This window comes from Lonchura striata, chromosome 2, assembly GCF_050655825.1.
Source record: "Lonchura striata isolate lonStrDom1 chromosome 2, ASM5065582v1, whole genome shotgun sequence".
Classification (NCBI taxonomy): Eukaryota; Metazoa; Chordata; class Aves; order Passeriformes; family Estrildidae; genus Lonchura; species Lonchura striata.
This window is the reverse complement of record NC_140704.1, coordinates 149,344,247-149,488,425: the sequence shown is the minus strand read 5'-3', so window position 1 is coordinate 149,488,425 and position 144,179 is coordinate 149,344,247. Positions and strand designations below refer to the sequence as shown.

General features: G+C 40.1%; 1 long non-coding RNA gene across 2 annotated transcripts; it reads right to left on the bottom strand.

Annotated features, from left to right (window-relative positions):
• Nucleotides 1–66,879: 66,879 nt before the first annotated feature.
• Nucleotides 66,880–139,074, bottom strand: LOC146768479 (uncharacterized). Of its 2 annotated transcripts, XR_014953110.1 has the most exons (4): nucleotides 82,858–139,074; nucleotides 77,053–77,209; nucleotides 69,455–69,621; nucleotides 66,880–68,233 (listed from the first exon to the last, which is right to left on the bottom strand). It is a non-coding gene; the product is annotated as an uncharacterized LOC146768479 (long non-coding RNA). The 2 variants fall into 2 exon arrangements; XR_014953109.1 differs by having other exon boundaries at nucleotides 77,053–139,074.
• Nucleotides 139,075–144,179: the final 5,105 nt, after the last annotated feature.

Here is a 144,179-nt window from a genome sequence, read left to right as displayed (position 1 = left end):
CTATACTGAGCTGTCTTCCTATCAGCAAACTTCTTGGTGCAATAAGCTCTACACTTGCCAAACCTCCTTGTAATCTGCTAAACTCCTTCTTGTAGGTCCAATATTCACCTACAAGTCTGATTTTGACAGTAATTTCTAGGTGACCTCTGAGGACAAGATCAGTTATAGCCCCTGGGTTTTTTCTAAACAAAACAAGGATAGGGATTCTGATTGCATTCTTACCATTAACTTATATTTCTGTTTCTAAATCCAGTTTCTAAGTAGCTATCTTTCTTGTTTATGTTGTGTCACCACATCTGGATAATAATTAGGAGCTGAAATTAGGTTTCTTTGAATTAGGCTTGGGATTCTTTGAATCAAGGAAAAACTGTTTTTGTATTCAAAACCTGACTGGGTACACACAACAGTAAAATCACCCCCTAAAAGTCACAACAGCAAAATTTTCTTTATAGGATTGTCAACACTCTGACTCAAACACCATTTGGAAGTCAAGAGGTTCAGCCACCTCCTCTGGGGGCTCCCTTCCAGCAATAGGAAAAGCATCCAGATCCCTCCTGAGTGCACAAGAGGGTCAGATGAAATCACAGTTGGAGCAATACCATGTTTACAGTCTTGCTGCAACCGTGTTGGTCAGGCTCAGTGCTGCCTCACAGGGAGTTGTGAACATATGATCTGGCTCACAATATTCCCTTTTTACCATGCAAGATCTTCCCCTTTGCCACCCTCAGCCCCTTCCAAACAAACAGCACTGGTTTTGCTGGTTTTGAATCCTTATTTGGTGTTCATGCTATAGTTTCCCTAACTTCTGACTTTGACAGTGGTTTTGCCAAGCTCTTGCCTATCCTGTTATCAGTAACATCCTGCTGTTTCTCATTTTGCTGTCTTGTTAGTGGCACCATGGGTCAGTGTAGGCCATCTGCATGCACACTGCTTCCCTTTGTAATCTGCAGCATCCTGCAGCTCCTCGTGTCTTTATCTTGTCAGAGGCACCACAAGACTGAGTGAGCCATCTGTACATGCATCTTAACACATACCTGCCTGTGCCATCTGCTGCTCTATTAACAGGCAGAGGTAAATAAAATATACAGCTAGCAAAAAATAGGCACTTCTTTTGTAAAGAAGATGAAACTGAAAAAACCACAGCCATTGTACTGAGGAGCCTGGAAATGGACACAGCACTCCAGAAATGGCCTCATTAGGGCTGAGTGAGGGGGCAATCAGCTTACTCAACCTGCTGGCCACACTCTTCCCCATGCACGCCAGGGTAACATTGGCTTTCCTGGCCACAAGGACAGTGCAAGCTCATGGTCAACTTGTCACACCCCAAGAATCCCAGGTCCTTCTCTACAGAGCTCCCCCCCAGTGGGTCAGCCCCCAGCCTGTGCTGGTACATGGTGTTATTCCTCCTCAGGGGCAGGACCCAACACTTTCCCTTGTTGAACCCCATTAAGTTTCTCCACACCCAACACTCCAGCCTGTCAAGATGAAGGTGAATGAATCCCAACAGCTACAGCTGTATTCTACTGGATCTTGACTTAATTTTGGGGTCATGTTTGGGCATCTTGTAATGTTTTTTTGCTGATGTGAAGTTACAGTGTACCTTGTGTTTCCCACTCAGTTCCAGCACCAGTTCCCACTCTAAAAACCCAGTCCCAGACCTACAGTGGAACACAAAAAGAGCCAAAAGGGCAGGTTCTGTCCAAGTGGGTATGTTTGTCTCAGTGGAATTATAGAGACAACATAAGTGTCCTTTCCCATGTAAGGAGGGCAGAGTGGTTAGTCCTTCATAAAAGCTGATCACCACACCCCCTAAACAGAGGTGATGCACTAACACTGCAGCCAGCGCTCTCCTGAAAGAAGGCTTCCACAAACTGGCTTTAACAGGCTCTTTCAAAGCACCTGATTTATGCAGGTTTTATTTAACATGTGCCACTAGCAAAACAATGATCTGTTTGTTTTCACTCAGTACATTTTAGTTATAGTTAACTTCCCAGAGACAAATTTAATTAGAGATCAATTCTCTCTCAATGCTGTAGACTTCAAAAAGCTTTTCCCCTTGCTGGGGCAACACAGCAAAGTGCATTGTAATTAGAAGCAAATGTGAGATCCCTGTCTTTTCTTATTTAGAAAGAGTAATAGAAAGGATTAAATTGCTTTCTCCAAGAGAAGAATGAACTAAAACAACACAGTAAATTGTCAAGACTTGCTCAATATTAATGCTTATATGTTTATAGTCATAATTTTCAGCCAAGATTGTTTTAGGGACCAGCCAAGGGGTCAGTAGTAGCTACGAGGTCAGTCCAGGAGTCAGGCCGAAATAAGCTGCTGAGGGAGAAGCAGAACACTTGATTCAGCTCCATGGACAAGTCACTATTTGCCTCTCACTTTGGTTTTTATCCTGCAGAAGAGCTTTTGGGGTCTCTCCTTTTCAGTGTGTGCATTTATATTACCTAAAGCCACAGGCTGTTGGCCCTGCAGGTTCCTTCTTGCTAGAAAATAAAGCTTCTCCAGACACAAACTCTGAGATGAACACTCCAGTTCCTTTGTCTCTGCACCAGGAGATCCCCTCTAGCTCTAGGGATATGATCCAGGATAATGTGAGGGGACACCTCATTATGCAGGTCATTGCAGCCCCTGTCTGAGGTGGTCATGCCTTTCTGATCCATAACACATCTTCTAGAGAAATGGTCCCTCTGTGCCCCTGGGGCAGCACAGTAACTCAATGTTTTTTACAGCACACACACACACACTGAAGCTGTGAAGTGCTGTAAAGACCAAGGTATGTATTTTTTTTTCAGCAGGTCTGTAGCCCTGAGTGCTAATGCTCTGATCCTGCAAAGGAGACTGTGTGCACAGTCTTTTTTCCTGGTCTCAGTCAAACTGTCTGATAAAGGCTGCTGAGCTGTGTTCTGCAAGCAAAACCTCTGTGCACTACATGCAGCTTCGCCTGGGGAAATGCCATAAACCCTTAGCAAGAAATATTTCACTTGTGTAGGGATTGTATGTCAGAGATAATGGGCCTAGTTTGAGGATGGCCTTTTACAGAAAGTTTAATATCATGCACTGGGCTCCTGTGATGGGTCTTTTGCCTTTTATGCTTGCAAACAGTATCCCCCAGGCTATGCCATCAACTGAGATGCAGAGAATTGTTTTGTGGTTGTCTCTGCCTGACAAAGTCATGATTTAATCTTCATCCATTACCTTGATAAACCTGAAAATAAGCTGCAGACACTCCAGAATGTTCTGGGGTGCTTCTGATGTGTATAGTGTCAACTCCTTCTCTTTTTAATAAAGGTGATATAAATGTTGCCTTGATTAGTTTGGATTTTTATTCAATACATTAGGACTAAGCAGTCTATAGAAATTGTATTTCTGCTAGTGGTTTGTTCAAATAAGAGGAAATACCATTTCTGGTAATTTTAAATCGTGCACTTAGCAGGAAAAAAAAAAAAATCTAAGGATTCTTACCAAATGATTCAAACAGTATTTTAAACCTTAAACCTGTGCTTGGCTAGATCTGCTCTTTCAAGAACACACTACCAATCAATTATTAGAGTAATTTAAGACCAAATCTTGCTCTCTTTTATTACCATTCCATATCACTCATCTTTGTGAAAGGCTTCCAGAAGTTCAGTTCATTACAGAGTGGACCAGTTGCCCACAAAACCTTGTGCAAGCACTTTCCACAAGTAGGCACTATCTGATAATGATAGTCTCTCTCCCAGCTGCCCAGACATGCTCAGCATCACAGGTTGTACCAAAGGTCAAGATGAATCCTCATGCCACACATAGCTGGGTGCACACCTCTTTTCCATCCATTGTCAGGCATGAAAGATGATTTGCTTCAACTTCAAAACTTCACTGTACTTCAAAAAAGATGTCTTGCATCACTACTTTATAGACATGCAGATGAGGTCTGGAGTGCACCGTCCATTCTCCTTGTTCACTAGCAGGAGGTTTTTCTTTGACCAGGAAGCTTGAGGGGCTGCCTTTACTCAATTCATGATGGGTATCACCAGAGGTTCCTTAGTCAAGGTACAAAAACTTACAATCACAACAGTATTCAGTACTTGTGGAACGTGTTACAGGACATAAGAGAAATTAATTTTTACAGATTATGACACTTCACCACAAAGCATGGCAGTGAATTTTGCAGGGACACAGCAGAGCAGTCACAGGTTTCAAATAGCACATTTCTCTTCCCATGTAGTCATTTAGATATGCAGAGAACAGAGTTTCTTTAGGACAGGGTTCACATGAAAAATATTATTTGCAAAAGATGGCCCTGACAAAGCAGTTGACCTTTTTGGGTAGGATTGCAAGGATAGGGACTTTGGTTCTGAAATAAGCATCTGACTGCTGCCATGACTGGCTTTTGATGCTTTTTGACTTCTCCAGACTGATTTTGGAAATGTGAAATTTCAAAGGCAGTATGAGTAGTTTTTGACATACAAAAATTCACTTTTTGATCTGAGGGAGAAAATAATAATGTTTACGAATGCCCTTCATTTTTATTATTTTTTTAATCAAGTATTCTTTACAATGACCATGTAATATAGTAGTTTTCAAACTTTTCTTGTTTGTAGTGAGGTCAGAGAACATTTGTTAATGTAGAGATATGTGTGGAGTCCTGATGTCATGTTTTTCCCAGTCACCAAGCCATGGGGAGCACCCTTCAGTTGCAAATTTGGTATCATAATTCCTCAGGACTAGTTAGAAAAAGCACAACTGAGAGTTCAAGGAGATTAAATGTTTTTTTGTGTTTGAGTTCTTTCCATCATTACTTCTTCCTTTAAAAAAACCCTCAGACATCTTCTTTTTAGCAGCTTTTTTTTTTCCTCCCCCCAAACTCATTTCATTGATTGCAAAATAAGTTTGTTAATCCCTTGATCTGAAAAGCTGACAGCTCATGTATTGATTAACCACCCAGGTATGCCGCTGCAGTGTTTTCAGCTTACAGCCCTGTCTCAGCAGCTACAAGTTTGTCTAAAACATGTTCAGAGTCACAGCATTTGAAAACTGATTTGAGTGGAGGGCAGGGAAGGGCTGTAATTCAACACTGTGATTTACACAACACAGGAGAACACACATGAGGTGTTTTTGTAGAGAGAGGAGAAAAGAGAGGCCAGCCCAGTGTGTCAAGCATGCAGTTGGGAGGCACAATATCTCTTCTTTAGTTAGGGTTCAAATGCTTCTGTCAATGCTGTGAAAGAAGCATGAGAATCTTCTCAACTGGATGGCTTGGAGACTGAGCAGCAACTAATAACACACTGACTGGTCTTCACATCTACATCGGAATTTCTGACAGGCCTTCCTCCATCCTGCATGCTGATGCTGTGTCCAGGCTCTCCGTATGAATTTTAATCCTGTGATGTCTGTGAAGGACGTGGCTGGTGCACCCCCAGGAGCAGTCAGTACGTGCAGGAGCCTTGGCTCTGCTGAAAAACCTGATAGATTTGCTTGCACCTGCGATATGAGGAGAGGCTGAGAGATCTTGGACTCTTCAGTTCAGAGAAGAGAAAGCTGGGGGAGAATCTCATCAATGTGTACAAAACAATATAAATATCTGATGGAAAAGGATGAAGAAGAAAATGAAGAAGAAGCAGCAGCAGCCACACTCCTCTAAATAGTGCCTATTTAGAGGGCAGGAAGAAGTGGGAACAAATTAAACATGTGAAGTTCCATTTGAACACAAGAAAGCACTTTATTTACCATGATGATAAGTCAGAATCTGAAGTCTCCAATCATAAAACAAGTATGAAAGAAACACAACACTAATCACAGTTCATGGCCAAGTTAAAGGAAAAATTCTACAAGACAGGGAAATGCTAAAAAAGAAACCCACAAACCAAACCAAACAAACAAACAAAACAAAAAAGGAAATTAATTACATACACAAATAAAACAGCAAAGAGAATTCGGGTGTACAGCAAGAAGGACAATGATCTATTGTTGTGGTTTTGAGCCCAGCTGGAGACAAAACATCACACCCACCCTCCATTTGAAATCATTCTTCCTCCAGGTCACTTGATAGAGAATTGATACAGTTAGAAGGAAGTTAACTCTACCCCAGCCAAAACCAGCACACCCACCCTGCTGACTGCAGAAAGCATTTGAAAATGTTGTTACTTTTAATGAGAGACAATTTATTAGCAATAAGAGCAGGGTGTACTTTTTCTCTGCCCCATCTCTTCTAGAACAATGTGAAAACCACTCAGAATCAGAGAAAACAGGGCTGGGAGGGGCTGTGATACTCACTGTGGTGTTAACTATACCAAACCAGATGGCAGCATGTTGGACTCTCCATCCCTCATGTAGACTGTGCCAGGGCTTAGCCTCCCTACTCATCAGAAAGGTTTTCCTGATGTCTAGTGGATTTATTTCAATTTAAGATAAATTTTATTCATTTCATGGAGCACAGATAATATATCTACAGTTATTTATCAAAAATTCTCCTTAAATTTAAAAGTTTCTAGGAAAAAACAGCTGCAATTCCTTTGACTATTTTATTGAACTGACTTTGCCCTTGATAAATTTCTTCACAGTGGCTATTGTGGGTCTGTATTTTGTTCTGCTTACACACTGATGTTTCAGCTCCTGCTGAGCTGCACTTGCACAGCATCAAGGCCTTTTCTGCTCCTGACATTGTCCCAGCAGTGAATAAGCTGGAGGTGCACAAGAAGATGGGAGGGGACACACCTGGGACAGCTTACCCCAGCTGACCAATTTCCATATGACATGATGCCATGATCAGCAATAAAACTAGGAAGGAAGTTTATTGTGTGGGAAGGGGACTGTGCTGGGGGACTGGCTGAGCATTGGGTGGCTGGTGGTAAGCACCAATTGTTTCCATTTGTATCACCTATCTTTCTTGGGTTTTATTTTCGCCTCTCCTTTTTTTAAATCTCTTTTCCCTTTAAAAATATTACTAATATTATTATTACTTTTTAATTATTAAACTGTTTTTAGCTCAAGCCATATGTTTGTTTTCACTTTTGCTCTTCCAGTTAATTCCCCCATCCCGAGGTGGAGTGGAAGTAAATGTGTGGTACTTAGCTGTTGGTGGGTGTCAAACCATGACAGTTTTTTTCTAGATCATTTAATTTACAGGTATTTCCATTCTTGTCAGGCAATACTGGTGTCCTGTCCCACAGAATAGCTGATGAAATGCTTGGAAGGTACGTCCTTCCAAAGGACATTCATTACATGTCATTCTCAAGTACAGATGGAGCATGTCCTTGCTTCAACAATGTGGTCACCAGAAATGGGGCTCAGTTGCCTAAAATAAGTTGTCCAGAGCTGCATTAGGCTGGGGTAAATTTGATCTTCCTCCTTAGGCTGAAATGAGTGAGGCTTCATAGACTAGGCTGAGATGGATACTGATGACAAGGCGACCCTGCAGTCAAGGGTCCTGGGCCAATATCACACAGATTTCCAAATTATTTAGCTCACATGTGACATGTCCTTAACACATGTGACACTTGTCCCCATAAATAGAGCTGTCACTGCTCTGGTAGAGGATCTTGGTTGGACATGGACCCATGTTAGTCCTACCAACATTCTCCTACCCTGGGAATAAATACCTTCTTTTTACAATTCAATTACATCTCACTCAGTGGGCTCTATTATTAATCAGCTGCATGATTTTTCAAGCACACTATTGAGATATTGATACACATAACCATGGGCATCAAAAATGCTCTGAATAATTTGACAATTGTCTCAGAAAACCTCCACTTCTCTGTATTAATTTAGAGCTGTTTGCCCTGGTCTTACCCTGGTGTACTTAATGGCAGAATTTGATGCTGTGTAAATAGTGTTTATTGTAAGCAGAAAGTAGCACATGGAACTCATATACTGTATTCACTATCATTTGTTAATCACCCTTTGAATTCCAGCTGTACTAAGACCAGCTTCTCCAAGTGAAAACACCATGAGAATAACTGGATAGAAATCAACCTGTTATTTGTTTGCCTAAAAATTCTCTACATTGTATCCCCAAGGAAGCTTTCAAAGCACTTCACAAACACTTTCTGAGCCTTAGTGACAGGCTGCAAGAAAGATAAGAATTCATACAGGTGAAGATCAAATGTTTTTGCAAAATAAATCCTGTATCTCACAACCAAGTTGTGGTCCAGTGCAGGGAATACTGAGTTAAACCTTTTGCCTGTTATGGAGGCGAACAAGACATTGATGATAGTCTTTGTTGGTATAAAATTTATGACTCATCATCTCCTTGTGGAGTTCCAGAAGCACAAACATATTGACATTTTAAAATGGTAGGGCCTTTGGGCATATTTCAGAGTTCTGGTCTGCTGCTTTAGGAAGGCCTGTTTTAGAAAAGAAGTGTTTTGGGGTTTTACTTCTGATTGGAAAGGGAGGTATGTAGCTGCATAGCTTTAGATTTTTTTGATGTGGGTTTCTGGTTAAGGACTACACTCCCAGGAGTGTCAGCAGAGAAACTGTTGTTTTAGGTGGTTTCAGCTGGCTTCTTGACTCTGCAGAGATGAGCGGTAGACATTGTGACTCTCAGTTTTGTGTGTTTATACACAACTTTTAACTCTGATCTGAAAAAAATGAACCTGTCCCTTCTGTTGTGGAAAAAAATATTATTAAATTTAATGTGATGTTTCTGGTTGCTTAACTTGATCTTGTGTAAAGTTATTGTAAAAAATATGGTTGTGATTTGTGGAAAATGGTTATTGGTACAAAAAAGTTAGTGAGCAGGCTAATGGGGTGTTGGGGGTTAGGTTTCTTTTCTTTTGTTCCTTCTTCTTATAGATTTTTTTTTTTTCCATAAGTACTAACTGGGAAATTAAGAAAAACAAAAGAAGTGGCCAAGCTTAGGGGAGGAGGGCATCTGGTTGAACTTCTCTTATCTGGGAGTTTCTCTCTGAGGGGCAGAGGTTTCTTGAGAATTGGGCAGGTAAAAGACAGGGCTGGGGCAGCTGCTGGCTCCGTCTCGGCTTCGGACGAGGATAATCGGAGCCGCTGCCTGGGGAAGGGAATTCGCTGCTGCCGCCAGAGCCCGGCCTGGAGCTGGTTCTGCGGCCGTGGGGAGAGGCTCTGCTTGTGAGAGCAGCCACAGCAGCGGGACCTGTTAACTCTCCCTCACTGAGAGGGAGCGGTCCCCGCCCGCTCCCGGATCCTGAACCCGGCCCTGCCTGCGCCGCTCAGAGCCGGGCTGCCGCCGCCCCGCTCCCGCTGCTTCTTGGGCAGCGAGCTCTCGCTGCACTGCAGCCCCGACCCCGGCCTGCCGGGGCAGCCTGCCGGCCCAGCTTGCTGCTCCCGAGAGTCCAGCCGGGGCACGGGGACCGGCTGCCCCAGGGTTTGCGAAGGGAAGCCTCTCCTCCATCCCTGCCCGACTGGGCTCAGCCGCCATCACTGCGCACTGCCCGCCCGCAGCGCCCCCTGCAGCCTCAGGGGCAGCACCGCGCCCCCTGCCCGCCCACAGCGCCCCCTGCAGCCTCAGGGGCAGCACCGCGCCCCCTGCCCGCCCACAGCGCCCCCTGCAGCCTCGGGGGCAGCACCGCGCCCCCTGCCCGCCCACAGCGCCCCCTGCAGCCTCGGGGGCAGCACTGCGCCCCCTGCCCGCCCACAGCGCCCCCTGCAGCCTCAGGGGCAGCACCGCGCCCCCTGCCTGCCGGGAGCCAGCAGCGCCCCTGCTGGTGGTGCCCGGAACTGCACCGTGGCCGAGCGGCCGGGGCCGGGCTCCTGCTCCGCTCGGTGTCCGTGCCAGAGCTGTTGTTTGTTTGCTTTATTATACACACCAGTAAATAACTGGTGTTCCTATTCCCCTATCTTTGGCTGAGAGACCCTTAATTTCAAAATTACAATAATTCGGAGGGGAGGTGTTTACATTTTTCATTCCAAGGGAGGCTCTTGCTTTCCTTAGCAGACACCTGTCTTTCAAGCCAAGACACAGGGAAAACCCCAAACCATTCTAGAGCAGTTAGGAGCACTTGATGTTTACCAGTTTTCTGTGCTCTGTTTTCCTTTCCTGTTCTAGGACGATTCCACCCAATACATCATTAATGGCATTTCTCTGACTAAAAACTTTCCCTTGATATGCTGACCCATTTCCTGCTCTAGTTATTGTATCATTTGGCATGGCTCATAATGAAGTGACAGATTAAATGACATTAAGTTCCCCGCCTGTTGTGACAGAAGCAGGATGTTGCCCAACACAGAGACAGCCTGTAAGATAAATATTGTTGACAACTTATGCAAAATTTTCAACACCAGAAAGAGACAAAACTGTTTTGACCAGAAGTCTTTGTTGGTGCAAGGACAACTGAGAAGAAATTAACTTTAAATAATGGAAATTAGAAGAAATTTTCTAATGGATCAGTGGAGTAGGGAAGGAAGTTTTTGCATTTTTGCAAAAAAAAAAAAAAAAAATTCCCAGCTATTATTCAAAAGGGAGCTTGATCAGTTCTTGGGAGGTTTATAGTTCTCTGCAACGTTGGAAGGTTGGATTTGGTGGCTTTGAAAGTCCTTTCCAGATGAGACTGCCCAGCACACAGTCATTCCTGCTACTGGACACCATATGGGACACTCAAGCCAAGGTAGGACAGTGTGCCACATGCCACCAGCCCCAGGGTCACATAGCAATGTCCACTGGCACAGAAGCACAGAACCAGAACACTGCAAGAGCAAAAGAAACTGTGCTTTTTGTGGGAGACATGTCAGGGTTGATGATATGAGTGAATGATTTCCACATCCCAGCTAGCAGTAAAATGAAACCTTGAATCTTTAGGACACAGAACAAGTATTTTGTTCAAATACACTTCAAGGAGCTAAGATCTCTCTACCTTTATCGAGCATTCAACCTACTTAAAGAAGTCTGTGGAGGAGGAATTGAACTACAATTGAAGGCTTGAATGTTGTGGCCAAATTTAGGACCACAGGAAACCTGCCTTCCAGTAAAATCAAAATCTGGGTATTAGACTGGTTGCAGAAATGCTGTTGCACGACTAGATCCTGGCTGCAATGCAGTGGAGAAAATACTTCTAAGAAAGAAATGGCTTTCCATGTTCTGCTGAAATTCCCTGGGAGCAGTAATGACTTCAGGTGGGAGAGGAATCCTCTCACAGAGGAAGCAGATACCAGGAAAATGTCAAGGCTTTGAGCTGTGGCACATTTGCTCAGTTTTCAAGCCTGTTATCTTTTTTTTTTTACATCTGAATTGGAGCAAAATTTGTAAAAAGCAGGATTAATCACCCACTGCACCAATGAAAAATTGTTCAATTGCCAAGAACAACTCAACTCTACAGAGTAAATACCTATTTTCCTCTGCTTATTTGACACTCATCAGAATTTTTTTTTCCCTAGAAATACAGGTGCTTTTATTAAGAGCCAAGTGAGAACTGACTGTGAGCTTCCCCCTTCCTTTCCCACCTTTCAGCCTGAGTCACATAAGGCACAATCCCTTCCTGCTTCCCAAACAGAGCCTCAGTGAGGAATGGGGTCCAGGCTTAAGGAAGGAAGAGATACCATGGAGTGTAATGACTCCCACACAGTGCAGTGTCCTGAATCAGGGCAGAACTGGTGGTACAGTGAGATTTATTCTCCTATGAAATCCTGGGTTAGGTGCAGCTCAGCCTTGTTTCCCCCCACCTGCCAAGAAAACACCTGGTTTAGATGGGAAAAATATTGCAGAATAATGCCATGATATAGCTGCTCTGGCCAAGTCCTGCTGGTTCCCACATTGCAGGAGTGTGGGACAGCTCTGATTGATTATTTCCTGTATACCTACAAACAAAAGGGTTGGGAAACCAGCAGGCACATACCAGACAGTTTAAGGGATTAGCTTTACACTGCTCCTGACCAGACATTCAGTCCAAAGCACAAACTGTCCCTTAAACAAATAAAAAGCATTGCAACTACAAGTTTATTTAACCCACCAGGGAGCCAAGAATATGGCATTGCCTCAAGTGGTTTCTTCTTTAGGGTATAAAACTTGGAATAGTATTAACTTTTCCAAATTAAAAATAAAGTGTTACCATCTGGGAATTGCTTCCTTCCACTTGCTCCTGTCTTTATCTGTTATTTCTTCCAACAGGAACTTTCAAAGCTTGATCATAGCATTGGCTGGACCATAGTTTATTAGATAGCAGAAGGTATTTCATACTCTTTAGCCTCACTAATGTAATCATAATTTCCTTCAAGTTAATGAATAAAGTTACTGTTATAATGTATATTTTCCTTCTGCTGGAGGGAAATTCTGTTATCTGCTTCCTGCACATTCCTCAGCACAACATTGTTGGAATGCCCCCAAGCACAATTTAGTCTATAATAATACAATATTAATTTAAAAAATGGGGGGAAAAAAAGAAAAAAAAAAAAAGGCAGCATTTCTCCTTTTCTGCTGCCTGCAGGACATAGATTGAGCTTCTAGGATTTTTCTGCTTCCTTGGAAAGGAGCAGTTTACATTAGATTTCAGGCACGTCACCATTTATGCAGTGTGTTTGCATCTTGACTTGCTGTAGCAGTAAAGAGAAGAACATCTGTAAGAATATATTCTTCTAGAGCACCTTTTATCCTCTGCTCTTCAGATGCTTGAATCCCAGCTTAATTTTCTCTACAGCACTGGAAGGCAGCAGGCAGAGATTTAAGGGGGAGGAGAGGGGACGGCAGTTTGTTATCTCCTCGCCCTGGCTTCCATCTCCTGCTGAGCAGGAATTCAACTGGCACGACTGGGGTTGCTCAGAGGGGCTGAGGCTGGTCCAGCACTGCCAGTGGTTGGAGGGACAGGCTGTACCTGCCACCATGGCTGGGGGAGAGTCACCAGGGCTGCCCAAAGCTCAGATTGCTCAAAAGCTGTGCAGCTCTGAGCACGGCCTCACACAGGTACCAAACCTCCTGTCACAATTCTCTCTTGTGTGAGGTGAGACATGTTCTCCAGTGGCAGCAAACTGAGAGCACCACCACAGAGTAGACAAAAGGATGTAACTAGAAAGAACAAGTCCCACAAATAAAATGCAGATCTTTCCTTTCAGAAATCTCTTGAAGTCCAGTTTCCTTCTTCTGCAAAGTGTGAATTAAGTAAAAATAATGCTTAAAATATTTTGCCCTTTTATTTATTTTGTTGTTTGACATATAATTTTGTCTCTATTCCTTCACACACACACACACACATATATACACATATACATGTATCTATGCATATGTATTCATATTGGCTCCATATGAGCAAAGACATGAACCTTTACCCTTGAAGGAGAAGAATAAAAGACAGCAAGTTAATTCAGTAGAAGATACTGTTAATTATTAAAAATGTCATTACTTTTGAAAGTATTTCACCTGATCTAAAGGTAACATGAAAGTGGACTGAGCAATTAATTTGGCAGATATAGTAGTAAAGAAAGTCTCTGCTAGAAATAATGATTCTTTTCCACAGATCTCTTTCTTTAAGTGATGCCACTGAACTCTGACACTTTTTCCTGGATGTCTTACCACCTTTGCTCTTTTCACAGCAGCACTTAGAGGCACAGTTGAGAACATGACAGCCCTGCTGGATCTCATACAGGCACACAGCATGAAATCTTGCATAAGAACGGGAAGGGTTTTGCATCATTAATTTCTTAGCAGAATAGAAAAGGCTGGTAATAAACAGGCACGAAATCTGAGGTTCTTCCTAAAGTCCTGGAGTAGGTCATTGGCAGAAGTGAGACTGGCTTTAAGGCAACCATGGAGAGGGGTACAAAATTTTGGCTACTGGGTCATCCTTTCAGGCAAACCTATGAACACTTCCCTCTGTCCCTTGGGATTGAAAACCACTTATTTAATAGCACAGAGAAATAATTTCTCAGCTTTAGTTTTTGGTCAGCCCTGAACTGGTCAGGCTGTTGGACTAGATGGTTATTGGAGGTCTCCTCCTACTGAAAATTATTATTTCTATTCTATTCTATTCTATTCTATTCTATTCTATTCTATTCTATTCTATTCTATTCATAAACAAACTTAATAGTTATGCTGCCATTAAGTGCAGAAAAGACAATATTTCTGTAAGGGAGAGGAATATCACATCCAATAACATTTATTAAAATATTTCTCCCTGTTTCTGCAATGCTTCAGATTTTGTGCTTCATTTAGAAACTAGGGGAAATTTTACCTCGTTTCCTTTCATCTAAAGAGCTTCCTGATATTTGCTAATTTGTCTCAAACATCTGCATTAGAAGGCAAGTGTCCCTTCTGTCAGGTCTTTCTGGCTTTCATAAAGGATTTATATTGCTCAAACCTTGCCAGGGCTTTTTTATTCTGACAGGCTGCCTTGTATTTGTCCAAATGCATTCAGTAAGAGCTGTCAGAGCTATTAGAAAGTTAAAATGAGCAGTCTGGTAACTTAATGGAGAGCACTGAAGAGTTTCTGCCCATTAGAGAACATGTGGGATTGAGCTTACAGGCCCATCTTTTGGTGGCAGGATGGCTACAAGGGTGGCTTCTGTGAGAAGCTCCTGAAGCTTTCCTCATGGACTGGCTGCTGGCCAAAGCTGAGCCCATCAGCACTCCTGGGATAATGTATTTAAGAAGAGGGGAAAAGACCTGCAGAAGTGCATCTGGAGAGAGGAGCAAGAATATGTGAAAAAAACCTCTCTGCAGACACCAGGGTCAGTGCAGGAGGAGGGGCAGGAGGTGCTCCAGGAGCCAGAGCTGAGATTCTCTTGCAGGCCATGGTGAGGCAGCTGTGTCCCTGCAGCCCATGGGGTCCATGGGGATGCAGAGATCCCCCTGCAGCCCCTGCAGGACCCCACTCTGGAGCAGGGAATGCCCAAAGGAGGCAGTGATTCCATGGGAAGCCTCTGACTGGCAGACTTCTGGCAGAACCTGTGGACCCATGGAGAGGATCCCATGCTGGAACAAGTTTACTGCCAGAACTTGTGACCCCAGAAGAGACCCACAGTGGATCAGCCTGTCCCTGGAGGATTGTCTCCCATGAGAGGCACCCATGCTGGAGCAGGGGAAGAGTGTGAAGGGTCCTTCCCATGAGGAGGAAGGAGTGTCAGAGGCCATGTGTGATGAACAGACCACAGCTCCCCATCCTACTGCATTGGTGAGAGAGAGATGGGAGAAAACCCAGGAGCAAAGCTGAGCCCAGGAAGAAGTGAGGGATGGGGAAAAGGTGTTTTAAGATTTGTATTTATTTCTCATTGCCCTACTCTGATTTGATTGGTAATAAATTAAACTAATTCCCCTGAGCCAAGTCTGTTTTGTTCGTGATGGTAACTGGTGAGTGAGCTCTCCCTACCCCTATCTTTATTCATGAGCTTTTTCACTTTGTTTTCTCTCCCCTGTCCAGCTGAGGTGGAGTGTGACAGAATATCTTTGGTGGGCACCTGGAGTCCAGCCAAGGACAACTCACCTCAGGTGTTGTGGTATTTCAGTATGCCTCAGTGTGGTGCAGGATTTTCCAGAACAAGCTTGCCAAAGCAGAGGAGATATAGGTTTAGAAACATGGTAAATCAAAGCATTATGCAGTAAATTGTGAGAAGGTTGGCACTAGCAGTTAGTCAGCTGCCAGGAATTCATGTGTGGTGTCTGATAGGGAGTCAGATCAGCGACAGAAAGGTGTGACTGGGTAGCACAGGGTGCACCTGAATTTATTTTTGTGAATGGAAGCACTGGAAAAGGATGCAATGAAAATTCTCTTTGCATGCATATTTAACCCTGCCCAGTCCCTGCTGTCAGTCAGTATGATCACTCCACTGATGGTGTTCTTAAAGGGCTCTTTTGGTTAATCTTCACTTCATGTTTGCGCACCTAGCTGAGCAGTGCTGCACTGGATCTGTCAGCTCCCTGAACGCAGGCAGCTGACAAGTGCCTTGAGAGCAGCACCTGTACATATGCAAACAAAAAAAGCAGAAGTGTGTGTGTTCTCCATCTGGCTCCAGTCTGGAGCTTTAGGTCTATTAATCATATTGCTCATATATTTGAAAGCTTTTCCAGCTAGTTCATTGCCTGACTCTGTGGAGTAATGGTTCAGTGCTCAGCTCTGAAAAGACAGAGCCTCTACATTTTATCCCAAGCTCTGCAACCAATTCACAGCACAGTGAGTTAATGTCTTAGGATTAGGCCCAAAGGGATGAAGACTATAAAACTAAATCAGAGACATTCCTCCTTCCAGGATTTGCCCGCTAGATTGTAATCCAGAAACTGTGGACAGGTTCCTGGTCCCTCCACATAGTATCCTGTGGGAAGCAGATGCTGTGTCAATTGAGGACATCTCCCAGCAAAATGCTGGGGGAAAGGGCACACAATAATTAAATCTTCTCTCTCCTCCAGATGTGAATGCTTATACAAGCTATGTTCACTCTCTGCTAAATGGCTCCAGTCCTTCACCAAATCAATACTTTTTCTGTTTTTCTAATGAAAAGTTATGATTTACCAATGGAAAGTCTCCAATGCAATTTTGGTGGCATCCCTGAGCACACCATGTGGGAGAGCTGGTCCCAGTTTCACAGCTGCATAGGAGGATTCAAAGGCACCTCCAAGAATACAATCTACCTGTTTGGGTGTGGGGAGGAGAGAGGTTTCCATTCCTCCTGTTGAAGTTGTTCTATTTTGCAGGAAAAAACCCAAGAAGTCATGATCTCATTGTATTGGAAATACTGCAAACTCAACTGGACAATGCTGAACTAATCTTGAAGTTGATGCTGCTTTGAGAAAAGAATGAACTAGATGACATCCCAATGTGCCTACCAGACTTGTGTAAGTCTATGATTCTAGAATTACATGGGAAATACTTTAGACAAAGGAATATGTGAGAGTTTCCTTGCATCATAAAATCTAGGACTCTCACTATGAAGGACTTGTCATCTAAAAATGTATATTTTCTTTCATGTCCCTAACTTATGGAATTAACTCTTTTCCTTTTACTAATTGCTAGGCAGATCCATATACCTACTTGAGAAACAGGATGCTGCAGCCATGTGAAATTGTAAGCTGGACTTTCAGGGAAAGTGTCTTGTCAGATGCTTCAGGGCAGGTAGAGAGGATGCTGTGCAGTCTGTGAATCTGGTCAATCCTGCACAAAATGAAACAGAGAAATACAACAGAGGAATATGAACAGGAAAAGTGAAGAGTAAAGTAGCCTTGAGAGGAAGAGATACAGATTTATGCACCTAAGTTTTATCTACTTCCTATTGTCTGTTCTTATAGTTTCTTCAGAGAGCTTCAAAAATAGGTTCCAAATATCATTACTTATGCTACTAAACAAGTTGCCTGAATTTCATCTGGACTTAGCAGACACATCTGATTTATTTCATCACTAACAGGATCATGACTGAAATAAAATCATACACAGATGAGTGTTTCCATTGCTACTGTTATTAATCTTGCTGTTTAGGTTCATGTTTAACAGGAGGCATATGCAAGGCTCATTTCATATCAAAACAGTGAAGAAGCTTCTCATCTGTCACTGTCACAGACATCTGTGAGAAGCCACCTGCAGCACTTTTCAGGGCAGACAGGAACTGAAGAGTGTAAAAAGTCAGCATGACAAGTAGAGGGACTGTGATACTGATTGTGCAATGTGTTTTCCTTGTCAAAATGGAATGGACCTGTCTCAGAGGATCTCATTTCTTCACCTCACACAGGCACAAAGTGGGAGTCACGGGATGCCACAGTGCATTGGAGGCATGAGGCAGTGAATGATCTCTGCTCTGGAATAAATGTTCCTCCTGCCCTTGACAGGTCAGCAGAGTGATGCTTTCCTGTGCACTGTAGAGCACAGAGAGCTCATGCTGAGACCTTTTCAGGCAATATTTGCCTCAGATGCTTTCCAGGATGGCGAAGCACAGATCTTACCCAGCTTTTAAAGGTGGATCACCCTTCCAGTGCACTCACTCTCCCAGAAAATTCCTGACCAAGCACAAGCCAGGTACCATTCCCAATAGGAAGTCTGCATGCTTTTCCAGTGAGCCAGTCTGTTCTGGGGAACATGAGAGTTTGAGATGTGCATCTTTCCTCCCAGCACTGCCTCAGCTCTAGAGAACTGTCCTGGTCTTGTTTCATTTACAACAGCAAGTGAAGCCACAAAGTTCTATTTCCTATTGGCAGGAATTAATCCCAGCTACTTCACTCTGGAGCGGGAGTCAGCAGACAATTTACAAGGGAAACCTGTGGAACAATGTCCCAAGTGTATCTCACAACAATCTGAGGCTGGCAAGCATTTCAGCACAGTCACAGGAAGGCTTTCCTTGGCTTCACTCCATGTCAGCTGAACCATTTTTTGCTTAGCTGCTCCCCTGAGAGACATTTCATTCATTTTCCCTGTTTTTGGTGTGGGACAAGGAAACTGCAATCCTGGCCCTGGGCCCTGGCCATTTACCCGGGTTACTTGTTATTGACACAAGGCAGAACCATATCCTTTAGAGTAAGACATAGGAATTGGGAGGATATTTAGGTGGGATGGGACAATTTCCACCTCTGGATGCCTCATTATAAACTCAAGGGCTGATGAAAAAAAAAAAAATCTGATTTTTATTTTAGGACTCTGAGAAATTCAGGCAAGATGAACATGGAAAAATCATTCCTCCCTCTCTAGAAATTATCATTATGGAACTTTTATAATAATCAAGGATACATCTACTTCAATCTCACACCAGATTTAACCAACCTTTTCTTTCAATCTGAACTGATTTCTAAGAGACGGTGTTTCTTGAATATTAAAGCAATAAATATTTAAAATATTTCCATACATATATTGCATGAAAAATATGCCAGCCTCATAAGAACTTTAAAGCAAAGTTTAAAATAAATATCTAATTTATTTTCTCCCTAATCCCCAAAGTCTATCAGATTCCTCTCAAAACCAAGCAAACATCAGTAAAGCTGAAAAGATCCTGTAACTTATATTATACATTATATTTCTCTTTCCAAGCATGCATATATTGACATATTTCAGCCTCAGAACTACCAGTTATAAAACTGTGGTATTGCTCCTTTTCTCACCAGAGTGCTAAACTTCTTAGGGCTCTGTTACCATCACCTACAGCAGTTTCCAGAAGGCTGGATTTTCCACTTACCTGCTGGACAAATCTCCTCTCCAGTTCTTTCCCTGTCCTGCTCTTTGTGCCAGTGAACATCTATTCTGACGTGTTTGTCACAGTTCTACTAGAAAGAATGTGTGTAATATTGCTGTAATATTATAAATACCTTACTGTCACCATTGTGGGCTTTAGGAAAGGACCACATGAACTGTTATTGTAGCATTTAATCAGTTGTTTATTATGCTGTAATCTTCATTTAGTAGAGTTTTGAGACCAGATGACACGGATCATTCTGTGTAAACTATATTTTGTTTTATCTGCATTTTATTTTTACTTAATTGCTTTGGTTAGTGAAGTGCTAGGAGTTTACTGATCTATCTCATTTCCTGAAGGATGTTTCTGCAGAGTAAAATATCAGTTTTACAAAGCAATTTCACAAGTACAGTACAGCAGAAACACAAAAATAGTTAATAAATAAGCTTGTTAAAAAGAAATAGCTTTTTCAAATTGAAGAATATTGATTTTATTTTAAATCTGTATTAAAGTCAAAAATATGCCTCCAATATAATTTTGATGCATTAGCAGTGATGCTGAATATAATCTCCCCAATTCTTTTTTGGGTTTTTAACTCAAGCAAACAGTATATGATTTATCTTCCACTCTCTCAATTTTGCCATGGATTCCATGTTTCTCCCTCTCTATTTTGAGAAAAAAAATATATCCACATTATAGACAGTGGGTTTCAAATGGCTACAGAATTTGCAACAAATTTTGAAAGCAGCCCACAGTGTTGGAAAGCTTTTGGCCATGCAGCAGGAAGGCTCTTGCAGATGATGAAAGGGCAGATTTCAGATTGGACTGGCTGCTGACCTGGGAACGTGACCCCCAGCAGTCATCAGGGGAAAAATCAGCCAAACCCCATATACTCTGGGATATTTGCATCAGTCAAAAGCATTTCTGAATATGCAAGGAAAGGACATTTAGGCCCTTAGATCATCAAGAAATATCTTTACTTCACTCTCATGTTGTGCAGAGCCATGAACACTAAAAATGGTGCCCTTTATGAAGCAGAGTCTTGATCAGGGGCCATCAAAAATCCAGTGCAGTGCCTGAGCTAAACCCATGGAAGGAGGATAGTGTCCCTTGATGAGTAAAATTATTTACCCACTGTGCACTTGAGAAATTTTTGCCTTCAAGGCAAAGTCTTTTGCTTTGGTTTGGGTTTTTTTTTTTTTTTTTTTTTTAATTTGTTTAAAAATGTCACACACTAAGGAACAAATGCTGCAGCTGTCACTTGTGGGACTCCAGCTGCAGCTTTCCTCTAGGAAATGTCTTTTCATGATAGCCAAGCTCAGAGATCCACTGTGGAAATGCAGACAGTTTTAAGGAAGAAAGCAAAGTTATGTTAACCAGAGAACTGATCAAACAAAGCAATGTCAAAGCACAGTCTGGAGGAGGGATGAGTCTTTGTGAAGCAAGAATACACCATTCCTGCCACATGGGCTGTTGGTCTCCTGGGGAACATCATGGATATAATCCTGGTGTCATTTTCTTCAAAGTCCGAAGTGTCTGTACTGAAGTCAAAGCCATGATCATGTAAGGCTTGGTATAAAAGATCAGAAGTGCTCTCCCTTGGTAAAGTTCTGGGCAAATGGATCCAGGACACTTTACCATGTTAAAAAGAGCTACTTTCAGCCCAATTTTTCTTTGTGTTGCAGTGCTCTAAATACAAAAATAACTAAACTGGAGTGAAAGTCATTCTCTGGCACTTTGTTACAGTAACTGGCTGTAGAGCATTAGCAAACTTTCATATCTTTGTCTGTTTGAATTTCCCCATGTACATTAAAATACCTACATTTGTAGGTAAAAGCAGTGTACTTAAAACACAGGCCAGCATTTTGACCCAGGGTACAGGATGTCCCTGTGGGTTAACATTCATGCTTGAAAAGGCAGAGAACCTCCTCACCTCTTTGTGTAAATTCTGGAAGTTAAAATGTGCACCAAACACCTGATTATGGTCTTGCCTGCAAAAGTTGCAAGATTTCTGTGGAAGTATAGATAACATTTTTCAAAGCTTTTTTGTGGGCTTGTGAATGTGAAATCTTTTAAACCTCCTTCAGGCTTGTATCCCATGTGAAGGTTTGAGAGATTCATTCTCCTCTTACTGAGAAATAGGCAACTTCTCACTTTTTGATCACAAATATTGGTTCTATCCTTTTTAGATCAGATTTACTCTGGGGTGGCCTGTGTATTTTTTCTAACGTAAAGTTCCTAAGCTTCTCACGCTCTCAACTGGCTTTGCAGTGTATCACCTCTCAAAAAGAGTGCTGAGGCTTAATTCCCTTCTCCAAAATACCTATTTGAATTCCCACTCCAGCAGCCAAGGAATCCAATGACATCTGGAATCAAGTATTTTATTAATGTTTAGCTGAGGATTCATTTTAATCCAGAATCATAACTAGATGCCTAGGCCAACATGCACTCAAAAATGTGTTTTCTGTCCCCCAAGTTTTATAGGTAGTACTTGGGTACCTGGCTGCAGGCAAAAATCTGCAAAAAAAAAACCCTGAGCTGAGGGATCTGAAAGCAAGGAAGGGCAACTTAACTTCTCTGTGAAGCTGCTTCCACTTTCCCTGTGGTCTGGACACCCTTCTGCTACAGGGTGGGGCAGGGTGGTCCTTGTAGTCTGAATGTGAGTTGGAGACCACTTGGCAGTGTTTGTGGCTCTGCTGCCTGCAAACAACTCTTTGATTGCTCCCAGAATGGGTATTTGCTGTGGGGAGGCAGGGACAGAGCCTTTCTGCAGTGGCTGTGTGGTACTTTTAGTACACATGGCATGACAGCCACTCAGAAGTAAAAACAGGTAAATAAATATCCTGGTCACCTAGCGGCCTTGTGAAACAGCCTAAATTTTTAAGGTTTTTGGAGATGGATCATCTGTGAACAATAAGTACACTAAAATGTAGACCACTGCAAGGACTGAACTGGGAAAGTACAGAGCAAAGTCTCAAATGTTTGTGCTTTTTTTCAGGGATGTGAAGCTTCAGGCTGAATTGAAAGGGAACTGACTGCCCTGGACACATCATAAGATAGGGATTTTAAGAAAACCTTTAACACAAGATACAAAATGTCACCCACTGCTGTTTTTTCATGGTAAGAAATAGACACTGAGAACATGTAGACCTGTCCTCATTCCAGTCTGAGCTCTTGCTAACAGTGCTTCAGTTATTTTTTCTTCACCTTCTGTGCCCATCTACCACTTGCAACAAATTCAGTCATGAAGTTTGGCTAACCCCTTATTTTAATTATCAGCTTGGTTTGCCGATTCTGGCAGAAAGTGTTAAAATGAAATAATGTTTTGGGCAGGTACCAGTGCTCTGGCAGTCCAAATATTCTCTGAACTGGATTCATCTGCTGCTTACATTTTCTTCAGAGCTGAGTGCAAGGCAGGAAGTCCATAGGGCTGTTTGACTCTATTTTTATAGTTATGCCATCCCATTGATTTTTCAAACATGACCAAAGACTCTGTGAAATTTCTGTCAGTGTGGTCTTTCAGGTAGTTTCTTGTAAGCCAGGGCTACTCCCTATGTGCATTCAGATGTTTGAACACCTCCTCCCCCCTCCTCTGCCTGTGGTTTATTCCCTCTGAGGAGCGACTGCTTAACCACAGTGAGTGCATCCAGCTCATGACAAAATTGGTAGCTCAGTGCTTTTGTCTATCTGAGCTGAAACTTTATTGAAATGTTCTCATCAGCTGCAATGCACAATAGGGATCCACAGTCAAAAGAGTAACAATATGAGGGCAGCTCATCTGAGAGCTCCACTGAGAGCCAGACTTTACAATATCCTAAATGAAAAAACACAAAGCACTACAGCAAACAAGCTCATCAGTAGTGCAGCTTTTGCCATCCCAAATGTATGTGTAAATATAGCCCAGGAGAAGGCAAAGTCATACATGAAAACATCTTCTTTAAGGAGACTTTAGAGACGGATGAGTCTTAGGATACTCTGTAAAGACTCAGTTTGACAAGCAGTGTTTAGAGCCAGGCCCAGTCCATCTCCCACACACTCAAATAAAAAAGACAGCCCTTTTCCTCTATCCCTTTCTAATGATGGGGTCTTCCCCAAATGAGTAACTCATTGCCTTAGCTACCAAGTACACAGGTGCAGATTCTCTCCTGGGGGACAGCACCACTGCTGTCCAATTCTGTCAGCATATCAGGTATTTCACAGAATCCCACCCAGCAGGGTTTCCTGTCAACATAACAGGCTGTTGACACATGCCTTGAAGGGTTTGTATTCCTGGTGAGTGCAGAATCCTTCAGATAACCTTCTTAATGATATTGGTCCCTAGCAATGGCTGTCATCTTAACAAGAGGCAGAGATGAGTCTGTTCTGTTTGCCCCTTCCTGCACATCAATTCTGGAGCTGATCCACATCTCAATTCCAGAAACAGACATGTCTGACCTGACCAAAGAAGTTGCTGGGCCTCTTTTGTCTTTTCAAAAGATGATTGGTGACTCTTTCCTGTTAAGAAGTAAGGCAAATATGGGCTACAAACATAGACATGATAACTCTGAAATTCTTCTGGAAAGACAAAAGTTCTACCTGAAAATTACAGAATACAATAGTAGGATATGACCTGCAGGGTATGACCTTCCCTACAATATAAAATAAACCCAAATAAAAGAAGGTCATCAACACTAAATGACATACATGGTGGAAAAATGCATGAAGCAATTGATAGTTATGAATAAGGTCAGAAACACCATTGCATTCCCAAGAATAGAGTCACCTAGCAAAGCACAGAACAAGAAGTTAAGTCACTTGTTTGAATTAATCTGGGAGGTTGTCCTCCCACAGTGATGAGTTTCAATACCCAATTTTAAAGCAGGGAAGATGATTCCCCCTGCAAATGTCTCCTTGTAAAATGAGGTTTTGTCTCACAATTACTCAAGCTACAAACGTTTATTGTATTATTTCTTTTTTTGTTTATCCCTGGAAGGCCTGCAGTGGACTGGCACCCACAAGTAGTGGTGTACAAGTACAGCTGACTGTTAACCACATCTCTAGGACCAATTTGACTTTCAGACAGGTCTTGCTCTAATTCCCATCCCTGCTCTGCAGCACAGGAACTCCTCTATCAGCTTTTGCTCTTTCTTCCTTTGCTCTCAGACAACTCTGACAAACTTTACAGCAAACTCAACTCTTACTGGGAACACAGGGTTAAATTTCCTCTTCCTTGGGACAAGTTTGGCAGACATATACTGATTCTGTTTTCAGTTGTGCCATTTATCTCCTAGTGCATGCACAGTCACAGCTGTGAATGAGTTGCAGACTTAAATTTTTAATGCAGAAGGCTATTCCTAGCTACCTTCCTCAATATTACCACCTCCAATGCAACCTATAATGTACCCACGGAGACATCCTGGATCCCACTTAACTGGGACAACATTTACATTTGTCTTTCTGCTTTATTTGTATCACTGAGTTCTTAAAGGGAGTCTTGCTGAAGTAGGGTAACAACTTTGTTTCTCCATCTTGGAAAAAGAATTAAATTACCGTATCTGCAAGCTGTTGCAAGAAAAGGGTTCTTAGCTCAGAATAAAAGACAACCAGTTAATAAGGAGGAAAAAAATGCTGTATATTAATGACTGGATGAAAAATGGTTGCTGTGATGTATTTAATGGGATGAGCTGAGCTCAGGCTATTGTTTTCCAGGGTATTGTAAAAAGAAAGAGCAACATCTGCTCTGAAGACCTAAATAGAAAAGAGACTCAAAAAGAAAGGCAATAAAATTATTTAACAGGTTTGAGGCAGAGAGAGGGTAAGTTCACAGCAAAAGTTTTGGAAAATCTGGGAACTGACAATTTCTTGTGCTTTAAACTGAGCAGCACCTACTATTTTTTAAAAATTTGAATGCACTTGTATTGCATGCAATTTGGAAACAACTTCAAATATATGGAAGCTTTAGGTAAAGAAAATATCTTTAGGAAAAAGAAGGATCACAATCTTCTCTGTAAGCATCTCTACAAGTCAAAATATATTTTTTTTAATGTGTCTTTATTGCTGGCAAAATAATCAACTTCTGCGAGCAGACAAGGTGTGCATCCTTCATCTTGGCCAAGGGCCACTCCACAATGGGCACCAGAGAAGTGCAGTGTTGAATGGGAGAGATAAAGCAGTTCTTTCTTATGCTACATTATACAGTCATTGGAAGGTCCTATTGTAGGAGAATCCAACTCTTGCTTTAGCCCTAGAAGTGCCATCTTTTCAGTTTTGTAATGAAATAGAATAGAATGAAAAAAATCTTAGTTTGATGATGCTATTAAAACAACATTTGTATCATATTGTCCCCTTAAAATGAGTTAGAATTTCATTGTGAAATTCCCTGGCTATTCTTCCTCAACCAGGAACACTAATGAGATATTGTCTTGCTCTACTGTTATTTGAAAGCAAAAGCAACAGAGAAACAAAAATTTTTCATATAGAATTGGTTTTGGTTTCAAGACAATCCACATGCAAATGTTAACATATTCACAGCCTGAAGGAGAGCAGAACACCCAATTTCCACTGCCTTTCACTTCAGGAATAGTAAAGTTATAAGTTATGAACCTAAGTCCACTGAAGAATCTGTAAGGTCAGAATCCAACCCCCTTTCATGGCCACTGCCACCCTCTAGCAGGCACAACATGGCTCAGTGTCCCCAAAACTGATGGATCCCAAATCAGCACAGCAGCTCCCTGGTGTTTTTTAATGCAAATGGAAATGCAAAGCTGCTCCTGATCCTAAAAAGATGTGACATTTTCCCAAACCCAAGGTTTGCCATTGCATAAGGACAGATGATGGGAAATTTGTGAGGGAAAGGTCTGGCTCTAAATTATTGATAGCTGAGCAGAAGCCCATATTAACATGGATTATGTTTTCTCAGTAAAAAGGAATCAGGATGGATGTGGCAAAAAATACCCTCTCAGTCCCTGGTGAAGATATCTGATGGTTCAGGGGTGAGTTCTTGCCCTGATATTTGGCAAATCTGCTCCAGCACAGGCATCTCTGTCCTGTGGGTCTTCATACAACAGTGAGACACTGCTGAGGGTGGAACCACAGCCAACAGTAAAGTGCTTTCCCCCAAACTGCAGTATCCAAAAGTTACTGTCCCTCACTCCCAGGGGGAATGGAAACCACATTGCTAGCTCTTGCCCTGTCCTCGGCACATACTCTCCTATATATCCTGTCAGATAGTCTTTCTCCCTGTCACTGAATAATTCCCAGGCTGTCTTGGGTCCAGATTTGCTAAAGCCCGTGTGAAATGAGTAAAAAGAATGCATCTACACCTTTGCAATAACCTGTGAGAAAGCTGATGCTTGGACATTCAGTCATGAAGCACTGGAGTCCTGTATTTTCTCTTCTGGAACATTTTTGAAAACTGTGGATGAGCTCTCTGCCACCTTTGCTAGACCTGACATAGCACTCAGCCCTCAAGGACTTCAGACAGCCCTGATGAATCCCATAAATGCTTTTATTGGGTTTTGAGAGAGGTCATTAACAATGGTGAAATTGTGGAGAATATTGTCCTATTTCTTGTTTTGTCTCTGTCTGCCATAACACTGGAATATTGACACAAGGCTCTGATTCAGTTCCCACTGATTTAATTGAGATTTCTTTTGCAAACCTTATATATACAGCACTACCTTGTTTCTCAGTCAAATCTAATTGAAAATGTCTTGATAATGATCTTGATACTGACTCTGTGCTCAGGGGCCATTTTAAAGAAAAACAAACCAAGGAATTCAGGTTAATGGGAGGACCCCTCTGGTAAAATTAATTCCATATTGGGACCTCAGTACAGAAGAGAGTCTGAGAAACATAGGAGGGTCTAGCAGAGAGAAAGGTTGTTCAAGGGGATGCAGCATATAATGCAGCAGAGATTATCCTGGAGAAAAGGCTAAGGGGGTACCTGGTGTCCTTTGTCTAAAGGATGGCTGTAAGCAGACAGAAACATAACTTCTGAGTGAGGTCAACAACAGGTGAACAAAAAAGATAACTGGATAACTGGCACAATTGTAGGACAGGAAATATAAACAATGGAACAGGGGCCCAGGGAGGCTGTAGGATCTCCATCCTTGGAGTTATTAGAAACTCAAGTGGAAAAATCTCTCAGAAAGCTTTTATAACATTTGAAATTGACCTGGATTTGAGAAAGATCAGAGAGATTACCTAGGATATCCCTTCCAATATTTTCTTCGGTAATTCTATGTTCAACATGAGGGTGGGAACAACATTTTATTACCTTCCCACTTCTCGTGTTCCAAGTTTCACTAGAACTGCTTGAATTATTTGTTAATTCTGAAAAGGTTCTCTGTCATATCTCTAGAATTCAGTAGGACTATAGGGAGCTGGACTGTCAGTGTTTTTCATGTATATTTATGCATTTATGAAACACATGCAGGTACCTAATATTAGCATCATGCTGGACCTTTTTGTCATTTTAGTCTCTTCAAATGGTTGCAGCTGGAGCTGAATTCAGAAAAAACGAATATGAAAAGGTATTTAAATATAACTTAAAGAGAGTTTTTCACAAATACTTTGTGACTTCATCCCGTTTTTCTCTGCATATATCAGCCTGCAGTCCTGTTATCTCATCCACCACATACTTTCTTGTCAGACTTCTTTAAGGACTCTGCTAAGCCTTGATATCCCCTTTCCCTTTTCAAAGAAGAGCACAAAGCCTTTTCTAAGAGATCTGGAGACAGCACATCTGCAGCAGAATGTCACCTCAGTGACTATTGTCTCACAGATAATAATGCCAGAGCATTATGGAACTTGGATGAAGGAAGCTGCAATGTCTGTCTAAAAAAAAAATAGAAGATGTGTTTTTCATCTACACTTTGGGAAATGTAAGCTCACATGTGAAATTATCCTCTTTTTCCCCCATTCATGTTGAATATATTGCAATAAACTCTGCTTAATTGTGGTGCTTGGTCATTCCACCCTCCATGGGATCAACTGAACTTGATGATTGTGAATGGTAAGTGATTGTTGCCTAATCAGGCTAAAATTAACATAAATTCCAGATAATGGGAGGCAATGTCTGTGGTTAATAAAAAGAGAAAAACATTGTTATTTTTAAATAAACAAATTACATGTAGCTTTGCTTTAGTTGGGAATCAAGCTCAGAAGTGCTGACTCAGAATATCAGGTTTTGTATAAGCAAACCTGTTCTGGGTTTCACATAAACAGCTTTACCCATTACTGCATGTGGGGAGATGTGTTAGGGGATGAAGTGTGGAAAGTGAAAGAACTTCACACAGAAATTTTTGTGCTTGTTTCCACATAGAGCATATTGGGAAGGTACAAACATAATCAAAACTAAGAGAAAAAAGGAAAGCAGTTACAGAATTACAGAATTACAGAATGGGTCAGGTTGGAAGGGACCACAGAGTCTTTCTGGTCCAACCTCCCTGCTCATGTAGGGTCATCCCAGAGCACATGGCATAGGATTGTGTCCAGAGAGCTCCTGAATATCTCCAGTGAGGGAGAGACTCTACACTCTCTCTGGCCAATGTGTTCCTGTGCATGGTCACAGTCACAGTAAAAAAGTTCCTTCTTATATTTGGGTGGAACTTCCTGTGCATCAGTTCCTGCCCATTGCCTCTTGTCCTGTTGCTCAGGACTAATGAGCAGAGCTGGTCTGACATCTCCCAACAGATACTGAGGTCCCCTCAGTCATTGATAAGGTTGCCTCTCTGTCACTTTTCAAAGTTGAAGAGGCCCAGCTCCCTCAGCCTTTCCTCATAAAAGAGATGTTTCAGTTCCTTCATCATCTTTGGACCTGCTCCAGGAGCTCCATGTCTCTCTTACACTGAGGATCCCAGAACTGGACACAGGAAGATCCACAGTCTGGATCTTTTAGTTGAAGTTCAGCCACATTGGATTTCTCCTACAGATTTCACCAGTGAAGCTCACATGTGCAAAAACATTCACTTAGTTTACACTAAGGTCGTACTCAGAATGCAAAAGTGAGCCATGCTATTTACAGAGCCAGAAAGTTGTGCTGGAAAACTGTCTCAATAATAGGAAGCAACTGTCTTTTTGTTTCTTTGGTTTTTGTCTCTGAACTCAAGAATCTTATGTGGTCGTTGAATGTAAGAAGACATGAGTTAGAACCTTATGTATATTGTAATCTCTTTATGGTCTAAGCCAGTTTGTGACAACACATTTTCCTCATCTGCAGCATTTTCTCTACTGCAAAGTTTGGGGCATAAAGCATAGCCATAGTTTTTAAATGCAAATAGTTATCAATCTTTACCATTGAGAAAAATGATAACAGCCCAATTCCAATCCCTTTTTTGTTTTCCCTATTTCCTCACTGTTCAGCAAAGTACTTCAATATTGATCACATGTGTGCTGAGGAACAGTTTGCAGAATAATGATGTCTGAATCACTTGGTGATTAAGACTCTAAACAGTTGTATCAAAAATTGATATGCACAGCTAATTCATCCTGCAAGTCCCTTTGGTAAACTGATCTAACTACCTGAAGTCCATGAAGTCCCACTGGGGATAAGGTGGACTTCAGCTGAGTAAATGCTCCACAGCCAGGCCTATGGCCAGGCCCACAGATACATTCAGACTGTCCCATTTTAAAAATGTGAGCATCATTTGGCATAATAAATGCTTACTCAAATTAATAACTGGTCTTATGATGAAGTCCTGACTATTGAAAGTCAAGGTGTCACACCAATGTTGTACATCTTATCAAGCATGATGAAAATACTTGGAGATTTAGGGTTTAGATATATTGTATTATAGCCTGGGATTCCTAGGCTCCATCCAACCCCGGCTGCCGTGGGTGTCCCGATAGCGCTGGGCTGATAAGCACAACCTGTCCAGGTCCCTCAGGCAAGCTCCCAGCCACGGGCAATCTTAGCAAGCAGCTCAGCTCTTCAGTGAGATCAGCTCTTTGGTGAATTCATCTCTTCAGTGATTTCAGCTCTTTGGTGAATTCAGCTCTTCAGTCATTTCAGCTCTTTGGTGAATTCAGCTCTTCAGTCATTTCAGCTCTTTGCTTGCTCAGTGCCTTGGCAGACGCAGGGATGAGTGAGGAGAAGGCTGTATGAGGTTCCACAGCTGTGTCTTTATTGGCAGCTCCTGTGAAGGGTTTCAGTGGCAGCTCTTCTGCCAAACTGGGCAGAGATGGGGTTTATATAGGGTACAGAGGTGTTGGAAATGGTGCAATAGTAAGGGTCGAGGTGAGTATGACCTATGGTCTTACAGAGGGAGATAACAAGGGTCCAAATGTGGAAGAGGGGCTACTTGGGCCCAGTCATCATGGCTCAGCATTTCTTATCTTAGGCAAGTGACCGCCAGGGAGGCCTTGCAGTGCCTCTGGCTGCTACAGTGGCACAATACAGAGTTTAATATTTCTCAGTTATTGTACTGTGTCAGATTTCATAGACTGATACATGGACAAAAGAATGTATGCTTATTTCATTTCTTAATATATTCACTGACTATTTATGAGCCTTGAAGCCAAGGTCCTTCATTAATAGAATAAATTAGAATATAGTTAACCTAATAAAGACCTTTGGCTAATAAGCAACCAAAAAAATGTTTATTACTTGGCATTGACTAACTTTCCATTCAGGTAGGATGTGTGTTTTAAGGAGGACTTAATAGGTTTATAAGCAGCACTGCACATTGACAAATTTAACTTCCTTAAATTAAAATAAATATTAAAAATTGTTTGATTCTCCACAAAGCCAATAATAGTTGCAAACCAGTCAGTGACAAAAGCAGCATATTGAACACATGCAACTTTTCTGAGTGCCATAATATGTTACAATTCTCACTGAAATGCTCAGCCCAGCTATCCTGCTCACAGCAACCTTTAAAGCTATTTATATATTACCCATATTGCTTTATTTCTTTTCCTTTAAGAAGAGCACTTTAATGCTTGAGTGCTTTTCAATTTTGCCATTCAGACAGCAGATTAGGTTTATAATTACTAGCTTAATTTTTACAGGGTGTAGCAAACAGAATTTGGTCTGAAAGATACCCCTGACAATATGAATCTTTAGATGACTTTGGTGTTTCAATAAAAGTTAGATGCAGTCTGATACCTTCTTAAAGTCCTATTGTGGCTGATTATAAAACTGCATGTTCTTTCTGGCCAGTATGCAGTATGCAATTTACAGCCTATTTCTTTCTTGATGTTTGAAAAGGCAGAGATTTCTGAACAACAAGTTAGGAACAATTCTGTCCTCCATTTATCCTGTAACAGGCAGATTACGAATAGATGAGGACTCTGCATTGAACACCTTAAAAATGTGCAGTACTATGGGGCAAAAGTCCCCGAACTGAAAAAAATTAAAAGGCACACATATACTTGAAGGCCTTATAGTGGAGAGAGTTTTTCAGGGTCTGGAATTGACTGGATTTGAAATGACCACGCAGAGACAGAGGACCCATGGAATGAGCTCCTTCATCTCCCTTCTAGACACTTTGGACTCTAATTTTGAATAAAATATATTTTACGTAATTCTGGGTGATTTTATTTTGCACTGGAGTAGGCCCCATTAACTGCAGTGCTCATGATTCTCCTCTGAATGTACTGAGGAGATCACAGAAGCACAGAATCACAGAATGGTTTGTGTTGGAGGGAACCTTAAATGTCATCTAGTTCCAGCTCCCCTGCCATGGGCAGGGATGCCTTCCACTAGACCAGGTCTTGAACACTTCCAGGAATGAGGCACCCACAGTTCCTCCCAGCAATGTGCTCCAGTGCCTCACCACTCTCACAGTAAAACTTTTTTTCACAATATCCAATTCATAGTCATTAGTCCTTATCTAATCACTCTATGCCCTTGTGGGAAGTCCCTCTCCAGCTCTTTTGCAAGCCCCCTTTAGGTACTGCAATGTGCTAAAAGTCTTCCCCAGAGCCTTCTCTTCTCCAGGCACAATCCCAACTCTCAGCATACCTCCACAGCAGAGATGCTCCAGCTTTCTGACCCTCTTTGAGGCCTTGTCTGGGCTCATTACAACAGATCCATCTCCTTTTTTTGTAGGGGACTCTAGAGCTGGATGCAGCATTCCACTCTCACCAGAGCAGAGCAGAGGAGCAGAATCCCTTCCCTCACCTGCTGCCCACATGGCTTTGGTTGCAGCCCAGGACACCTTTGGTTCCAGGGCTGCCAGAGCACACTGCTGGTTGAGCTTCTCTTCCACTTGCAACCCAAATCCTTCTCGCCAATCCTTTGTACTCCCAGCCTGTGTTTGTGTTTGGGATTTCCCTGACCCAGGTGCAGGACCCTGCCCATGATATTGCTGAACCTGGATAGGTTTACACAGCTCCACCTCTCAAGTCTGCCCAAGACCCTCTGGCTGCCATCTCTGTGACAACTGCACCACACCCCAAACTGAAACAAAACACCACAGAAACTAAAGATTTGCTTGAAATAACACTGTTGTCAAGGCTTGAGTATTCACACTCTCTGTGAGATAAACCTGGGTTTAAGGTTATTCCCAGGTCTGTGCAAAACTGGCAGTAGAAGCAAAGCCATTTCCTTTTGGAGGCTGAAGGAGGGAAATCATGATCTGCAGCACTGGTGCTGAGATGGGAGGCACAGGGTGTGTGTTCATCTGTGATGTGTCCTGGCTTGAAGGATATTCAAACGGAAGGAGTTCATTCCTCACACATGTTAGCAATGTACCCCAGCCCAAAACAAAAAGAAAAGAAAGAGAAAAACTCTGCAGTGCCAAAAATCCACTTTGGTTTATGTTCAATCCATTTTAAGCCACTTTCTCGACAAATGAGTATTGCTGATTGCCAAGTACTTACACACTGGGATCCTTACTTCCTTTTCTTTCTTAAATACAAAGGAAAAAAAATCATGTAGGTAGAACCGTGAAAACTTGAATGCTTTTGTTGGATGCAGGACTTAAGTTTGTTGTATGTAAGTACTTAAGGTTAAAAAAAAAATGAAGCAATTTTATATCAGATTTAGGATTGGAAAATATAAAAAGTTTTTTTTCAAGAAAGATTTCTTAGATGAGTTAAAGAGAAATGATACATTTTTTTTTCTCTCTATATATAAAAGGATCACTTACCATAGTCTCTGAGCTTTTCAAAAACCCATTTTTTAGCAAAATCCACTGAAAATTAGGTAACCTTTCCCTCCGAATGGTTCGAATTTCACTAGCTGACATCTGTTGTTAGTAATAGATACAATAAAACTACCTGTGCCAAGAAAGTCAGGCCCTTGTATTTATCGTAATAAAGCAGAAGGATTTACAATTTGGTGTAAAAAGTTTTCACGGTTCACTATAATTCTTAAATTCAAAATGTTTCTTAACTTTGAGAGAGAAGCAATAAAGGTGAAGAGACAACCTATTACTACTACTTTTTCCTCAGTCTATTTCAAAGAACATTGCAAAGGTGTTTTCAATTTTAGAGATGGTCAGCAATTACATTTTGGAAATATTTTCCAACAGAAAAAGGTATTTTCTGAAATAAGAGGTTTTCTATGTTCTGTGAAGAGAACAAAAGTGATACAGCCCAACGCACTGAAAAAGCATCTGTAATTTCAGTATCCACATAGAACATGAAATTATGGGAGAGGCTTTCAAGAAGTTAACTGGAAGTTTACAGCAATGTCCAGACCTCTGCTCAAATGTTTAGGCAAAACTGATCTCAGAGAGGCCTTGGATCTACACAGTAAATTTTATTTCTACCCCATGTTTGTTTTATTTATATATATAAATATAAGACAAAATATTCCAAGTTTCTATTGCTGAGATGATTAAATTCTTTTGTGTTTAAAAATAACATACATCTATAAATCTAAAATTCAGAGAAGTTAAGATGCCACTATGATATGGTTTTATAGAAACCTACCCTGAAATAAAACACAGATCTCTTTGCTGTTTAAGGAGAGGTTTTGTTAACTCTTTAAAGATCTATTTTAGACCCTGTTTTAGGAAATTATGAAAGGAATGTGAGCACAAGCACAATACAAACAAACTTGTTGATATTTATGTTTAAAAACCATCAGTTCAGAGAAGTCAGGTCTCAAAAGACAAAAAGGGACGTCTGAAGCTGTGTGTTTATTCCTGGGGAGCTGGAAGTGCTACTCATTGATGTGGTGGGGGCTTGCTGTCTGGAGAACTGTGGAATTGCTGGTTTTCTTAAGTATTACCAGTCTAGACCTGATGGACTGCCTGATTACAAATGTCACTCTGAGCAGTAGGAGTCCACAGTCAAAAGGAAAATATAAGTGCAGGGCTCAGTTCATGATCACAGAAAATGTTAGAGTTGGCTCTGGGGAGGGTTTGCCAGCTCTGTTTATTATTTCTTGCCAACTACAGTATGGGACAAGGCTTTAGCCTGAGTATGAGCTCTAAAGTCAGAAAATGGACAGAGTTCAAATTGCACTTATTTACATTAGTAAATAGGGTAAGTGTATCTCCTCCTGCAGCCCGAGTTCTCTCTTTTATACTGTTTCCAGCACTACCGGTTCCTGGCAAAAAGTGTTTATAAAAACAACCCGGTCGCATCTGCCCCTCCCATGAGCTCATCAGCAATGAGCAGCTCAGTCCTGAGGAGTCCTGGCTTTTCCTGAGGAGGGAAATGATCCCTTTTAACCCCAGCCTGGCTGGGCACCTGCTTAGTGTGATGTGCAAGGAAAGCAGCACTCGAAATTGGGATGTCACTGGAAGTGGGCAGGTTGAGAGAAGATATCAGGGCATCCTCTGACTGTAGATGCAACTTCACAATCTTCTCTAAAGAAAGGCATTTTTGCTACTGAAAGGAGGTGATAATCGCACAAGTGTTAGGTTCTTGTGGGAAGTAATGCTGCATTTATCCTGAAAACAGCGTGGCATCAGCAGAAAATCAGGGCTATCTACTGTGATCACAATTAATGTGCTCTCTGCTGCGATCAATTTACACTTAATGATGCATTTAATGGTAATAAAATGGGGCAGATACAAAATATCTTACCATTGTTTTAATTTGGTTCATTTTAGATGTCAAGGAAAGGTTGAGTCATAGTATCTATCATTCTAGAAAAAAAAAAATCCAAATAGCTGAGGTAGAAAGTTGTGAGGAAAGAAACATAATAAGGTCTGGGAATTACAAATCCTTTCTCTCTGTACCAATCATAAGAGTGCTGAGTTAGGAAAATTAGGACATTTAGAAAGTTGTTATTATAATTATGAGATGCCCTCCTTGCCTCTGTACAGTGGCATTTCCTCTGAAATTTCTCTGCCACTAGGTAAACCTTTTAGGAAGTCATAATGACATGCAAATAGACCATGCCAAATTAAATTGATTAATACATCATAAGACTATTTTCTGCTGCTTCAGGCAAGTCCTAATGCACATGTAATCAGCAAGGAAAATCCAAACATCCAAGAGGTCTTAATCAACAGGGAAGTTATGATACAAAGCTTATCTTTGAGGCAAGGACATGTCACACATTGGTTTCCATGGTTTGAAAGTTTTGTTCAATATATTTCTCACTGTAGCATGGGGCCAGACCAAACCTTATCCAACCTATGCATCTCCCTGCTGGAAGGTTCAGGCTGGAAAGTTTAGACATGAGAAATCACTTTTATTCCAGTGCTTTTGTCCATTCTCTTCAGGACTTTGATTCAGTGGTCCTTGGCTGGGCATGAGAAGCATTTCTGTCATCCTATGTTTTCTTAGGCAGGCAATGTAAATGAGGGCAGCTAGAAAAGAAATGTGGTCATCAAATACTCTGGACATACAGAGCTGACTCACTTTTCTCTTCCTGCCCTGGAACACTGAAAGACATTAGGTCACTTTTTGGCAAGAGAAAAAGTGAAATGAAGTGCTGAGACAGACTGAAAATATGAGCTCAAGCAGGTGCGGGGGAGGGGGGGGTAAGTGCAAATATCTTTCAGCTGTTAATATTGATTCACAGGGTTTGAAATGCATTTTTGCATTTTCCATAAAAGCTTGGTGTTTGGAGGGACGAAATATTTTCAAGAGCCATCAAATTTTAATTGATGAGGGACAGAACAAGAATAGAACAACAATCTGTCCCAGTTCTCTTCCACGACTTAACACTGTCTCATCTAATGTGCTGAGGTTGGAAATTTTCAGTTAATTACTTTTCTTTTACTATTTTCCCTTTTTGACCTCTTTAAGACTTCAATATTCTTGCACTCTTCTTAAGGATTTTCTGCTATTTGGGAAAACACAAAGTGCTGAAATGTTAAAAGAAAGTCAGATAGCAGAGGCTGTCCATGTTAAGCCTGTACTTCTGTCTAGAAAATGGGTATGCAGATAGCAGAACTGCAAGCAGCATGTTTTTTTACAATAGGAATGAGAGTGAAATCTGTTTATGTACAACTCTGTTGTAAAACAGTCAGAAGAGAGAGAATTTCACCTTAGGAAAGCCACAAAGAAACACAGCGCATTTTATTTCTCATCAATTCAATGCAAGAGTGAGAAAGTGAAGTGTTGTGAGTGAGATGAAAACATGATGTGCAGAGAATCTCCTGAATTTCAGCAGAACATGTTGGGTGGAGCTGACATTCCTCTTGCATAGGACAAATTTTCTTTGCATTTATAATGCCCTTTTTATGAGGACATGTAATGATAGGACAAGGGGGAATGGCTTTAACTGAAAGATAGGAGGTTTGGGTTAGATATTTGGAAGAAATTATTCCCTCTGAGGGTGATGAGGTACAGTTTGCCCAGGGAAGCTGTGGATACCCCATCAACACCTGGAAGTGTTCAAGGCCAGGTTGGATGGGGCGTTGAGCAATCTGACCTAGTGAGATTTGTCCTTGCCCATGGCAGGAGGGTTACAAGTAGATGATGTTTAACATCCCTTTCAACCCAAACCAAACAAACCAATGACAATCAAAATAAACCAATTTTCTGTAGAATCTGCAGCATCATAGGTTCTAGCACTGCTCTCCTAATTCCTGGTTCTTTGTCACAGGAACAAAGAAAGGGGAAGACAAGCAAGTCCATCAAAGCCTCTGTAACTAATGAAAGTACAATCCCTAAATATATATTTAAAATACCCCAACCAAATATATTCCCTGATTTTGTGCTTTTCCTTGAGGAGACTGCACAAAAGAATAGTAGGAAAATATAGAAGTAAGGAAAAGAGTTCCATTTGGCCCTATCCCACATCTTCCTATGTTGTTTCTAATGAAGTTGCCTTTCTTCCATGCCTTTGGCAGGCAAACAAGGGTTTTAATTTCAATCTCTCAGAAGCTGTAGGGAGAGATGAGTTATATTTATTCAGACCCAGTTGTGGGTTACTCATGTTTACACACTTCTGGATTGCTGGAGTCACAGAAATGGCACATTCATATCTATTTAGAAGTGACTATTTAGAGACCTTATCCTTGCTTTTAGCATCTCTTTCTTCCTGAAAAGTGGCACATTTTGCCTTCAAACAAAAAGAGGCACATTTCTTACAAATACTTCCATATATGGGATGCCTCAATAAGGAAGGGTGTTGACAAATTTATAAAGTGACTTTTTTTTTTTACTGTTAGAAATTGCTGACATGGAGAAATCCAGATACCAAGTGACATAAGAGGATTCCTGTAAGGAAATATGTTTCAGATACTTCCCATAAACCCAAGGCACTTCCCCCAGGTGATGTCCCAGAGTAGGAGAGTGCATAGGTGGGACTGACTGGAAGGAGAGGAAAGGTTCACCCTAACGAGGCATCTTGCTGTCCCTTCATAGTTCCTGTGCTGTTGCATCTTTTTGAGACAGTGCTTTCTTTTTACCACTGCTGCCTTCTTTCTCATCTCCCAGCACCCTGATGGTGCTGGCTGTTGTCCAGCATACAGTGACTTTCAGGTGTACTGCAAGATCAGGATCTCCAGGCTTTTCCCTCTCCTGAAGTAATTAAGGCTCCTTTGTGAGTGAATAAAGATGTCTTGTCACCTCTTTATCATCTCTTCGCATCCAGGTCAGCATCATTGTCCAGTCTCACTTTGAGGAGTTCAATTCATTACAAAACAGAAGTTATAGGCTGAAAATCAAGACCTTTTACTCCAATGACAAAAGAGCTAATCCTTTGATTCTTAGAAGTGTTGTGAACATAACAAAAGACTCTGTTCCTTTTATTCCTATCCTTGAATGAATTGTGAACAGCACTTCAGAATGTCCATCCTGTCATGGACATTATCTGAGAAACTTATCTATGTTTCTTCCCCCAGTCCAGATGGTGGCAAAGAGTTCTTGCTCGTCTGAGTTTCAGACCCCATGGACTGCACAAACATGACAATAACCACAACTGATGGGTAATATTTTGCCATCTGCTAAACTCTATATCTTCAAATGCTCTATTCATGTTTGGATGAACCTGTTGGAATTTTTATTTGACCTCTCATGTGCAAAGTTTTGTGAGATCACAGAATCATTTGCTGTCATCATTTGCTTGCTCCAGATAGGCCTTATCTTCTGAAGGCCTTCAGACCTCATTTCTATGACTGAATCCAGGGAGTTCACCCATTTTCAACTGTCTAGGTTCTCCTCTTCGTTCCACTAATTTGTCTTTGTTATTATTTACTCTGCACCTGTGTTATTTAACTGTGAGGCATATAGAAGAATGATGCAAATGAACCATGTGGCAAACCACAACTCTATTGCAAGTTACATTACTCTATAAATAGAAAATAAAATGAGAACTATTTGTCTGTACAGGAAACCAATAAAAAAAGCAATACAAAATTTCCTACATGGAAGATCTTACCAGGCAAATAATTATCTACTGAAATTACAAGCACTGCACTTGAATTCTCAAGAGCATCTTGCAGCACAGACTGGTATTTCTTTATTACAATTTCATGGTATTTTAAAATCAGTAATCCTAAAACTTTTATTTAGAATTAGAATGCAGATTTCATTTTTTCATTGCCAAATTGTATTGCAATTTTGTGTCATCAATGTGCTAATAACTAGACAAAATTACCATTTTAAGCTTTATTTGTGACAGATCACAGCATGTGTTTGCAGTCTATCCCTTAGCAACACAGCTTGGGAGATAAATAAAATTGTGGGTGCCTCTACTGTTGTCAAGAATATAGAGAAAATCTGGTGAAAAACTATAGGGAAAACAATAGTGTTGCCCCTAAAACTAAATCTGTTTCCTAGTTCTACCTCTACTCTGAATTGTAAACTGACATCTGTGACAAGGAGAAATAGCAAATGCCAGTTTTATTTTCAACGTGGTGTTATTTTTACTTTTTTTCTCCACCACTTGATAGCCTTCAAAATGTCCTTCCAATGCCGCAGAGAAGCATAGCTTCCTCAAACATGCAAAACCAGTTTGGGGAGGGAAAGTCAAAGCAACTTTCTATTACAGAGAAATACAAACAGTGAGAGTTGATCTATATTGAAATACCTATCCACGTTAATGGCTCCAAAGTGCTATTCTTAATTATAACATCTAGATTCCTTTTAAATACTTAAGAGGAAGAGAGAAATGTCACTGTGTACAACTGATAACTGCAGAAAGCTTGACTGCAGAGAGGAGAGCAAAGATGGTATTTAGCTGTATGGATAACAGGGTAGGAAGTAACACAGAAGATCCAATAAAAGAAAGTGATCCAGGCATGCCTTCAGATATCTGCCACAGTGGAAAATCTCAAAGTAAAAATTCTAGATGGAGGTCTGAAAGGTTTGGCCCATTTAGTGTGGATGAGCAGCAGACAGAGGGGACTTTTATAAAAAAATTAATTGTAAAAAGGCCAGTGTTTGAGGGTTTGGCTTTGTGACCACAAAGATCTGCTTTAGTTTACAACTGAGGTAGTACAGAAACACTTGCACAAAACATTTCCCATTCAAAGTCCTTGATGCTAGACGCTGGGGGAGCACTGGGCCATTAACAACCACACTGTGATCACCAGTGTCTTATCAGACTGGTTTTGCCCATTAAGACCTTTCCAATTTCTGCAGAAAAGGACAAGGGATCTGGCAGGCAGTAAGCTGAACATGAAAGAGTAATATGTCCTTGAAACAGCAACAAAAGAAAGAGATCCTGGGCCACATTTGCAATCCTGCAGCCAGCAGATCAAGGGAAGAGATCACCCTGCTCTACTCAGCATGTGTTAGCCAGATTTTGTCTTCTCAGTTCAAGAGAAACCTTGAAGTGTGGAGGTGGTCCAGTGGAGGGCCATGGGGATGATTAGATGGTTGGAGAACTTGACACATAGACAAAGGCTGAAAATTAGCTTTGTCAAAAAGAAAAAGAAAATTTGGTTTTCTACACCTAGAGAGAAAGAAAGGCTCAGGGAGATCTAATCACCATCTTTGACTCCTGAGGATGCAGTTGAAGAGGAGGTGCTCCCTACCCAGAAATGCATGGTGGCAGGACAAGAGGCAGTGGGTAGAAGTTGCTTCTGGGAAATTTCGTCTGGATATAAGAAAAAATTCTTCACTGCGAGACCACTTAACCATTGGGAGACATTGTCCAGAAAAGTAGGTCTGGATAATGTAACCTAAAGCACTTCTTGGAAGGTTCATCCATATAATCTCTGCTTTTAAATGAGAGTTTTCTGTTACTCATTTTCTGTCACCATCCTGTCTTAGGAGAAAGCAGCTTCATACTCATCTTCCCCAGTGCTTCACCCATGAGAGAAGAACCATACTGCTTGACAATGCTTTTGGAAAGAACAGAGAAAAGAGACACAGAGACAAATGAAAAAAGTGTCATTTACAGCCTCCAGCCTCCCACCTGATGCAATGGACAAGCCTCACCTAAGGGATTTGTTCTGCTTCCTAAATATCCTGAAAACTATTCCTTGTCCCCTGCTGTGACCTTTACTGTGGCAGTGGCTGTCAAATGATAAGCATAACCATCTCTCCAAGCAAGAATATATTGAACTGTGTAAAATAAACATAATTTCAAAGCTGTATCTTCCAGCAGAGCACTACATTGTCTCTTAACATAATGTATTTGTTAGCATCGCCTCGGTTTGAGAAGTGCAACAGGAACTGCTAAGGTGAATTATGAGAGGTTAACAATGAAAAGTAAGCATTGTGCTGAGCTGATGACTCATGCAGAGCTCTTCAAGAGATGCACATATTAAAAACAGCTGGAAAATATCAGACAACATAAAAAATCCACCATCGCTCTCTTAACCTCTGGCGCTGTAAATAGACCTGAAAATTTAGTGTTGGTTATATCTCGCTTTAGAGGCTGTGGTGGAAAACATGACACCACAACAGTTACAGTGCAGCTTTTGATTTATCTCACTGACAGCCACCAGCTCCTTCAATGCCTCTCTGATAATGAAGCACAGAAGAGGACAGACATGCAAACTGAGTGTACCTGATTTATATGAAGTGGGAAAGAACTCTGTCTGCATGCGCAGCCATATCCCTGTGCTGGCTGACACACACTTCTCTCTCATGATTCCTGTGCCTGATTTATAAAGCATCCAGTAGGTTTCTGATCTGTCAGCAGCTGCAATGCTGCCTTAGCTTTAAAAACACACACATGTCCCTGGAAGTTGACCCATGAAGCTCATAGGAGAATTGGAGGTGAACAGAATGCACATTCCTTGTGCCTTGTTGCTTTATGAGTCTCTTCTCCAAATATTACACCGTGAATTGGATCAATTTCTCCTTCAACTCCAAGAGCCCTCAAAAAACAATCCAAGTGCACCCAAACTCTAGCCCATCAAATGTAGATTATTATACTCAATATTTTATTTTCCTAGGTATTTGTTATTCCTGCCCTAAGGTTATTCCCTTGCCATCCTGTGCTGCCATCTGTCCTGCATTTGGTGGATGGCCACTTCCACTACATAATAGGGAAAAACATTTGCTGTAAGATAATAAAGTATTTCTATACTATGTTCACTATGACCAAGGAAACCCATTCAGACATTGAAAAAAAAGGATAAACTTCAATTGGATGAAAAACTCCACTGAAGTCCGTCCATGAGACTGTTGAAACAAGGAGTCTCCAGGACTTGGTTATTATAACCTGAGTCTCTATTTACTGGCAGATGTGCTATCTCAGCTCCTTCCCTCTCTTATCCTCAAATGCAAAGAAGACATCAGGCTTTGAGTATCACATTTTATTTCAGATTTATTTTTCTTCTCCTCAGCCCATGAACATTTGCCTGCAATTGGCATTCAACAAAAATATTAATTTTCATATGTGCTAATACTCATGCCACATAAAGTTAGTCAAATGAGATTACAGAATTATGAAATCAGCTAAATTGGCAAACAGGAAACATGAGAACTAAGGAATATATTAGTCAAGTGCATGGGCAGACTTGCCCATTTGATCAAACCAGCATGGGACAGGTAAAATTATGTTGAGGAGCCAGAAGCTCCTTGCTTAGTGTTTGCCCTGAAGCTCTTACGTGGAGGGTGATTCCTCTCTGCCTCCCATGCTGCTGAATTGTTCACCCCCACACAGCACACCCTGGCATTATTTGGGTTACAGGCTTTACTGGAAGTCCCAAAGGAGGCTAGAAACCATTACATCAGTTATGCCTATTAAGACTTGATCAGGCACAGCAGTGAAGAGTTTACTGTGTAAACAGGGTATGTGAAATAGGGATAACAGGCACAGAGTTTTGATTTACTGACAGATGGATACTGTTCCTTTACTGTTCTTGGACTCAATCGTCCATCTTAATCCACTGCCTTAATCACCATCTGCTCAGAGCAGGGTAGGGGACACTCAGTCTCACTTTGTACAGGTGTAAACCTGGCCATGTGCTAACTGTGTTTGTGTTCAGTTTGAGCAATGCCATTACTCCATTTTAGTCTCGCTTCAGGAACAGTGACCTAGATTTTCTAGGGTGGGCTGTTAGTTTTCATTCTCATCTGAAGCCTCATTTCAAAAGAAAAAGAAAAAAAAATATTTAGGCACCCTAAAATGTTTTAAGATTTTTTAAACTGAATGTGAAAAAACAGTAACTGAGCATTGCTATTCACTCTGAAAAAATGCAAGCCTGTGGCTCAGCAGCTGATGCTCAGCAGAGACTGTTAATGAGGCTGGTCAGCATCCTCAAGACTACTTTTAATTTTACATAACCTGTCTCTAATGGAATCTGTCATTTTAGACTAAATTGGGACCTTCAGAGAGCATAACTGCACAGAAGTCCAAAGGTATAGGCCTGGACGTCCCACCAGGCTCCAGCTCAGCAGCATCCTCAGGGTCAGGGCTAGAGATTGGTCCCGTTTACAGCCTTCAGAATGTACATAGGTCTGGACTTTCATCAAAGCACCCACTTTAGCACTTTGTCAGACCTGCCAAGTTCCTGATACAAGTTGGGATGAGACCTGGGCATGCACTTTGTCCTCCACAATGAACAGTGCCATAGCAAGCAGGGGTAGAAATCATCCTTGCTACTAAACACAATGAAAGAAGTATGCAGATTTACAAAACGCTGTGCCTGACAAGCTTAAAAGCAAACATAAACGGTACTGAACCTGCACTTAATTTCTTTTGTACTTTCAATTAATAGGTGAGGTAAGAATTCTTGGAACCTGGGACATTCCAGAGCAAACAAAAGCAAAATCTGCCTGTTCATGTCTGCAGCTAACTGGGCGGTTCTGCTTTCTTTGCACTACAATATGACTGTATAAATCCACTTTTTCATGGCAAGCTGACACACCAAGTTCAGCTGCTACACACTTGCTTGCCAAAGCACAGGCAGCCTCCTGCTAACTAATCTTTCCCAGGTAGCAGAATTTTTATGGTTCTTTAATGCTTCATCAGGTGTTAATCATAACATTTTACTGTCTGAATAACAAGCTTATCTCCCTCAAGAAATCCTTGGTTCACATCCAAAATTCTGTTCACAGAGTAGACAATATACTTTGATAGCAGTGACCACACTTCACCCTGTGCCCAATGAATTTCCAGGCTCATGGATTGAATAAGAACATTTGTTAGTTGCTGCCTTTGATATTACAGAAGTGCCTACAATTTATTCGCCAGGATACTGATGCTGAAAAAAATCAGTAATTTCAGAAAGGAAGTCTATTTTTCCTCCTTGCTCTTGTGTAAAAATGTAGCTTGATTAAGGTTAGAGGATAGAAGTGGGGTGTGTGCAGGTGAAAATCAGCACCTCACTCGTGATCAAGAATTGCACCAAGGCAGAAAGCTCTGTATTCACAGTATTGTAGGCAAATTGGTTTTTTCTGTATTTGTAGGAATGGGGAACAAAGACACATGGACTCCCTTGTGCATACTGAGGAAATCACTTTATTGTAGAAAACTCTTCCCTTATATACCTTTAGTTTCCTCTGGGCATAACCAGAACTTAACAGAAGAAGGGTACCCCTTGGCAGCTCAGCTGCAGTGCTGCTGTCCACAAGTCTCTCCCCAAAACTTCCCCCCAGCTGACCTCTAAACACGCAGCCTGCTGCTGTGCCCTCCCACAGGGCTTTCTGCTAAACAGAACCATTAAAACCTTTTAACAAACACAACCCCATATCCCACATCTATGCCATAAAAATGGGGACAAAATTCCCTCTGTCACCACATGATGGAATCTCAGCTGCTTCAAGTCCAGGCTCTCTGTCAATATTTTCAAGACATCTCTTAAATTATGTAGAAACCAAAACTTCATTTTCAGAGTGGTTTCCTGAACATCTGCCTTCCAAGTGCTTGCTCCTTCTGAAAATGGGACTGAGGCTCCTGAAGCACAGGGTTTGTTCTAAAAGCTCTGCTCCCTCTCCATCGTGCTTGTACAGCACTCATCTGGTAAAGCACAACTCCCTGAAATGTTCCCCTCCCAGGTTTTGAATGGTCACTGGAAGAGCTGTTTTGCACTGTACAAGTTTATAATGAGTTATTCTGGCCAGAAGTCCTTAGGGTTATTCTTGTCTTTGTTTTTACCTGTAAACTTAACCTTATAATAGTATGCTTTAGTCAATGTTCTTCAGACAAGAAACAACCATCCCTTTCATCATTCCTATGACAATTTTTAGCCTTTATTCTTTACTGTTTGGCCTCAGAATACTTTATGAAGAAAAATATACAGTGAGTACCTAGTCCTGAAATCATTACAACATGATCTTTATGGATTTGAGATTAAAGTCTCACAGTTAATATGCTCTTTTCACACGTGGATCATGCTTCAGCAGACAAGTGTTGATGGCAAGATGTTCATCTGGTGATTGTGGGGTCTGTGTGGTCCAAGGAGAAATCATGGTAAGGTTTGGAAGATGTTGGTGTCAAATACATGGGGTGGCTGCTCCAAGACTGAGCTTCCCAGAGTCACAGATACAGCTCCTGACTGAAGGTCTGCAAGGCCCAAGGGGTACGTCAAGTTTTCTGAAGGTAACCCCACACTTGGACTGCTGCCTTATCCATGCCTGAAGCATGGTCCCTCCCTGGGATATAGACTGAGGCATTGCTACTAACAGTTGCCTGCTGTATTTTTTTGTATGCACTGGTAGAAAAAAAATCCTTCACCTTGTGAAAGGTACATGAGAAATGTGAATAAGAACAGAGTGAACTCATTCTGACCCTAACTCATGCAGCACTGGCTGAGTTGACTTGCCTTTGTGGAAAAGTCTCATGAAGCACAAGGCTGGAGTCACAGCTGTGCCGATGGAGGTGTGTGGGGTGATGTGTCACTGCCAGACTCAGAGGGGAGGTTTGTAGGAATGTGCCCCTTGTTGACAGAATAAACAAGTTACCTTTGTTTCTTTAAAAAGGAAAAAAACGTCTAGAAGTGTCTCTCTTCAATTTGGTTAAAAGATGCCTCATAGGACTTTAGAGACTTTAAACTTAAGGATACTTAATTGGACAGAAGCCAAAAAGTCTCTATTAAGTAATTCACTAGAAAAGAAGAGAACAAAAGAAGTTAATAGCTTCTGTGAAATGTTTTAGTAGGAGTAAGAACCTCCTCTGCCCTGGCTCAGTTTTTTTCTGTAAAGAGCTTTTTTATTTTAACTTTATTAAAACTTTTTGTTTCCAACACTGTCACAAGAGTCATCCTGCTACTTTATGTCACCTAAAGCAGCTGAGCTATCAAAGGTATAATGCTTATCTCTGCGAGCTTACAAGAGCTTACAAGACCTAGCTTAAGAGTCTAGACAGAAAAAGCATTAGAGCTTGGAGGGCTCTGGGTCTCAGAAAAAGTGTCCAGCAGCCTTGGCATTGTGGAGGTACAGCACGCTCCTCTTAAGTCCTTTAGCTGGCACACAGGTCACCAGGTTGTGATGTCCAGGAGCTGGTGTTCTGGGTGAGGGGACACACTGGGATCATTCTGTTGTGCTACATGGACATTTAGCAGAAAAGCCTAGAGAAGCAAAAGTTGTCTAGTTCAACCTCAGTTTTATATAATTCACATCAGTTCTGCAGCAACATTAGCTGCTGACCCTGGTGTTAGCAGGGTTTTTACCTGGAGAGCTAAGCTCACTGCATCACTGCAATCCTGATATTTTTCAAGTGACTTGCCAAATATCTAATCTCGTCCAAGTCATTTGCACAAGGTACACCCTGAAACCGAGCTTGCATCCAGGGCCTCCAGCCAGAGGGTCTTGTGGGCTTTCAGAGCTTGCAGAGAATCTGATCCTGTCACGCAGGCAGGATGAGCCAGCCTACAGGAGACTGAAGAGTCTGTTTATATTTTAGCCTTAGTTTTTCTTGCCAGAGTGATTTCTTTTTATATTGTTCTGAGAGAAACTGGATAGCTGCAGCCCATCCACTTTTACAGTTTTCTTCTTTCAGCCACAGTCACGTATTAAGAAATGTGTTTTCTCATGGATGCCTCCCCTGTTGTTATGTTGACTACCTTCCCATCTGTTTGCAATCTCAAATCATTGCAGTGGCAGCAGAGTCATGGGAACAGCTGCCTTTCAAAATCCACAAAGTCCCATCATTATTCTGTACTTAGTCTTGGCTAAAGAGCTTACCTGGCTGTGCTGCAGGTCACTTCCAAGGGCAAAGCTTTTCAACATCCATGGCAAATAATAAAAAACAGTTGTTTTCTTATTGCACTCACCTTCCCTGGCTGCTTTCTGTTCAATTTCTGTTACTTCTCATTTGTGCACCTTTATGAATTATTGTTTTGGCTGTGCAATTACAGGAGTGCAGCCATGTGGCTCTGACTTCTAAGGAGATAGGTCCTCTACACCATGAGCCTTGCAGAAGATTTGTAATAGAAAAATACAGAAGACTTTGTATCAGCAAAGATGGCTGTCTTGCCTAGCAGCTGTTGGCTAAAGGTACAGGTAACCTAGCAAGGAACTCATTATAAAAGTTATCTTACTATTCCAAGGTGTAATCCTAAGGGCAGTCAACAGAGAAATAGTAATGAAAATATTTTGACTATTTAAAATATATTTTTTAGAGATTTGCTGGTAATTTTATGCTATTTTTATTTTTTCTTTTATTTTCTTTTTTGTCTTTTCTTTCTCAATATAATTTATAACAATTCATGAATGTTCAATAACTTTGTCATTCAGTACCCTGTCTAGTGTTTCCCCTCATCTTTGGAAACCTTGTCACCTGCTATATTCTACAGAAGGAGGTCTGCAATTTAACTGCATGAAATATGATGAAAAAATACTTTTTGTTTCTTCTCAGCCTCCTTCCCTTCTGTGTAATTGGATGTCCATAGTTCTTTTACTGAAGAGATTGTAAACTTCTATCCCAACAAACCTTTCCTTGCCAAAAACAGCGTTTACAGACATCAGCTAAATTTTCCCCTCTTTTCCCTAAATTGTCTCTTGTCTGGACTGAAGGCTCCCAGCTTAATCTCTCCTGGTAACAGAATCAGTTTCTCACATTGATTGTACCTGAGATGATTCTCTGAATTTTTACAAGCCTTAAATAAATCCTACAGGATGGGAATACCAGAACTGTACACATCATGTGAAGGGTGGGCAAGATATGGATTTACCCAGTGGCATAGTAGGGCTCTTCCCTTCCTCCTCCAGCCCCTTTGGGAGTGGCACCAAGGACTTGCTATAAAAATCTTTGCTCTTCCCCATCATGACATGGATCATAACAGGATAATTAACCTTAATATAGTAGCATATATGTGACAAATATGACCAATTTCTAAGCACCAGGATTGCTGAATTTTTTACACGGCTTCTTCAAAGTACTCTCCTAGGGCTGAATTAAGGCTGTTGAGATAACTAAAACACACAATTCCGTTTCTGTTTTATGCCTCTACATTTTCTTATATTCAAAACTTTTTTATTAGGTGAAAATAACAATTCTGCAATTCTCCCAAAATATCTGCAGTTATTAAAGTGCTTTCCCAAAATGTAATTTTAATTTAATGTAATTTTTCAATGTAGAAACCTCCTTTGTTTTTCATAGTTAAACCCTTACACATGAGCAGTGTAAAAAGATGCTTTAGAAAACAAAACCTCAAGACCAATTTGCTTTCAGGTACCACAATAAACGAAATATCACCATACAAATCATCCAAATTCTCAAAGGTCCGGAATACTGCCTTTGCATTTTTGTGAGTTTAAGCTTAACCTTGGAGATACTGGATTTGCAGATTTGCTCAAGCTGAGTCACTGTACTCTGGAAAAGCTGATGCAGATCTGTTTTCCTCTTAAAACCAGTTCCTATGAATTTTCTCTGAGTCTTGCTCAATGTGAAGCTTGTCAATCCAGCAGGCACAAATACAGACTCCTCTCTATCTTCTCCCTGGAATGTTCCCATACTGACATTTCTATCCCCCTCCTATTCATCTCTTCCTTCTTCCCGCCATAGTACCCTTATCTTCTCAACATCTCTGGAGATTCCCCTTTCTTGGCTTCTTTCCTGAATGGCCTTGTTGAGAATGGGATTTGGTGTGAAATGTGTTTTGATTTTCCAATGGGATTAATGGCCAGGTTTTGACCTTTTTGTCTGGTTTTGAACATATCTTTCCTAGAAGAAATTTGCTTTCTCCTGCAGGATGCCCTCACATAAAATGGTGTTTGTTCAAACTGCCAGTCTCTTCTGCTCTTACAGAAAACCAGACTATGGAAGCAGTGCAACCCCCCCTGTGTGGGGAATAATGCACTGATGCCATGTTGCAGAAGGCTGAATAAATTGCTTTTATTAAACTAAATTATATTACATTAACACTATACTATACTAGAACTACATGATACTAAAAAGATACTAAAGAAAAACCTGTGACTGTCTCCAGACAGTCACGACACGGCTTTGACCCAATTGGGCAATTAATCCAAACAACCATCTGTGTGATGATTATTCTCCTGCACGGTGGGGGTGTAGGGAGGATCTATCTATCCTCTGCAACAACCATCACCAGTGTCCAATTAACAAATCACTCTTTGGTAAACAATCTCCATAACACATTCCACATGTGCCAAACCACAAGAGCAGTGAATAGAGATAAGAATTGTTTTCTTCTTTCTCTGAGTTTTCTCACTGCATCTCACAACTTCCCATGAAAAATCCTAGGAGAGAGAATCATGTCTCTCTCTGTTCAGAGAATGTGAGTACTACACCAGACCACCTCTGCCCTTAGAAAAGATGTCATTTGCCAAAAATGCTGCTGGCTTTCCTCTGCAGAGGAAACATTATATGGTTGAATAAATTGTTTTTATAATTGTTATGTCTCTTTTTATTATACACATTTAGGAGAATAAATTTCCTCAGGAAGTTTAGTCATTTTCTAAAAGATTGCATTTTGAAACTAAAATGTCACAGTTGTCTCTTATGCCAATAGCTTTTTAAGTCTATTTCCATGTGTATATATTTGTATATATCAGAGTCATTGAATAGTTTGAGTAGGAAGGGACTTTAAAGAACATTTAGTTCCAAACCCCCTGCCATGAACAGGCACACCTTTCACTAGACCATGCTGCTGAAGGCTCTGTTCACCCAAGGGAATTCATTTTTGTAATCAGAGACCTTTGTGTGAATTGTTGGGAAAGCCTTGAATTTTCTAATTTAAGATTTCTATTACAATTTATTAAAGGAATGTGCCATCTTTGGATATTTGTAGAGATTTCCACTTTATCTAGTACAGCTTGTATGAGTTTATGTCCTTCTGGGCAACTGGGAGGCAATGTGGAGGTTTTCACAGAGTTTTTAGCTTACAGGACTGTGGTGAGAAGACAAAGGAAAATTCAGTTTTGCATAACATTTAACAGGCAATCGAACATAGAGTAAACATTCCTTCCCTCTCTCATGCTGCTTTGTTCATAATTCAAGCTCAATTCCATTTTACTGGACTATATTACTGAATCCAGCAGGAGTAGTCAAGAATTTTCCTTTGGCTATGTCTAGTCCACAAGTCTCTAGAGGAATGGACAATTATAAAAACAAATAATTTCCCTGGACTGCTGCATTTTTATACTCAGATTCTGGCATTTATGCTACCCCATTGCAAATTATCTGTTTTCCCTATGCACAGGGAATTAGCTTTCACCCAAACTGCTGGGGAATCCAGACAACATTTTATTGCAATTTCTCTCAGGTGATCTGAGACTTCAGCAAAAGTCACCTTTCCCTCTCATTGTGGTGGTATTACAATGCAAAAAGGAGAAACATAACTGACTGTAGGAAGCAGTGTACCACTGAGAGCTCCTTGGGCAATATCTCAACAACTTCTCCATGGCCCAACATAAAATTTAGGTTCCTGGTTTTTCAGTGAACACATAAAGGTTGTCCTCCTTGTTCTCTGTCCCCTGGTAAGCTAAGATGGGATATATATTTCCTAATTTGATCTGTCTAAAATCAAATTTTGTAATCTACCTTTATCTGTTCTTGTCCAGACTCACTTTGAAGTCAGTGCGTAACAAGTCCAGCTGAAAGCATAAATTCACTACACCTCAGGGCTGGTGTCAGGTAAGAGGGTAATTGGACCTCTCTTTGTAGTTTCTTCTTCATCATTAATTATGAAGAAACCTGGACAACTAACCCACACTTTTGCAAATTCTAGAGGACCAATGAGGGTGTCTTTGCAGCTGCAAGAAAAATTTGTATTTGACTTGGAAACAGCCCCAAGTTTGCTCAATATGTGCAGAAAACCCAAGGTTTTTGTGTCTTTCCATGAAGTTTTGCAATACTAGTAATACCAGAAAGCCTTTGGGACACTTAAAATACCCATTTAATGTAAGAATATGTATTTATATCACACTTTTGAAGTTTCTGCTCTCCTCCTTTCCTTAGGAGAATTTGGTCTAAAACTCTAAATCTGCAAATACAAAGCAATCTCACTTAGCTTTACAGACCAGATTCCTGAGTCACTCTGGCTAAGTGGCACAGGGTAAAAATATCCCTCCTCTTCATCTCCTGCAGTTCAGAGGAATCAATAAGGTCAGGCAGATGCATCAATGTTGAGCACTTGAACAAGTGTTCTGCAAGACTGGGTGTAAGCAAAGAAAGAAAAATCAAGGTGCAAGTCCCAGTGGGACAGCAAAAGCACAAGAGCATTAAATCAAGAGAAACAGTGGCTGAGTTTTACTCTATCCCCAGGGTGTTTGGGTTCACAGGAGAGCCCAGGAGAGCTGCTGCTCTGGATGGATAGCTCATAGCTCCTGTGTCACATCTGTCATCAACATGGAGCTGTCTCAGAAATCCAAGACATTTTCTCCAGAGGCACTCATGCTAAAGCAGCTGTACTCTGTGTCCTCTGTGCCATGGTTTAGTGTCCTTTGCAGGATTATGAAGCTGCTGTTCTGACATACCTGGCTGGCCAGAAGAGGTGGATCAGATGGCTGAATTTGGAGGATGAAAGAAAAGAGTGTTTCTCTGGAGAGAACTGGAAGAATAGTCTAGAAGTACTCTGTGAAAAACATGGAAGAACATCTTTCCTTGTTGATAGATTTGATCCCTCTTTTCTGTTCTTTTCCAACTGAGACTGGATAAAACAAGCATAAAACTCAGGAAAGAAAATTTGGATCTCCATGTGAAGCTGAGCTATCTCCCAGCTGCAAATCCTTAAGAGATTTTGACTCAGATACTGCTTCAGAAGTAGCCAGGGATGCCATAAACCAGGACATGGCTCATATTTGTGAGTCCAGACACACCACTTCCAAATGTTTTGTGTGCATGAATGTGAGTAAGCTAGACTCAAACTACCCAAAACCAGGATTTTCTGGTGTGTATTACTTGTCAGAGCAAATAGGCCCTAGACAGAAAACGAGGTTTTCTGCACAGGCACAGATGCAATGTGGTGCTCTGCTCAGTCTGCTACAGATATCACTGATGAACCCACTTTTTTTTTTCTTGTTAATAATCTTCTTTGCTCAATTTATTAAATCTCAAAGTTGTCTGCTCCTGCTAGTTAAGACCACGAAAGACACTGTATCAGATTAAAAAACAAAGAAGATCCATTTTCTCCATCATCCTGCTTCCAGCAGCTGCTAACAGTAGATATCTATAGAGAATATAAGGAAAGGTCAGAGGAGCACTGCAAAAATAGAGTGACTCTTTTCCATAATACTCTCCCAAACTCAGTTCATCCCAGTGAGAAATAATAAAGATCAGGATTTTTGTAACAGCTCTAAACAAATGAGACATTGTTAATTGGACTACATTTTAACAAAAGCATGCTAAAATTTCCCAAACAGAATGTCCTAATTTTCAGGTCTTAAATGTAATACATTTCAAAAGTTGCATTAAGTTTGTTGTTTTGAGGTTTTTTTTGTGTTTTGGTTTATTTTTTTCTTGTTTTTCACTTTATCATTTCAATATCTCAACTGCATTGGTTGTTATTGATTCAGAAACTGACAGTGCATTAGTCTGAGTAGTAATGATGGAACAGTGCAAAGATCTTATCTTTTTATTAGTTAAAAACATAATATCATTTAATACATTTACAAGAACTTACTTTAAGAATAATATAGAGTTACTTAAAAAGTAAAATAAAGCTGAAATTCAATCTAAATTCATCAACTGAAGGGGTTTTAAAATTAATTTTAGAGAAATTGTTTCCACAAAGGAAAAAAAAAAAGTCACAGTGTTAGTGTTTGTTACAAAGACGAAAAGCCTTTCTCTTCATATTAAAATGAAACAGTCACATTTAAAAAACAATTCAAACTGAAAAACTGCTTTGATTTTTCCAGAAAACAAATTGAATTTAAATGTTTTAAACTTACTTTGACCTGGATGGGGCTGAAATGAAAGCTTTTTCTTTTTTCTCGTGTTAAGCAAATAGACAAAATCCTGAGTACTAGCAACAGTGATAACACAGCAACAATTGGCCATATCTGATATCTGAATACATAAATTCATTCTGAATAATGTCAATTAAAGTACAGAATAATTTAAAATCAGGTCATGAGACAATCACATACATGTGAAGTGCATAATATGTTGGTAAAATACTTTTCCTGGTTGGAAAAAAATTTTTTTTTTTTTCTAAGCACCTTTTTTAGGACTGTTTTGCAGGCACATTCTAATGCAAACAAGTATTTGGTCTAGTTGAGCTTGTTGTCTTCAGATGCTCTATATAAGAAAACAGATCACAAAAATTAACACTTTTTTCTTGGTATATCTGGTTGGCATTTATCACATCATTGAACATGATGGTTCACTCCGAAGTGCTTTGCTGCTCTTATGGATGCTATTGCTTATGAATGCTTAGTATTTTTGGGAAAAAAAAAAAATGCCTGTATTTCCCCAGAGTGTGACTCTGTGAGCTCGCCTATAGAATTATTGTTATAGTAACCACTACAGGTGATTGGAACCAGGCTGTCATGGGCCTGTGAGTGATGCACAGTTTATGGTTCATCCTCTGTCTTGATAAAGGCTTAGGGCTTATGGACGTGCTTGGTTTTTATCCAGCAGTAGAATTCCAGTGTTTCAAATCACAACATCCATAGTTTTGAGGGAGGGAGAGGGAGACGAGGACACAAATACTGCCATAATAATATTGATGGAGAAAAAACAGGTCAAGAACAGAGACACAGAGAGAAAAAAATGGCTTTGGGGATATTGTGTATATAGATTATTAGTGTTTAGATGTGGATGATGAGGTTGAAGAAGATGAATGTAGTAGAGTGTGTTTTTATGAGGAGAGCAAAAAGAGAAACACATAGCAAAAAGAGAAATACTTCAATAGTGTTCTTACAACACAGTAAATTAATCTGTGGCAAGTCATATACTCATTTCAGAGGGCAGGTTTGCTTGTTTGCTACATTATGGTTTTGTAATTGTGTCTGTATTTAGATGCTCCTCAGCCATTGGAAACAGATCATTCTAACCTGCAATTACAAATATTGATTTACAATGATATGTGTCTCTTACAAAGTGTTTCATTAACATCTGCAAAAGCAGATGATTCAGAAGAATTAATCTCTCCATATCTCTGATTAAAAAAAAAAAACAAAAAAAACTGGTTTTGCCCTGTAATGGAATGAAGGAACATAACTGTGATGAGTATTTCAAAGAAAGGATTATATTTTTAAATTTCCTATGCTGTAGCTGAAGGCATACAGATAAAGATTATGGAACACTACAAACATAACAGCATCTGATTTTGGAATGTTAAGCAAATAGAAATAATAGCATGTAAATGGCATATCCTGATTTTTGGTTCAAAATGTACCCCAAAGTATAATTAAAGTAAAACTAGTGGAAGCTATAAATGAGACTGGTTTTGAAACACTACATAAACTGAATGAGGTTTATTAGCAAATTTATCAGTGCTCATGGCCTGAGTTCAAGTCTGCAGACAAAACTGAAGTCAGCTGTATTTTGCATTTCCTATTCTTTCATTGTGAATGTCTCATACATTTCCCTCTATTTTTCCTGCAAAACCCTTCACCACGTGGCTTCAAAACAGCATCCAAAAATAAAATATCTGACTTCCGTAATACTGAAAGAATTATTAAACAACAATCTAAATCTGGCAAACAAGAAAATAATGTGAGATGTCATCCCCTTCTGGCTCATTATTCAATGTCTCTTCTTTTTTGACATAGGCCAAATGTCCCCCACTACTTTTTAACATTTCTTACCTCTTTTAAAAACAACTGACAGGCTCTTTTTAATACATTTTCAAAAGCTGCAACATTTTTTTAGTGATACAAGACTAAATAATAAAAAGTCAAAGAAAAAGTGCAAAAGAAAAATCTGTTATGCAAAATAACCATATAATAATCTGAGATTCTTCCTACACCATTGCTTTATTTCACTTTGTGACTTGGACATCAAGAAATAATATAAACTATTTAGACCCCACTGACCTTTTCAAAAAGGAAGGGTACTTATTATATCCTGGAAACTCCTTTTCTCCATTTGGGATGCCCCAAGTACATGAGATAATACCCAAGGCCAGAAAATATATAGGATTATGTGTGGAGTGTAATTTTCTGATGGTAGATCTCAGGAACATTCAGAGTACATAATAAGGTCTTGGATGCCAAAACAAAGGACTTGATTCAGCTCATCACTCACAGGCATCTGAATCTTATCTGGATGGACTAAATCTCCATGACCTGTGCTTGTAATGGAGGCTTAGATACACAGGTAAACTTTTAAATTTAGATTTATTGATTTGAAATTGACTCTTACTTTAGTTTTGGCATACAAATGCCATTTCAAGTTATTGATTTTTATCCCTTAACTCAAGTCTTCTAGGTGGGTTTCACACTGGCTTAATACCACCTATAAAACATCCTTAAGAGGTGTCACAGAAAGAAATATTTTAATCTTATGAGCTTTAATGGTAATGGAGCCCTTACAGTTAAATATTTATTGACTGCAGATTTAGAAAACACAAAGCAGCACTTCCTGCACAGCGAAGTCCTTGGTAACCACAGAACTGGGCAGCTCTGCTATATAGAGTCAAAATCTTTCCAGCCCCATGTCTGAATAGTTCTGTACCTTCATGATCTTGAACTAGATTTACATATCAAGTGGCAAAAATCTGCGATTTTCACAAGTTTATATGCCTCATTCTCTTTTTATACTCTTCATCATATTATGCACTGCCCAAGCTTGCAGGGTCTGTGTGATGGAAATCATGGCTTCTCCTCTTTGCTTTTTCTGAATCCAGCATGAAACAAGGCCTGCAAAAACCTGTATTGCCATTGCAGCTGAAACACCAACTAATGTTGCAGCAATCATACTAATGTTGTGGTAGACACATATAGCTTTTGAAATCAAACACAAAAACGTGTTTAGCAGCAATAACTACAGAGTGGTGAAAGATGCTGTGTCTTCAAGTATTATTTTTACATCTAGGAAATTAGACAGAAATCCTTTACTGTGAGGGTGAGGAGACAACCTGGTCTAGTGGAAGGTATCCCTGCCCATGGCAGGGGGGTTGGAACTGGATGATTTTTCAGGTCCCTTCCAACCCAAAGCATTCCATGATTCTGTGAAGTGCACTAAGGTTGGTACATCCCAAACTCTGACAAGATCAGCCGCTGGCAGTGGTTCTACTGGAAGGGGCCACTCAGGGCTGAAAAGTTGTTTGAAATTGCCCTTGTTTGAGACTTCCAGCTCCCTGCTTTTGCTGTGGCTGCTGTGATCAAATCTGGCAAAGCTTCCACTGCATTTGTAACCTCGGTAAATGGGACAGATGGATGCCAAAGTAATTGCTGTCTCTGTGGCAGCTTATCTAATTAAACATTAAGACAGAGAAAGGTATAATTGCAGAATAATCTATCTGCTTTTATTGTGTGCTTTCCCTTAAGACACTCCTGTCTTTCTGACAGAGAAAATAAACTTTGACAGATGTTTACTTTCGAAGTAAAAAAGATAGGGGAGTTCTATTAACACAGACTGTATTCAATAGTGAAGCTATTCCTTCACTGCACTCGATGCCAGCATTCTTTGTAGAACAAAGATTTCGGTACTGAGTAAAATTTGATTTACATGCCTGAGGGAATAATAAAAGAAACCTATTATGGAATGAAATGGGCTGTAATCACATTGAGAGGATAGAGATTGTTCCTTGGGTGAAGAGGGGGCAAGGCTACTGCCTGGTAAATGGCCTATTGAAGAAGAAAAACAGTGTTATCCAAAATACAACACACACCAAAGTTTGAGGAATGACATGTGCATCACTTGCAGCCAGAGATGATGTACACTGAGTGTTCAACAAAGGACCACTGGCAGGGAGGCACAGCTGGACATGGAACACCAGGACAGAAGAACAAAGCCTTCCTGCCCTTCTCTCTGCATAATGCCTCAGTTGTTTTTAACTCAGACCATGCAGAGGGTGGAATCCACGTCTAGGATGGGACCATCCTCCCCACAGCACACAGGGTTTGTGCAGCAGGGCTCGGCTGCTGCTCCCCTGGCCAGGAGCCTGCCTCAGCTGCTGCTGGGCTCAGCACAAGCCAGGCAAGGAATGATTTCAATTACTGGAGGAACAGCTGCTGCTCCAGAAGACATGGATGAAGCCAATCCCTTCTCCAAGAGCTACTTGAACTGAGCAAAGAGCTGGCCTGCAGGCCCCTGGCACAGCTGTGCAGTGTTACTCAAGCTCAGGACTCTCACTAGGTCAGGAGCAGCTTCTCACACATGCACAGACCTGAGCAGAGACTGGTCTCCACCACATCCTCCCTCTGTCTCCACTGGCATTATTGCCAGTAAGAGCATTGTACTGAGAATTCAGGATGCTTCCTGCAATTTGAAGGCTGTGCAGCACCCTGTGTCTCACTGTCACAAACACTGTTCCCCTTAATGACATTTCTGCTTGGGTTTAGAGACAGAAATGCTGAGCTCCCACAGGGTTTCTAGCTCTCCTCGTTGCTACTCATAACATGCCTGATGTCTGCTCTTCTATCAGCTCATTCTGCTGTGATTTTACAAGGAATTTTCTCCTATGATTGTGCACTATGTAAATTCAATTCTAATTACATAGAAATTATTGTTCTGATTATACAATGATATATATCATCTTTTGAGGCAAATGATGAATGTTACAGAGGGATATCAAAAAAACTAGTAATGAAAGCTAGTTCAGTGGCAAACACCAGAGAAGAAAAATCAATACAGAAGCAGATGCTTTGTGATTTGAAGATTTGAATTGTCCTTGTTCCCAAAGTGCTACAGAAGCAATTGCAGTTGACAGCCACATTTCTTGTGATAGGCATAATGTCATTCATTGCTTTATACTTGAATGACTTGGATACTACAGTCTGTCAAGTCTAAATCTATTTAAGTCATGACAATTTATGTTATACTACAGTACATTACTTGTTTTGATCATAAGACTAAAACCATTCTTGCATGAAATTAACTGAAACTTTAAAATAAAAATCAAGCTCTTTTCAAGGCAACTGAAATTTTCCTGGGCCTGAGATGGACCAACAAGCTACAAATGCAGAGGAGCAATGCAGGAAATGAAACTTTGCTCCATCCATATAATGAAGCCCTCAGATGGGTTGTGCTTAAGGTCCAGAGGCTTTAGCCAAATAGTTTTCAGTAGAAAACACACTCTGGTGTGAGATCTGCTCTGCAGACAGTTACCTGTTAGGCACAGTGTTTGGGCTATTGCCTTTTGTCAGAATACAATCACTGCACTGTTTGGATTTCTGTCTTTAAAGGTTGAAAATAACTGAGAGATGCACAGGGCAAACACTTGGGATAGGTCTTGGATTTTTCAGCTGTGGGAGAAAGAGAGTGGGAAGGAAATGGAGGAAAAGGAAAATCCTTACAAATCTTGGTTCTGTGAACAGATGAGGTAGAAATTTTTTCAACCTTGGGTTGATTTATTCCTGTACTAAAAGTCCTAAATGCTTTCTTTACCTTCTTTTGCAAGATAATATTTGATATGCAACTCTTTATTGAGATCTCCTCTTACCCAGTTATTTCCAGACACATTTTAAGAAACTTTAATGATAATATAAAGTAAAGCTCCAGTTTTCTGTGTGACCTCCTCCTGTTGCATTTTTAAAATTTTCCTGACCAGTTTTTTCTTCCTTATTTTTTAAATAAAAAATATCATCTCTTCACCAATTAATGTTTGCACATTTGTATTTGGTTGGTTAGGGATTTTTTCTTTCTTTTTTTTTTTTTTCTCTAGAGTGAATAAGGTGAAAACAGGAGAGAAAAATAGCTGAGAGGATGAAAAGTCACCATGTTCTAGAACACACATGTGGGAAATTATCTTCTCATTTTCCATAGTCCTAAATTAAATCACATTATATAACCAAATTACTTTAATTCCAAATATAAATTTAAACACTATTTATAATTTTGTATTTTTCAAATAATAATAATAATCAATCAATTTCTTTCCCAATAGCAAATATATTAATTAATACGAGAAAAATTTTTGCTGGATTTGAGGGAAATTCCTAGATTTGTATCTTTTCACCCTTACTCTCTTTTGTACCTTTCTCTTATACATTATTATGAGAAGAAATAATTCCTTTTCAAATCTGGTTAAATGCTTAATTTACAATAAAAGTTAAAAGAAAAAGATTGGAAATAGGAGGCTTTAATCAGGGTTTGCAATAAGAGGATGAATTGTGGAAAATATATCCATGAAATTTCATTGTTCAAACATAAACCCAGATACCTTGGGCATGCCAGGGAGATCAGCAGCAAATCCTATTAGCAAGATAGTGGAGGGAGAGGGGCTGTGCTATGTGACTGCTTTTAACAGCTGCAATAAAATGGATGTGTGAGAAAAACAGCTGCAAAGTGATGAAATATGCAGGCAGGGCTCTATTGAGAAATGTTGTGAATACCCTTAAAAACATCTGATTTAGATGCATGTGGCCAAAAAGGTCAGCTTGAGGTCTCAAAAAAAAAAAAAAGAAAAAGAAAAAAAGGGGGAAAAAGAAAGAGAATACTGTTCTTAAATGCATATAAATATATCTAAAAATATTAAATGGGACTGTCTAAGGAGAGAACAAAACTTGGTGATGCAGTCCTTTGCAAAGGAACTTAGATGATTTAGAGAGCAGTTGAGTTCAACATGAACTTGTAACACAGAAAAGTTGTTAAGTACAAAAATCAAAAGCCTGCATTCTGCCATACAGGGATCTTAGCAATTAAGGATATTGTTATCTGTCTAACTATATATGTCTTTTCTGTTGAAAGAAGAAAACAATCATTTTCTGTGCAAGCATGTACCTTCTGCCTTTCTATTTATTGGAAATGTACAGAAAATTAGAGAGAGTTGAGAGTAGAGTACTGGCAGTGATTAGGATGGGGAAGAGTGGCTTGTGAGGATGCTCACACACTCCTAAGGGTGCCCTTGCACAACCCTGGTTTTCTTTGATGGCAAAGCTCCTTAAGACATTCACACCACCCTTGCAGCCTCCAACTGCTCATTTTCTTTCCTCGTGCAGCAAATTCCAGCTCCCTAAGGTCCGCCAGTGACTTTGACCAGGCCACAGTGGGAACCAGATCACTGAAACTGTGAGTTTAGAAAAAAACATTACAGCCGCTTTTCTTTTAATAGCCCAAACAGCTTTTCACCAGCTCTGTTTTCTCCTGCAAGAGTCCGGGATTGGCCCCACAAATGATTGCAGCAATATATCCAAAGGAGGAAATTTATGGGGCCATATTTTGTGCTGGTCGAGAGCAGAAGGAAATTAGAGTCTTCTGAGAAAGATTTTGCTGCTAAGGGAATTCCAGATGGCTTTTTTAGGAGTAGCAGCCTCTGAACTGATGGACTTGTACATGGCAGCAAAACCTGGAACAGACAGATATATGTGTGTAGTATTTAAAACCAAAGTTGTCTCAGCATGAAATAGACAGAAGACTTTTCAGTACAATTAGGAAAAAAATGGAGGGTTGAATATTATGCGGTACACTCTGAAGCGTTTCTTTTGCTTTTCCTTAGATGAAAAATTCATATGAAATATTTACAAGAAAAATCTCAAGAACAATCCTCTATTGAAAAGGAACTGAATAGTTGAGGATCTTCTTTCTTAAGCTGGCCAATGAAGTAGTATTTGCAAATGAACATTTTTATTGTATTAAATTATTTATTTTAGAGTACAGATATTTTGTTTTAGATGTAACAGCTGCTCTAAAAGTACATCAGTGTTTTGAATGCCATTCTACTGAAAGCAAAGGAAAGAGGAAGTGTAAAATTATACTCTTTTCTGCAGTTATAAAAGATGAAGTTAAGGTTCTTTAGAAAAGCATGAATATGTTCTCCCACTCTTCAGAGTTTTCTTTTCTCATTTGTTTATTTTTCAAAATTTGAGTCAGGCAAAATATTTCCTGAAACTGAAAGATGAAAAACTCAAACAATCTATGGAGGAGTTGATCTGAAAAAAAAATTGAGAGAGGTATGGAAAAACTCAAAACAACATTTTGATGTTTAAAAAATACAATATCTTCTACTTGGAAGGTGGTTAAAAAATTTCTGGCAAGACTTAGTAGACAATTAAGGTATGATCAATATCCATCATATTAAATAGGATTCCAAGTGTACAGAAAAAGCTTGTGTAGAGCTGACCTTTAAGCTGTCACCTACTGAATTTGTCTCAGAGCATTAGTTGCTCAAAAAAATGTGGGATTTATAGGTTTTAGGGGCCACCAGGAGCAGTCCGGCTGTGACCAGTGCTGCACAGCATGGGCAGCACTGAGGCTGGAATGTGATGAAAGCCCCCATAAGCATGGAAGAGGATGAGGAAGGAGTATTTGTAACAAAGGGATAGAGTGAATCCTGCAGCCAGCACAGACAGCACTCAAGCATCACATTGCACAGACTGCTCTGCACTGCTTTACAGGCAGCCTGTGTTTTATGAGGCTGTTTACAGCTGTGTTATTTATAGGCTCCTTCCTCCACAAAAAACCCCACATGTGAGAGCAGGATGGACAGCTTCCTATGCACAGCTGAGTTAACATCATCAGCCTTTCTTCCACATGAAAATAGTGAGATTGGGGAGGGGAGGAACTCACTCAGTGTGCCAGGTTGTTTTCACAGTCATTAGCAAACAGCTTCTCTTCTCCTCCTCCTTATCTCCCATGCAAGACTCTGGACAAGCTTGGGAGAGCCAGGGCACTGGGAATGAATATCTGGGCCATATATCCATGGCTGTATTGCATACACCACCAGGTTATTTCCTCTTGATATGTATCAGAGAATCATTTAACTTCTCACATGGGGCTACCTTCATTCTAAAATCCTGAGTTATGGGCCTTCTAAGCCTAAAGATTAAGATGCAGCTGTTCTGTCCTTTCTGCCTTTCACCACAACAGTGTGCAAAATTGCCCTTTTGGCAAAAATGGCACAAAGATGGTGAAGGGTCTGGAGGGGAAACTGGATGAGGTTGAGGTCATTTGGTCTGTTCAGCCTGGAAAAGAGGAGACTCAGGGGAGAGCTCATTGAGTCAAAACTTCCTCATGAGGGGAATAAGAGGAGCAGACACTGATCTCTTCTCTCTGGTGAGCTGTCACAGGAGCCAAGGAAAAGGCTTGAAGCTCTCTCAGGGACAGTGTAGGTTGGATATCAGGAAAAGGTTCTTCACCCAGGGGGTGGTTGGGCACTGTAACAGGCTCCTGAGAGAAGTGGCCACACCACCAAGCCTGACAGAGTTCAAGAAGCATTTGGACAACACTCTCAGGCAAATGGCAAGATCCTTGGGGAGATCCTGTGCAGGGCTAGGAATTGGACCTGGATTGACCCTTGTGGGTCCCTTCAAATACAGAATATTGTATTATTTTAAGTGGGTGTTTCTACAGTTCTCACACTCTCTGACTGCCCTTTCCCATCCCCAGACTCTCATCTCTCAGGTTGCTGAGCTGTTATGTGCACAGCTTGGCTTGGGTTGAAAACTCTGCTGGTTTGCTCCCAGCCTAGAAAATAAGGTGGACTAAGCAGCAAGATTTGGGTGAGAACTGATGGCTGCAATACTTATGAATCATTAATTCTGTGTTAAAGGCAAAGAGTTTTGTTACATTATTGTAAAGACAAATGTGTGTGCAAGGACTGTTCACTGGTGGGTAAAGCATTTTCCAGCTTCTCCACTTCTCCATTAAGAGTAACAAGAAGCACTAAGGACATTACACTGTGTGACTTTGCAGAAGATCTGCAAGCCAGAGTTGCCTTGAAGAGTAAAAAAAAAAAAAAAAAAGAAAAACAACCCACATATTTTCATGTTTGCTCACTATAATGCTACAAGTCATCTTGTTTATGCAGCCATACAGAGTTTATGCATGTTTAGTTTCTGTTATGACTGCAGCAGAAATTTTACTGTTGTTTGGAGGCAGATAAAAGATGGAAGGACAAGAACATTGTTCCATTGTCATCAGCATCTTGCAATAATCTGGTCTGGTTTAGTTTCCCTTGGAAAATAAATACAACTAAGGCATAGGAAGGACTGTAAAACATAAAAAATGCAATTCTGTCTTTAAATATATCACACTTTAGACTGGAATATTTTTCACTTACTTTAAGACATGTAAAACTTTGGGGTCTACTTTATAAGTCACCCAGCTTCCCTCTGCCACGTGTGGAAAATGAGGTGCTTCCACAATGTGTTGCACAATTATCCTTCAGCTCTCTCTAAACAGGACAAATTGTAGAGGAGATAATCTCTCTACTGCCTATCAAGCAAATGCTACTGAATAGTTAAATTGACTGAGATTTGGAAGATATGAACTGCTATGATCTGCTGAAAAATAAAAGCATTCTCCTTTGGAGGATTTTCATCAACACTTCAAGCATTTTCTTTACTCAAATAGAAAAAAAAGTCTTGTCATAAATTATTTGTTTCCTACTGAAAATAGAATGTTTTTGAGAAAAACAGCCACTTTCTGCAGACATTTTTATTCTGCCTCAAATCAAAGCAGCCATGGATGCAACACACAGTGTTCACACAGAAATATTTGAAAGGATTAAAATCTAATCCTTTCATTAATTTGAGATACTTCTATAACTTGAAATTTAAAACTGACAAAACATCAAGTTTCTGCATGAATGGGGAGCTTGTTTAACTTCAGGTTCTGCAAATTTAGTTGAGTGTATATCCTCTGCTGAGTGAAAAGCTGTCTGGTAAATTTAACTGTTTCTGACTGAATGACATATTTGACTGCTGTCCAGGACCATGTGGAATTACCCTGACAAAGAAATATGGAGGAATTAGGAGATGTGATGGAAACTACTTGTGCTGCCCAAAGATGGAAACAGACTATTGGTCAAAACAGATCATTGATCTGATTTAAAATTGGACTCTCAGAGGAATCAAAATCTCTCCCACCAGAAGACACAATAGAAGAGGAATATTTGTCCTTTTGGGCAACTGGGGAAGCACAGTTGGAGCCTGGGAAAAGAGGACAACCAGGAGAGGTAATCCCAACATTGGTCATGGAATACATTAAATTGTTATTTTCTGGGCCTCTGTGGAAAGGCTCACTAAGGAAATGGGGACATTAAAGCTCAGTGATAAAAAACAAACATCAGAGAATTATAAGTTGTGTCCACCGTTCCAGGACATGGGAAGTCTGGGATCATCTCCACCCAAGTGCCTGGCTGAAGGGCCTGTTTCCACATCAAGTGGTTCTACAGCTTCCTGAGAAAAGCAGCTCATATCTATGCATGGCTTCTCTTCTCCCTTTACCTTCAGTGTGCTTTGAAGGAAAACATCCACAGACCTGGACAGCAGTGAGAGGGGAATTTGTGCCACGGACAGGCTGGCACTAAACCCCACCATGTGCCACTTGCTGTCTGTCCCCTCCCCTAGATCAATGGAGACTCAAATCTATCATCTCCTGTGGAAAGTGTTGGCTCTGACTTGGTATCCCAAAATGCAGCTGCTCAGCAGCTTTCAGACAAAATGCCTTCACAGAAGAAAAACACTTTTTTTTTCTGTAGTCTAGGGCAAGGCTTGTTATCATATTAGAAATTAATCAGAAACTAGAAATTACTCTTATGCTTACCATGTTGTTCTAGGAAATTCCTATCAGGTAAGAGAAATTTCTTTTCCTTGGCTGAATCCAGCAGGCCAGATTTCAAAGTGGTCTCCCCAGTGTCAGCCAAATATCTTGTCTTCTGAGAGATTCTGAAGGCATCCCCTTCCTTCAGAGAACTTTGAAGACTGCAAGTCTGGATTTGAAAACATTTTCTTTCTCACTGTTGATGCAATATCTCATGGACAGGCAGGTGCAACTGTGTGTAAACTTCAGACTATGCAAGCTGTTGGGTAAATTCTTATTCCCTATGGACAGCTCTCTTGCTCATTTATGGCTGGTATGGACCGAACCAGATGATTCACACAAAAAATTTGTCCTTAACTTTCACTCAAATCTCCTCACAGAAAATACCTTTCCTTTCTTACTCATGAGCTAATTCCCATTAAAATGCTACATTCTTCTTTAGTTGAAAAAAATAATTAAAAATAAAAAAATCTGGGGAAAGATGGCATGACATCTTTGACAGAGCCTTGAATCACACTGCTCAGATGAATGGTTATCCAAAGCCATTAAAAGTGCTTCCACACTTGACACAAAGCACTGTTTAGGAGGAGTCAGCCTGGGCTGGAATCTGCTCTCTATTTCACCAATCTCATAATGAGCTTTAGCAAGAGCTGCTCTTGATTTATGTTGGGTCAGGGTCAGACTGGGAACTTGTCTCTCTTTCCACAGTGTTCACATTATCTCATAAACAGCTTCAACACCCAAAACTACAGTAGTGAAAGATCTAAGAACAATTACTGCAGTATAATTCTAAAATGCAAGCCTACCCTTGTTACACTGACGGTTATTTTTAAAAGAACACTCTTGAAATAGTTAAAACCAATTATTCTTTTCCCTGTAAAAAGCAGTTTGAGAAAAACCCAAATAGTGCTTAAAATAGTTGTTTGGGATTTTTTTTTTAAATTCAGAAATCACTCATAAAACCTCAGGATCTAGTGAGATATAACAGCATCTGTCATAGACCTGCAGGCAAATTAACTTAAAATTGACAAAGATAATGTTGGAGTAAAACTTCCTTGGGGCTTTATTATTCACAGCAAAAAATTATTTGAGACAACAATCGGGTATTTGAAGTGCAGTATTTTATCAGGTGTTTGATTTCTAATTGGAAATTTGGTAAGCCTTTTTCTTTGAAGCAGAAAATATTTAAATAAGAGTTTAGATATGTAAGTGCAACAGTGGTGGAAATCACAAAATTAGAGTGAACAGTTGGTGTGAGCAGGTAATTTACTTGACCAGATTCTTTATTCATCCTGTTGGATAACACTGTGTGGCTGAGGATTTAGGATCTTTCTAAATCCAGCTTCATTATTTTAGCCACAAACTGAACAACTTTCTAAGAAGTACTGGCACATATAATGCTGCTTTTTATTGCTTCTGAAACAGATGTAAAAAGTCTGGATAGGAAGTGACCCAATGACAGACTAACAGCACAGTGGCTTTCCTTTGGCTTTTTGCTGGAACTGGGGGACAATTTTCCTTATACTTTACAGTGTTGTGAGTTCATGAGCTATAATGCTACTGCTACTCATAGAAGTGATAGTCTTAAGTGATGGGGAAAGCAGGGGCATTATCAAGGGTCAAAATGGGACTTTGGAGATGCTGGGAATAAAACAACCACTGTGTAACCTGAAGAATCCTACTTCTACCCTGTGTCACAGTAGTACAGGCAGCTGTGCATCCCTAAGCATCCTGATATAAACACATCTATTTTGTACACTCTACTCCATAAAGAAAACATAAAGCATGGAAACAGATATTTTCTTAGGGGATAGAGACTGCTATACACATAGAGGTAAGTTCAGGCCCAGAAGCTGACAGTAATTGTTTGAAATCTTTCTTTTTTTGAAATCTTTGCCTCTGACTGGCACAAAAGTAAAAGAAATACAGAAAATAGGTAAAACCATTTCAGTTAAAGCAAAACTGGATGTTCAGTTGTGAACTGTGCAGGTATATGGAGTATCTGGGTCTAAAGACCAACTCTGGAACATGAAATCAATGGGGCTGAGGCAATAAAGGCTTAGGATAGTCCAGAAGATTTTAGGAATCCAGCAGGCAGAGACCATTAGCTATGCTTTTTCTTCTTAAGCAGACAGTTTTATTGCTTTTTTTTTTAGGTAAATTAACAAATTACAGTGCTACCTCTTTTTAAATATGCTGAGTGCCCATAGGGAGGGATTATAACCAGATTTGGTTAATTGAGGTTTAGTTTATCTGCAGTTCTAGATACAAATAGTCTTATGATGAAGATACCCTGAAGCATAGCATATAGTGTTGATTTCCTATTCACCATTTGAATAAAAATGAGAGTCAGATTTGAGTATAATTTTATACTCTTGCCCTGAAGTTTGGGCAAGGGTGCCATACTGTGAGATGTTCTTTGCACAAGAGCCCTGTCTCTACATTCAGTCTGATAGATAAAGCTGTACTCATAAAAAAAAAGTTACTGCTAAACTTGGATTATGATGAAAATTCTGGGATAACTTTTTGTTCTTTTCAATGTAATTTTCAAAAACTAGGATGAACTGGGACTCTCTGAAAATGTAATGATGCCCTAATCAGAAATCAGAAGATACGTATTGATATGTAAAAATGTCCATATCTTCACCATTTTCTGTGTGGTGAAGAGAATTTAAAGTAATAACTGGAGTTGAGGGAGGTTTGGAAAACTTAATGCTCTGGTTTGGAAGTTAATAGGAGTTTAGGGTCTTATGTGGTGCAATTTAGTTAGATCCTGTTTTCTCAGCTCAGCTGTTGGCTTTTCAGCTTCTGCACTACTCATTGATTTCTTCTGGGCTTCTTGTACAAATGAGATAGTGAATCAATCAAGTTTCTTGGTTAGCCACACATGAGTTTCTCAATCACCCTCATGATAGAAAACAGTTCCTCAGCTTTAGGTGCCCAAGGGCTTAGGAAACTTCAGGGAGATGTGCTAATTTGTGAGTGTAGTCTTCATTATCATCCACACCCATCATCAAGATTTTGTTTTACTGTCTTCTATCAAAGTTTCCTTCAGTGCATTGAGCAATGGCTCTGCAGTCCCTGTGTCCTTCATGTGGTTTCTCAGAAATGTGACTTGTGGATGGAGGCAGCTGTATCAGGCAAGGGAATGCTCTTCTCCACATGTCAGGGGAAAAGAGCCTCCCTCACAAAGTGTCCAGAGTTAGGACAAGCCTGCAACTCCCTTTGGAAAAGGGACTTGAGATGTGCACAACCATGTGGGTCTTCATTCTCTCTTCACCTGTGAATTGTGGGGGCTACAAATCTGTCTGGGTGATATCTGGAAGTCACTTAGTCCCCATGGCTTATATGGTAAAGCTGAACTACATTTGAACGTTTCTTTTCTGTCTTTGTTTTTTTCCCCTCTTCTTGACAATTTTCTTTTGGTTCTGCAGGTCTTGGCTTTTCATGCTTTTGTGCTGAACTCTGAAATTAGGAGAATTAGAAAGCTTTGGACATTGGGCTTTTAAAAATATCACAACATAACATTAATCACAGCAATAAATGAAATGATGGCTTCCCTACTCAGTGGGAGAATGGTGGCTCTGGGTGCTACATCACCAGTGAGGTCAATGCCTTAGAAAATATTAGAGATGATTTACCATTCCCCCAAGAAAACACATCTTGTCAGAAAGCAGTATTATTCCAAAAACAGTTTTTCCATGACTCTCATTTGGACTTTTTATAAAATCTATGTAAGAAAGCTTTGAGTTTTCAGAAGTTTTGAGTCCACAGTTACAAATTTCTCATGAATGTATATGCAAGGATTTCTCTGAATGCAAGAGCAAGGAGACATGAGAACACTCAGTGAGCAACCAAAACAGTCATCCCAGCCAAACCCAGCATGTCCTGTACTCTTCCCAGCCAGGCACATTCCTCCTGGGACTCAGAGGATAGCTGCAGAACTAAATATTCTAGAAAAAAAACCAGTCTCATTAACAGTGAGTCAAACGTGTGTGTGTTTAAGTCAATGGAGTAATGTAGGGGTAAGTCTGGCCTGGCACCAAGTGAGGTGTCTGCATCCTTTAAAAGTCTTCAGCAGTCATAAATTCAGCTACACTTACTGAATTTTTCTTATACCACAGTCCAGTGCCTCCTCATTGATGCAACCTTCCCCTTTGTAAAATAGGCCTGAGAACATGTTAGAGGTTCTGCAGCAATGCTTAGGGTTTTTTTGCCAGCTGTAAACTGATTCTTCACCAAAATGACCAAACCATTTATTATCTGCAATAATAATATAAACACTACCTTCATCTAACATCCAGCTATGGGATTGAACCTTCACCTCATGGAAATCAGAACTGATGGACTTGCCCTCAAATATTAGTTCATCATGGAAAAACAGCAGATATTGAAAAATTGTTTGGATTCTCACCTCAAAACAACTCTAAAATATTTTTTTCCACTGATCAGGCCTGGTTATCTTCCCTCAAATCAATGCTGAGGTCTCTTATTTGGGCGTATCACATTTTTTCCTCCCTAAAACTAAGATGAGTAAGACATCTCTGTGTTATAGCTTCTGTTTTTTGGATGCATCAAGTTGTTGTGAGATCACAGCATCCTGCTTTCCCCTCTGTCCTTATGACGTGCAATCACCCCACATACCATGAGAGAAACAGCTACAATAAATAGCAGAAATCAACCTACCTCTGCTGTTCCTTTGCTCTGGGGACTGGCAGATGCTCACCCAGCTCTTCCAGTGTAAGTCAGGTGTGTAAGCAGACACGGAGAACGAGTGTGGAGATCTGGTAACCACCTACACCAGCCTCGGGGGCTGTTATTCTTCTGTGATGACACCTCTAGAAGAGGTAAGGCTAGAAAGAAAGGCAGAACCAACCAGTGTTTAAAAATGTGTTTAAAATTTGTGTTTAAAAATGTGTTCTAAGAGATACAGAAGTTCTTGGTGAAGCCCAAATCCAGTTCTTTGTTATGGCAAAGCAATCACACACTTTGTTCATGGAAAGCACTGGGCTGACAGCCCAGGATAAGAGTCCCTTTTTTATTCACAGGCAGGCAACATTTTTTGGAAAGATGACTCTTTAGAATATCTCCAAATCCATTCAATCAACTCTTGCCCACAGTGGTCCCAGCCCTGGAGCAACCCTGTTTTCTTACCTGGTTTAGCTCCCCAGTTAACCTCTGTATCCCATAAACTGCATGATAATTTTACTCTCTTACTGCTCATATCACTGAGAACAACATAAAAATACAAGCCCCCTGGAGCTTTTTGCTGCTTCCCATCTGCAATGAAACAATTTCAATAAAAAAGTTTCTTCTGAATGATTCTTCTCCCAGGGAATGAACTCAATTACATCACAAAAACCTGAACTACTTATGCTTTTATAATTTGTTCTTCTTTGTCAGGTCATTGCAGTCTTATTGGAACTTTTATGCAGGGTTAAAAAAAAGGGGAAAATACAATATTATGCAGTGTAAAGAAAAAAGTAAAAATACAATGTTTGCAAGCTGAGTAACTTTCATGCTTATAATGTTTGGTTGTTTGTTTCATTAACTGTTGAGATATTCTAGAAATTTTCAGCTAACTATCTCACAGGAGCAATCCAAATGCCTAGAAGGGTAATAATGTAATATTCATTACAGAGGTCTTATTTATTATATTTATTATATGACCCTAGAAGGCTCATAAAATAATATTTATTACAGAAGAGTGCTTTGAGGAAAGACTCTAAAAAGTAGTTTTTATAGAATCCAACTGTGCTGTAACTTTCTTTACTAATTTTTTTCCTTATATCTTTTGAAAAATGCATGCACACATTTTAATGTTTTGTGGTATATACACAATCTGTAACAGAAACTGTTAATGTGAAGGATGCAAATAGACTGCAAATGTGATCTCATAAATTCTGACATATCTGGGCAGGATACAAAGAAACCAATTTGTGGTTGCTTGGTTTTATCAAAGAATAAGACAAATTTCACTGCACAAACAGGAGAATCATAGCTATGATGCCATAGATATGATATTATTTTTTGTTTTGGAAATCTGCTCCCAAAGAAAAACTAAAATATTTGTGGCCACTTCAGTCAGAATGCTAGAGGGGGGCTTCTAGGTAATGGCTATTACAGCTGGCCATAAAGACGAGTCACAAAGCTGCTCCTTTGCCCTCCCCTCACTGCCTGAGTGCAGGATGCTCTGCAGGGGCAGCAGCGTCAGGACAAACGAGTTTGAGTGCTGGAAGCAGCCAAATGGAAGCTGAGATCCCAATGCAAGGTCATTTCTTGAAGCAGTATAAATACCTAAGAGACTTGTTAAAAGAATTCTTTTTAGAGAGTTAAAATCTTTATATCCAGAGAGTTATGAGGAAGGGTTCTTTCAGACAGGTTAATTCCATCCTGTTATGTGTCTTCATGGAGCTGGGAAATTTAGCCATCTTTAAGAACTTGGGTCTTCTTTTCTGTGTCCTTGAAAATGCTTTATTTTCTGTTATTAAACTGAATGTTCAATAATTTACATAAATATAGCACAGTCATAAAATGCTATAAGGAGTTACTCATGTAACTGCTTTGGGAGTAAAGATGGATATTAACTTGGAAACTTTTCTTGGTTACAAACACAACTTCAGAAAATAAAGCCTCTGACAAAAATTTATATAATCTTCCAGGGCTACTTAGATAAAATTCTGCAGAATCAAGCTTAAAAGTAGTTACAGGGAAAAAGAAAAGGTATTTGACCTATTTGAAAGAGTTTCACCTTATGTAAACCCCTGAAAATACTAAAAAAAAATCTCAGAGATGCGGATTAGATAAAAAAACAATATGCTGATAAATTCCTGACACAAAGGCAAAATCTAGATTCCAGCTCTAACGTGAATGTGTTAGTAATTTACATAAAGCAGTTAATAAGATGATCTGGGAAAGAGTTCTACAAACAGGCCACAAATGTGGGAAAACCCTACAAGTTAAGTTTTTCTCTTCCATAAATAGTGCAGAAATAGATATATATATAAAAGCTCCTAAATATATATAAAAGCCCCTAAGTGGAAAAAACCCTTTCCTTCCTCAGGAATTTTATCTCATCCTCACATCCTCTGATCACTGCTCAGCTCAATTCCAAGTACAAGATTTGTGAGAAAATAACAACATCAAAATCTGGGGGAAATAAACTTCACATTTAGGATAGGGCACTTTTACAGCATTACTGGAAAGCCAATGTAAGGCTGGATGAGAATTTTATTTATGTTTTTCCTGTAACCAGGTAAAATACAACTTGATTGAAGATAATGGTGTCTCTGGTTGAAAGCCACATCCTGTTTATTTAGATGATGTTTTCCTGTACAGAGAAATCACATAATTCTGGCAATCAGAGACAAGTAATATTCAATACAAGTTTTAAATCTGCAATTGTTTTAAGGATATCTTATTTTGGATACATCTAAATTTAATATGACAGTGATTACTTAATTATCATAGTAATTAGTAACTTCTGCCATTTATTAATATTTAAATTATCCATGGTAAGCATAAGAATATGCTTTTTACAATACATATTGGCATAAAGTATGGACTAATTTTTAATAAGACAGTTTCTTTTGGAAGTTCTCCCCACAGGAAAGGCAGAAAAATCAGAAGCCAAAGTTCATGATGTCTATCGTTCATTCACTGTTTTTTCTATTTTGCCCACTCACATCTTTGAAGACAACAGAGTTAAGATTAAAAATTTAGGACATTTTTGGCTGTCTTTAATTACAATTTTCTTTTATACCTGGCAGAGAAGCCTATGTGACAGAAATAGATTCAATGAACCTGCAAAGGCTTCCAGTATTATTCAGAAGAGAGAATTATACGTGACTTTTCCTGTGCATTAGGGATCTCCAGCCCTGTGGGCATTTTCCTGAGTAAATGCTGTGGGATTAGGTTGTCTGTCCAATATGGTGTTTTGCTGGAAAAAGAATATTTCCTGGTTTAAGCAGTATATAGAATATGAACAGGTTTTGTTTATTGTATTGCTTCCATTTGAACACAGAAGTAAAGCTAATTTTTATTTCCCAAGTATTTATTGTTACCTCTTTGACATAATGGGCAAAGGGGCAAGAGAAGTTAAATCATCTCAGCTAAGTGAAGGTGACATTAACCAGTTTTACTGTGAATGGCTTGTCAGACATTGTTAAGTTTTGCCTGGGTCCATCAGGGCTCCAAGCCTATTAATAAACATTTCTATCAAAAGAAGAGAGCAAAAGTTACTGCAAAATGATTTTCCTATTTCACAGAACATAAAGTCAAAAATTTGTTCCTTGTCTCTATAAAGTTTGTATGTTGGAAAACAAACACTGTCTTCAGCAAGAAATGTACCCCTTCAAAATATTTTTCATATTTTTTCAAGAAATTTGAGCAGTAGATTAAAAAAAATAGTTGGAAGAATAAAATAATGTTGCCTTCAGGATGCCAAAATCTGAAATCACCTATTAAAACCATTAATGACAACACATTTTGCTTTTTATGCTCCCTGAGCATATCACTTCCTGAAATGTCTGTCATTCCCAGGATAGTTACCTGAAACATTGCTCATAATGTGTTTGAACAGTTAAACTGGCCTATAGCACTATAACTTTAATGCATTATAAATGGATCACTATGGATGCAGGATGTCTTGATGATTCCAAGTATTTGCCTTTGCACTGTGATTTGATATCTGTAATGTTTGCCTACCAAGCAAAAATACAAGACTTATAAAATTTGATTATTTTATTAGAGCAGTCAAATTAAAAAGTTAAGGGGATAATGAAATATAAGAGAAATTGAAACAGTAAAATTTGCCATCTGCCTAGCTCTGACAGGTGATGCATTCACAAAATTCTTGGCCAGCTGAGAAGGGTCTGGCTGGTCAAAGCCTGCAGCCTGTACCCAGGCCTGCCTTTTGGAGCAGGATTCAGCCACAGCTGCAAACACATCTGTCTCCCACAGGATGGGCCAAAGAAAATGGGAATGTGTCCTGCAGACTTCCAGCTGTCATTCCTGCTGTGTGCTGACTCGAGTGCCAAAAGCCATCTGTCACACAAGCGCAGTGTGGAGTTGATTTCAAGAAGAAAATGTGGTTAAAAAGGCAATTGGCTCTTCACCCTGACTTTGCATTTTCTTATCTAGAGCTTCCTCTGATTTGGGGGAGAGCTCTGTCTGAATGTTAACTGGGCAAGGACTGGAGGTCTTGATATCTTGAACCAAGATATCCTGAAAATCAGGCTGGAAAGCCTCATCTCTAACTACAGCTGGCAAGGGAAGGGGGTGGTACTCCCCTTGCTCCTACAGCCCTATTGCCAGCATGGATTGATGGCATACACAGACCTCTGGTCATGGAACAAAGTGACACTCATCCACCTGGACAGCCTCTGTCCCATGCAAATCAGCATTGCATTTTTTACTGCTTAGGAAATTACTCCCTCAGGAGCTAAAACACCCACTAAAATTCATAGACTATCTCCAAGGAACTGCAGCAGATTTAGGTAAGAGATTTAAAGGATCACTCAATCAACTTTGTTTCCAGGGCCTGAAAACAAATGGTGCTTACAGCATGAAGTAGCTATAGAACTTTCTGAAATTTTTACTGAAATTTTATTGATTCACACTCCTTTAGCAAGGGAGATGCTGGCTGTAGGAAAGAAACTACACAGGTTGTATTTTAGCTGTTTTGCAAATTCCAAACTCACATGGAGGTCATGGATTTGAGATTAAAGACTAGATTTTCTTCACATCCAAGATCAAATGAAGGTCATAAAGGGCAACTTCAAATTCACAAATTCTCCTGCTCTACTTCAGATGAACCTGGAATCATAGCAGCCAGTTTTATCTTACTGGCAATGTTTTTCAGTTAGAAATATGTGGTATGACAGGACTGTTGCTGCCCTGTGTGTAACAGATTTAATCTGACAGAGAAGTCAATACAAGGTGTGTAATGACTTCCATCACAACCAGTTTTGTGCTCCTGCTTTTCTTATCCTCAATCCCTTCCAGCCCATCTTCCACTGAAGCACTTAAAAATCCTCAGATTTTATAACTCCACACATACTTGGACATGGCAGCTCCTTGAATTGATTAACACCACCCAGCACAGTTCCTTAACAAAAGATGTAAAAATAATAATTGTTCTGGGTTTATACTTCTATTCATGACATGAAGAAAGCCTCCTGCATTTTGCATTTGTCTTCCATTTCCTCTGTAGGTTCTGCTTCAGGAAGTTAAGTGGAACTTCAACTTGAGTTTGAGTAACTCAGCCTACTCACTTGTCTCAGTTTGATTGCCAATATTTTCTTGGACTTTCACATCTTTTCAACATTTCTCATCACAGTAATCATCTGTGAAGTCAGGAAGTAAGGAGAACTTACCCATGATCTAAAAAGAGGATCTCATGAAATGCAGCCCCTTCTATTGAAGTACACTGTTGGCCTGGGTGAGGACCACAGCCAGAAAACTGAGCTCCACTGCTTGTGTTTTTCTCCTCCTGCACCCATAGTTCCATGGCAGGTACATAAATGAATCTTTAACTGCAGAAAGAAAAATCTTCCACAGCCAGGGATTTTTTGCTCCACAAACAGAGCAGAAAATCTCTGTTTTGCTCAGAGTTAACATCTTTCCCATGTAAAATGCCCTCTTTTGGGATCCCTGGAAGAAATGAGGGCTGATAAAATCGGTAAAACACAATGAAGGGACAATATGTGATCCCCAGAGAAGAAGCACACAAAAAGATGGGAAAAAAGGGAGTGCAATGGTTGCAATTTTTTAGTTAATTGAAGCTTATTGAATAAATCAGCTACTTGTCTGTGTCAAGTTTTAATGTGGTACACTCCCATGGTGGTATCTTTATTTTTCTATGGCAGGGGGAGATACTTTTCAAACTGTTTAGTATTTCATAGAAGCTCTAGACATCTTCATTCTGGTTACTGGAACCTGCTCTACACCCTCCCTGCTTCATCTCTTCTAAATCAACCACACTTTCATGGAGGTGACCCCTCCCTTTTACAGAATCACAGAATCACAGAATAATGAACTTGGAAGAGACCTCTAAGATCATCAAGTCCAACCTATGCCCTAACACCGCAACTAGACTATAGCACCAAGTGCCAAGTCCAGTCTTTTTTTATACGTATCTAGAGATAGTGATTCCACCACCTCCCTAGGAAGACAATTCCAGTATTTTATTATTCTTTCAGTGAAATTTTTTTTCCTAATATCCAACCTAAACCTTCCCTGATGTAGCTTGAGACTGTGTCCTCTTGTTCTGTCAGTGCTGCCTGGTGGAAGAGACTGACCCCACCTGTCTGCAACCTCCCTTCAGGAGCTGTAGAGAGCAATAAGGTCACCTCTAAGCCTCCTCTTCTGCAGGCTAAACACCCCCAGCTCCCTCAGCCGTTCCTCACAGGATCTGTGTTCCAAGCCCCTCTCCAGCCTCGTTGCCTCCTCTGGATGTGCTCGAGCATCTCAGCATCCTTCCCAAACTGAGGGCCCAGAACTGGACACAGCACTCGAGGTGTGACCTCACCAGTGCCGAGTGCAGGGGGAGAATGACCTCCCTGCTCCTGCTGGCCACACCATTCCTGATGCAGGCCAGGAGCCTTTGGCCTTCTTGGCCACTGAGGCACATTGCTTTTACTTTGCTCTGTGGACCATGCCTTTTGCCATGTTTTGTTATCTGCTTTTTGAGTGTCATTCTCAGTGTCATCAGAAGTCCATAAAAAATATTAATGCATAAATGGGGTTTATACCAGTCTACTGCTCTGTTTCTTCAAGCCCCTGTTTTTTGTATTTGCATTTTAAATTTTTAAGCTTTGTGTTTAATGGCAAAAAAAAATTATCTACAAAAGATTCTTTGCTTTTTTTTTTTTTAATATGAATGGGTCGGTCCCTCTATTATACTTTCCAAGCTTCCCACTATAAGACAAAAAGAACAGAAGTGTGACACCCTTCATAAAATTCAATAGAAGATATGCAGAGCCTGTCCATTAAAGACATCCCCTGGAGAAATTAAGCTGTCAGGAGCAGTTTGCAGTTGGCTCAGTTTGTGGAGAGTGATGGCTCCCCGGGTGATGTGCTCTCTGAAGAGGGCTCCTGTTCCTGCCTTGGCCAGGCTCAGACACCCCCTGCTCTCACGTCTGCCCTTCACATGTCTCGGGAACGGGCAGGGAGGCTCTGCCAGTCCATGTAGGAGAGAGAGAGAGAGAAAGAGTCTAGAAGTTAAGTTTACTGCAGCATAAATATCTCCAACAAATACCAACAGCACATGAAGCACTAATTACCTGGGGTTCCTGCAGTGCTGTGAGTACTGTAAACACCTCTTTTGGAAGGTTTTGAAGAGGCAGATCTGTCTGGTTTAGATGAGGCATTCAGGGAACTTCAGTTGGCTTCATGATGCTGAGATATCTCCTTTCCAACAGTCCTAGGGCTTCCCACCACCTCAGCAGAATCACATGAAAGGTCTGTGAGATTTAACACCTATTTTATATAAATCACTATTATGAGAGCAGCAATCAGCGAAGGCACTAGAGAACTTAACTAACTTTATGAGAAACAATTATTTGTTTTAGTTGTGTTTTCCCAACAATCAAATGGCCAGAAGATGATCTATATTCCTCTGTAACCTTCTCTGGAGAAAGCACTTTCTTATTTTCTTTAAAGTTATTCAAAGTTCTTAACTTACCTTTAAAATATTCTAAAGGGAGTGACTCCTTCAGCTGCTAAATGGCTTTTGTGTACAAGGGACAAATTTTGCCTAGAGAATCCTACTATGAGTAGGACATATGGGCATGGAAATGTCCATGAAGCCTCACACAGCGCTGAACTATTCTTATAGAATATAAATTTAGGGGTTTGGGTGGCCATAGTGGTCACCAGGAAAGTTTAATCAGCATCACAAGATAATCCTGGTCTAGAAAAGTTCTGAGACACATGGTGGACTACTCTTCACTTGAAATGTGTATGCACTGCTCTGTGCCTCAGCTTTTGGTGCCTGTATCTATGAATCACTATTCACCTCTTCCAAAATATCTCTTTTGTCACAGTTCAGCCTTGTGTTTATCCATAACATGATCTGGTCAAATAATGGAAATAATGACATATCAAAAACTTTATAAGCAGTGCTTCCTTGTGAGTGATGGCTAATTTCTTTCCGAGTCCCTGTAACACTCCTGCATAAAAAAATATGTACATCTGGAAGAATTAGGGATTTTCTCACTGCATTCTGAGAGAAAATTGCCATTGGAGGGTCAAAAAGAATTTGAAACAAGAAGAAGCTGTTGCTAATAATAGAGAAGTCAAATGTTTGGTTATCTTCCAGGCCTGCCATATGCTACAAATAGTAGTAAGCAATTGTGTTGCAAAGCAATTGTGTCCTTTGTCTTTTACTACACTTAAAAGAAGTCATTGTCTGAGAGTCATGCTGTTATTCTTGTCAGATGGTTGCAGCTCAGCTTACATTGAACTACAAGAAATGGAAACAGAGAGACATGGATTCCTAACAGGAAATTTGCTTTTCCTTCCTCACATTGCCCCATGGACAGACACATCCAAGGGATTTACCTCCTTGTGTTCATCCTTTGAACAGCCTACAGTCTCAGCATTGTTACATGACCTTCTATCCACAAACACACAACAAAGCATTGCTTGATGCTTTACAAATGCATTTCCTGGTCAAAATAATAGTTTGACTCAGAAGGAAAAGTATAGAAAACCAGTGTGGTTTCACTTGTGTACTGTCTTTTAAAAAGAGTAAGAGGTTTCTTTCACTTTAAATTTAGTTTAGGCTGTTAGCCAGTTTTAATTTGAAGCAAAATATGATAAAAAATAAAGTCTGATCATAACATCAGACACATGATCACACAGTAAAGGCATTTCTTGAGTCCCTGGCCAGTATCACCTTACTTTAACAGCCAGAATTCTGTGCCTGGCATGAGGATGAGCTTTTCAGTCTATTTCATCCCACCTCTTACTAGATACAGGGTATGAAATAATCCTTTCCTTAGCTCTCATTCATTAGTCTGAAAACTATTTGTTAACTGCTGCTCATTTAAAACCCAGATTTCATCTGTTACATGAGATGTTGCAACCCATACTGGGTGCACAATAATAATTCAAATAAGAAATTCAAGCTGAAATAATTCCTAGCATAGCATATATCTTTTGCTGGAAAATGAAACTACCTAGTGATAGATGTAGTTTCCTGTAAAATACAAATAACAGGAGGTTTAAATCCTCACTATTTCATTGGAAAGCTGTTTACAGTGGACCTGTAACTTTGAACTCTGATGCTAAGCCTTCAAGCTGTGATTTGTGTAGAACTCTGTTGCAGTCTAGAAAGGTTTAAATTGCTTGACTAAGTTATTCATAACGTTTAGTTTAGACAAGTGGAATCATTGCACTTTTCTATCAATGTTAATTGGTTTCTAGATTACACTATTTTGCTGTGTTTAGCAAAGAGATCTGGTATCCTGCTTCTCTGCATGCTGTTCAGTAGGCACTGGATCATTAATGTGAAATACTGCACAACTGGTTTGCAATTCATCTTAAAGATGAACTGCAGTTCCTTAATGGTCTTGAACTTTTAGTTTAAGAAAATAAATAATATAAATCCTTCGATGTAAGGCAGAGGGGAGGAACCAAAAGTGCCCATTCCTGGCAGCAGGGTAATAAAAAACCTTGCTGGAAAATGCCTTTCCTCTTATTAGACATTACTTATTTTCTGACATCATTTCTTGGAGTGGATTTATTGTCACCAGCCAAATATTTTGTACAACAGAGAAGGTGCCAAGGAATTATCTGAACACATACTTCTGTATCACTGAAAGTGGCCAATGTAACTTAGAAATGCCACCCAAAATTCTCAAGCTAAAATGACACCACAATATCACATTAACTTTAATTTTTCTTTTTTTTTTTCTCCTTAAATATGAAATCCACATTTTTTATAGCTGGGTTCTTATTTGCTGTATATTAATATCATATTTCAGAGCAGTAGGTAATAAATTGTTTGAGAGTTTAATTATTTTCCCTCCATTAGAAAATTTTGGGCCAGTGCACTGGAAAATCCTGACTCATTCCCAACACTTCATAGGGGAGTGTCAATTAAACTTCTCCACAGGAATTAAAAAATACCAGGAATTTGCTGTCTGTACAGAACTTTTCTATATAATGTTTCAAATTTTGGTGTCTGATTGGACTATCCTGGATGATTTCAAAATATCTGACATATGTTTCAGTGGAATATAAAATTAATTTGAAAATAATGTTTTGGTATGTTGCAAGTCTGAAGAAAAGCAATTGCCAGGTTCAGTGTGAAGGCACACCACCATATTCCTGACAGAGTCTGACAACCTGTGCCTGGACTGTCACCAAGAGTTACAGGTTCTCCCAGGAGACAGGTTTGTAATGTATCCCCTAATAGGAGAACAGGGTCAGTCAATTAAATGAAAAGAATGGAAAGTTTTAAAGATGTGAAAATCTCTCTTTTTGTATAGTTTAGCATTGACTGTCAAATCCACTGCACAGAGAGTCAGCAGGTCAAATATTATGGCTGGATATTTAAAGAGTTTGGAACATATCCTGCTGATTTTAATGCACTGCAATGATAATTAGGCACTGGCCTCATGGTCTTCAGGTTCCAAGAAAAATTTATTCCTTTGAACTTCACAATGTTCTTGGTGAGTTACAATAGAGCTTACAATAGACAAGGACCAAGAGAGAAGAAAAAATTCTCAAAGGTCAAATATCTAGAATGAAGCACAGCAATATTCCTATTCCTACTGACTTCCCATGGAAGCTGGGAACAAACCCCTCGGCAATGACCCTGAAATTCTCCTGCACTGTGTTTTGACTATGACTAAAGTACATTAAATTGAAACTCCTGTGGGAAGTCTTCTACTTGGTGAGAAATATTATCAAAAAAGGAAAAAACAAAATTTAAGGAGCATGGTGACAGGAGTGAAGGGAGTGGGCCAGAGGCTGCAGAGGGTACAACCCAAGTAGGGCTGTAGACCCTTTGGAGGGCAATGATGTAACTGAAGGGCAGAGTCCCTTTTAACCTGAAGAACATTTAAGTTGGCTTCCGGAAGTCAGTGGTTGAAGAGGCTATTTTTGCCCCCCAGCATCATTCCTGTGCCATACAATATACCTTTTAGTCCCCTAGGATGCTATTCTAGATGGGGCTTGATGTGCATGACTAGACAGGTGTTATGTTACTGGATACATTCCCATAAAAACTTTATTGCTCCATTTTTTTTGGTTTCACCTAAACAATGTTACTCTGCTGGAAAGGTTTTGTTTCTTCATAGTGCAAGGGAAAAAGTACATAAAGGGGTGAAACACAAAGTAGAGGCTGCTTTATGCTACCAGCTGTATAACAGAAATCGGAGTACAAGTGGGAAATAAACATTTGTGAGGAAGAAAATTACATAGAAGGAGGTGGAGAAGCACCATAAAACACATTACCAGTTCAAGAAAGGAAGTAGCTACTGGGTACAAACACTGAATACCAAAGAGAGAAGAGTGAAAGTGACGATACTGAGTGAAGTCATAGACGTGTGGCTGGGGTTTTATTATAGGTTTTTGTTATGGATGGATATTTATTGTGGATGAAAAGCTTTCATTATTAATAACCCAGAAAAAGAGGCCAGGTGGGATTCCATGCAAGAGATCATTTAGATAACTGCCCTGATGTGTTACACAGAGACCCACACCATAATCCTTTCCAGATTTCTGACTACACTGTTTGTGAATTCCTAAAGTGAAGGACATTCCTTCTTACATCAGTTTTTCTGAGTGCTTTCCTCCTTTTCTTCAGAAGTGTTTCCCAGTGACCCACCACAGTTTCTCTTACTGCATGTGGAACCCACTATATTTTTCTGTAGAAACCATGGATATGGAGAGAAGATTGTTCCAATCCTCTGTGTGGGGATGACAAAGCGTGGTTTGGATTCCATATGCCAGGCTGGGCTTTCAGTCTTTCAAGAAAAAAATCATCCATTTCATTAAAAAATTTACCATTATTAAGTAACATGGAATTCCTTATATCATGTAAAAATATCTCCTTTCAGATTGCAACCGTATGGGAAACATGTGGCTTCTCTGTAACCAAACAATAAAAAAACCCAAACAAACAAGATCTGAGAGGCTGTGCTGAGACTCCTAACACAGGAATTCTATGGTCTGCAGTTCACTGCAGCAGGAACATGCTGTAAGACATCCTGTGACTGAGTCATTCTCTCTACTAAATTTTCAAATTGCTGTGACAAGACATTTAAATTAGTGAAAGAAAGGCTATAGATCCCTCAACGTGTCAGTGCAAAGAAGTGCTTTATATGCACACCTAGAGGGTATTTGAATGAGGAAATCAGTCTGCAAAAGCAAAACATGACAAAAAAGTTCTCTTTTTGTTACTGCTATTTTGTGCTCCACCCACCTATAAAGTTTCTGTATCACTGTAGCATGAACAACCTTTTCTTTCCATTCATTCAGCTGTAGTCTATTCAAACATCCAAATGAAGGGATCTCTCAGAGGAGACCTCGTTGTTTTTTTTTTTTGTAATAAGAAACCATACCAGTCAATTCCTACGGGAGGTAGAGTAACCTCTTTCTCACGGTAAAATCCAAATCATTTGGTCCTGTGCTGGCTTTGCACAGCCAGATTCTGGCAGTGGGGGGGCTGCAGGGGTGGCTTCTCTGAGAAGCTGCCAGAGATTTCCCCCATGCCCAGTGCCAGCCAGCTCCAGGATGGACTCACAGCTGGGTGAGGCCAAGCCCATCAGCGGTGGTGGGAACACCTCTGGGATAATGCATTTAGGAAAGAGGGGAAAAATGCACAACTGCTGCTGAAGAGAGGAGTGAGAATTCATAAGAGAAACACCTTGGTAGTGAAGGAGAGATGGCAGGAGATGTTCCATGCACCAGAGCAGAGATTCCCCTGCAGCCCCACGTGCAGCCCGTGGTGAGGCAGCTGTGTCCCTGCAGCCTGTGGAGGTCCATGGGGGAATGCTCAAAGGATGTTGTGACCCTGTGGGCAGCCCATGACTGTAATTTCTCAGTGATTTCTCCCTGTCCTTATCTCAACCCACCTTTTGTTTTATTTTCTCTGCTTTGTCCAGCTGAGTGACAGAGCAGCTTCTTGGGCACCTGGTGTCCAGCCACAGGTGACACACTGTAAAATGAGACTTCGTATTAAACCATGCCACAGACTATTCAAAGCAATGGAAACAGGCAGACACCTCTCCTGCCAAGTACTAATGACCTTCTTACCCCCCTCAGCTCTTCCTAGAGTTGGTACTTCTAATTACATCTCTCAGAGAAAAAGGCCTGTGATTTAAGAAAAATATAAGTGAGAAAGTGATTTAGCTATCTTTGCCAAGTTCAAAATCCTGCTGCAAGCCATGAATGAGTTGGTGCATCAGGATAAATTGCTGTATTTAGGCTGCATTTACATACTGCAGTTCGGATGTTCTCAGAGGTTCATTATTAAAGACAAAGGCAGCAGCTACCTCAGACCTGGCACTTCTGGGGCTGGGACAAATTTGGATTTGAGGATGGTGGCTCTTAGCAGTGCAATGGAGTCTCAGAGCTTAGATTAGATCTCTGCACTCTGTGATGATTGCCTGGGGAGTGAGACAGCAGAGCCTGGGGAGAGGGAGAGAGGAGGCTGGACTGTCATGAGAAAAAAGACTCAAACAGCCAGTCCTAACAAGGGGAGATACTGCCACCACCATACTGGCCCATGCCAGAAACCAGGTCCATTGGTCACTCCACTCTATGGGTGATGCCTCATCCATGAAATGGCTCCTTCCTGCCTAATGTTTTGGCCAAGACAAACCACTATTAGCCACATCTGTGTTGATCTTTCATTAACATTCACTGCTCAAAGGCAGGGAATAGACCTACAAGGAATTGTCTATCAGAAGCCCATTCTAGGAGTTCCAGATCACTGCGCCCTGGAGGAGCCAGGAGCATATTGAGCATCAGGAAGCTCCAGGATGGTGGTCCATTTTCTCTGACTGCAAACAAACACAGGAGCATCCCAGAGATTGATCTGGTGAGTCTGTACTCTCCCGATCCTGCTGAGAACAAATATTCTGTGACTTTTTTATCCAGCATGGCCACCAAGAAAGGGTCCCATTTGTGTCTTCTTCACAATTTTTGCCTTCACTGTGACATCTTCACTCTTTCCTCAGACCACCATAGGTGCTGGCAAAGGGTCATGAGTTCATAAGCACAGATGAGTTGGAATTAATATCAAGAAATATTAAAAACAAAATTTGTAGTCTGGTGTATGGAAGGGACATTTTCAACAGTACCTTGATCCTTCTTCTATTGCATATTTCTTAAATTTTAATTTAAACAGGATAGATAGATAGATAGATAGATAGATAGATAGATAGATAGATAGATAGATGTGTTTTCTTTTAAATTTATTTTTTGTTTATTTTTTTAATCTCACTTTTGGTTTCAGGAATGTTATTGAAAGTTCAAGCTAGTTGAGATAGGTTTTGTTTCCTTAGAGATGTAAACTGCAAAAATCAAAGTTGAAACAATATTTGAGAATAGTCAGAGTATTTCCAATTGTTTAGATAACTTGATGATCATCATTCTCATAATGTCTTATTTTCTCTCTAAGTCCTCTTTTTGGTTCTGTTTAAGCTCCTTCCTCTCCTTTTTCTTTTGCAGTACAGGCAAACTAGTTCTTCTGCCCAACTCATCTGGAAAGTGTGTGATTCCTTTAGACAGATATTTCCAATAAACTTGTCATTTTCAACTCAATCTTATTATATATTGCCTGTAATTTCATATTGTCCCAAGCAGTGATTTTTGCATCATTAGATCAGTGGGAAGTTGGGAGAACAGAGGGCTGTACATATTTTATCCCTTTTCTTCCAGTATTTTTATCATTTAATGTGGCATTGCTTTCAACATGCCTTTCCTATCTTTAAGAACAATGGTTCTGGACAATTAGGAAGAGCATGGGTAATAATTAAAGTCCTTAATTGTGTAATCATTTTTGGGGGCAGGTTGGATCTGAAATTCCATGTATTATTTCATGAAAACTGCCCTGGAAATGGTGGTTGATCCCTGTTCTCTATGGAGCATGTTCTCCCTTTTTGTTTCAGCATTAATACATGGCTCAGTCTAGGGCAGTTATTTCAGAAAGTTTGAGGCACAAATCAACTTTTACACTAGGTGAACAACCTGGAAAGGAAAAACCAAAATTTTGTGCTTCTGAAACCTTGTTTGATTTAGTCCCCAACAGGATTGCTTAGTTTCATAAAATATATTACCTTTCCCCACAAATCATACTTTTCTCATTAGAGTGTTACATGGCAAACTTAATTATTGTAATCACACTGGGGATGCTGGATTAAAAAGCCTACAGACATTTAAAGTAGGATTAATGTCTTCATGTAACAGCAAAAACTGATGTAACTCTCATGCCACTGGGAAGCAGATTTGCTATGGAAATAATGCCATTTTAATTCTGAAAAGTCTGAATGTCCGCTTGGTTTGAGGAAACATTATGCTAGCTACATTTTTCTCACCTTGTGCAGGAATCATACAATAATTGGATTCTCAGACTTGTTTGCTAAGGAAATGAACCTTTATGTATTCCTTTAGTCTATCTATCAGTCTCTCGTCTTCTCCCTAAATTTTGAAACTACTAGCCAATTTCAACCAAATTTAGAGCACTCCAGACATCTGAAAGACATTACATTCCTAAGATTGTGCAGAGCTGAGTAGAATAGAAAGATTTAAATTAGAGCTCAGTGAGACAGAGGCAAAGGCTTTGGGCACTACAGGCAGTGCATGGCAGCAGCTGGACGTGCCAGGGTCCCACAGACCCAAACTGAACATCTGCATCAGCCACAGCCCAGCCCACACAGCCCCAGTCTGCCCTGGGAATGGGAATGGGAATGGGAATGGGAATGGGAATGGGAATGGGAATGGGAATGGGAATAGGAAGGTGGAGCTCTTGGACCAGGGAGGATTTAGGGCACCAAAGCCATTATGCAAGTTGGTTGGGCTGTTTCTGATACAGCTTTGTCTATTTTATCTGTAAAGGGACAGTGATTATCACTGGTCAGAATTTCTGAGCAGAACCACGAAGTCTCCATTCTTGGAGGTTTTCAAGGCCAAAGAGCATAAATCCATGAGCAATCCTGTCTGGCCTGTAGCTGATCCTGCTTTGAGCAGCAGGCTGGGCTAGAGCAGCCCTTGCAAACCTGAATCATCCTTTGATCCTGTGAGTCTGTGGAGGTAAGTTTGCTTTACTGTGTTACCAAAAGCAGGATATAGACAGGTTAATTTAGTCCAGATTTTATCTTCTGCCAACTACCTTTTGAAAGGCCTATAGATTTTTTCAATACAAAAAAGGGTAATCCTAATGCTTAATATTTATAATGTGCTAATAGCCAGGGATGTTAGCCAAGGTCAGAGACTAAAAAAAGAATAAAATTAATTTATTGGCTAAATCATTAACCTACAACAGAAGAAATCAGAGTTCATTGGAATCTTTCTATATGAATTTATACAAGCAATAATGAGTGGGAGTCATCTCACGTAATTTTAGCCCTTGAGAAAGTAGGTAGCTAATATAATGTGGTTTTCCAGATGCCCTCATGAGTCAAAAGAGAGACCAAGAGCCCAAAACTGTTTTCTGAAACATATTTTGGTGGGGTGGGCACTTTCCATTGAGGGAGTGAGGTAATAGCGCTCAATGGGGAGCGTGGAGGGTTGACGTAGACAGATCTCATCAGACCATGTTAAAACAAATTGTTAAAAGGTTTCATTTTATTAGTTTAGCAGTTGCAGGTCACAGTGTTTATTTATTTGCTGTCAGGGGTTTTGTGCTTATATTCAGAGCTGCATTATCTAACACTTGTTGTATGTGTTCTCTGTCGTGCTGTTTATCATCTCTGGGGGCTGGATTAAAGTTATTATTTTCTCACAGTGTGTAACACTGTCTTATAGGATAAAATTAATGGTCAGGATAATAATTTGGTAATTGTACTTAGCATTGCCATCATATCCATGCTTCAGGAACTACCTCTCTGGAACTGTTAACAATTACCCTCTTTACCTTTACTCCTCAGAAAGCCAGTCCATGGGGGGAAAAAGAGGAAACCCTTTTTTCTGCTCTTTCACCTTTCCCTCCTCTTCTTTTAAGCATTTTGGATATTCTTGGTATGTTCCAACCAACACATTCATCTTGCTGTCTCAGTTCTAGCTGGATAGTTAAGTGTGGGACAGGATGGACAAGTCCACGGGACAGTGGACACACCCAGTGCTGTAGAATTTCACCTCTGAACAAGTGAAAAATTGTTATGTGGGATGGAAAGCATTCCTAAACCCTTCTAGCATTCCTAGAGGCATGGGTACACAAGTTGCAAAGAAAAAAAATCACAGAAGGGGGTTCTTTCAGAAAAGTTGCTGCTCCAGTTTCTAGTGGGCATGTCCCCAGATATAGTAGAAAGGCTTTCTTGCAATCTTAGTAAAGGATTTTCTGACTTTTATTTACAAGAAGTGAGTAGCCAAGACTATGAGCAGGACCACAGGAGCCCTGCCTCCAGACAGGTCAAAGAAGGGGAAAACTGGATTTATTGATCTGTGATTCAAGGCACAGGTGCACAGCAGACCCACAGGAGTGTTAGGTCTAGTATTCACAGGTGCACAGTGTACCCTAATGCCATCTGGCTATAGAGGTGCAGATCCCATCTGTATTTTCCTCTTAGTCTTACACTGGACCAGCTCCAGGAGCTCCACGTCCCTCTTGTACTGAGGAGCTCAGAATTGGGTTCTGTCTGGTCCAAATGTTCCAGGTGAGTGATTAGAAATTCTAATGAGCAGCCCCTGGTTTTCATTAACTTTCTCCATTGAGTCCTAGATCAGAAAACTCAGTATATACCAACCTTTACCATAATCCCAAGAAGTTATTGGTTCTTGAGCTACTTACATTACTATAAAGTCAGCTGCCATTAAATAACAGTGGCACACTTTCATTTAATCCAATTCCTGCTGTGAGAAATAGCAAAGTCTTCTTTAACTACTGAGCTTAGCAATGGTAAACCTTAGTCTAGTTCAACATGTGCTGATTTTCTAGCAGGCAGCACAGCACCTGATAGGCAAAAAAAAAGAAAGGATTTCTTCAGAGATTTCTCTCCACCAGTGGTTTATAAGTTCATGACTGTCAAAGTTTAACTCCAGCTGACAACTCAGCCCCACACAGACACTTACTCACTACCTTCATGGTGGGATGGGGGACACAATCAGAAAAGTAAAATTAAAAAGCTTGTGAGTTGATATAAAGGCAGTTTAATAGATAAACCAAAAGCTTTGCATACAAGCAAAACAAACCAAGGAGTTCATTAACCCCTTCCCATGGGCAGGAAGGTGTTCAGCCATCTCCAGGACAGCAAGGTCCCCTCACACATAATTGGTGGCTTGGGAAGACAAGCATCACCACTCTGAATGTCCCTCTCTTCCTTCTTCCCCAGGTTTATATGCTGAGCATGGCACCATTTGCTGTGGGATGTCCCTTGGGTCAGCTGGGGTCAGCTCTCCCAGCTGTGTCTCCTCACATTTTCTTGTCCCCCCACTGTGTCCTCAGAGGTGGAACTGGGTGAGAAGCAGGAAAACCCTTGGCTCCATGCAAGCTCATCTCAGCAGAAGCTGAATTCTATTCTAATTCACAGTAAGGCAAGCAAGACCCAAATAGGACACTCCAGAGGCACAGGAGCTTGTCCAGTACAGCAGTTGAACAAGCAGCAAAAGGAAAATTTAGCTACAAACATTTAGGAAAGTCATGATTTTACAAGTGACAGAAACCCCAGAAGTGCTTAGGGCCAGATTGATGGAGCTATAAGCTACTCAGTCTGTTGGAAGATGCTCCTGTTCGTGACAGGGGGTTGTAGCTAGGTGATCTTTAACAACCCTTCCAACCCAAACCATTCTGGGTTCTATATTTCCATGATAAAGTGATTATCTTTTAGACCCTACAGAGAGGAAGAGGGGGAATTGCCAAAAAAACCCTGACTAAATCAGGATAAAAACCCATTACCCCATTTTCTTTCTATTTGGTGTTCAAGTGGTCCTATTTGAGACTGAAAGTATCTTGGTGCTTCCTACAGATAACTGTAGTGCTGGGTTTAAGTTGCCCTCTTTCATCTGAAATGTTTTCCATTTTCAGGAGTCTTAAATATTTTTTTTTTTCCTTTTGAGAAGACAAATACAGAAATCCATCTTCTTGTCAGTGTAACCTAATTGTTCATAGAAAAAAATCTTTAAGATCTTGTTTCTCTGAAAATAATAGAAAGAGATATACTACAATTTCCCTACTCAGAACTGCAGTGGATAAATAGAGTGAGGCAGCTGAGGAACTTGCCTGGTACACAACGACAGGAGAGATGATGTCATTCTGTCTGCACTGAGGATATGGGGGGAGAAGATTAGCAAACATAAAGGGAATGGAAAGAAAAAACATTCAAAATTATTCAAAAGTAGAAAAGATGACCTGTGCATATTTTAGTTTTGTGGGTAGCCCCTGAGTAAGAGCCCCTGTCCTGAATGGTGCAGACCAGCTCATGTACAGCTGCACAGCATTCTGTCAATGCCATCTCTGCATCCCATGTGACTGCTTTTGCCTTGCGGCAAAGTTATGATTCATCTCTATGCTTTTTTCCCCACTTCTAAATTCAAGAAATAATGGATGGATGCCTTACATGATTTCACAGCCTGACACTGAGGTCTCATGTTAAACCAAATAATGCAAAACATATTCCTATTGCTTGGAGCTCACCCAGAATTATAGAAACACAGAATTGTTAAGGTTGGCAAAGACCTCTAAGATAATGGAGTCCAACCACTACCAAAAACATGACTAATTTTTTTCTTTTAACATTTGCAGGGATGATGATTCCCCCATTTTCCTGTGCAGCCTCTTCCAATGACTGAAAGCATTTCTTTTTTAAAGGTGAATAGACTTTCCCAATATTCAATCTAAACCTCCCTGAGTGCAACCTGAGACCTTTTTCCCTTGTCCTATCATTTGTTCTTGGGAGAGGAGACTGAGCCCCATCTGTCACCTTTCAGGAGTTGTAGAGGGTGATAAAGTCTCCTCTGAGCCTCCTTTTCTCCAGACTGAACACCCCCAGCTCCCTCAGCCGCTCCTCCTCAGACTTGTGCTCCAGACCTTTTCCCACTCCATTGTCCTTCTCTGGACGTGCTCCAGCCCCTCAGTGTCTGGGCTGTGAGGGCCCAGAACTGGACAGAGGATTCAGGGTGTCACCAGTGCCCAGCACGGGGGAGGATCTCTGCCCTGCTCCTGCTGGTTGAGCTGTGCCTGGTCAAGCCTGGATGCCCTTGGCCACCTCAGCTCACGTTCAGATTCTCACCCACCAACAGCCCCAAGTTCTTCCCCTCAGGGCTGCTCTCAACCCATTCTCTGCCCACCCTGTACCTGTGCCTGGAATTGCCCTAACCAAGGTACAGGTTTTTACCATGTGAAATTCATGAGTTGTGCCTGTAAATGTGACACATGAGTACTCAGGGTGTTTTGTTCAAGCCATCTGTAAGCAATATAAGTTTTAAAAGTTGTGTCTTAGATCCACAGGGCCAACATCATTATGTGTGTGTAAGATGAACCTCACTTTAGGCAGCTTTGTGCAAATTTTATAGGTTTCTTAGATTTCATTAACAGTTCAGAGATCAAGTTGGACTTGGAAAAATCAAATTAATGAAGGCAATTTTGTCATTTTAAAATACATCTAATTTACAACAGAGCCTAAAAGGGTGATGAATAAAATAACCTGGTCAAAGGGGACAGATTAAAACATTTTTTTTCCATGCTTTTCCTCTCTACATGATAAAAACTCTTCTGGTATATGAAGACCAACCTGATTCTCCTTCAAAACTTTTGCAGCACACTGTTATCTTGGTGACTATGTAAACCATGATGTGCTTAGACTTCTGGAAATGCTGGTATGGCTACAACAATTGCTTATAATTTTGATGAGCCATTATAAGAAATGAAATGTTTTGCAATCTCTAAGTTGGAAATTATTGACACCCAAAAGCTGGTGCAACAACAGATGTTCAGATGCAGAAAAAATGGACTTTGCATGTTCATATGCCTTCAGTTACATTTAATAATAGTTAAGAGAATCATTAAAATAGTGGTACCATTTTTCACAGATAACATTAATTATTTAAGCATTTAAAGAAGGTAGTGCTTTTTAAAATTTATTTTTTAAAATTAATAACTTTTTATGTAGATGTATGCATATTTACTTCTACATATAAACAAACACATGTTTATCTATCTATCTATCTATCTATCTATCTATCTATCTATCTATCTATCCATATAATCTCTCTCTTTCTCAGCCTCTCTGATTTTCCAGACTGAAATCCCCAGAAATACAGAGCTGGATACAATGATGATGAGATACAGCATCAATAGGGAGTTAGATTTGAGCTTGAGAATATAATAAATTATTAATAATAAACAATTTAATTCATGATTAGAGGAAAATGTTCCAAAGAGAAGGAAAGATATATGTTTCACTTGTCTGGCTACAGTGTTAAATAACTATAACTAGTCTGTTCTAAAAGGTTCCAGAGGTGCAATACATGCTTCTGAGATTAATTATAACTAAGTGTTTGAGGAAATATCTCTGCAGCTTCACAGCTATTCTTGTTTAAATGGTGGAGTTGATTGCACTGAGTGATGCTACAGCAAGGGAAGAACTTGTTTAACCCACTAAAGACAGCCCTGAGGTACACCATGAAGGGGTTTAAGGACAGATACCCATGCCAGTTAAGAGCCTGTGATATAAAAAAATATTTTCACATTTGAAGTTGCATTTTTATTGAAATAAATGAGTGGTTCAAGGAAATTATTGAAGTCTGACAAATTCCTGTATAGTATGACCAAGACAAAATGGATGTTACCAACCACGCCCAGACTGAAAATGTGTGTTCCCTCTGTCAACAAGCATTTTACCTTTTTTCACAGAAGGCTTTTTCACATAAGTCTAACTGAAAAGAAACACCTGTCTTTATTGCAAGGTATCTTCTTTGGTAAAGAAACAGGTGAAGCTATAATTCACTAGAACAGAGTAAAAAAATAGTGCTCAACTATGCCTGGATTTAGTGATCTTTTGAAACAGATTTTTTCTTTCATGAAAAGTACATTAATTCCTATGACAACTGTGAAGATAATAAATTTTCCTCTAGTAAAAATTCACTGAAGAATTGCTTCACTGATATTTATGCTTGTTTACTAACCACTAGATAATCTCTCTTTGGTGGTGGGTGAAAGAGTTGTGAAACTTCTTAGACAATATTTTTAAAATCCATAGATTAACTGGGTTCTACAAGCATCAATCACCAGGATTAGATGTCAGGTCAAAATTAGTTCTCTAAATTACCTTCCTAGTCAATGAGTATCAGTTGGTACCTTCATGTTGTGGGTCAACAGCTCATGAGAGAGACTAAACTTTTATACTGCTGAAATTAACTGATTCTGGGCCACAGCTGGAAGAAGATCAAGTCCTAATTTACAGGGTACTTCAGTGTTCTCCAATGCTTTTATATCAACTTCAAGAAAAAACAATTGAAGAAAAGAAAAATGCATTCCAGAAATCTCTTTCTTGCACACAGGGATAAGAACTACGCTTAACCAGGTACCCCAGTACAAGCTGGGTAAAAATTAACAACTCACTTAATTTTAATTATCAGCAGGTGTTTTTACCAGTCAAATATTGATACAGAATAGTCAAATAGATTTGCCATTTCCTGCAGTAATGTAGGACCTCAGTACCTGTGATGTGCAACAGAATGACAGTATCAAGAATGACAAAGAATTTCTATTGTATTTGGCTAAATGGAAAATGTTGGGACAAGTTTTTGAAGCTTCCTTAAATAGTTGAGCCCAACTGTATAGACTAAATAGTCTGTTCCCATTATCAGGCAATCCAAAGTCCTTCCTGGCACATTTTTTTATGGCAGTTTTTTTGGGTGTTTTTATGGACGTTACAAAATTCTGGGTTCCCTTTGGGAATGTTAGCCCCAGAACTGAGATTATAATGCATGCCCTTGCTGGTGGGTTCCTCTAGACCCAAATAACCAGGCATTCCCACAGAAAAGGTTTTTTCCTTTCCATCTTAAACACTACAGAGTCTCTTCAACTTTTCAGAGACCTGTTCTGCTGATCTCATATACACAAATACTCCAAAGTTAAGCCCACCTTTCCTGGATGAGTTTGCCAAAAGTCATCTACAAATGCAGCTGATTCAAGTCATATTTTACATTTTAGGCTGCTCTGGTTTTGGGTCAGAACATGATATTGGAGAATATAATTGCCCTCTGGGTAAGTGCAAGTAAATATTGACCTTAGAATTCTTTGATCATTCTTGACCACAAATTGCTACCTTTTATTCCAGAGAATTGTGTCAGTTATTTGCAAATAATGAATGAAAATAGTTAAAACTTTCAGGAATGGATATGCCTCTGCATTTTCTGTATTCCTGGGATCCTAGAAGAATCATTAAAACCTCAAGCCCCTTCTAATATTTGCTTTCAACTAGTAATGGAGAAATGACTCACAGACTAAGCAAATACTTGCATGCTAGCACTACATAGATGACAGATTACCCTCCCCTCATTACCATCACAGAATAACCCAGTGTTTGGAAGATATTAACTCCTGGGTGAAAAATGACTCTTTAAATCACACCTACACAAGACTATTAGTGATGAAAGAAAGGTTTTAAATATTTTTAGGTCATCAAGTAAAGGTGCTGGGAAAGGAAGACACATCAGGACAGCACAAAAATCTCAGAAGCACAACTGAACTATCAATTGACAGGCATTCACTTCCCAATATATATGTTTGAAAAATGTAATTAGAATAATTTAGCAAAACCACATTGCAAGGAGTATTTGTGCTCTGTTCTACTGCTGTATATTTATTAGACACAGTGCCTGCACAATGCTTCCAAGGGGTGATTAGGATACTCCTTAAGTAGGAATGACTTTTTAATAGACTTGCGAGTCTGGATTTATCTAATTTTGGTACATGAAAGGTCTCTGTAGTGGTGTAGGCTTCTTTGTTAGGAGTGATTTGACAGAAATTAATATGCAGGTAAGGATTCCATCTCCTGTCACCTTGACACCAGCACAAAGGTAATTATTTCTATTTGATACCTTTTATGTAATATTTCCAGAACAGGAATCTATACCAACAGCAGGAATCAATTTCCTTCTATTTCAGCTTTCAAAAGCTGACAGCACACAGAGATGGGACTCAGATCTGAGATATTTAAACCTAAAAGGCAGATTAATTGGTTTGAATGTACCCATCCAGTGCCATGTTAGGATCACGCAGAGGCCACTCAGGCCTTATCTGGTTATCTTAGATACCAAACTTAAAGGTCTCTAGATATAGACTCGTGAGGAGAACTATGCCTTTCTGTAGAAACTGAGGGATGGTGTCCTGGCTTGTTAGATAAACATGTATTCTATTGCCAACTGTTGGAGGTTGGGCAGTTTTCTTATCTCTTCCAAGAACAATGTCTCCCTCTGGGGAGATATCTTCTGTTAATGGGCCATTGAATGACTCACTGCATGACCAGTAAAGTTACATCATCCCACTGTGAGATGCTCCACCCAGAGGGGAGGAGCCAAGCATTCTTACCTGCATTAAATCAGCACTTTTTGGGACACTGGCAGCCACTTCACTGGATTCCCAGAGGAACAGCTTCTCCTCTGCTGAATTCCCAGAGGAAGACCAGGCCCAACTACCACCAGACCTTCAGAGAAAACTCCACCCTTCTAGAGATCACCACTTCAGCAGCGTTTCATCTGTCACTCCAGGAGCAGCAGCCACCATTTAACGGGACTACTACCAACACCCTGACTCCTCAGGGTGTCAGGTTTCTGACTCCATCACTAGTTTCGTTCGTACTAATTACATTTTTTAATTATTATTATTTTTATTTAGTTTCTTTCCTAGTAAAGAACTGTTATTCCCATTCCCATATCTTTGCCTGAGAGCCTTTTTAATATTGTGGTAATTCAGAGGGAGGGAGTTTACCTTTTCCATTTCACAGGGGGCTTTTGCCTTCCTTCACAGACTCCTGTCTTTTCAAACCAAGACAGATGGGAAAGGCATTCTAGTCACCTAAGATAAGACCAGTAATAATTTGCCAGCTGAGTCCTATCGCTCATGATCCAGACACAGCTCCTCTTCCACTCAGTGTTGCACTTGTCTTGAAAATAAAGACCTGGGGCTATTTTCTGATCTCTAGGTATTCCGTCTAACCTGCACCTAGTCATTCCTAAAGCTGTAAGATCTCTGAGGCAGATTTGTGTGATTGACAGTGCATGGGATGGCTTCAGTTTATAAGAGGAAGCCAGGTAGGATATCTGTCATGGAATTGAATGCCTCAGTCTCACAGTGGAATCTAGGTGAGACCTCCATTAGCTGTAAAATGAACTTAAGAACCTGCCCCTCAAGTAGCTGTTTGTGTGTGAATAGATATATATAGAAATTATATCATCTCAAACATGGACTCCATTCCAGTCAGAAGTCTGTGGAAAATAAAAAAAAAAAGGGCAACCTCTTCAGACTCAGAGAAAAAGATCTGATTGTCTACAGAGAAGATTCACCCCAGGTCCTAGTTTAGGAGAAATAAATCCTCTGAAGTTACCTTTACTTTCTAAGGTTATCTACTTTTAATTGTTTTCTTAGAATACAAACTTTTTAGTTTATAGGATCTTAAAATCAAGGGTATAGCTATGCTCTGAATGTGCCATAGCTATGTGAAAAAGAACAGCAAGAAGAGATGTTTATGAATGCGTTTATCATAGTTGATAAAATACATACATACGTATCACATCAAGGTAACATTCTACCTGCTTGTAGATTTTATAGAAATCTCAAAAAAAAATGCAAGGTACCATCTTGATCTCTTTCTTAGGGGGTCTCTAGGTAGATGAACTTTCAAGAAGATTTAAATGTTTTAATTGAATCTTTGATGAAATTTCCAATTACTTAGGATCCACTGGGTTCTGGATCCTATCTTAATGGAAGATTTAGCAGCCTTCTAGAGGGCATGGGGGAAAGATAACGAAAGGATAAATAAAAAGAAAAATAAAAATAAAAATAATAATTTAAAAGTCAAGAAAATTAATTTGAAAGAAGGCATGCAATTTTCAAAGTTACAGCAAAGAGTGGTGTTAGCAATTGTTTGATTTAAAAAACAAGATATTAAGCTTTAAGCTTACTTTCTACACATATATTTAGGCATTTAGGTGTATTAACACCTGAAGTAGATCCCTCGGGTAGAGGAGGAGGTAAGTGATGAGATATTCTAGTTTTCTAAGAAGACTTGCTGGAGATATAAGGAAAGCAAATTAAGTGAGTCTAAGTATGACTGTGGGATCCAGTACTTTGCAGTATGGCCTTTTCTGGAGAAGCTTTTGAGGCTGACAGATTTCCTTTTCAGGGGTTGAACACTCAAATTTGAAATCAGTAAAATGAGCCAATGCTCTGCATATTTGATTGATGTCCCAGAAAGCCTGTGTTGGGTAACTTGAGGCAGACCTAGAAAATACATCTCATGAATGCAAGACTGAAAAATGCAAAACTGATCTCCCAGGTGCTGGAGCACTGACTGTCACTGAAGGGTTTCTTCAGAGTTCAAAACACTTCTTTCAAGAGTTGCAAAGGCAAAGTTCTTCTCCTCAGGACACTGTCTGCATTGATTTCACCTGGCTGTCCTGCCTGCTTACCCACAGCTTGTGCACCACAGAGACAGCCTGGTGCACTCCTCCCACAGCAGAAGCATTGTGTGTCTTCCCCACAAAACTGACCTCCTTAGGGAATCTCAGACAGGACAAAACTCCCCTTTGTGAGGGCACAAACACAACCAGTTTCTGTATCTGCAGTGGGAGGAGTGCACACTGGCTCCCATTTCAGTAGCTGTTCATCACCTCCCATGTAATCCCTCTCATTCGTTTCCTTTCCTATTCGACTCAGAATGGGCAGCCAGAGGCAGGTACCATCCTCAAGAGCATTTCAAGAGCAATAATCAGTTTTCCTGCAAAGGGACGGCACTGATGTGACACATAAGGGTCCTTGTGCTCATCATTTACACACTTTATCCTTTCGGCTGAGCAGCCAGGGTGTTCAATAAAGTGTCTGCTCTGCCTGGGGGGAGCACACAGAGCTGGCACGAGGTGAGAGCACACACAGTGCCCTGCTAATGCATCCTGCCAGCCACTCCTGACAATGCTCTTCCATAATGAACTGGATGAGGGGATCTGCAAGTGCCGCTTCCAATTAAAAATTACACTTCTGCAAAGGCAAAGGAGTGAGGTAATGACTGCAATTCTAATCGAGCTGGAGCAGCTGCCTCATTAGTACATACTCTGTGATTAATATGCCTTTATGACCTGTGCTTATACACCTTAACCTCTTCCTTCTAGAACAAAGGAAACCCCATTCCCACAAGAAGCACTGCTGGTTCTTCAGGGATGCAAGATTAACTCATAGTGAGAAGAATCATATTTTCCCTGTGAGACACAGTTTTACAACAAAATGGAGTGCAGTCACTTTAAAGGAAGATTTGATGGAGATAAAAAGTGACCAAGTCCAACATTTTCAGAAAAATTGCCTTTTGCTTCAAATTTCCAAATTTGGGATTAGAAATGTTAAGCTTTTCCCCACCTTGTGTTTCAGAAGGCAAGGAACACAAAGAAAGAAAGTTTCTCTTTAATTCTTAAGAGAAAAAACTGAAAATTAAAAAGATTTCTAATCACTTCCAAAATTCACACTTGGAATGGTGTTTTTATAATAAGTAATCCTTAAGGGCTGGACTTCAACAATGCTAATGTCTTTTTCTTAATGCCAGATAAAATGCAGTGCTGAACACTCAGATGTGACTTTCATGACAGAAACAGAGAAATTCATTCATATTTTCATTCTTGTTTCTTCCCAGGATTGCAGTGGAAAGGGACTTTCACCTCCAGATGACAACTGAGGATCAGCTTCACTAAAGTAATTGAAGGGTTTGCCTTTCACTTAGTAGAAGATCTGGTTTTTCAAGTCCATATAAGAGTATTTCAAAAACTGGCCCATATCACAGCAAATCAGGAGTGACATTATGAAGAGGGGAAAAAGAAACTCAGCAAGTGAGGAATGAACCAGTTTTCCTTTAAAGGATATCTGAGGTTTTCTTAAGCCACAAAGCTCCTGAAATTTTATTTAACAGATAAAACACAAATTGATGATATCTGAATGTTTAGTAAACCCCTAAGCTCCTGTTTTGTGCTCAAGCTGGCATGCTTTTCATTATCCCAAGGTAAACCTTCAGGTACCAACATCTTCAGTGATCTGGATGTGCCTTGTAATCAAAATGCTACCTGCCAGAACATTTCTTCCACTAAGTTTTTTTAATGTGTCTCATTTTCTTCAGTAATGTGTATAGCTTGGTGGAAGACAATTCATCTTGCATCATCTTTGAAATAAACAATGAATCAATGAGGTGACTTAGCCAGATTTTAACTTGTGTCTGCATCCTCCATGGATTCCCCACTTTTGTGTCACGTGCAAGAAGCTGTCCTGTGTCACCCTCCAGACACAGCTAAGCAATCTCACATTTCACAAGGAAGATAATGGTCAGTAGTTGAAAAGGGGAGACCTTGCACACTCTCAGACTTCAGACTGCATTGAGGTAGCTTCTCTGATTGCCCACATATTTTGCCAGTGATGAAGTTTTCCTATGACTCCGTAAGATTTAAACAGCTGAACACATGAAGTGAGTGAAGAACAGAATGACTGCTCACCCAAAATAGACAACTATAAAGAGCAGGATTAGCTTAAAGATCTCCCGTTTCTTAGCAGAATATGAACCATATGTAGCATCTTTCAGCATACTAGTCAAGAGAATAAATATTTTAACCCTCTTTGAAGATTTGAAGGTTTTTTCATGCTGGTTGATAGTTTTACATTAGAAAATTAATCACTGCAGAGGTAGAATTAGTTTCATCAAATCAGTATGTGAAAAGGAATTTTAAACAAATGTGGCTTATATTGAAAGACTGAGTATCAGTTACCTCAGCCTTGAAGATAAACAGGGTCTTGTTAGGTTGTGATAGGATTACCTGCTTGTATAATTTAAACAAGTCTAATTTCTGCCACAGGCTTTTCAAGCCTTTGAACACTGATGTTGATTCATTAAGGTTTTTCCATTCCACTCACAAATTATATTTCCCAGTAGAAAATGAAGAAACATTAATTACAAAAGTGAGATTTCTACAATGAGATACATAATTGCCAGTACTGAAGTGCACATTATAAGATCATGCACAACATACTCTGCTGACACATTATGCAAAACAAATTCCTGATCTCTTTTGTGATTATCATTTCATCCCCCAAAAGCTTAAACTACATTAATTCCAACAAGTTAAATATATCTGGATTGGTCTCTAGAATTGGAGCATGGAAAAACCTACATTAGCAGAATCATAGAATGATTTATGTTGGAAAGAATCTTAGATAGAGATAATCTCATTCCAACCCCCTGCCGTGGGCAGGGACACCTTTCACTAGATCAGGTTGCTCAGAGCTCCATCCAGCCTGGTCTGGAATACCTTTAGGGATGGGACATCCACACTTTCTCTGAGCAACTTATTCTAGTGTCTCACTACTCTCATAGGAAAGGACTTCTTTCTAATGTCCAATCTAAACCTACTCTCTTTCAGTTTAAATTCAATCCCTCCTGTCCTATCTTTACCTCCCCTTCTCAAAAGTTGCTCTCCAGCCTTCTTGTAGACCCTGTTAGGTACTGGAGGAGGCAATCCTTCAATATTAACCAACTTTCTTGGGCCCTCTCTTCCCTCCAGGGCTTTATCCCATGGCATTCTACCAAGCAGATTCCTGTAGAGGCCAAAGTCTACTCCCCTGAGGTCATGAGCAGTGAGCTTGTTGTGATCCTTTCTTGCTGCCCCAAGGATCCTGAACTCCACCATTTCAGGCTCACAGCAGCCAAGGCTGCCCTGGAGCTTCACATCCCCTCAATCCCTGTCTTTTAGTGAGAACAAGGTCCAGCATAGGTCTCCTCATAGCTCCTCTATTACTTGGCAAAGGAAGTTGCCACCAAGATTTCCTAGCAACCTCCTGGATTCATTATGCCCTGCTATGTTGTCCCTCCAAAAGATACTGGTGTGGTTGAAGTCCCCCAGGAGAACAGGGGCTTGGAAAAGTCACTCCCATCTGTCTCTACAGGGTCTCATCCCCTCAGTGTTCCTGGCTGGGTGACCTGCAGCAGGAATAGTTTATAGTGTCACTGTCCCTGCCCTCCCTTTAACCCTGATCCAGGAGTTCTCAGTCAGTTCCTCCTCCACCCCCAGGTGGAGCTCCGTGTACTCCAACTGGTCATTGATGTAGAGGGTGTTGCCCCTTCTTGTGTCCCTGCCTGTCCTTCCCAAAGAGCTTGGATCCTTCCACTCCAGCCCCCAGTCACAGGAGCCATCCCCCCACATCTCTGTGATGCCATAAATCACAGTTATCCAGGCAGGTGCACACCTCTAACTGCTTTTTCTTATTCCCCTTGGTGGGAGTGTGTGTGTGTAATAGAGGCATTCAAGCTGGGCTCTCAGTGAAGCCAAATTATTGGTTGGAGTAGCCAAAATTCCTTTGTGTTGCCCTCCAGATGCTCCCTCTCCAGGCTCTGGGAATCTTTTGCTGGCCACAGATTGCTGTGAATGGGATAGAACGAGGTTCATATTATTGTACTCTATTAACATTCAAATCAGGGTAGTGACATCCAAGGTTCTTGTTGGGAATGGGCCTGGTCTACCTGGTGGTCTGTGTCTCCAGCCCTGAGTGTAGCCACTTTTGGGGGCCATTCTGTCAAATTGGCAGCAGAGACTTTCATTACCTACAAAAACTCCCTACCACTGTTGAATTTAATGGTAAAGACACAGCCTCAAGTTTCAAACAAAGACAACAAGAAGAAATGCTTTCTGGTGGTTGTAGTTGTTCTCCACAGGCAGAAGTTCTATTGGTAACTATTGATACTGTTAACCCAGTGTAGTCACTTGTACAATTCAATTAACATTTTGTTTGCCTACTTTAATCTAAGAGAGACCATACAGAGAGTTCAAATGTATTCTACTGACCAATATTTTTCTGACTACCATTGAGACGTTTCTGGGACCCAGGATAGGTTTCAACAGATTTTTTGGCATTGTTTGGCATATATCCACAGGCAGAAACAGGAATGATCCCTCTGTGGTATCCACTCTGGTCTATATGAACACTTTTCCTCCAGTGCATGTGCATGTCCAGAGCTTCCAGGCTAGAAACCCCTGTTGGGTTTCCTCATGTGCAGGCACCCTGCAACCCTTGTAAAGCTGTCGGGAGCAGAGCACCTCCCTGCATATCAGAGTCTTGTGGAGCCACAAGCACAATTGGGAATTTTTTCTCTATTCAAACCACTGATCTTCTATAATGTTTAGCAGTTTGTCACCTTCTCTGAATAAAGCTGCATCAAAGCACATCTTCACGTTAAATCTGGCTGCAGGGGGAGAGAGTACAAGATGGCACTTCACTTCCATCTCAGTTCCTTAGGGCTGGTTGTAGCAAAAGAGAGGAAATCTCACCATCTGCTTTGCTCCCAATCCTGTCTCCTGTCTCTGTCAACATGCTACACTCTGCCTTTATTGCTGTCTTGAACTTTTGGCTGGCTCTGGATATTGTTCCGAAGGGCCAGAAGAGCTCAGCCTGTTCAATGACTTTCACAGCTACAGACAATTGCTTCCTTCCTTCTGAAAGGGGAGGGAGAATGCTGACAATGACTAAAGAACACAGCAAGCGATCACAGCTTTTTTGCAGAAGTCTCAATGATCTTCCCCTGCCCCAGTCCCTGAAAAAAAAAAAAAAAACAAACCCAAACCAAAACAAAACTACAATATTTGGCAAAGCTGTGTATGCATATAAATGTATGTGCCCAGCGTTTCCAAGTAACATGGGAAACCAATGACTTTAGGACTAGCCATAATTTTCTCGGCAGAACCATACATAAAAATGAGGGTTCATTTATGAGCTGGAGCCAGGAATCATAATTACTCTGATGAACCTGAAAATTTGTAGCTGATACAGAAACCATTAGTGAAGTCCTACATAAAAGCTTACACCCATGCAAGGGAAGCTTTTTTCTACATTCTAGTGTATACATAAATTTTTCTGTTTCTCTCTCACACACATTCATTTTTATGAAGACAAGAAAATAATTAATAGGTAATTGCATTACCTAGAAATATATTCTACTCTTGGATATATTTATGGAAATGAGGAACAATTAATTTATCATCAGTTTTATGGTAGCAATAAAAAATATTTATCTGCCTGGAAGGATTTGCATGAACTTTGATTACCTCATTAATAGTAAGCGTTGGTTAATATTAAAATCAGCTCTTACCACCAAACTTACATCAGATCTGCTGTCACGGATGTGTGTATTCTGGATTTAGAGGAGATAACAGAGTCTGGCCCAAAAGAATATTTTAGAAAATGAAAGGTCACTGTGAACTCTAATTTTATGCCCAATGTGATGAATTATTGGTGTGGACAGCAACTACTTAACCTTCTAACTTTTATTTCTGGTCGCAAACATTAATGGGTTTCTCTTAACCCCTGTGTGAGGAAGGTCAGTGCTATTCCAGTTCCAAAGATGAGGAATTGTTCAGAAAAAAAAAAAAAAAAAAAAAAAAAGCAAATGCAAGGAGTTTTTATGCTTCTGAACCTTAGTTGAGCTGCTAAGTTATAATTGCCTTGGCTCCCATGCCTCAGACCTGTGTTATATGGGTATGATCTACAACTCATTCCTTTGCAGGAGGTCACAGTGACCTGGGACATGGCTCTGTTGAGATGCTGGATCCAATGTGAAATAGGTGCTACATTCTTATGGGGTGAGGGCACTAAGAGGCCTTAAACCTTCCCCAGCTTTCTCTTTGCCTCCATCCCAGCTGGGTGAATCTTGTTTGTTTTTGGAAATTTCTGTCCCAGCCCTGCTGTCTGTGCCCACCCGTGGTGCCTCCTCTGAACCATCAGAGTTTGTGCCAGAGAGCTGCAAAAACCACTGAAGCCTGGGGAAGGATGGATGGCCTTGTACAGTGTCAGAGATCTGTGTTCCTTTCTGCTTATCCAGATTTTGGGCACTATCCTTAATTAGCTTTGACCACCTGGGTAAAATGAAGTACTTAATCTTATACTCTTAATGAGGATCTTCTCTGAAAACCAGGCTGTATTAAACACTTTGTTCAAAATCTGAGCAATAATAATAGAGCTTTGGGACTGCTTTTTTTATCCCAGTTTTCCATTCAGTCCACAACAGATGTAAATCCAGGTTGTCAATCTGAAGAAACTCCTTTGCCTGTGGATGGGATGCTCTAAAATATGCTTTTGTTTTGGGCACCAGCTCACATACAAAACAGCATCCACCCTCCATTTCATAGTTATAGAAACAGAATAATAAGGGAGCAGGAAATTAGCCTAGAATAAAACATTTTGTGTGCTCCAGTACAATTCCTTGCATTCAAAAATTTTATAGTCAAGAAATAAATATAGAGGTCTAATAAAAATAGGTCTATAGAATTTCAACCATGTGACATCACTGAAGTTCTCTTATATCTTGGCCATTCCTATTTGAGGATTAACATTGTGTGATGTAAAACCTCTGTGTCTCTCCTGTAGGCTGTGACAAGATGATTACTGCATTAAGAACATCAACAAAGAGAGCATACAGGTCACATGGAGGTAAATGCAGCTTCAATGCTTCCTACACAGCAGAAACTTTTCCAGATGAGCAGAATCTCTCAAAATCCCTGATATAGATCTAGACAGCTGGCACTGGCATGGGCAATTTTAAAGTCAGTAGGGATCATCCTTGAGCTTTTGTGGATGAAAGAGTTCCCTTGTCCTTGGTGAAGGATTTGGGCATTTCTTCTTACTCTCTTGTCTATAAATTATAAATCAATTTTGATGACTGGCTCACACTTCTACAGCTGAGCCAGTCCACCCTCAAAGCAGGACATTTAGTTCTACCCCTGTACTGACATCTGGACATTGACTTCAATGTTTTATCATAAATTCCATTTATTTACACAAGTTAACTCAGAAAAAAAAAAAAAAAAGAAAAAAAGATCCTGGGGTAATTTCTTCAGGTAATTTTCCTTTTCAGGAAGACATCAGCAGCAAGTGTAGATTTCTACTCCAGACAGCACCATGACTAACCAGGATTGTTTGCAGAGACAGGAGCTCTCTCATAAGCCAATGTATTTTGGGCTTGTTTTCTTTTCTTGCAGGTACCTCCTTGCCATTTGCAATTCTGCTTCCCATGTCCCAGAAGAGCAGACAGCACAGATATGATCATGTCTCAATGACAGTGAATTTGAACATAGTGACCTAGTTCAGGCAGAAAGTTTCTTGAAATGGCTGAAAACAATTAGCCAGGTAATTAAAGACCAGTCAGGCTAGCTTGAATTTCTAGAAAAACTGTTAGGACTGATAATCAAGCTACTGGAAAGACCTTGGAATTTAAAACAGTGCTGTGATTGTATAGAAATGTTGCATCTAGAGCACTATTTTAAATAAACTGCAGTCACACACAGGTCAGTGTAAGCACTAAATATCTCTGGAGACTGCTTTGCAATCCGAAAATAAACCCAAGCCAAAACCCCAAATTGTCAGAGCGATTACCTTCATTTTAGCTTTTTCTAAGTGTAAAATGCCTAACAAATTGAATTAATTCTTGAAATACTTATATGAAACATGAAAAGCTCAGAGGAAAACAAACCTTTCAAGTAGTGAAGTAGAAATCAAGCATAAGTTGCCAACATATTTCAGGAGAGCAAAGAGCTACACAATAAATTCCATCAGATGAGAACTGAACCTCTTGCTCCCACGCATCACGCATATGTTTTCAATGACTCCAAATTTTTTATGTGATCATAAAATTGCAGAGAATTACTGGCAATGCACATTTTAAATTTCAGTATTTGAATGCACATTTCAGTGGAGTTGAGAATCTGCTTGTCATCCACTTCTGCCATTTTACCAGTGCTAAAACAGATTTGTTTGAAGAGTTCACAATATGCGTGGAAGTGGGTAAGGAAAAATTTCAGTTTTACTTCACCCAAATAAGGCAACACATGGCAATTCCTCTGGGAAGAAAAATATTGTTTTATTTCAGTTTTAGGTTTAAAGTCACTTGTGTGTCTTGGCAAAAAGATTTATTTGACAGGTAATGCTATGATGAAGGTCTGACATGTTCTAAATCCTCCTGTCTGCTGCCTCAGCAAAATGGGGGGATGTGTATTAAACCACAGCTTTTCAATTTACGTGATGACAAAGAAAGCCACAGAAAGCAAATGATTCATTGCACTATGATTGTCTATCAGAATGAGCAGTACTGAAAGCCTTGGAAATGAAAAGAATGTCTCCTGACAGGTCAGAAGACAAGGACAGCTCTCTGAATACCCAAAGATGTGTGTGCAATAGCAAATGAACAGGACCAGGTCTCCGTTTCAGGAATTGGGCCATGACTATTCATCCTGTTTAGGTGTTGTCATGCTCCCTAGGCTGTATTTCCTCAGGGTCAACCAGAAATGCCTGGAACAATGTGAAAAACAGGATGTACATGGAACCAGTCCCAGAAGACAGGCTGGTATAGCTCCCTCTTTTTTGAGGGAAATGTGTGCCATAAAAGAAGGTTGTAATTTGTTTTATTTACTATTTATTCATTTAAATACCTCAACAACCAAGAGATTCGGTAAAGACTGGGACTGTCTTGGAAATGTATTTCAACATCATAACACATCTACATATAGTGGAGAAAGCATGTTTTTTGCCTTATCTGTCTTCCATTTCATAATGAAGATGCTTTCAAGGCAGCATGAATTGGTGATTTAGATTGCTTCTTTCACTTACAGCCACTAAGGATTCATAATGACAAAGAATTACATGATTCTTTTTCTTCGTTATTTTATTCATCTAAGCCTAGCTCTGCAGATCACAGGAAAATACACTGTGACCCTTTTTGCTAGTCCTTTCCTAATTTCACAGTTTACTAATTTTCATAAATATCAAAAGGAGCAAAATTATTAAGGAGTGCTTGGTACTTTCTGAAGTATCCATGCTGAAAATGCATAGATGATGATTATCATCAGCAACTCCTCCTTTAGAAGCTGTCACAGAGAGTCTTTATAAAATGTCTTGATGGAAGAAGCCTGTTCAACAGAAAGCTGAAGCTCACTGATAAGTATTCAGATGCATTTTTCAATCAAAAATTTGTGGTTATTTTCAATCACCATATTGCTTTATTACATTGAAAATATGAGCCGTATTAACTAAGAATATGCCGGTTATATAAATGAAATCAAAGCCTACCTTGCAGTGAGGTTGCATGCAATTGATATGGAAAGACCAAGTGCACAATGATTAGATGTAGGGGAAATGGAGCCAGACTCTTTCTCAGAGGTACTCAGTGAAAGATGAGACAGTGGTCACAGATTGCACCAAGAAAAATTCTGAGTGCAATAAGGAGGAAAAAAAGTCAAAATTAACATGGTCAAACATGGATATAATAACTATCTGGAGAATCACTAGTTGTGGCATATCTCTCCTCAGTGATATTAAAAACTTGATTGGAGATGGTCCAGGGAAAACTAATGTAATTTTGGAGTTGGCACCAGTCTGCATAGGGTATTAAATCTGATGAGCTCCCAAAATCTGTTCCAAAATCTTTTTTCTATGGTTTTTGATCCAAAAAACCAAAATTACACTAATTTCAAGCTGTGTTTAGAACAATTTTTAAAAAAGTTAATACGACAATTCTCCATAAAGCAAAGCAGTAAATATCATAGAAGTCTGAGAGCTCTACTTATACCTCCAGTGTGCTACTGACTGTCCAAACACACCAAGGTGGTCTGTCCTCCAAACTCCCAAGCTGTCACTCACTCAAACTAATACACCTACTTATAGAGTGATCTTTCATTGAATGTGGGGACATACCACATAAATGTCTTCACCTGTAAATACCTCCAAGTAACCTTAGATTTTACAGTATGAGCAGACCTGATTGCTGAAGCTAGAAGAGTTTCATGGGGGCCTCTTTTCATTCTATGGCAGAAACCTTATTTTTCTTCAGGTGAGTAATTCTAAACTTCACTGGCTGCAGTGACCAGAGTGCTGCCTGACTGTCCTGTGAGGTTCCATTAGGACAAGTATGTTCTAAGTACATGATCTTGAGATCAATCTTGTCCAAAGAACTTTATAAAAGAGTGTAACATCATTGTGACTAACTTCTCTTCTACAAGTAGGAAAAAGGGTGCTTAAGGTGGAGATGTAACACTCAGATCACATGCAAATCAAGTGAGAATGTAACTCAAAATTTTCAGCACTGAGTTAACCATGTCCTTCCATAGATTGCACAGTTGAATAGTACCAGAACTGCAACAAGGAGAGATAAGCTTTTATTAAATGTCATCTATTTCTCATTATGCTAATTAAAGATCTGGAAGGTTGTGCAGGACTTGGCTATGATTTAGAAGCAGACTGTGTTCATATATGGTAGGCTGATCACACTGGCAGGCAGGAAAATAATGTATATATTACTTTAGAGAAATCTGTGGGTTTGAGGGTTTTAAGGAGGTATATAAAAACATAAACTTCTGTTTAGTAGTAAAATTATACTTTACTATGAAAACTGCAGAAGGAAAAATTTGTAAAAAAAAAACACATTAAAATTTAAAGTTCAAGAAAAGCTTATTCCTGAAATCCTTTATACTCAGCATCTCTATTCACTGTATTTAAATAAAGTTTATACATGATGAAGGTGTCAAACCACCCTGGACTGAGCAGGGAATCCATGGAATAGTCCCCTGCCACACTGCCAGCTTTGACAAAAATGCCTTTCAAGTCACAGATTCTTCCAGGTTCGACAATATTTACCTGAGTGTTACCCAACCTCTGACCTGAGCAAGTCACAGTCCCTGAAGGTCTAAGATTAATGTCCACTTTGTTCCACAGCTCCTTTATAAATGATATTAAAAATGTATGGCTTGTTCTGCTCTCCCTTATTGCACTAGAGATGTCAGGGTCTTTGATCAACTGTACTGGCATGAGTAGGATTTACTTGTATTACAAAATTAATGAGTTTTTACTTATACTGAGGCAACACAGCAGCAATACTAAAAATTTCACAGTTTCAACATATATTAACTAATACTGAGGTTTCAAGGCTTCTTAGAGAGCAGATCCAATACTCAGGATTTGACTTGACAACCTGTTTAAATCAAACTCTCAGTCTGGCATGCAAGCAGATAAGCTTTCTTTTTGGCCTGCCCTGGAGATGAGAGTCTAGTTCTTTATCCATAGGAATAACACAAGCTTGGTTTGGGTCTTAAATCAAGGCAAATTCCTTGGCAGGTTGTATCTAGGTCCACATTTCTCATCATAACTTCTATCTAGAAATATAAGGAAGGAAAATGAAAATTACAAGAATCCAGGTGAAACTGGATGAAAACTATTGGCTATAAAACTTCTGCTCCACTTTTTTTTGCTGGTGTCTGTGGTGGATTCACCTTGGCTGAGGGACAGGTGTCCACCAAATCTCTCTATCACTCCCCCTCCAATATAACAAAAAACTCGTGAGCTGAGGAAAGGAAGGTCATTACCCATTACCATCATGGGCAAAACAGACTTTACTTGGGGAAATTGGAGATCTGATAAACCAACTTTCTCTGGGGACAAAGGAAAATTTAAATAAGTTTTCTACAGGTTGGTACATAAGGACACACAGGTTTATTTTACTTCCATTGAGTTACCAACAGCACAAATTTCCTCTCTTCATTGTGGGATCCTTTGCAGGTAGGAGATTAACTTGAGATCTGCCTACACAGAGGAGCAAGAGTTACTATAATGACAAGTTGAAGAGGGAAGTAAGAGAAAAATTAAAATCTGGGAGTTTATCCAATCCATATGTCCTGTGATGTATCAAGCACTGCTGTTGCTATAAAGAAAAATTCTTACATCCCAGGTGTTATGAGACTCCAAGGTAATATAATCTGAATATCCATGTCTTGAAGATGTCCTCCAAACCCCAGAAGTTTAAGTGTTCCTTCATTTGGTTTGCTAAATCCTTTTGTAAGACATTGCTGTCATTAATAATCAAGAAAATCACATAAGTAGGGATATAATCACAGAACTCTAAATCCTTCTTGGGTATATCAGTGGTAATGGAAAGATAATTCACAAAGATTAGAAACAGATGAAAGTGAGGCTTAGAACTGATTGGAGGATGCTCTTTTCCCCTCATGTCTGTTAATCCCTGTCTCAAAAATAATGAAAAACTTCACTTATATAGCCAAAATCTTCAGAATTTTTGTGCTTGCCCAAAGGAGAAAACTCTGCAAAACCCAGATGACTTCCTTGCACACAAATCATTAAGTTTTGTAAAATTTTTAAATGTAAATAAAAAATACCAAAAGCTTGAAATGCCCTTTTTAAGTGAATAAATTAAAGGCATGAAAATGTTGGTAAGTAGCTAAGGGTATGTTATCTGAATTGACACACCTGGTCTGTGCTTTGCTGAGAAAATCTCTACAAGGCTACATTGCACTACACAAACTGTCCCAAACTATGAAAACTGTGCAAACAGAAGTATTGCCATAATGGCTATTGTCCATAATCTGAAGCAAAGATATTGAAGTTTTTTTAGGGGGGAAAAAACCCATTGAAAACCAAAGATGGATGGGAAAATAAATTCAGAAAGAATTAGGAATTATTTGTATGATCCTAGTGGGAATGAATATTGAGGAACTGGCAATAAGTATGTGGCATGAAGAAAGAAGAATTATACACAGTGAGGCAAGAAAGCCATATACAGCATCAATGTGAATCAATTAGAAAAGTTTCAGGAGAATCTTCCTGACAGCCAGACCTATTCATCTGTTTCTGAACTCCCCAAAAAAAGCTCTGCTTCTGGAGTCTGTGTCAACTGTGATAGATGTTTCCTGGGAATGTTCATCTCTTCCATGGAAGTGAAAGTCATCTTAAGTAATATTTTTCCCTTGTTCATTGATGCACACTGGTCAAAACCATTGTGATATTTAAGCCTAAGTCATGAGCAGCACTTTACATCCCTTTTACCAGCCTAGGACCGTGCAATCAAAAATTATTTCAGCTCAAGACCCCATAACCAACTGGGTCCACCAAGCTGATTAGAGGGATGGAACACCTCTGCTACAATGAAAGGATGAGAAAATTTGGATTGTTCAGCCTGGAAAACAGAAGACTTAGGGATCACCTAATAGTGGCCTTCCAGTATCTGAAGGGAGCCTACAAAAAAGATGGAAAGAAACTTTTTACATGAGCATGAAGTGACAGGACAAGGGGCAGTGGCTTCAAACTTAGGGGAGGTTTAGATAAGATATTAGGAAGAAACTCTTTCCTGTGAGAGTGCTGAGGCACAGGAACATATTGCCCAGAGAAGCTGTGGCTTCCTCATCCCTAGAAGTGTTCATGGCCAGGCTGCATGGGGCTTTAAGAAACCTGGCTGTGTGGAAGGTGTCCCTGCACATGGCAGAATGTTGGAAATAAATTTTCTTTAAGGTCTCTTCCAACCCAAGCCATTCTATGATTCTACAATTCTATGGTTCTATGATTCTATGGGTTGATGATTCTATGATTCTATATTCTGTAACTTTGGATGTAGAATAGGGGATTTCTGTATTAAACTGGACAGTTACATTTAACCTGAGTGAAGGCCATACTCTTATTGAGGAACTCTGTTTTAAAGTGTCACAATTTAAGAACTAATGAAACCAATAATCCTTACAGTGCTTTGATTTCAGTTGCTCTCTGCCCCACGACAATAGTGAATTAAGCAGCTAAAACCCTACAGCAAATGTATTTAAATCAACTGAAACAGCAAGGAATAACCTCATAGGCTTCAGCTCAGTCCTGGAAGACTCCCACAGCCTCATAAGGGACCACAGCCCACGCTCAGCTTGAAGGTTGCCTTTGTTTTGCCTCCTGGCTCAGAACTGTCTCAGGCAGCTCTGTTCTTTTTGTGAGCAAATGCCTAACTGTACTTTCTCTCTATAAAAAATGAGGATAATTTATCATTATCTCACTAAGGCTTTGAAAGGCTCAGTGCCCAATATTGTCTCTGACTGAAAGCTCATGAATTCAGAAGATTGATGTTGGCACAATCGTGTATCTTCCCTTTTAAGTCAAATATTTTCCCATAAATATTTTGAAGAGTGTCAAGCCTAACTAGATTTTAGAAATGAAACTAAAGGGTGAAGCATTTAGAAAACGTCTATTTTAACATTTTTGATTGCCATATTTTGATCATGACATTTCAAAGTTTCTGAAATGAAACTTGTTACATTTTGCTAAATATATTTGGGTTAAGATCAGAAAGAAATATTGGATAGCTGCACTGAAGTATTCTATAATTATGGGAAGGGGAAAAACACTAAAACTGTAAAAACCATAGACCCAGAAAACCAACAACTGAACTTGGATTTCTGATAGAAAGACACATTATTTGGTTTTCATCTCAAAGGGATCATTGGAAGTCCCAATTCCTTCACACACTTTAAAATTAAGACATCTTAATTTCCCAGACAGAAAGGCTTCCTTATGTAAATTCCTGGAAGGACAGACAAAAGAGGCTGTGTCTGAGGCTCATCCCTTCAATGTATTTGCTTTCTCCAATTTACTTTGTGGTTGGTGCTATCAGAGAATGACACACTGACTTCCAGAACTGAACACACTTTCCCATTGTTCACTCAACCCAAAAGTGACATTGTGGCTTCTTCTAGCTCCTGTGAAGGCTTCTGCTTTGGTAGAAGCTGGATATGGATATTTAGGTAATCCCTGTCTTTCCCAACCCTAGTCCACTGCCACCCAGCCTTGCTCACAGTGTTTGGATTTTCCTTGTTCTCTGGGACTAGGAAAGGGAGAAAGCAAATGAGCTAGGATTACCCATCAGTAGTGATCAAATCATTACTGTGCCTTGGAAAGCACAGCCCATGAGCCGGAAGAGCTCTGGCAGAAATCTGGCCAGAAGTCATTCAGAAACCAGAAGAGAGGTAAAATTGCTTCCAAGACCATAATTTACCCTGCTGGACCACTCAGCTATTCCTCAATCTCATTCCCTTCCCACCATGCACAATTCTCAAACAGTCTTGAATAAGGAGTGCATTAAAAAGCTGTTCTGGGGGGTGCCTGTGGGCATAGAGGGACTGCAGATCTGTCATTCTCCTGTGCCAACACCATGTGCTGAACATGACCAGTCACAGCACAGGACTTCCTAAACCCTTATACAAATCACAGCTGTCTACACCCTTCCACCTCTGAGAAGGGTCAGGAACAACCCAGTCCTTGGGTACCCTTTTTTTTTGGCAAGAATAGAGAATCCTCAGCACACAGAAAGTGTCAAACAACCCGATGGGCCACACAAACCACTCTCACACATCCAGCTCTACAGAGGGCATTGCTGCAGATGGGATGATGGACTAATCTGAGACGTGTCTGCCCCAACGTGCTGGCAGATTGAGTTCACAGAAATACAGGGTCTCTTGGGCAGAATATTCAGTAAATTTTCTTTCTTTTCAGGAAAATCTCATCATCTCTGCCCAAGAAAAGCTCCAGTCAATTGCTCAAGGAGGTATTGTATGAAAGGTTAGTTGGACAACTGGTCTTTGAATAGTGTTGTTCTACATAAAGAGAAAATGGACGTGACTGTTTCCTTGGTGAACAGAGGAGGTAGACTGGCTCTTCTCAGCTCAGGTGAGAGTTTTCTAGCTTTTTCTTTCAAAAAACCAGCTTGAGTTAAAGATGGTTCTATTACACTGGCAATTTCATAGTCCCACTTTAAATTTCTAAGTGGCCTGTAAATTGCTTTCATGGTGTTTTCAAACCAGCTGGTGGCTGTGTTGGCTGACTATCTAAGTTATTAGTGAATGATTTGACACACTTCTAATCACTGTGCACTCACAATGCCAGCTTTGGCAAGAGATTTTGCTTCCTTAAGGAATTTCCTATTCTGCGAATGAGAGTTTAGCACCAACCAAACATCATCTATCAAGACTAAAATCTGCCTTACACCGCATGAATTATATTATTACATTCATTTCCAGCTATAAGTCTCTTGAATGTCTTGGTTGTTTTTAACATACACTCAGTTTAGGAAAGCAAAGCAGTTCTTCAGAATGAGTTTTCAATTTATACGCTTGAATAGTTTAAATTCCTTTCCAGCAATACATAATGCATTGCTACCATGCTCTGTATCTAATTCAGGCTGCTTGGATATTAAGACAGTAACCACTTGTGTATTGTCATCAGTACTTAGCAGATTGAGGACAATCTTAGAATGAAAATCACTCCTAGCAGGCTCTGCATTTGGTAAAGTTAATGTTGAAATCAAGACAAACCAAGGAACAGTGGAAAATAAATTACTGTGTACTTTCCCTTAGTATGTTCTAGAGAAAATAAAACCTTTCTTAATGTTTTCAGCCTGACCAGCATTGACACAGCCCACTGCTTATGAGAAATGTCATGCTAATTGTATTGCAGTTTCTACCACTGCCACCAGTCTTGTTAGAGATTCATTTAGGATTTGAAGGAATAGATGAATTTATGTGCACTCCCAATACATTTTCATGATGTTAAGTCCTGATCCAAAATTGAATGAAAAGATTCTAGCACTGCAGCATGGATCACATGCTTTACAAATGGAGTGGCAATATAAACCCACCTCAAACACACCCATCTCCACCCATCTCCTGTAGAGCTGAGACTGAAAGGGTCATGCAACACACACACTCCTGACCTGGAGTCATGGGTCTCTGAAAGTATCATCTTTCAGAGAACCAAAAATGAGTTTGCTTGCCACTTCCAGTAATTTTAAATTTGTTAACAGACAAATTATTGATCCTTGTACTGATAAAAAATTCAATACAAGTCACCCTGCTACTTAAATTCATATTGATGTTTCAATTTTATGCACTGTTTATACTCATTTTTTTGCCATAATATTCCTATGCATCTGGAAAAATACATTTTGGGGATAGCTTATTTAGGCAGAGGAAACTTGAACATTCTTTCAAATGCAAAATGAAGCACTTTGAAATTAATTTATTTTAAACTGAAATTAAAAATAAATGTGAGTAAAAAAACCACCCAGATTGCCTACTCTGCAAAGAAAAAATATATGACAAACAACATTATTTTTTAATCGAATATCACCTAATATCACTGTTAACAGTGAACTACATTCTCAATTAAAAAAAAATTTTAAAAAATTGGGGCTTTTTCACACATTCTTCAGTTTTTGTTTTGTTTTGTTTTGTTTTGTTTTGTTTTGGTTTTTTTTTGCTTGTTTCACAACAAACAAAAATCCCCCAACTTGATTGCAGTGACTGCAATACTGATATGTTCTGGATGTATTTCAGAACACAGAAATGACAATGCCATTCAGTCTTTGTGTTGTAAGTGGCAAGAAAATTTTTCCTTCTTTTTCTTCCTGAGGACCTTTGGATTTTATGCCAGGATCAGGGTCGATGTCAATATTTTACAATGATTACACAGCTCTTGACCTGCCTAGGACACATCTGGTTCTTGGAGTCTTCTGTTCAAAGCCTGCTGCTCATGCAGTAGTGGAAGAAGATGCAGTGGAGGGGTGGAGGAACCCCCTTTCCAGTGGGATTGTAGTGGAGGTAGATTGTTAGTGCCAATTCCTGGCAATTTCTGATCAGTCTCTCTGTGTGCAGGCACAAGGTTTTATAAAATCTGTTTTACAGACAAATTTATGTCCTTTGCACAAGTCAGAACTTGAACAGCTTTCAAGGATGTCAGGCAAATATTTAATCATTTCAACTTTTGCTAAATAGTGATGTATCATAGGCTACAGTGAAAGAAGAGCAGCACTGGAGACATACACCTGGATATCCAGATATTGCTGCTTTGCCTATGCCACAGGCTTCACATATATTTAACCAAACATTGCTTCTGCCTGAAAAATCTTACAAAGGCCTGAGGAGACTTGAGAAGGAGCAACTTGTATGACTCAAGATAATTGCAGAATTTCTGATTATTTGGGTTTACACTGAAAACAGGCCAATTTGAAAGCCCAACTGGGCCCTCTGGCATTGAGGGCACTCTCCATGGGTGAGTTTCCTTCCATATTCCTGCCAGCTGGCTGACAGGGAGCCCAGGGTCCTCTCTCCAGCCACTTCAGTGTCGAGCTGCCCAGCCCCACAGAGCTCCCTGTGCAAGGGCAGGAAGGTGGTAGGGGAGGGAGGGACCAATATCTTTGGGTTGCCCATAACAGTGGTCATTCTACAGGTTCCATGCTACAGAAAATTCTCTGATTTTTCCTTCCCATTCTCAAGCAAGGTCATGCCTGTCAGTAAGCCAGCTAATGCAGATGGAACATACAAACAAGCAAAAGTCAAATCCCAAAACCAAATCAGGTTTGGGGGCATGAATATTAGTTTAATAAAAGTTGGTCCCTCCCCTAGTAAATTGTTATTATTCATAAACTTTCCCTTCACACTCCTGTTTCCAGGCTTCTGCAGAGTGGAAACAAAACTAAAGGAGAATGCACAGTGCATGGCATAGAAATCAGATTCATGAACATCATCTGTCATCAGTATGGGGATTTTTGGGGGAAAAACATTTTTTCTCCACTGACAATAAATGAATTCCTAATGCAAAAAACCTACATAGCCTTCTCAAAAAATCTTGCAAACTGGAAATTTCAGCTGAAGCATCATCAGGTGACTGAAAACTCAGCTCCACAACCTGCAAAGGCAATAACATTTTATATGCACCAACCATTACTATTTGCAGATGAAGTTTCAAAGGGAAATGAAATTTCTTTTGTGATGTAGCCACAAACTTAATTTTCAAGAAACATCTAGAGATAACCACACATGACCTTGCTAGTATACTATGTCACAGTGCTAATTAATAGCTATTACATGGAGATAGTTTTAGTGGAAAATAAATCAAGTATAGACCAAATTTTTAAAGGGATATACATTCAGGTATCTGTTTGGACCACCACTAAACTTGTCTACTCTCTTTTGGCATCTTCATCATTCTCTTTTAATGAAGGCTATAAAACAGAGATATAATTGAGCCAGTGGCAGGAAGAAAACTACCCTTTAACAATTTTAATAGCTCCTGAGAAAGCCCACACAGTGAGAACCAGCCACCTGGACACTCCAGGGTTTAATAGATGGCCATGGCAATGGCATTCCCATAGCTCACATTGCCTGAGACACGTCTGGATCCCACAATCTCTGCTGCATTGGCACGAGCTTTTAAAGCTCTAGCTTAGCAGAGTGTTTAAAAGCATCCTTAGTCTTCAGCAGTAATAAAGCTGCTCAAATATTTAAATTAGACAAATAACTGCCATGATAAGCCATGAACTGATGTACTTTAGTTAAATGAGCGTCTGAGCCCTAAGCCTCCAGAAAACACACTCAGGCCATGCGATCAGGGTTTTCTCCATCTATTCCATCTGTACTGTTTTAATGAGTACTTGAATGAGAGTGCCTATAGGGTCCTTAGGAAACAGAACTCTGATGGACTGAGCTTCCAGGAGTGTCCTGGAAATGTGATAATTGCTTCCCTGGAGCTCTTTCCTCTTGCTAGCACAGCCCAGATTGTGGTTGGTGCTCTGTGACTCAAGGATACATTATTTCATTTGTTCATCCACTGGACACATTGTTCAATTTGTCATCCACTGGACCCCAGGGTTCTTTTCTCTTGCTCAGGCAGTCTGTGCAGGACTTTGCCTTTGTCTTCATTGAGTTTCTTGAGGTTCCTACCAGCCCATTTCTTCAGCTTGCAGACCCACAGGAATCTACCTTCCACCATGTCAGCCATTCTCCCTAGTTTGGTTTCAACTACACACATGTGAAAGGTATATTCTGTCTGTCACCCAGCAAAATGATCAAAATGCTGATTGCTTGTGGTTCCAGAACTTAATCATGATCCTATGGAAGCACCAAAGTTCTAAACTCTCCACTCTAGTCCAGATGGCTGTAGAGAGGAGTTTATCAACAGAGCTTGGAGTAGTCTCAAGGGCCACATCCTGGGAGCTGTGCACCTACCAAAGGCAAATACATCAACTCATCTCTGCTAAACTCAGATTATGCTACCTAACCTCACCTTTTGAAATCAGAGCTGTTGCTATCACCATGCCTAAATTCAGCAGCAGTTTATATTGCAGACACCTGACCTAACATTCAAGAATCCTGCTGCTGTCAGATGGACCCAGTCCCCAGAGCTGGTGGAGCTCAGGCTGCTCCTATGCATGAGACTTGACATACCCAGGCATCAACCAAATGCCAACTCTGTTCACTGGGTCTTCTCCAGTGCTGCAGAGAAAACCAGGATAACATGCTGGATGCAGGTCACGAGTAGTGACCCAGAAGCCAGATCAGGGTTGCTGCTAATGCTCCCTCCCTACTCAGTCAAGAGACACAGGCTCCTCTTTGGGACAGTGCTTTAGGAGTCTGTGATACACACGTCTGTACATCTTTCCCTCCCTCTGCTGGCTACACACATGGTTTCTTGGATATGTAGGCAAAAACTGTGAAACCTGCTCACTCTGCCAGTGTGACAAATGGAAAGGCAGTCCTGATTCCATGTCAGGTCTTTACAAAAGTAACTGAAGGGATTGCTCTCTGGAAACACCTGCCCAACACTAATTTTCACATATATGTCTGCATTTCAGAGGTGCTAATAAGTTGCCCTCAATGTAATTTAGCAAAGCCTGGCACACATTCTCCCTGTCCTGAAGATGTTTTATTCTCTTTATTGAGGGCTCTTTACCTGTAATGGCATGCTCTAGTGCATATTTAAAATGTTCAGCTTAATAGAGCCATGGTTATGCTTAGTAGATTGTGAGAGGGAAAGCTGCTTCTTTGACAGCAAGTGTATTTTGCCCAATTTTGCCCTCTTGATAGAGAAGCCCAGCAATTTAAGCTAGGAAAATCCTAGGAATAAAAACTCTATCTCTTTTTAGAGATAAAAGCATGGCAAACATCTACAATGTTTCAGGATTCTTTATTCCCTGTCGTTTGCACTCTTTTCCAAACATTAACATTACTGCAAAGGTTGCTGTTTGGTTTGGTGGGGTTTTTTTTCAATTGTTTTGTTTCATTAGGCATTATACAAACATGTTGTGCTAAGTAGAAAGAAAATGAGCACAGGAGCAGCTGGCCATTTCTTGCTCACCTGCATGAGCTAGGTGAAAATACAAATAACCAGACTCCCTCACCATGTGTCAGGCACCAGGTTGAGTTTGACTGTAATTGCTCCCCTGATTGCCATGCAGAGAGCCTCAGCAGCAATCTCAGCTTTGCAAAACCATCATCTTCTCCTGCAGTTCACAGAGGTGAAATAAGGATGCAGAACTATCTCTGTTGATCCAGATTCCAAAACCTTTTCTGTCCCTCTTGTCAACAAAAGTCCAACTTTATTTTGGTCTTAGCTGAGAGAGAGTTTACTATTCCTAGTATAAGCACGATGGTTTAATTGGGTAATTATTATTGTTTATTACACCTTGTCTTTCAGTTCTACCACGACATTATCCAGAAAAGGAACACAGCTTTCATAGAGTTCTAAAAATATAAAGATGGAATGTGAATTATTTAAGGTTGATTTCTGATGCAGTAAATAGACATATTTGAAAGATCTTATCATGAGCTATATTTCATTTGGTCAAAATCTTTCTAATCTTAATTCCATATATTTATTTTTCCTTCAAAATTAGTTAAACTCATTTTTATGTACCTATCCCACACCACTCATATCTATTCTATCCATTAAGATGCCAACAGGAAAGTAATTGCAAACACAAACTAATGCTTTATATCTCCCATCTCAACCTACTTTTACTCTGAATCAGCAAACAGATTTTCAAAATAAATCAAAGTCTTCCTATTTCCTTGTGGTGAGACACATCACATTACATTAGAGCCATCTTTCAAACTCTCCTACTAACTGGGGTGAGAATATTAAAATAAACATAATTTCAAATTCCAGTCGTGGCAAGTTAATAAAAGGGGATATCTTTTTTAAATTATATTTTGTAATGGCTTTCAAGCACACTTTACTGGGTGTCTTATTTGTAACAAAAGGACAGGTTTTAATTTCTAGAAAAATAGTTCATATCATATTTGAGCATCTGGGCAACAATTATTAGTTTGACCTTTGTAAAAGGCCATCCCTGCAGAACTGAAATGATATTTTCTTAACTCCTGCCATTTTTTGTTGCTTCTCTTCTTTTTCCCTACAATTTCTTCATTCTCACAGCTGAGTGAACATTTAAGAGAGCACCAGAGAGGGGGAAAAATCTGTAGACCTTGTCTCCAAATTATGTGATGAAGAGACATTCTGTTAATACATAGCCTTCTTCTTTATCTCCTCCCCCTCAAATGGGGAGTTGCAATCTCATGTCAGACTTACCCATTTTTTTTGCCTCCAAAGCAGGGGCTATCAAAATCTCATTGACAGAAGTCACCTATATGAGTCAACATGAAAAGCAATGAGTATGTCAAATATTTTTGCACTGAAATTGGCCCACAAATTTTGCCCATCTCTGATACCAAGCCAGCACTTGAATGAAGGCTGCTTTGCATCCTTAACTATAAAAGCTGCAACCTGCACAAGTCTGATAACAGCTCACAGTTACTGCTGAAACACTTTTTTTTTCCACTTTGCAAGCAATTCCTTTAAGGGAGAAAATTGCAGTGCATCCATTAACACCAATAACTCTGCCTTCCATCCATCCCATGGCTTCATGCATGCTGGGGCTGCCAGAAAAGAGATTCCACATTTCTGGGTGGAAAATAAGCCTGACACTGTGAAATCAACCACATTCCACTGGGATACAAGTAAAACCCTTCATGACAGCTGTGGTCAGCCATGGTGATTGTTTTTCTGTTAAACCAAAGTTCACCCTATTTTGTTCCTTTGCTTTGCTCTTAAAGGAAAGGATTTCAAGCTCACAGAAGTCCAGGTTCTGGAACACTCCTCCTTGTCCAAATACCAAGGTGACAGACTGAGCATCCATGGGCTTTCCTCCATCTCTCCGGAGACTCGCTAAGATTTTGAAGTTGAAATTAAACAACCTACCCCATAATTTTACATGTAACTTGTCACCAGCAGTCTAAATAATGAAGACACCTGCTGGTTGCTCACCACCCAGGCATCAGAGACATCTCTCCTGGAATCGATTTTAATTAGTTCATTGCAATGCTTTTTATCTTCTCATCCTCTTTTCATCAGGAAACCTTTACCCATACTCCTTTCAAGATCCCACTCTGCAGATCTTGAATTGTGCTGAGCTGTATCTGGCTCAAAAATTGGACCCCTTGTGTTCAGAAACTTCACCACTGAAGGCAGAGTAATAGAGCAATTGCCCTTTCATATGCCCTACTTATTTCCATTCAGTATAAATGGTTTGCATACTATGTAAATCATCTAAATTCTGTAGAATCAACATTAAAAATATCTGACATCATTGAAAATGAAATCTTTCAACCTCATACTGAGAAGTCAGAATTCCTTACTGGATGAGCAGAATTGCAGCTACACATTATAACAATTTTCACCATGTGCCATAACTTTATAACAACCCCTTCCCTAACAGCCCACAAGAGAGGTACATTTGATCATATGTAGGCCAGTTCCTTACAGAAAGAACCATAGTGGGAAAAGAAACTTTAGAATATATGAAAAAACCTATTATCACCATGATCTTGCACAGATACAGAGAAAGGAACACATGAACCACAGAGTTCCTGCAAGAGGGTACAGTGAAGCACAGCCCAGTGCCAGCAATTAAATACCTGTGAGGCCTTTGTGGGCTGGTAACATCAGAGATGTGAACTTTCTGGAGCTCTTGCTTTGCTGCTTAAGGTTCATCCTCTGCAGCACAGGACCAGCAATGCCTGTACCACCAATTAAAAGAAGGGGACAAAGACTTCAAGCACTGAGCCCTTACTACCTACAATTAATGTAAATGATTTTCAGACTATTGCAGCTAGTTCTTCTATGATAAATCTTATTTTTTTGAAGGAAGCTATTTCTAGCTTAGAATAGCCTGTGCTGTTTAGTAATTGCTCACCTCCAAGACAAGGCTCATTGTGTCTCCAGAGACCTGCCCTGAAGGTGTTCCCTGAAATGGTCTCTGACCCTGCCCAGGACAAGTAAGGAGTATGTCCTTAAAAAGTGGCTCCAGGAAGGCTCTCTGGAAATAGGGTGTCTTATTTCTTGAACTGGCTGTCAAATTAAAAAATACATTTACCAAGAAGAATAAGGTAGTTAAGATTTGTTTCAGAGGCTGATAATTTGAGGATGCAAAAAAAAACACAAACAAGGAAAATTTTAACAACTTTGGATGATACATGCTGTGTATCTGCAAAGAGTGCCAGGGAAAGAAAGACATTTAGAAGCTGCTTTATGTACCTGCTTTAGGCATTTAATAGCTTCCATTTGCCTCAGTTAAAGATGGAGAGGTATTACATTTTTGAGGACTGTAACGGTCCCTATACAATAAAATTTATGTGTACAATGTTTTCTGCAGAGTGAAAAAAATGGAGGGAGAAGAGGGAGCTGTGTGAGTGATCTGGAGCTGAAGAACTAGTTATGGTGCTTCTATTAGTGACTGACAGGAGAGTACCTTCTTCTGGCACTGGGGCAAAATATTCAGGCAACAGCTGCAAGTTACAGGGATCTGTTGGCCACGGTGGTAATCAGATTTATTTCCTGTCTGCAGAAGTAATTTTATTGGCTCAGTAGATGGGAGAAAAACTACAATATGCTCAGCTGGAGTCAGGGTGCTGGGAAGCTCTACCTGGCTTTGTGCCTGCAGCTCCACCTGAGAACCAGAAAGAGATGGAGAGGCAGGCTCTGCCAGCCCCTGGGAGACTTGATGAAAAACATTTCAAATTTGCACATGAAGGAACTCACTCACTCCTATCGTCCATCTCTGTAATAGAGATGGGAATTGGAGACTGCTTTCCCTCAGCTTCATGCCAGTGACCTGCTTGGAGGAGGAATGAACTCCTCACAGAGAAACCTTCCCCAGACTTTCACTCCTGTAGAACTTGATGCATATTCTTTTCCAACTATTCATTTTTCCCCCCAGAAGATCTAAAAGTGTAAGGTAAGTGCTTGCAAGAAAAGAAAATAAAAGAAAAAGGAAAAAAAAACCCAAATACAAGCATAGAATAACAAACAAAAATAACTTTTTTTTTTTTCCCTATAAAATTTAAAAACACCAAACCCTTCTGTGTAGGAAAATCTCTAGAAGAAAAAAACATTTTGCAAATTACATTGATGACATATTTTTGCTACGAAATTGTTTCAGTGAAAGAAAGAGTGCAGCTATTTTATTTTTTTTATTTTGAGCTGAGAGGTGGCTTGAAACTCCCAGACCAAACACAATAGACTGAATGTGTAGAAGTGTGTGAAAAAAGCTGTTGAGCAGAAAAGCCAGCAACCTGTTTATAGAAACTTAGACATGTCAAGGTACAATGATCTGTTCAATCTGGAGCTGATGTCACTTGTTTCTAGAGAGTCATCTCAAAGAATCAGAGAATCATTTAGGTTGGGAAAGACTTCTAAGATCACTAAGTGCAGCCATTACCATAAATCTGTCAGGTCCACCACTAAACCATGACTCTTCCTCCCCCAGCCTTGAAGTGAAGGTAGGTGTCCCCCCATGAAGGATGACAGTTCCTTTATTTCATTTCATTGCCCCTTTCTGTCAAAAATACCAGTGTTACACAACACAAAAAACTTAAACAGAACTAAACCAACCAAAAGACAAAAAATGCTGGCTTTAGGTATGTTTGTTACACTACTAGCTTTGGGCAGGAGTGGCTGAGGAGGGGTGAGGTGTCCATTCACACCCATGAGGAGATTTGGACTTCTACAGTGGGACAAGAAGGAGCAGCAGAAGCTGGTGGCACATTAACCTCAACCCCATCAATATTTAAACATATCTGAAGGGAGATGTCAAGAGCATGGAGCCAGGCTTTGCTCTGTGGTATTGAGCAATAGAACAGGAGGCAAGGGGCAGAAAAATCATGCACAGATTATTTTGACACAGATATTAATATACCACATAACAGCTTGCTCCTTTGTTCAGCCTGTGCTAGAAGCAGCTCATCCCACTGGCTACAGTCTGATCTTTTCAGCAGACTTGCACACTAACCCACCTTCCTCTCCCAAGGACACTTCAACCTTTTAAGGATCAGAATTAATCATCACAATACCAGCTCCATCCTTCTTGTCAACTTGGAGCAATTGGACCTTTCTCTGAGCCCTCCCTCACCATCCAATTATCTCCATATCCTCTGAGACCTTTTAATTTGGGAGAAGTAGTTCTAGAAGAGCATTAACAGCAGTTTTGCTGCTGTTCTAGACACTAAACCCTCTGAATGGCTGCACTGCTTTTTGAGGAGTATCTCATAGTCCACCTTCATCCAGTACCCAGGAAGTCAAACAATACATTAGGTGTTGTATGAAAATAGAACAAAATGCCAACTCCTACATCAGCTAACAAAATAAGTGTTACCAGCTGGATACAGATATCAGCTGGGGATGCAGACACTTTTTGTCAGCACAAAAGTAGTAGGCCTCTAGTAACCAAAATACTAAATTAATTGGCAGAAAGGAATATACTCCTTTTCTTCAACCTCTCAGCTATACAAGTCACTTATCATATTCCAGACCCTGATCTTAACTTATGAGACATATTAATTCCAAGCTGCAATGTGCTGTTCCATATTAGTCACTGCTCCTAGAATTTCTTATGATACTAATTAAGCCCTGAGATTCCTAAATTCTCTAAGCTGTGCACTGTGTTTATATTACAGAACACAGGATTTCAACTGAGCAGCCAGCTCATTATTGCTCATGCTCAGACTGTGGGATAATGAGCTTTTACTGCTTGCCTCAGGTGATTCCTGAGCTAGGAGGCAGCAGGAGGAAGAGCTGCTGTGCGTAGCTGATGGCATTGTCTCACCATGGCAGCGTTTAGGAGAAGTTGTCATAAGGAGAAGCCCAAAACTCCAGGACAGAAATCAAAAGGAAAATTCAAGGAGACAGTGCCAGAAGCCTGAAGTTCTTATTTTCTCTTAGTGGTAGAAATAATTAAGCTCACACTTTTGATGGCAGATCATTATTTCTCCCAAGCAATGATATTTGACTCATGGAGCAGAAGAAACATCATCACCATGGACAAAAACTAGACAGAAATATCTTTTCAGCTTGGATGTAATTGCTGAGATGTTACATTCTCCTGTCTTCTCCCATCACCTGGAAATGACTACCTTGTCTGTTGGCTTTTTTTGATTTTTGTAGTTTATTATTTTCATAAACTCTCTCTGACATTACAGAGAAGATATCCATAAAACATCTCATATTCTTAAAGATCTTTGCAATTCAATCCTTTTCTACAATAATTGCTAGGAAATGCTGCTTTCAATCTTCCATAAACTGTTTTTAACCTACATGAATAGGAATCACCAGATAAAAACAGATAAAAATCTAGGTATTCACCATATCAGAAATCATGTGGCTACTTTTCAGATTTCATCCTCCTTCTCAGAAGGATTTAAAGTGTTATATCTTCTTTGGGATGTAGTGGTTGTGATGGGACACTAGGTTAGGTATAGAATAACCAATGTGAGGAGATGAACTCTTACTCCCCTGTCTCCCAGACTTATCACTAAAGTAATATTTTCTCCACCTCAAACTCTTTATTCAGGCTTTAAAAGACAGCCATCTGCAGCTGTCTCCACATCACATTCCATATCTTTTAATAACACCATTATATATTGGTGGTAACAGAGATAAGGATGCACCTTTGCTGTGTTCCGACTGCCGATATTTGGAGGAGGGCTGGAGGAGTGGAAGAACAAAGTGTGTTTATAGACCAGGAACCAGAGGATAGAGGAGGTCTCAGTGCTGGATGAGACCCAGGTGCAGAGGGAGCATCATCCTTGGAGTGAGTTATCCCATGCCTAGGTTTTCCCTCAGGCAGAGCTCGTCCATTCCTGCAGAACACAATCTTTCAGGAAAGGCATAAACCAGCAAGCCTACCCTCATGATCAAGGGAGAAAGGCCTGAGAAAAGACCTGTAGTTAACACATTTGGCACTACTGGTACCCTTTGATGCTGTAAGGAATACAAAAACACATTCTAGGCTAGAGTTCAGAGTTTGTATCCTGCACATTAACAGAGAATAAAGCCATGACTTCCCTCATGCCTGATATTGATGTAATAAGCTTGAATTGTGTGCTGTAATCCTGGCTTTTACATTTACTCCCACATTTAAAATAAAGGTTAGATACAATCAATTTTGAATAATGTTTTTAGCTCTGTCACTGGAGAGGGCATTGCTTTCCAGACAGTAAGCAATAGCATTGAGCACACTTGCAAAGGGTCTAGAAAAAAACACCTGTGAGGAGGGTTTGTGAAAATAATTGGTGTCAGCATGTTTTAGGGTGACAGCCCTGCCTGCCCCATCTTTTGTTTTAATCAAGTAAGAAAGCACCTTCCATTGAAGGCAATATAACACATCTAGCCCCCTCTCCCCCTTTTATCTGAATTATCTGTTGTGAGGTGTGGAGCTCTCCAAGGCTGTCACTAGACAGAGGGACAGTTTGACAAAAGACTCATTATGAAACATCAGCAACTCTGGCACTTGTTTAGTTGAGAGAGACTTCTTAGAGATTATTATTTTCTCTCAGATCCTGGAGCAACAAATATATCCAGCATGCATGAGATAAAGCTGACATGAGAAAATGAGTGTAAGAGCTGAACTTCCATTTCTCCCAGCTACTTTAAATCATTTATCACTTTTAGTACAATTAGATTTACTATTTCAAATCAAATCAAGACTGTAGATTATAGTCTAAAATAAATAGCTAATTCTATGGAATAGCCCAGGCTGTAAACTGTGGGCAAAGCAGATGGACAATGGAAAAGAAGACAGAAAATAAGCAAATGGGAATAAAAATGTAGGTATCCCAGGTGGAGGCACTGCTCAAAGCCAATCAGCAGCAGTAATCACAGGTGACAGAAACCAAATTACTCTGGAATCAGTGAACTAGAGAGGGATGATTGACTGGTGGTATGTACTCTGTCTCTGCTCTGCCTACTACAAGGAAAAAATTATTAACCATTTATACAAGTGATAACCAATCAGTAACATTAAAAACCCTCACAAAGTTTCATATCCTCTGTCCCCTCAAAATTCTATCAAAACAGATGTTATCTGCAGCATTGCCTAAAAGGCCAGCAATGTGTGCCTATTTCAAAAAAATACGTGTTATCCAATTTACTGAAATCAATCTCCATGTGCAGATTAATTCAGGGCTGTAGATCTGTGAGTCCATCTTAATTTCCTCAGTAAGAAAAGAAAATGAAATCATGTCAGGAAGATAGACCAGCTGTAAGAAAACAGCCAGCTGATAGCTATGCAAAGGGCCCTTTAGGGCTATCATGTTTACCAAATTTAAAAGGCTGGCACCGACAAAAATGTGAGACGATATCTCCTTTTATGAAAGCAAAATCCAGAAATGTCTTTTGAGTTCAAAAACAGAAGATAGCTTTTGTCAAACCTGATTTCTTACTTCATCAGAAAACACCCTAAAGCCTCCTAGGCTGGAGTTTGATGTTTGAAATGGCAGTTTGCAAAATACTACATTTTTATATATTAAGAACAAACAAGAAATTTGGCACCAACTAACGCCTGACTTTAGTACAGCTCCCTGGCTTGGCATCTATAATTTGACTCTCTTTTAAAAAATCAGCATAGTAAACACTTTTCCTGTTTTAAGGTAGGTTTCCTTTCCTAAGGTACGTTTATTTCCCATACTAAAGCCTTCTTGTTCTCAGGCACCACACCCAAAGACATAAAAACTGGTGACTCTTCTTGCTCCCCTGCTTTGGGAACACCCTCACTTGCCTGCCTCTCCTCCTTGCCAGAAGAACTGTGTGGTTCTTTCATTCTCCCCATACTGGAGGCTCTGTGAAGGATGATCTATCCTGTGAAACTGTCTTTAAGTAGGATGAATGCAATTACCTGAGCTGGAATATATCCAGAACTCTGGATTTAACAGCCATTAAAAATCTTGTTGAACATTTGTCATACCTTCTCAAATCACCACACACAGTGACAGCTTGGCATCTGAGGGATGGTAGTTCAGAGCAGCACTGCTCTTACACTGCTGCATCTGCTCCTCAAACAAAGAACTGAATGTCCCAGTCATGGGGACAATGTGAGCTTCAATGGACTTTGCATTTCTCCTATACTTACCACCCAAACACCTAAAGAAGGGCTGAATTAAGCTGTGGCAAGCCTCCACGTTTGGTAACTGGCTGTTAGCTGCAGCAGAAGACAGAAATGTGGCTTGTCAAAAGTCACAGAGCAAATTTTACAGCAGAGCAAGGGATGGAAATATCCTGGAGTGCTCACCTCTCCTGCACAGAGCTCTCTCCCCCTCATGCCAGAGGCTCTACAAGAGTTTTAAACACAGAAATAAGCTGGGATGGAGCCCCATGGTCCAGAACACTCAAGTGTGAGTGCAAGATTTGTGCTGCAAGACCCAACCCCTGAAATGGTTAATTACATCAAATAGAGACAGTCACAGCAAGGAAAACTTAAAAAAAATTACTGCCAAAAAATCTCCCACCAACCTCCCACCTCCTTCCACATTTGGAGGTATTTTTTTTGCAAAATCTCTGACACTTCCAGGGCACTTTCCATGAGTGAGGAGTGTGGAATGAGGCTGCTCATGGGATAAATGGCCCAACTATGGCAGGGCATGGGCTGGAGGTGGATTGATGCAGCAGAAGCTCTGACTGCTTGATATTCTGTCAGTGGAGAGAGTCCAGGCTGACCTTTCAACACAGCATTTCATGAGAAAATTTGGAGAGGGGAGATTGTTGGGAAAAAGCTCTTTGTTGAGGAAATGTTGATGTAAAACTGGTTCTGTCTGTAAATTAATGTGCAGATGACCCCACCATCTTTTCCTGCACAGCTGGAGCAACACATGTGGTGAAAAGAATCAACCTGTTATTCTTAGCATGTAAGCTGCTCAGTTAAGGTACTTATAAATGGTTTCATGACTGTAGCTCATTACCAGAAGACATCTTCTGCTTTATGGGCTCATTTTTAATATGCATTTATATTAAAATGAGATGTTGTAGCTTGATCCAGTTTTCATTACAAATTCTAATCTTAAAAGGAAGCTGATAATAAATCCCAAATTAAATCTCATCGTTACTTATGCCATGCCCCAAGTGCTAATGGGGAAAGTAATAAAGTAATGCACAGCAAACAAATAAAAGAAAGTGACTTTATTCTAATAAAGAAATTTATCTCTAGACTCCTATCCTCTATGTTCTGAACCTATGATAAGCATTGCTAATGTAGCACCCACTTATGGTTCTTCAGATACTTGGTGCCAGTGGTATTTGTTTATCCAGCTGTATTTGTTAATCCACTGATGTCCTGTGTAAGGAAATCCTTGATTACTCTTAGCCACGAGGAGCCTGTGACCTTCATCAAGACTGGCTGCTATCACCAGCTGGCTCAAAGAAATTAACTCAAGTGAGAATCATATTCCCTTCATAGTTTTTCTGGTTACATGTTTAACCTTGGAAAAGACAGTGTTTCTTTTAGGAAAGACAGAAACACCAGCTGAGCTTGTTGCTTAGAGCCTGTTGGACTCTTGATTTACTTTTGAGCCTATTAAAGGTCAAGTGCCTGTGCTCATCTAGAGCACAATCTCAGAAAGGAGCTTTTGTAGGTAAGGTACAGAAATAATTACCTTCTCTGAAAAAAAAAAAAAAATGGTAGCTTCTAAAACAAAAACAATCAATCAATCAAACAAGCAAAACCAAATGCCTTAATCTGGAGAATGATGTATTGCAAAGAGTATTAAAAGAGAAAGATCTTTTTGAGGGAAATACTGGTAACATTTGTCCATCTTAGATAAACAGAGGAAAAAGGTTTGCAAAATGTAGAAGTATGAAAAGAAGGTCACCCTAAAATGATCTAGAGCAGCCTCAAATCTGCTCTCTATAAGCTATAAGAAATCTCCAAAAGTCAGTATTTGCTATATTTCTATCAGAGACGTTGCACTTCAACATCCCCAAACTGCGTATCCAGTTTAAGCTATCTGTGCTTCCCATATAACCATTTTAAAGGCAAGATCAGTCACCCCAAGCTAAAAGAGGAGAGTAAAATATATCCCCTTCTGTAAATCAGTCTCCATTGGCTGCTGAGGAGTCTCGGCAGATGCTGCAAGTCCCTGCAGGGAGTCAGGACCAGCCCCACAATCAGTGGGCGTGGGCTGATAGCTGGAGAGCTCCTCACCAGAAAGGTGCTGGTAGCATGGGACAAGGTACTCTGGAAGGGCAAGAACTTATAGAGACTGGACTGTGCAAGGGTTGAATTCAGCCTCTTGGTTCTCAGTGATCCCATCCAAGAACTCTGCACCGACCATAACTTGCATGTAAATATATGAAATGCAATTATTTTGAATGTTTCACAGTAATTTTGTATCATAGAGGATTATCCTGGTGAACTCTACAGCCACGAGGGTTGCAATTTTCAGTTTTAGCTCATTTTAATATCACAGAAGTGAATATTAATTTTTTTTAATGCCTGGGTACAATGAGAACATAAGTAGATGAACACTAAGAATTCCTGGTTATCTTATATTCCTTTATGGAATTGTTCACAAAATTTATGGATAATTTTAAAATTAGATTACCCTTGTCCCATTTAGTCACAAAAATGACTGGATTCAATCCCACCAGTGTTGCACTTCACCTCTGGAAAACTTTTGTGCAAGAGTTTAATACTGCTATAGGGAAGATTTATATAAGTAAAACTGGTGAGGTCAGGGCTGAAAGAAAAGTCTGAAAACTTGGCAACTTTTCCTAGAATGAAATCTCCAAACATCTATAGTTTCAATAATAATTCTATTCCAGCAGTGATTGAATCAAGACATCCCATTAATTTAATAATCTAAAACCAAGTTAAATTACTGTGGGTAGGATTACAATAACAGACAGTGTAAACAAACAAAAAGAACCCACAATAATTGAAATATTTTAGTTTAATGCTGTCACTTAATAATGCCTGTATCTCATTCCAAATGGGAATAAAAGTACAATGGAATGAAAACATCTCTTGGTCAACCACAGAGCTGAGGTGCACTCTGGCATCTGCCTTAATACAGACAGATACTTTTAAGTCCATCTTGGTATGCCCACAGGTGAAGGGGTTTAATTGAGACTCAAAAAGTGAAAAAGGAAGGTGGTAACTAATTTAGTTTGGTGTGGAATATACCCATATACGTGTGCATGGCACAGGGCAGAATGAAACAAAGATTATGAGGAGGTGCAGCTGTTAGAGGAATCATTGTAGGGTTGCAACAAGCGAAAAATTATAGAGAAATCTGAGTCAAAGGGCTCACTAGCAAAAGGTTTGGTAGTGTCAGGACACCTGTAGTGGCCCTGTCCTGAAGTTAGGGAGAGGGATTTGGTGTAGAATCTCTGTAAATCATTAAGAGTTCATTGGCCCCAAATTCCATTTTCAGTTGTTCCTCCAACAGGATTAAATTTGCTGTCTACATTTTAACTGATTTCCTGTCTTGAAAAAAAACCATCACCAGCTCTGTAAGCCAAATGAGATCAGCTGTGTACCCAGACATGAGAAAACAACTTTTGTGATGCTCTGTTAATCAGCAATACAGGTTCTTCTCATATGGCCCATTTTCATCTCCTAAAACAATGGGAACCTACTTTGATTTCCTTTACCATTGTGCTCATTGCTCCGTTGCCTCCACTGCCTATTTCACATTCATCACCTCAAGAGCAGAGATATTGTTTTCTTTTAGCCCCTAGAGAGCTCCACTAACTTTTTTCCTCTTTCTCATGTTCTGACTAGCACCAGGTTTACTTTTACCTCGCTGGTAAACAGCACCTGAACTAATTTGTTTCAGACCAAATAGCTCGTAAGCTCAGCAAGGCCCTCTCAAACTATTTTCTTTTTGCAAAAAGATTACATATCTTTGTGCTTTGTTGAGCAAGTCAGAGAAGGAATTACTGATTTGTCTTGCTCTGTATTTCTCCATATCTCAGGAATAAAGGTTGCCTTTTTGTTGCCACAGCTGTATCTACTTTTTTGGTAGAGAGAGTGCTGGGGAGTTGTTTTTCCTCACAAATGGAACAGGACTGCTGGGGCACGTTTCTTGAGCTTTTATTGCAGCATCAGCCTCATTACATGGTTGAGACAATAGAAAGATGGCAAAGCTCACGTACAGCCAGCAGCAGCCAAAGATTTATTACAGAACATTTAAAGATCTTTTAGCCAATAGCATATTGCTAAAGCTTACAGACAGCTGTTCCAGCCAATCACTAAAAGCACACGCACACCTGCTTCACACAATGCTTGCTTCTTTCTATTAACAGTACACAATACACCGTTATTAAGTTTAAAACCTTCTACTATCTTGCTAAGCATATTTTCCTGCAGTCTTAAGGTCTATCTCAGCCAAGCCTAAAACTCAAGGTATTATTTCATGTCCTTGCTTGCTGTACCATTGTAACTTTTTCCTATCTTCAGACTTTGCAGCTGCAGCTGATTCTAATTTCTCTGTTCTTTCTGTTTCTAAGGCCTGCTTTCCCAGCTTTCTGAAAATCCTCTAACCTTTGCTATTTCCCACAGAGAGGTGCCAAAGTGGGTGCACAGGACAAACCCTCCACAGAGTAGGGAAGGTCAGTATTGATGACCACTGCTGTTGATGACCAAAGTTAACCTGAGGAGATTCCTGACATGTCTTTAGTCAGTGAGATCAGAATCCAGCCTGCTGCAGATGTGGGTGAGCCTCTGCTTTCTAGGAATTACTAGGTGGAATCTTACTTGTTCTTTTAAATACTCAGACACAAATTGCTCCAAGCTGTCGATTTATAAAAATGTCTACTTTTGGTACCTCATTTTTTTTTCCCCACAGCCACTGCTGGAAACAAAAGTAAATGCTAGCTAAATACATCAATTGATTTTAATGTCAAGGTGTAAGTGTCCTGGCAACAGTAGCCTGGGAGAAAAAAGAAATAACAAGGTTCATGCATTTCTGCTGCATTGTGAAAAGTCACAAAATCTTTCTCTTCACAAAATGATGGCTTAAGTTTGTTAAGGTATTTTTTTCTGACAAAACACAAGTGTATGATTAATAAGATGTGAATCTGACTCTACTGGCTACCAGACTGCTGGTGAAGACACCACATGCTCAAATATAAAGTTTGCTAAAACACTGCTCTGTATCAAAGTATCATCTAAAAAGGTCCAGCAGAAATGGGTGCTCTGTAGTACAAGCACAACAAAAATCCAGTAAAAACCATCAATCATAGGAATGTATCAAGGAGAAGGGTTAAAAATAGGCACAAGCTTCATAAACATGAAGTGATTTTTTGTGTGTGAAGCTGGGACTCCACACCTCCCAATGTCCTTTGGAAGACCCTCCTTACCAGAGAGCACAGGCATCTGCAACACTGGGCAAATATAAAAGTTTCATTCTAACCTCCTGAGCCTGCCCAAAGTTGCCAAGCTGAAAACATTTCTAATGACATAAAATTCATAACAGAGAGCTCTGTTCTGGACTGATGTGCCATTGCAAATCCCTTTGTCTGCTGTTCATAAAAAGTCAGAAACCTTAATTTTTGTTCACACCAATTAGCACTTGCTCGGTGCTGACACCGAGTCCCAAGTGAATGATGACAGCCTGTGGCACGCCAGCAGGCACCGAGCACGTCAGCTGAGCCTCAGACAGCCTCCAGAGGAAACACATCTCAGCAGTGAAGTATCTTAATTTTAGGTTCATTTTTTTTCATTGGGTTCAATGGTTTAATGGTGCAACTCAATGATCTTAGAAGTCTTTCCAACCTTAACAATTCTCAGATTCTGTGACTCTATACAGCATCTTCACAAATGAGTCAAGGCTGAAGGAGTTACTGGGTGTTAACATGCATTACTTTAAAGCCTACTTAAAAGAAATTAAGGGCTTTTCACATCCAGTGTGATTGTCACATTTGGCTCACACTGCAGAATAAAGAGAAACATCTTTGAATGATTTATGTCCCAGGTTTTTGCAGTGCCCTGTGTTTTAGCATCCTTGCAGTCCATTTGACAATTCAAGCTGAAGTGTCTTGGCCAGATGGAGAGGAATGCTGTCGGAGACAATTTTGGGAGTTACATTCAGGGCTCCTTAGAAAAGAAGCAAGGAGTGGCTTCTTTGGAGAGAGCTTGAACCCTGTCTTTCTTGATATCCTCTGAGCTATTAAGAAGCTCCATGTGGAGAATAAGGTGAGGTGCTGTTTTTTTGTGCCCTACAAGGCAGATTTTCCCCACCACAGGCCTGGTGAGTGAAAACCCCTTCAGCAGAACCCAGGATGGGAATAAAGCTCAACATATGAAGTTCAGTTTGAGATGAAGAGATTCCCATTGGCTTTAGTTTCTCTTGCACTGCTGCTTCCATGGCAGTGTTTGGGTGCTGGTAGCTTCATTTCCAACTACAGTATTTTTTCCATGATTCCTATTTAAATGTGCTGCCCATGGCTGTATTATTTTTAATTTGAGTGAGTCTGGCACTCCCCAGCAGTTCTTGCTGTGGCTTTACAAAGAAGCAGAGGCAGGAAGAAGGCTCACGTGCTGCTGAGCTGAACTCAGCTGAACTGGACTGAAATAAATTTGTTTGCAACACAGTTTGACATTTTAACAAAACAGTGGCAAATAACAGTAATTTCATTTTTATTGTGCTAAGAATAGGAACATAGAGAACAGAAAATGGCATCTTCGTTGCACCTGAAGTGTTCAGGCAGTAGGAAGGATGGGATCCATAAGCTGATTTTGATTTCACATATAAATGATGTTGTTTTCCTCACTAGTATTACAGAATGCCTTTAATTAGAGAAGACTGTTTATCATTTACATTTTGGCTTTATGAGAAAGAGCTTGTTAGAGAAATGAGAGGAAAGAAGCATGGTCTAGTTGCAGGTCAGAGAAGGCTGTGTGTCAAGAGTGAGCTCCAAGATAACATTTTTATTTCTGCAAGAAAGACCTCTTCCTTAGTTACACAACTTTCTTAGTAATTATATATAATCACTGCAGTTTTACATAATGACAACACTTACAAATAATGACTGCAAGGGCCATGACAGCTTCTACTGTATTGGCCTTTTAGCTTTCAATTGTATAATATTTAGGGAAAAAGCAGACAATATACACACTAGCAAAGAACTGGCATTTTAGGCATGTCTTTACCCTTAAATAAAATTTAGTTTGAACCTGTGGGAAGAACGGGGATGAAATTGTTTCCAACATACTTCAGAATGCCAGACTTCAAGTGATGCGAACCATTGCCAAGCACAGGGGTTGTCTTTACTGTCTGAGAAATGCCAGAGCCTGAGGACACAACAGAGAGCACCAGCTCCAGGAGTTGTCCAGCTTGCATCCTCTTTTATGGGTCAGATCAGGAAAAGCACCTTAGTTGAGGCATAGATGGATAACTTAAAAAAACAAGTGCTGAGATAAAAGCTGTAAGGATGAAAATCCTGCCTGTCTGGAAAGCTGAAGGACTCAGGCAGGTCAGGAAGCTTTTTCTGCCCAGGAGCTGCTGACAGGTGCTCCAGCTCTGAATGGACATTTCCCAAGGACTTCAGTTTTAGAGATCAGTCAATGACTTTCCCCTGTCTGGGCAGGGTTAACAGCTCTGTACATTGCAAGGGGTTATAAGAGAAATAGCTGTGTACCTCACCAATTCTGCAGTATTGCATCTCTGGTCCTTTAAATATGTCTTGCCCACTCTTTTAGTTTACTGGAATGATTTTTCAGTTCCCCAGAAATTTCAGAAAAGACACTGCACATCCAAGGAAGAAGACGCTAGGAAAATGCATAGCACTCCTAGCATTAAGGAAAGTGGGTGTCAGCCTGGGAGGTTCCTAAAAGCCCTGCAAGAGGTAGTAAGGGCTGCCTACCAAGCCCCAAAAAGTCACAGAATAGAAAAGTAATGTGCTGCACAGATTTAGGCCACTTTATCAAGTATATTCTTTCTGCATGTATAGATAGCTACTGGATCATGAGAGAGAGTACAGCAGGACACTCTGGCCTCATTAGAGAGGTATGTGTGACTCAGATCCCAGTGAAGGCTGCCATGACCTCCTGTGAGGAGTTCAGATATCCCTGAAGATGAGCTATCTCTGAGAATGTGCTAACTCAATTCCATGGCTTCAGTCCCACTCTGAAGACATACTGCATTTGCTAAACAGGAATACTTTTCCTCCCTCGATTTCACCTTCCAATTTACCAGCACAGCCATTTCCTCAGCCTGGCACCAACTGATAATCTCTCTTTTGGAGCGCTGTGCATCTGCCCACTGCAGCAGAGCCAGGCTCCCTCCTGCTGTGCTGGAAGGTGACAGGACATGGGGAAGGCTTCCCCCAGGGCTGTCTTTCCATTAGGAAGGTTTGTGCTCCCTGGATGGGGACAGCTGCTGTGGATCAGAGCTGGCTGCCATCCAGCTGGCACAAAGAACAGGAGGAAAAGTCCTCACCACTTCTCCTGAGCCTTAATAGTGCTATTTGAGGACCTTCAGGAACTCCATTAAGGTGAGGTAAATTGAGTTAATTATGCACATTAATCATGCTTATTAGTGTAGTTCTAATGAGGATACAGGGTTTTTCTTTTTATCTGACATTAGGCAAGCACAAAAATTCCTATTGACTAAATGTGGGAGAGAGAGCATGAAAACCCTGAGACATGTTAAAAAGATCTACCTGCAAAAATCGATTATTTTTTTGGCAGGGATTTCTGCCTCTCTACATTCACATCTGATTCCTGTCACCGAAATCAAGTCTTCCTGGTGTCCAAACAAAACTGCCTCTATGGGCAGAGAATCATTTACCATAGCTGATCACCTGCATGCCAGTGGCAGGGTGCTCCTGTTTCCATGGCTAGGACCAGTGCAGAGTTACAGAGAGAGCTGTGCTGTACAGGCACAGAACTGGGAGCCAGCCTCTCCTCCCTGGATGTCATTAAAACTGACAGTCAGTTTTGAAATTTTACTTTCTCCTGCTCCGCCCCTTTCTGAGTAGGGAAAGACAGTGCCCTGCAAGAAATATGCTGGAGATTATTTCTGGATGAGAAATGTAAAATCATTGTCTGACCAATTCCCTCTGAAACCGACTTGAAGCAGTTCTGGGACTAATTAAATCTCAATCCTTGTGAAATTCAGTTGAGGTTTGGGTCCCTCTGTTCTATGTCCAACATTACTCCAACTACTTTTGCATTTTTTGGAAAGTTCAGTGTGTTCTCATATCATCTCAGGGCTCGTGCACCTGCCATGACTTCTCTTCACAAAAATATTCTGATGGGATTCAGAGCAGGTGTTTGAATTCCAGAAGTTTTCACATAAAGTCTCAGTTGTATCTAAGGAGCACCATGAAGGACTCAGGGGAGAGGCAGGGCCAGCTGTTGTGTGGTGCCACCACAGCCAACCCCTCTAGCAGGCCTAGTCTTGACCAAGGAGGACTTTTATGCTCCATTTGAGGCCAAGCTTTGGGATCAAGTGTGAGACTTGGAGAGTTTAGGAGATATAAAACAAATATAGAAGTAACATTATTTATAAGCTTTGAGGAGAGGTCCATGAAACTGAGTGAAGGTTCTTCAGGGCCCAAAAGCATTTCAATATTTAGAAGAACCATAAGAAGAACAAAACAATGAAGAGAGGGACTTTAGTAAGAAGCACCTTAGGATGACATTTTCTTTTAGGGGTTTAATGCCTTTGTATTTGCCCTTATCTCTATTTTCTAAGGCAACTGTTCATATGTCGTTAAAGAACAGGAAGAAAAGACCACAAAAATACCCAAGAAGTTTCCCATAACCTTTCACAAGTAATCTTAATTTCAAAATAACTCCTTCCCATAAACAATACATCTGAAGGAATTAATGTAGATGTCATCTTCTTTTGGCAGCAGATTTGGTCATTGATTCTCAGAATGCTAATATTGTAAAAAAACATAGAGTTCAGTGCTAGGACAAAAAGGAATATAAGGAAATGAATAGTTAAATATTAATACAAATGGTGCAGGAAATACAGAATAGTCTTTGAGAGCAGCCTAGAGACTGACTGATTTTTCTGAGAAATCTTGGGGAACAGGAGTGTGGTGAACACATGGCAGAGTGCAGGTGGCAGAGGTTTGGTTCTCAGTCCTGCCCTCCCATGTGACTGACAGGAGATCCACCAGGACTCAGTTCTGTGCTCTGGCTCAGATTCACCACACAGAAGGAAGGACTCCTCTCACATTTATAATGTCAGGTAATATGCAATTAACTCCTCTACCATATGAGTCAATCCTCCTTTCCTTTGCATTTAAGATGGAAATGCATCTGCCACTGGGTGAGAACAATGGGAAAGAGCAAGTACTGCAGGATGAAAGTAGAGGAGGTTAGGAAGGGAAAGAGAGGTGTTGCTTTGCTTTGGCCTGTGAAGTCCTGGGGACATTCCTGTTGGGGCTGCCAGAATCTCTTGTTGCTCCACTGATTAATGTCCCTTTCTCCTCTGAGAGGTCTGGTTAGCATCGTCTGCACTAAACTTCTGGATGCTTTCCCAGCTATTTCTATGAAGACAAGGCTTTATTCTGTCTTATATTTCCCTTCTGCTCTGATAAACCCTTACATGACCCTCCAGGATTAACTCTGCTGGCTCAGTCCTGTGAACAGCCAGACAACAGGGCTAGAGTGATCCCAAAATTCTCTGGGAGTATGCTTTCTGTTTGTCACTCTCAGCAATGATGCAGAATCAACACCACCCAGTTCAAGAGTACAAATATTTACAGTATTCTGACTGTCAGGCACCAGGCTGCCAAATATTTCTTTATTTCATGAAGTATGTAGCATACAAAGCTATTCACCTCCTGATTTCAATCAACTTATACAGCATCAATGTTTTAGATAAATGGGGACTCCTCCATATCTTCATTAGGCCACTCTGACACTAAAGCAATGGCTTTTGAGCAGTGCTGTACTTGCCCTGGTTCAGGTTCATAACCATTATAAAAAACCACAGTAGCAGATATTTTTCCTCTGCATCAAAAATGTGACTAATTTCAGTGGTGAGATTACAAAATAGTTAGGTGAGAGGGCACTAGGACAAACTGGAAATTTGTCCTAGAATCTAGAAGGTAAATTGGGGAATTGGGTTGTTTTCCTTCCCAGGTCTCTCTCTGTCAATGGCCCATGCTGTCCAGTGGACACTATCCACATTCCAGTGGGCCACACCTTTCCAGGTGTTTCAGAGACTGTGCTCATCTTCTGAGTCCTCTCTCCCAGCCCTCCAGGGTGCAGCCACCCACATAAGGGCTTCAGGAGGCTCCCACCTCCTCCTGCAGTCCAGCTGTCTCTACCTTATCCATCCACACACCACCATTTGGCACAGGATTCACCACTGGGTTCTTGTAAGTAGTGGCAGAAGCCCAGCATGCATCAAGAAACTCCCAAAATCTGAGACAAAATATTATAATCCCACACTCCTCATTACCTGAATTTAGCCAGATCCTTGCACTGTGTATTGCACAGTCTCCTCGCTGATATCACTTTCCATTGTGTGCCTCTCAAGAGCTCTCAACTGATTCATTAATTTGTTGATACACTGAACATGGTGGCACACTCAGATCATTATGAGAAACACGTTTTTGCTTTATTTTCTGTAGCCTGAAATACTCTGTGGAAATACTTCCTCTTCTCCTTCCTGGATTGTCACAGGAGTTCTGTACTGCTCTGATTTAGCCCTTTGATGGCACAGGGAACTCCTGCCAGCAAGTCTAACATCTGCCTGCTTCTCTGTTTTTGCAGGATGTCTATCATCATCTCTTCCATGACAATTTTTTCAGGTACAGAAAGTTCACTGCTTCAGTTTCACACACGATTCCCCTGCAAAAGTCTCTGCTGGTCACCTGCCTCCCATCTGCCAGCATTTTGTGGGACCCCTTTCTTTCCTGCCACTGACCTCATGCCACTTGTTTTGTTGTTTCCATCAAAGAACCTTCTGTGAGTGCACATTGCTGGTATACCACAGCTCTGATATGTATATATATATATATATATATATATATATATATATATATATATATATATATATATATATATATATACACATATATTGCTTTGATACCACAGATTTATCAGCACTTGTTTCAAATCTGTACCTTTTGGTAGTCCCAGAAACCAGTAAGCCATGAGACACCAACCCTTGTGGGTCAATCTAACAAACAGTTATGTTAAAAATTCACATGGTATAATTAGTAGATGTGGTTATGATTATGGTTCTGTGGATTTTATTCTTGCTAGTTAACAGTTATGCTTGGCTAATGGTCAGGGACTTTGGTCAGGATTGGAAAGCAGGCTAGATCTGTATTGGGAAGGATGTGCAATGTCTTCCCAATCACTCAGAGCACCTTAGCTGAAGCTGCCCCAGAGTTTCCCTGTTAATCTCAGAAAGAGTCTGGTTTCTACATATTCCAATAGAGAATTCATATTGATAACTCATATCAAAGACTTCCAGCTACAGTGTGTGCAATTTTATATTGCAATTTTGTATTGCATTTCCATTTTTCTTTATCCTATTCCCAGTTCCATGCATGCAATTTTGTATTGATTTCCATTTTTCTTTATCCTATTCCCAGTTCCATGCATGACTTCCTGTTCTGATGCATCCCACCAGCCCCTCCAGGCTGCTCCATGACCTAAGAAATGCTTTTTAGGCCTTGATGAACTGCACCAGGGCTCAGCTCCTCCAGAGCTTATCAGAAACACAGTTTCCAGAACTGAGTCCTAACAAGCTCCAGTTTTTTAATGAACAGCCTTGTAAAATCATTTTTCTTGCCTCAATAACAACACAAGTGCAATAATATTTTTGTTATTGAGCCTTCAAAGAAAGATACTGACCCAAATTGTGGTCAGATGGAAAATTAATGTGACTAAAGCCAACTCTCTTGCAACCCTAAAGACAGCAGTCCAAAGTGAGACCCTTGGAGCTCTCCTGGACTGCAGCGAGCAGTGACTGGCAGATCCACTGAGTGAAGCCTCTCAGAGCCAGCAAACTCTGAAGTTTGCTCTGCTTAGGGGACTGGCAAACAACATCATCATATCCTGGACTGATCCCCACGCCCCTCTAGGCTCAGCCCTTTCCCATGTAGAAGATGCAAAGTCATCTAGAATGGGAACTTCACTGAATTTGAAGGGGATTTTTCACAGGTACCTTGCAGATACCCTTTTGGTCTCTGTGCCTGCAAGCAGATATGCTGTTGCAAATGGGCTGTGGATGTGGCTCTCCTCGATTCTTAAGCACTTTTGATTTATAAGATAGGCCTGTAAGAGAGTTGCTCTTGCAGTGTAGTGAAGTCTATAAGAATCCTTCATTAAATTGTTTAACTTAAGTTAACGTTGTTTAACATTTAGGCATTAACTATCAACCAAGACTGGGCCTCAGTTTAGCAAGGGTGTCTACTCTGAACCTTTTGTATCAACAGGAAGGGCTTCCTTATTCTTTTTTATCCTTTTTATCCTTACCTTTCTCCACCCTTATCCCTGTCTTCCCCTACTAAGCCCACTGCCCCTTGGATAATTTTTTATTTTGGTAGTTGATTGATTTATTTTAGATTTGCTTTTTCTCTGTGTAAGCCTTTTTCATCTGCAAGAAAGCTCCAAAGTCAATAGTTACAGCAGCTGCACCCCAACTTTTATTCAGAGCAATGTGATTCTGCTCATCTCCGTGTTTCAGAGTGTCTGGAATATAATTTTATTTTTTGGAAGGATTCTGTGAAACTACTTGCAAAACTTTTGTAGTGCAGCATCTGGTTCACACACAATAATCAGCATTGAAATGGCATTGAAAAATTCTGCGTACAGTCACCTTTTCATTTAAGCTGCAGCTGAGTTTCTAAAGTTTTCCTCAACTTATACAATGATTTAATCATTCTTTTGATCTCTGTGAACCCTGGTAAAAGTTTCTTACATTTAATTTGTGATCCTAACTTTTAAAATTAAATCAATAACACTTTGTTCAATCAGAAACTTTTAAATGCAGGCATAGCTCTAAGCTTGGGAATAGTCTAATTGACTTCAAAGGAATTAAAAGGTGCTTAAGCACTTTGCTGAATTAATAACTAATTGCATTATAACTTCAAGAACAAACTTAGTTTAACTTGAAAGTTCAGTGTAGTTTATTCAAACTTCCAGTTACAGATGGAATATTCGGGTCCATATAAATAAACACAGTGGCATATCAGAAACTGCAAATTAAAACTTGCATGAAGGAAAGAAGACTAGCTCTAGAGATACAGGAAGAAGCTAGTTTAACACAATTTCAAGAGCTTATAAAAAAAATTATGTTCTTTCTTTTATTCTTGCAAGCTGAAAGATTATAAGGACTGAGGGTATAAAATTACAAAGATAGGAGAAATGAATGAAAGAACTACTGGAAGGGAATGAAGGGTCTATTCAAAAGACAGTTCTTCTTGCTTTTCCTGCTGAAAAGGATTCTGTTACTTCTCATACACAGAAAATGCTCTAATTTTTTTCTTCTGCAATATTATGTGCAGAAGAAATAACCAAAAAACAGTTTTGATGGTACTTGAACAGATTTCAAGAAGTCTTGCAGTGTGCTATGAATAGAAATACATTTGTTAACTGGGAGAGAGGAACAAGGCATTATTTCTTTGCCAAACCCAGATAAAATGTAACCAAATTGCTGGACTGGTGAGATTACATCCTCTCCTCCTTGCTTGCTTCCAGGGACAATGGAAACTTTATTCTAGTGTAAAAGCTTTCATTTTTGGCTGAAATAATTATGAAAGATGCTGTATTTTTTTAAATCCATTACAAAGAGAAGATTTTTTAGAAAACTTAAAACTGTGATGTTATGATATGCTTGTGCTTTTAATTCCTGTGAATGCTTAAGGAATTGACCTGGAATTGTCCCTTCAAATAAGGATTTGTATAACCACATCTTTTGGTTCAGAATACACTAATACTCCTTGCCTACTCATTTTGAGAAATGAACATTTAAAACAAAGGGAAGATAATTAATCTAATTTCAACTGGTACATGATTACAGGGCAGTAAGGCTTAAGCTAATTTAATTATTTTGATGAGCCTACATCCAAGATGAAGATGGTTTATAAGAAATCAAAGCTGGGTTTCCAGCCACTATATTGACTAAATTATTATTCACACATTATTCATCACTGCTGCAAATACACCACATCCTTCCTGTGCTGTTGAAGTCACCTGCTGTCTGAATGCAGCTATCAAAGTCATGTATTATTATGATATATGGTGCAGTAAGCTGGAAGATTTTCCACATAAATCAAACCAGCTAGATATTTGCAAGTTAGTCTAGTTTACATCAGGGTCCCAACTTCCAAGAAATAAAATTATAAATTTTATTTTAGAAATAATTATTTTAAAAATGTCTTTTCACCCTCTTGAATTTTTCCAAAGGCAACTGGAGGAAAATTGTTTCCCATTACTGAAGATAAAGCATGTGGACTGTTGAGTGAGGATGGCAGAAGGCATCTAGGAAGGGGCTGAAGTATTTTAAAGCATCACTTTGTCATGATCAAAACCTATCTGTGTATCCTGCAAAGGGCAGATAAGAAAGGCCTGTTGGGCTCCTCATATCTCTGAGAAATCTCTTTGTGAAGTTTCTCCTTGTGTAACTACCTCATCTGCTGCAGACAACTTTATATATATTTCTTTTCTGCAGAATTGGATCCCAGCATTTTTGCTCAGATAAGTCACTGCCAGATGAATAAAAGGAAAGGTTATTATCCATCTGAGTTGATGGAGCTGACATTTTCTGTGCTGTAGTATCTTCTCTTTGCTTCTCAGGGCTAAGCAAATTACATTGTGAGACTTAACAAGCAAATGATCTAGTTAGGGTATTTATGGAGCTTCCATTAACCCAGGTTTCCCATGCAAGAACTTGAATAACTCCCTTGTAAGTAAGGAATATCCTTAATCTGGTATCAGTGGGGCACTGAGGCTTGGAGAGTGCATCAGCCTTGGTGTCTGCAGCACTGCCCTCAGCTCTCTGGGTATCTCTAGCCCTGACCCCAGCTCTCTGGGTGTCCCCAGCCCTGTCCCCAGCTCTGTGAGTGTCCCCATCCCTGTCCCCAGCTCTCTGGGTGTCCCCAGCCCTGTCCCAGCTCTCTGGGTGTCCCCAGCTCTCTGGGTGTCCCCAGCCCTGTCTCAGCTCTCTGTGTCCCCCTGGAGCCCCCACGTGTGCGGTGGCACGGAGCAGGTCAACCTGGGGGACAGGTTCATGCCTTAGACTGCCCATCACATGTGTGGAGCTCCCTTGTTCCTGTTGTCACAGAGCTCACACAGAATTCCTGTCAGACCCCAGAGGACCTGGGCAGATGACAAAAGAGCAGCATTAAGGATGAAACCCCACCTGTAATAGAAAAGCTTTTCAGAAAATGGCTTGAGGACAAACTTAGGCAGTGTACCCAGAGTCCCTCTTTCTGGGGATGTATTTGCAAGGCTGTTAGGAGCTCTGGGTTTGAGCATTGCCCTGAACTTCTGTAGCCTTTTAAATCTTAGACTGCAATGTCCAGCCTGAGCCCCTAGAAATGGTGGGTCACAAAGCCACATTTCAGGCCTGTCACACAAACAGTGCTGATGATTTTCTATCACAAAACAAGATGATAAAACCTCATGCTGAGGTCAGAACTTGGGAGTTACAGGATGCTTCAAGAAAGGTACTGGGGGCTTCAGCCTGTCAGAAGCTGCAGAGAGTACCAAACAAGGATCAGAGATCTTCAGGACACTGCAGAATAGAAAAAGAGGCTCAGTACTGAGACCAAATCACAAATAACCTGTGCAACACCACAATTTGTCCATCTGGGAGTCCACTGGTAAACATTTATTTCTCCTTGTGGGAGTTAGGTATTTTTTAGAAAATTGGTTTGCTTTTTTTTTTTTTTTTTTTTTTTGTCCACAACTTTCACTATATATCTGAAAAAATGGTTTAGGACTGGTTTAATTTTCTGAAAATACCTTTTCATGAACCAACTATGTTATTAAGAGAGGATAAAATGTTCTGCAAACATCCTTTGGAAACAAAGATGTGCAAAGTGTTTTATCCATTTCTTTTAAGAAGAATGGAATGAAAAGTGTGGAAGGACTTTTAACCCCCTTCAGGACTG